Below are 144179 nucleotides of genomic sequence, written 5' to 3' on the forward strand. Positions count from 1 at the left end.
GTTTAAAGCACCGTGGTCCAAGCCTGGGTTGACTGCTCTTCGGACAAAGCTATCCCTGCCCCTGTAGCCGAGCTTTCTCGCTTGCTAGATGGGATGCTAGTGGTGACCTGTGATGCTGTCATACTTAATTACAGCAGGCAAAGGAAACCCGACCCTGAAAATTATGTTTCCTGTCACTCCATAGAGTACCAAACAATGGCTGTGGATGAGCTCTTGCTGGTGTTGCATCACCTTGCTGACTGAGAGCTGGCAGTGTAGACAGGAGACAGAGACTGGGATAAAAATTAGAACAAAGAAGAAGCCAGGTCCGATAATTAACCGTTTCTTTAGTTCCACCCCTACTATGCGTCGTTGCCTACAGCCTCTTCCCAGGTGACCGACCAATGTCTCGTTGTACTAGGTCAGTATGAGGTGTGACTTGCCTTTCCTATATGGAAACTTCCTGACCACTGCTTCCGACCATCCCTCGAGTCTTGGCTGAAGCAGAACTCAGATTGGGCACTGAAGTTTGTTGTAAATTTGCATTCCCTTCACCGTGATGCAACACACTGGATATTTTAGGTTTCAAATTACATTTTGATGGTCCCCCACTCATTTCCCCATTTTTTTTTTCTCTCTTCTCTTCTCCTGCCACTCAGTTGGGTGAAGTTAGCATGCTAAGTCATGACGGGAGGGTAGGAATGTCCAACCTGTAAACATCTCCATTAGTGATACAAGAAGGTGGAACACACCCTCTGACCAGTTTTTTCTCTCATGTGCACTCTTTTCTTTTCCTCATTCAACACCTCTCTTCTGTTGTCCAGCTCTGTGGGACAGTCCTTGCTTGGTTACACTCTTACCTATCCAAGAGTAGCAAGAGCATCTCAACATTGACTTCTCTTTCCATCTCCACACTGTCACCTCCAGAGTCCCCCAATAACGTATTGTTGGCTCCCTCCTCTTCTTGTTCTCCATGCTGCCCCTTGGTGACGTCATCCACAGACATGGCATCAGATTCCACATGTATGCCGATGACACCCAGCTTTACCTCTCCCCCACCTCTCTTGATCCCTCCAGTGCCTGATAAGACTGCTTGTCTGACATCAGTAACTTCTGCCTGCTAAACATTGGGAAGACTGAAATCATTGTCTTTAGCTCCCGCCATGAACTCAATCATACTGCCTGGTCATTGTCTTAAGTCAAATCAAACTGGTTGCAACCTCACCGTTCTGTTGGACGCCCAACTGAGCATCCAACCCAATATTGTCTCCGCAACAAAGACTGCCTATTTCTGTCTCCACAACATAGCCCACCTCTGCCCTGCTTTAGCCCATTTGTCACTGAAACCGTCATCCATGCCAGACTTGACTATTGCAATGCTATCCTGGCCAGCCTCCCATTCTTCACCCTCCTTAAACTTCAGCTCATCCAAAACTTTGCTGCCTGTATCCTATCCCGCACCAAGTCTCATTTGTCCATCCCTCCCATCCTCGCTGACCTACGATGCCTCCTGGTTCCCCAACATTTCAAATTTAAAATTCTCACCCTTGTGTTTAAATCCATCCATGGCCTCGCCCCTTCCTATCTCTGCGACCTCCTCTAGCCGTACAACTCCCCTCAAGCTCTCCGTTCTTCTGGCACTGGCCTCTTATGCATCCCCTACATTTCACCCCACTATTAGCAGTCATGCCTTTAGTTGTCTAGGCCCCACTCTGGAATTCCTTCCCCAAACTCCCAACACCTAGCCACAACCCTCTCCTCCTTAAGGACTCTCCTTAAAACCCACCTATTTGACCAAAATATTGGTCACCCCCTCTTAATATCTCCTTGTTAGGCTTGGTGTCAATTTTTGTCTGTGTTTTTACCCCCTCTTGCCACTGTAAAGCACCTTGGGATATTTTTCTATGTTAGAGGTGCTGTTTGTATTTGCAGCTCGGGTCAACAACAGTGATTCTCACAATTTAAGGAACCTGGTTGCAAGTATCAGTCAAGACCGAACTTCTTTCTAGTTTAGGTTACCTGGGCCACTTGAAATTTGAATCCCTTTTGTGCAAAGGGGGCTAAATAAATGAAATCGTACCACCGTCTGTTTCCATAGGTACAACAGGCCGAAACATATTCCTTACGCTATGCTGTCTATCCCATGCGAGTCCAACTCCATATACGTTGTGGTGATCTGGAATGCGCTGCCTGAAAGGGTGGTGGAAACAGATTCAGTAGTAACTTTCAAAAGGAAATTGGATATATACTTGAAAAGGAAAAATTTGCAGGGCTATGAGGAAAGAGCAGGGGAGTGGGACTAATTGGATAGCTCTTTCAAATGTCTGGCACAGGCACGATGGGCCGAATGGTCTCCTTCTGTGCGCTATGAATCTGTGAAGTCTCAAATATTTTCTGTAAGTCGGGGTTGGAGCTACTACAACTTCAAATTTATCTTGTCTTGTCTCCACGGCTATTCTTCCTGTATCAAGTGGTGATGTCATCTGTCATTGTTGTGAAGAAAGAGGAAGTATTTGGTGAGGCCTAAGAGTTAAATCTTTTTCTGACGACAGCGTAAAGCTTAATCTGGGGATCCGTCGCTTAAGTTAACCTTAAAATGTCTTTACTGGCTAACCTGTAAAAGATTTCTTAATGTATAATTATATATCTAAAAGGGACCAAAGTACTAGACTAAACTAGTCTATCAACTTGTAGTTTCCTGGCATGGAGTGAAGGGTTGTTATGCGTTGCTATGTGATTTGCAGGATATTACAGCTAAATATGGCTGTGCTCAATTTTTGAAAGGACAATCTCTAGTTTTAGTTTGGAAACTTCAGTTTTTGAAGTGTTTTGAAAGATGTGATAAAAGCATACTATAGAGCCCATGTAAGGGGAGGGGACTGTGCATCGTTAATAGTATCAAATATTGAAATAGATCCAAAGTTTAAAGACCTACCATGTGTTGTTAACATTGCAAGATGGGAGATTGTCAGTCATACAGAAAATGGCTGCCAAATGTTTTAATTTGGCATCGTTCAATGATTGCCATATGTGCATTAACCCAGTGTTTTTGCAACGTGATGTGGCATTAAATTATAGTCACTTGAGCTAAGCTTATCAATGATAAGTTGACTCAAACAATGTGAATGTGTATTTTCTGAAATTTGGGGTTCACCATACTTGTGGGCGTTGGGGTTCACCATACTCATAAACATGTTCATTGAATCTTTTTTGAAAAAGGGGTAGGGGAATTCAATAAAGAAAACTTGAGTCATATGTTAAGCAGTGGAACCTAGAGTTAGAGTCTGAGTTATGAGGAAAGACGAGAGAAATTTGGGCTTTACAGCCTTGAAAAGGGGAGATTGAGATATGATTTAATTGCGGTATATAAAGGAGTACATGATACGGAGCAGGTAAATTCAGAAAAATACTTTAAACTAAATTGCGAGAGCAGGACGAGGGGACAGAGATTCAAACTAGTAAAAGGCAAATTAAGGCCTAATATTAGGAGCCATCAACACCTGGAATGGACTCCTGGATAGAGTAGTGGAAGTTAAGGCCCAGGAATCATTGCCAACATCTATCCCTCAACCAACACCAATAAAACAGATTATTTGGTCATTATCTCATTGCTGTTTATGGGACCTTGCTGCGCGCAAATTGTCTGCCGCATTTCCTATATTACAACAGCGACTGCACTTCAAAAGTACTTAATTGGCTGTAAAACACCTTGGGATGTCCCGAGGTCGTGAAAGGCGCTATATAAATGCAAGTCCCTTTTGTTTCTTTACCTAACGAGTTGAATATATTTTATGAGGGTGCTTTATGGAAATTTCAGATTCATGAAACAAAACTATGAAGGTATGCAATTTGATGCTACTTGGATTGAGCTGTTTGGTCTGTTGCACTTTGTCTATCTGTTTGTCATAAGCCACTTTACACTGTGCGACTGGCTTACTTGAGTGGTTTCTACTTTCGATATATCTCTGAATGCACTCATGTCGTAGGAACATAGGAACAGGAGTCGGCCATTTCTGCTCCTTGAGCCTGTTCCACCATTCTATTAGAACATGGCTGATTTGCACCTCTCCATTTATCCCCCTTTTCTCCATGTCCCTTGATACTCTTACCGAACAAAAATCTCTCTAACTCAGACTTAACAATTTCAATTGACCCAGCATCCACAGTCATTTGGGGCAGAGAGTTCCAGATTTCTACCACCCTGTGTGTGAAAAAGTGCTTCCTGATTTCACTCCTAAATGGCCGAGCTCTAATTTTAAGATTGTGCCCCCTTGTTCTAGATTCCCCCACCAGAGGTAATAGTTTCTCTGTATCTACCCTATCGAATCCCTTAATCATTTTAAGTACTTTGATTTGATCACCCCTCAAACTTCCAAACTCAAGGGAATACAAGCAAAGTTTAGGCAATCTGTACTCATAATTTAACCCTTCAAGCGCGGGTATCATTCTGATGAATCTGCACTGTACCCACTCCAAGGTCAATTTATCCTTCCTGAGATGCGGTGCCCAGAACTGAATGCAGTACTCCAGATGGGGTCTGACCAAGGCTCTGTATAACTGAAGCATAACTTCCTTCCCTTTGTAATCTAGCCCCCTTGAGATAAAGGCCAACATTCCATTAGCCTTTTTGATTATCGCTGCTACAGTCAATGTAGTGGTATGGGTTTTTGCATGTATGGATTGTTAAAGCTGTGAGTATTTCCTTGCCATCTGTTGTCAATTGCAGACTGTTAGAATGTCTATTTTTGATCATATGTGCAGTCTCTACTTGGACCCTTTACATACTGGGAAAATAGCCCATGTTGTGCAGATCCCATGCGGTGCCTTGTACTTGGTTCCATCATCTTATCACGCATTATATAAATTGGTGACTCTTGGTCCATGTGACATGCCTAATTATGGGTGCTGCATCTATATATGTATAAAAGGTAAGTTTTAGATCAAAATTTCCTTACACCTTTGTGTACACCTTTACGCCTTGGGATGTTTTTTGTATGTTGAGGCAAAATAGGTATGAAAGTTGTTGTTGGCACTGTATAAAGTATAATTATGGTGCGTGTCAAATGTGCTGTGATGGTCTTTTGGGACTCTCCTGGGCACTTGTAAAGTGAAGCAGAGATTTTAATGTTTTGAGAATGTAGACGCTCCTAAAACATTTCAAATGTAATGTCAGGGAGTGGAGCTCTATGCATGTGAACGCTCGTGTGTAATTGCCAGCCTGCCCAGTAACTTGCAGGTTGTTGCCTGCGAATCGCACTACGCAGCTACTGTTCTTGTACGGGTAACATGGTATAACAACAGCATTATGCTCTCATAGGGAATCCTGGGCGTGTAGCATTCAAATGGCAACCCACAAACTCTGTGGACTGATTTCCCCACGTTGACCATGTCAAGCCTCTCCTGGCCGGCCTCCCATCTTCCACCGTCCGTAAACTTCAGCTTACCCAGAACTCTGCTGCCCGTATCCTGACTCGCATCAAGTCCCATTCACCCATCACCCCTGTGCTCACTGGACATTGGCTCCTGGTCCAGCAATGCCTCGAATTTAAAAGTCTCATCCTTGTGTTCAAATACCTCCATGGCCTCACCCCTCCCTATCTCTGTAGCTTCCTCCAGCCCTACAGCCCTCCGAGATCTCTGCATTCCTCCAATTCTGGCCTCTTGTACATCCTGACTTCCTTTGCCCCACCATTGATGGCCGTGCCTTCAGCTTTCTAGGGCCTAAGCTCTGGAATTCCCTTGCTAAACCTTTCCACCTCTCTCTCCTCCTTTAAGACTCTCCTTAAAACCTACCTCTTTGACCAAGCTTTTGGTCACCTATCCTGATATCTCTTTATGTGGCTCACCGTGGGAAATTTTGCTACGTTAAAGGTGCTATATAAGTACAAGTTGTTGTTAAGGTAAACCACTCACATTAGGAGCGAACCTAATTTACCCCTTTTATATTGGAGTTCAACCACCGAAAAGAGCTGCACATCAGCTTGAACCCATGACCTTCTGACCCAGAGCTGAGAGTGCTACCATTGAGCCGAGGCTGACATCCTTGATCGGAAGCAGATTTGATCTGCCCACTCCGCCAGATGCTCAACAGTGCTGTTGTGGGGAGGCACCAGCTAGCCGTCAACTACCCTCCTCTAAGGGGAGAGGAAGAAGTGGACTGGGGTCTCCACCACCAGAAGGAGAAGAGCTTGCATTTATGTGGTGCCTGTCACATCCTCAGGATATCCTAAGTTGCTTCACAGCCAATGAATTACTTTCGGAACGCAGGCACAGTTTTCTTGTAGACAAATGTGGCAGACATGTGTAAATAGGAATGTCCCACAAAAACAGCAATGAGATGAATAATCAGTTAATCTCTTTTGTTGGCAGTATTGGTGGAATGAATGTTGCCAGGATACTGGGAGAACTCCCTGTCCTTGTTTGTGAAAGTGCAGTGGAATCTTTTACGTCCACTTGCACAGGCAGTTTAACATCCCATCTGAAAAACAGCACCTCAGACAATGCAGCACTGCCGCAGCATTGCAGAAGCGACAGCTTAGACTTACTTGCTTAAGACCTAGACTGGGACTTGAACCTGTGATCTTCTGACTCATGGGCGACCACTGAGCTAAGCCAATACTTCTGACACAGAAACACAGGGGGCAAAATCCCTCTTGGCCAGCAACGCAAAACGGGCAAGGGCAAAGAAAATCGGGTGGGGGGGGAAATGGAAAAAGAAAATGGGGGAGGGGGAGTGTAAAACGGGCGGCCGATTCACTATCGCCCGCTTACCCGCTGGTGACCAAAGTACCAATTTCAGCCCCACTTTTGTGACCCTCCAATTCGTGGCCAAGAGCAGCAATGTCTGAGGCTCAAGCAGTCGACAGCCCTCCTTCATTAACGCAGGAGGTGCACGGCCCGGGATGGTGGGAGCCCGTGGGCGGTCCTGGAGGATGGCGACAGCACTTCTTCAGACATCAATAGGGGCAAAAAAAGGACTTTGGTGATTAGAGGAAAGGGGTGGCATTTTTGCACCTGGATGTTCTGAATCTCTGAGACTTAGTGCCATAATCTGCCGGTGCAACACTTGAATTGCACCGGCTGATTAAGTAGAGTTTCACTGTTTCTACGCTGCTGAGAGCTTTACTAAATGCTTAAACTGCTTTTACACTCCAGAATTGTGGGTGCATGTAAGTGTGCAGACGTTTCATTTTCCCACCCATCTGTTTTTCTCCCCTCCTCACGTAAAGGCTCTGACTCTCGTTCGGGGTACAGCTTCACATTCGCTGGCACCCTGCCAGTGCCTCATCACATCATATTTGAGCAAGCTATTCGACGATGAAGGGCATCGCCGTTGAGCTCAACTTACTCTCCTGGTGTCATGGCTAGCATTCCTCCCCCAGCCAGCACCACCAAAAAAAACAACAGATTAACTGATCATTCATCTCATTTGCTGTTTGTGGGATCTTGCTGTGCAGGCTGGCTGCCATGCTTGCCTGTGCAGCAACGGTGACTGCACTTCAGAAGTAATTCATCGGTTGTGAAGCACGCAATATAAATGCAAATTGGTACTTCTTTCTTTCTCATCTGAAGGGCACACACATACTTTCCAGCAGGGATCACTGAATGAAAGAAGGAAATAAAGACTTGCATTTATATAGCGCCTTTCACGACCTCAGGACATCCCAAAGTGCTTTACCGCCAATGAAGTACTTTTGAAGTGTAGTCACTGTTGTAAATGTAGGAAACTTGGCAGCCAATTTGTGCACAGTAAGATCCCACAAACAGCAATGAGATAAATGACCATATAATCTGTTTTAGGTGTTTGTTGAGAAATAAATGTTGGCCAGGACACTGAGAGAACTCCCCTGTTGTTCTACAAATAGTACCGTGGGATCCAACTGAGAGGGCGGACAGGACCTCAGTTTAACGTCTCATCTGAAGGAGGCACCTCCCCCAGTGCCGCACTGAAGTGTTAACTTAAATTATGTGCTGAAGTCTCTGGAGTGGGACTACAACCCACGACCTTCTAACGTAGAAGCAAGAGTGCCGCCACTAAGCCACGGCTGACACTTTCTGGTCGGGACTACGTGTGGTTTTCCCCTCTGTAGCGTTTTACCTCTCTGCTTCTTTACGCCATCAAAGGAGAAATAAAAAAAACTGCTTTCCAAAACAAGAGCATCTGGATTAGTCACGATACCTCTCACAATGATTAGTGCTGTATACATATAAGAGAGTAGGTAATTGCTCAGGCTGTACACTGGATGGTGCTGTTTTGGACATGTATATCTCAGCTAGGTGTTAGCAACTCACCTTGCTGCACTGAATTGATGCTTCTTCCAAGATCAGCTAACTCAGCACCGAAATTGGGACCCTCTGGCCTCTTTGACTTTATTATCACACAACATATTTATCCAGTGAGCCATTGAGGAGCTCGGTGAACTGAAGTCTGGAATGATCCATGAGTCTCGATGGCTGAATGGAGTGACCTTTCTGCAATGGCTGGGGGTGGGGAGACAGAGCATCTTGTAACGCAGGAAATCCCAGGAGAACTGGTAACATTTTAGAATTCCCCCTTTGGGCCGAATGGCCTTTCGCAGCTGCCGCACAATGACTGCCCCTGAGTAAAACATAGATCATGGATTTATATTACAACATTTCACTTTGGCAAATGAGTAAATTGTAGAAATGTTTAATGCTTACATTCATTTTCTTTTTGTTATATTTTAATTAAAGGTGTCTGACCCGGCACTAATGCTGGACCTACCCCTAAGGCAGGTTTAGTTTGCATTATTACCAGTCTCGAGCCTGCAGTACAGATATTCTGTGGTGACACAATGAATGGTTGGACTGCAGGATAATTTTTAAAAAATGTTTTCCAATTTTGTCCCCATTTCTCTCAACTACAACTTGCATTTATATAGTGCCTTAAATGTAAAGAAATGTCAATAGGAAAATGGATGCTATGCCAGGAAGTGATTGATTAGGAAGGGCAACTGAAAGCTTTGCCAAAGAGGTGAGCATTGAGGAGGTTATTAAAGGCGAGAGAGGTTTAGGGAGGGAGTTCCAAAGGGTAGGACCAAAATGGCTGAAAGGGGAAAGGGGGAAAGCAGCATACAGGAGGGGACAGCAACAACTTACACTCGCATGGAGTATTTCACGTAAGGACTATCCCTAGGTGTGTAAGAGATTGGAAAACAATGAGCAGGAAAAGGCACCGAAAGCTAAGGAAGTTGACCAAAAGCACTGTTGAAGAGATAGATTTTGAGAAGGCGTCTGAAAGTAGTCAGCAAGGGGGAGGGGTTTGGGAAGAGCGTTCCAGAGTGCAGAGGTGTTGGGGTTAAGGGTCTGTTCACCAATGGTGGAGCAGAAAGGAGGGGAGGGAGACACATTAGTCCAGAGGACATGGGTTGGGACGGAGAGCTGGAGAAGGTTGCAGAGATGGGGTGGGGCATGGCCATGGCAGGGGGGGGGGATTTGAAAAGGAGAATGAGGATTTTAAAGTCAGTGCGATGAGGAGCTAGTGGAAGATAAGAGGTGTGTGGGATTTAGTATTGGGCAGAATACAAATGACAGAAAGCTGCACGGGAGAGAGATTCTGCTGGGCGGGTCTTGAGTGGCCATCATGGAGACGGTTGAGGAAATCAAACATTAAGGTGACAATTGAATGAGAGTTTCAAGGTGGAATAGGGATATGGAGGGTGGAGATCTTACAGAAGTTGGACTAGGCACCAAAACTAGGGGCCATAAATATAAGATAGTCACTAATAAATCCAAAAGGGAATTCAGGAGAAACTTCTTTATCCAGAGAGTGGTTAGAATGCGGAACTCTCCACTATAAGGATAGATAGATGCATTTAAGGGGAAGCTGGATAAACATATGAAGGAGAAAGGAATAGAGGGTTATGCTGATGGGTTTAGATGAAGAGGGGTGGGAGGAGGCTTGTGTGGAGCATAAACACCGGCATGGACCAGTTGAGCCGAATGGCCTGTTTCTACGCTGTACATTCCATATAATTCTATGATGACAGACCAGATCTGGAGCTTGAAACTCAGCTCAGGATTGAACAGAACATCAAGGTTGTCTGAGTGAGCAGCCAGGAAGGGGGGTTGGAATTGGCAACTGAAGCAGAAAGTGAGGACATGATTGGGTTCGGGTACAATGCTGTACTTCCCAAGGATGAAAGGACACTCGGGTTTATTTCAAGATATCCTGTTGGATCTTTCAACTTTGTGAGGAGGTGGGAAACGTAGGGTTAATTTTTATATATTTTTTTTTAAACCACAATCATGTGACGTGATACAACAGTGTTGTTAATTAGCTTTCATTACTGAAAAGAAATATTGTCTAATTGTTTCTAGTGAAACAAATTCAGACTTGTAGGTTGGAACAGAATGCCTTGAGGATGAAATTAGCCTATTTTTATGTTTGCGGTGCTATTTTGCTCCTTTGTACAATCAATAAATCGTCACATCTGTTTGGCATTCTATCAATAAAGAACACATGTAGCAGATGGAGCTCACTAGAGACCTTACCAGAAAATATTTTTAAAATTCAGTCAAATAACAGACAAAAAAAGCAAACATCAAACATTTACATCCCATCAGTTAGAACATAGTAACTGTGAGTCAATTGGCTTCCGTGTCCCTGAGCTAAGGAGAGGAAATTCCCACTCTTGAATGTTATCCAGCAGGGCCATGCTGGAGAATGCATGAGTCTGGGCAGTTAGAGGAGGACAGGACTGGGTTTGGCTGCGTTGCCCGCTGATCGAATGCCCCAATGACCTGCTGACATTCACTGCAGAGGCTAAGGAATGGACAGCGGCCATTTTGGGACAAGGTGGCGAGAGTCCCTGGGGGCCTGTTGGAACCGTTGAGAGTAGAAGGACTGAAAAGCATAGCAAATTGGCTATTACAAAATACAAAATAAAAAGACACCGTGCAGGGTGTTTCTGTGAATGTGTGATGTTCAGGTGAATGGGTGCGACACATTGAGCAGGGAGACCCTGTCTTGGGCGACAGGCTTGTGACAGATCGGCAAATGGCACTGACGGGAAAGTAAGGAGCAGAATTGCAGACCGTTTGCATTCTAATCGGATATGGCCAGGAATTTCTTATATTAGGATTGCAAGGACTGTGGCTTTGACCATATTTAATGAATAATCCAATGACACACCCCTGTGTGTATGTGAAGCATGTTTGACGAACAATGGGATGAATCTCACAAGCACACTTTTACTCCTGGTTTCTTTGGCTGATGCCAGGAGTCTCCATTTTTTTTTCTTACAGAGTAAATGGTTCAGTGTGCAACAACACAACTTGCATTTATATAGCGCCTTTAACGTAGTAAAGCGTCCCAAGGCAGGAGCGATAATCAAACAAAATTTGACACCGAGCCACATGAGATATTAGGACAGGTGACCAAAAGCTTGGTCGAAGAGGTAGATTTTAAGAAGCGTCTTAAAGGAGGAGAGAGAGGTAGAGTGGCAGAAAGGTTTAGGGAGGGAATTCCAGAGCTTAGGAAGGCACGGCCGCCAATGGTAGAGCGATTAACTTTCCACTCATAGAAATAAAACAAGTAAATGCCATTTGTTCGTACATATTATTTCACTGTACAGTATTTTAGGATATTACACAGATTTTTATATCAGTTAAACAAAACCATTTGCCTTCCTGACCGCTCAGTGGTCGAATTAAGTATGGAACTGAGCCATATAGACCAGGAAGGTCCAATTGGCCTCACTACTCAGGCTAGGTAGATGGGAGACCAGCTACCATTTCCAGTCCTGCACAATAACAGGTAACCTGAACTGGACAGTGCATGAGCATTGATATTGGGTAAGGACATGATTAGGTTCGTCTGCGGTTCCCTCCTCCCCCACTCCTCTTCCCCAACCCCTTGTCCCCCACCCCCTCGTCCCAACCCTCCTCCTCCCTACTCCCTACCTCCTCCTCCCTACTCCCTCCCCCCTCCTCCCCTACCCCCTACCTCCCCTACCCCCTACCTCCCCTACCCCCTACCTCCCCTACCCCCTACCTCCCCTACCCCCTACCTCCCCTACCCCCTCCTCCCCTACCCCCTCCTCCCCTACCCCCTCCTCCCCTCCTCCCTCCTCCCCTACCCCCTCCTCCCCACCTCCCCCACCCCCCTCCCCACACCCCCTCCCCCAGCCCCTTCCTCCTCCTCCTCCCCCACCCCCCTTCCTCCTCCTCCTCCCCCACCCCCCTCCCTCCTCCTCCCCCACCCCCCCCTCCCTCCTCCTCCCCCACCCCCCCCTCCCTCCTCCTCCCCCACCCCCCCCCCTCTCTCTCCCTTCCTCTCTCTCCCTTCCTCTCTCTCCCTTCCTCTCTCTCCCTTCCTCTCTCTCCCTTTCTCTCTCCTCCCTTTCTCTCTCCTCCCCGCCACTTGGGCAATGTATCAGAGGGTGCTGGGGCCTGAGACAGCCAGAGTCAACACTTCCAGGAGAGGAGCAGGTGGAGGAAAAACTTTGGAACAGATCAGTTGCCCACTTTCCTGGCCAGGGGCCTGTGGTTTGCTGTGGGTTTGGTGGAGAACCTGTACAAATGGACAAAACAGCCTGGGGGAGGTGGGAGGGTGATGGCGTGGGGGATACATAGAACATTTAATTTGGAACACCAGTTCCCAATCTGAGCTGGGCTGGCCATGAGGCACTGGAACAAAGGCTGAGACACCTCCCAGCAGGGAAAGGAATAATTGCAGAGGAGAGTCATACATGGGCAACGTCTAGAGACTGGCTCCATGGGGCAGTGGCAGCAGCTTACGAGCAGACTGCATACTTGCCCCTTGACTGTATGCATCAGGCCAAATGCAACCACTGTAACTCACTCTTTTACCCTTTGCAGCAAGACAATCTACAGCACCTTTCAAATACAAAGCCTGAAGGCCCAGGAAGGGGGGGGAAACTGGAAGAGTTATTGAGTAGCTGATCAAAATGTTTTATTTCTTACTCCTGACTCCAAGTCTTTGGAAATTTGCCCAAATATTTAACTGTTCTGCTTTTGTAATTCTCTCACATTATCTTCTTATTTATTTCCTTTTTGTCTGTGCTCAACCTCCCCTCCTTCACATTCCTTTTTTTTCCTGTTGCAAGTCATTATAGCACCCAGTAAAAGCAAACACTCAAAGCCTGGGCCTTCATTCCTCATTTGGTTTACTTCTCATATCTCTGCCACATTCAGGGACAATACTTGTGGATACTCACCATGATTCTAAATCATCTCCTGAGAGAGAGAAAAAAAAAAATCCAGTCGCAAAGCTTAATGCTATTGTGTCTCTTCAAAGGTAGCTTCCTGATTTCAGTTCACACGTTGTTCTGGGAAGTGTGAGGGATGTCATGATATGTACTGAACCTTTCTCATCAGCTTCTGCTCTTGACCCATCTCCAGTGGTTGCTTGTTCACACCTGGTTTCCTCGGTGCATTAAAATTCCGGGCATTGTTCCTGTGACGGCCTAATGAGTTAAGCCACGGCCTGGTGTGCTACAAAAGGCACTTTTACACTACATGAGTGCAAGTGCACAGGTTGCCCTTTGTTTGCCTCACCCCGCCCTATCTCTGTAACCTCCTCCAGCCTTACAACTCTCAGAGAACTCTCCGTTCCTCAACTCTGGTCTCTTGTGCATCCCCACTCCTTTCGCCCCATCGTTGGCGGCTGTGCTTTCAGTTGTCTAGGCCTTAACCTCTGGATTCCCCTCCCTAAACCTCTCTACATCCCTCTATTTTCAGATGCTCCTTAAAACCTACCTCTTTGACCAAGCTGTTGGTCACCTATCCTAATATCTCCTAATATGGCTCAATGTCAAAGTTCGTCTGATAACGCTCCTGTGAAGTGCCTTGGGGCGATTTACCACATTAAAGGCGCTATATAAATGCAAGTTGTTGTTAGCTACATCCCATAATATATTTTTTAAAAAGCCCAGGTTCAAAGAACTACTGGCATCATAGACCCTTAAAATGGGTTAATCTGCTGACACGATAAGTGGAGTCAGTCTCAATTGTGTAAATGAGAGGAGCTGGGCGCATGGATTTGTTTTCTGTTGGTCTCTGAATTAAAGGTGGAGTCCAGTGCAACCACAGAGACCAGCTCCTGGCTCCAAGTGGAAGAGCAGCACATGCCGTCAGGAAACATGCTATCAGCTGAGATTGTTGTTGGGGTTGCTATACTCTCAGGGTTTGCCCATATTTGACGGTCCACTTGCTTTCTTTAACTGAATCATCATTTGTCAGAATAAGTGGATCCTCGTGTGCTGGACTTAATAGGGCAACAGCACAGTCACCTCCTGGCCATTTATTGCATTCAAAGCCCATGTAGAGGAATCTGTCTTCAGACACGGACGCTTTCGTTTGGTAATGGAAATAGGAACAGCGCCACACTCAAACAGGCCAAATGTGGCTTAATTTCGCTTTTCTCTCTAGGAGAGGAGGTCACTAGCATGGTGGATAAGGGATTAGCTATGGACATTCCTATATGGACTTTCAAAAGTCATTTTATAAGGTCCTGCACAAGGGATTATTAGCAAAACTGAGAGCATATGGAATTGGAGGTAACCTTGTGACACGGTTGGGATGTGGGAGACAGAGAGTTGGGATAAAGGGTTTGTTCTCTGATTGGCAGGATGTGACAAGTGGTTCTCCCCAGAGATCTATACTGGTCCTCAGCTTTGTACCATATATATTAATGGCTTAGTGAAGGGATAGAGAGTTGTATATCCAAGTTTGCAGTTGATACCGAGTTAGGAGGTAGAGTAAGTTGTGTGCGTGAGAGGAAGAAGTTACAAAGGGACATAAACAGACTAAGTGAATGAGCCAAACTGTGGCAGATGGAGTTCAATGTGGGGAACTGTGTGAAGTTATCCATTTTGGATCTGAGAAAGATAAATCGGAACATTTTCTTAATGATGAGAGACGAGGAGCAAAGGGATTTAGGTGTCCATGTACACAAATCATTAAAAGCTAGTGCACAGGTAAAAAAAGTAATCAAAAAAAGCTTATGGAATGTTGGCCTTTTTCTCAAAGGGGTTGGATTGCAAAAGTGAGGAAATTATGCTTCAGTTGTACAGAGCCTTGGTCAGACCCCACCTGGAGTACTGCATTCAGTTTTGGGCAGGAAGGATATATTGGTCTTGGAGGGGATACAGTGCAGAATCACCAGAATGATACCAGGGCTTAAAAGGGATAAATTATGAGGACAGGTTGCATAAACTTGGCTTGTATTCCCTTGAGTTTAGAAGGATCATGGGTGATCTCATCGAGGTATGTAAAATGATTCAGGTATTTGGTAGGTTAGATACAGAGAAACTATTTCCTGAGGTGGGGATATCCAGAACAAAGGGGCATAATCTTAAAATCAGAGCTCGTCTGTTTAGGAGTGAAATCATGAAGTACTTTTTCCACACAAAGGGTAGTGAAAATCTGGAACTTCCTTCCCCAAAAGTTTGTGGATGCTGGGTCAATTGAAATTTTCCAGACTGCGATTTTTGTTAGGTAAGGCTATCAAGGGCTAAGGAAAAAAGGTGGGTAAATGGAGTTAAGATACACTATCAGCCATGATCTAATAGAATGGTGGAAAAGCTCGATGGGCTGAATGGCCTACTGTTCCTATGTTTCTATAGGTGAAGGTGTACAGACAAGGGCTGTCATTTTGGAATCTGTGTGTAAATCAGCAAACCTGCCAGATTATAATTTTTTCTCCCCTTAACTCATTTTAAAACTACTTATCAAAGAGGGATCTTATTGCTGGTGAACAGAACATTTTTCAATTCAGGCACCCAGGATCAGCTTCAAGCTGTCTCAGTTCAGTTCTAGTACAACTAGATACAGAATAATGATCCCTCTACTAAGCCCCAACCTCAGCAGAGCTTCTCATGCATCACAAGTACATTATCTTTTTACTTTCCACACCAGGCAGCCTGTGACCTCCACTGTGCGAGATTGCCAGTTAGAAGTTTTGTGCTATGGCCAATACAACCTAGGATCTGGATTTAGACTAGTATTTAATAACACTTTAGTATCATAAATGCTCCAAAAAGATGATAATATAAAAAGTGGAATACTACTGATGAAAAAATTAACAATCAGTGTATTGGCCAAATAAATTGAACTGCATCTGGTGTCGACACCTAATTTGATAAATGTGTTTACGTGCAGTCTGAAACCCTGGAAACTCAGTTTACAGATCTTATTGATTTAATAAAGACAGGATTTGCCATATAACTTATCATAAGATAACATGGTTGATGCCCCACACTTTCAGTTCTCATTTGATGATCCAGCTGGACTAGACTGTCCTAGACATGAGCTCGAGTATTGTTTTTCCTCCTGTCAATTTTCTCTCCTCCAACTCCTAATGGCTTTGACTTCTTGCTAGGGTAAGATTGCACGGGCATTGCTTGCCTCCAGCATCCTGTCTATTATGTGTGAGCCTTGACAGCGTATGTTGGTAGGTAACTTGACCAGAGGCCGTGAGGCTAACACCACAGCTGAGCCCAATCCTTCCCTCATGGGACATCCACTTGCTAGCAGGGGATCTCTGTATAGTGATCACAATTGGGAACCCTGGCTGATTTTTTTTTTGCCCTCTCTAGCCCAGGGCGGTGAGGCCAATTGTAGCATCCTTACTGCCCTCCCTCAACCCATCTCAACTCATACCCTGAATTGAATCTGGGACCTTTAGTGTAGTTTACATAAGATAACTTTTTTTTTTGGATGTTCCACATTTACAGTTCTTGTCTGGTAAGGATTTGAAATACCCAAGACTAGACTGCCCCAGACATGAGCATGATTGACTCAGTCTGCAATAATAGACATTATTAATTCTCCTGCAGCTGGGTGGGCGGGGATAAGAGCATAATTGACATCTGAGTACACCAATGGAAGAAGCGAAGGGCCCCGGTGGGCGGGCTGGGCTCTGATTGACGTGGCGGCTGAGATGGGCGGGGAGGAAGCGGATGATTGATAAGGCGGTGGAGCAATCAGAAGCGAGCAGGCGGCAAGCCCGGACCAATCGGAGCGGGAGGGAGGCGGGAGCGCGCCGGGGCGTATATAAGCGGGGCGGTGGAAGCCGGCGTGCGGTCAGTTGTGATTGAGTCGTCGGCGATGGCGGATGTTAGAGTGGAGCCGCCGGCGAAGCGGCTGTGTCTCGGGAATTACGGGGCTACGACGAAAGCGGCCCAGACAAAGCCGGGCCACGGCAACGGCAGGTTCCACAAGCCCGACACCCTGCTGGACATCAGCGCGAAGAAGGTGGCGGAGAAATGGCCGTTCGAGCAGGTGAGAGGAATATATATAGATCTAAAAAAAATTAAAAATAAATTACCACAGTAAACAAGGGAGAGGGAGACTGAGGGGGGAGAGGGGCTGAAAACAATAGGCAATAAACCCCGAGCTGTCACTCTCTCTCTCTCTCAGCCTCTCACCGTCAGAACCAGTTCAAATACGACACAACAATCTTCCAACAAACCCTCCAGCTTTAACTTTTTAAAAAAAATATTAGTTTGTCATTTTTTTTTTGCCCCATCTAATTCCTTTTTTTTTGAGATTTTCCAACCTGTACCAAATGTAATTTTCTTCACATATATTATATTTACTACTAGAATGAAAGACTTTTATTTATTACTAAAATTGTTCTTTTTTTTAAAAAAAAAATAGTTTTTATTGTATATAAATTATCTTTAAAATCAAACCTGTCTGGGTTGCTGTTGTCGAGATACTTTTTTCCCCCCCCCCCCCCAACACAGAGACTTGAAGAGCCCTTTTTTTAAAAAAAAAACAAAAATAAGAGGAAGCCGGGCAAAAAGTGAAGGTTCCAAACAGAGCAGAGGGAATTACAAATGCTCTCTTTAATTGAAAGTTGGGGAATTAACTTGTGTTGAGTGGGAGAGAGGAATTCGTTGATGTGGGAAGGTTAAAAATCAGAATAGTAACTGGGGAGAGGAAGAAAATTGACGAATGGGAAAGAGATTGAGGATAAATTGGGGGGGAAAAAAGGAAGGATATGTACTTTTATATATTGAATTAAAGAGAACCCAAATAGGATTTGTTAGTCTTGAAGTACCAGGTGGTCTAAACCAGTAAAAACTGAATAATTTCTGCTCAGTTTTTCTTGAGTGGGATTTTTTTACTACATTTTTTGAATTTTCCTCTTTATGTAAAAAGAAATTATACCCACAATTGATTCTTGCAGTAGAAGTCATTGCATTTCTCGGTGTATTACCTTGTGTGTCTGTGGTTAATTTTAGTAGAAATATTGGTGAGTGACTTTGGCATTTTATTCCAGATTACATTCTTGGTTTTGTGGCTCGACAGATAACAGTAATAGCTGCTTTTGTTAAGTTATTTTGCAGCAAGTTAGTACAGAAGAGTTCTGCTAACTGCTCTAATTGGCTTTTTAAAAAAATGTTGAGCTTGTTTGCACAAACAATGAAGGGCATAACTTGTGAGAAAGGAAATGCCTCCCTTCTGTACATGGGCATGGCTGTCATGGAACAGATAAAATATTCTAATTAATTGACACATAGAATTGATCGTGTGCTACCAGTCTTGTGTACAAGGTTGTTTACAAGAATTGAGCTTGTAACCAATGAGCCTTCCTTGAGAACATGGCTGTTTGTTTTTACATAGTTACTGATGAAAAATATCAAAATTGATTTCTGTAGTGCATGTTCTAAAATGTATTTGGTGTCTGTGCACAGTTTAATTTTTGGTTGATGGAAGAGGGGCTTGTATGTGTGTTGTGAGCTTACAGATTTAACTGTGAAAAGTTGTATTGTTTCCACAGGAACCATCCAGGAGGTGTGTGTTCGATTGGGTGGGAGGACATCAGTGTCTTTTTTGTGTTTCTGTCTTGTGACTGTTTTTATCCACCTCCTCCTTTTTTCCCCTTATCCCCTGGGGGGATTATCACCTTGTCGAGAAGGTCTGAAGGCAAAAGTTGGTGAAGATAACCATGATTCAGACTTGAGTTTGTTGCTTTAATCTCCTCGCCTAAGCCACTCGCAGAAGTTTGAGTCTATTTGTATAATTACATTTTTAAAAAAGAAAAATGTGGGAAGAGAGGAAGAGAAATTGAGACCATGTGAATTGTTTTTACCAAAACGTAGTTGAGTCTTTCATTATTAGTCTGGGCCCAGAAGTTGGACAGTATCAAGTCCATTAAAATGGCTTGTCTGCACAATATGGGTCATGAATGGCCTCGGATTTTTGGTTGGGATGTCATCGTACAGTTAATAAAACTCTTGATTAAATTCACAATTCTGCCGTGCCCAATTGTAATCATAAAACCTTTAATCAGTCCAACTGTGGATTATATTGTGTATGCATTGCGATTTTAATCTGGCAGCCGACCTTCCGATTTGAGAAGGTTGATCTGTAAAGCTTCTCGTCTGAAATTGATTTGTCTCGTGGACTTGCAAGTTACTGGCTACTTCATCTTTTATACTGTGCTAATAATTTTTTTGCCCCACATCGTTATGGGTTGATTTTGGTCTTTTGTGATCTTAAAATTCCGAACAGTCAACTCTATAAAAGAAAGTTTAATTGTGAAGCCTGATTGAGTGGGTGTGGAAATAAAAATGCCATTAGACCATCCCCATCTCTTCACCCCCTCCCCGGACGTACCAGTCCCACAATCTTAGAGTGACGTAATTTTGTCTCGAGGCACTTTAAGCTGTAGCAACTAACAGAAAACCATAACAAAGCCTTTCCACTTCAAAGCAAAGCAGAAATTTCCAAAAAAAAAGCGTGGTTTGTGGTTTCTTGTAGTGTCGCTATCAATATTTTAAATGTAGAATAACAGATGTCAAGGAGGGAGGTTAAAGGCTGTGACCATCAAAAGGGTTCCTATAAGTTCATAAGTGATGCTTAAGTGATTGTTGTCTGAACCCATCTATAGTTTGTCTTGAATTCCCTTTTACTATAGGTCATTTCACACATTTAGATCACTTGATGAAAGACTTGTCACTTGGATTTTAGAAAAGTGTAAGTGACAAACTCTTTGACCAACAGTGGACTTGAACTGTAGAAGATGATCAGCACAATTAGATTTCATCCTTCCAAATGGGGAGAATTTTGAGCTCCAATGCTAGGGTCTGTCATTGATGGTAGTCAGGGCGGGGATGCAACGAATTCAGAATATTGCATGAATGCGTTGGTTTAATTGTAATGTTTCTTAGTGTATTGGTACCACTCCACTACATAAGACTGTTGCTGATGATATACGACTGCCCAATATACTTGTATCAAATTCCTGAACTGAGGCCTTAATTTGTTTACAATAAATGGGCTAACACTTCTGTTAAAGTGGTGGGAAGAGAAACTTCAATGAGTGTGGTAAGTGTTCATAGGTTAACATCACCACTGATTTCCAGGTGCTAATGTTGGCACTGGAAAGATCTAGTTTTCTGATGCATAATTTGATTATTGTGGAAATCCAGTTCTTTCACTATCCTGTGCTTTTGGCAGCTATTTTAGATAGATAGTAAACTACTCAGCAGGTGAAGTACTCACTTCAGAGGGCATGTAGTTCAAGAAATCTGTTTAAATATCCGTGCTTGTGTTTTATGTAGCAGGGCAGTGGAGGCTGTGCTAAAAGCTTGGGTATGAACTGCCAACAAATAATGAAGGGAAAAAACAGTGCTACTTCTACACATGGGTTGGGTGGAGTCCATGATGGGATAAATTACACATAATCTGTGGAAAGAATGGACTCGATGGGTCAAATGGCCTTTTCCTGTCGCATGTTTTCTAAATTGCTTTGAATTAGTTGTTCTGTCATCAGTGACTTAGGATGGTGGTTTTTATGTGCAAACTGCTTCAAACTCACTACTATGGTGGGGGATTGGGGAGGGAGGGAGGGAGGGAGTGGCTCGAGTTGTCTTTTTTTTAAAAAAGGGATTCCTGCAGAACAGTGCACTTCTGCTGGCAAAGCCTGCATAGAATTAACAGCCCTCCTCAGCGGTTATCTATCATGTCCCCAAAGGAAACCTTTACAGATTTGCTGTCCTTCATATTGTGACCAGTTCATTGAAAGTTGGAAAATGGAAATTGCTTATTTCAACTTTGGCGATTAATACTTTCAACTTATTTCTTAAGACCAGGCTACATTTTGGAAGCATTTTATTCCCATGCTTTTGTCTTAACAAGCTCTGCATCTTGAAACTGTTATTGTACTATTCTCTAATGACATGATACAGTTGTTCAATTTTTCTTTATTTTGTGTGCGTTTATTTTTAGGTCGAGGAGAGATTTTCTCGAATTCCAGAGCCAGTTCAGAGGAGGATTATTTTCTGGTCCTTTCCCAGAAATGAGCGAGAGATCTGCATGTATTCGTCACTTAGCTATCAGTGTCAGGAAGGGGAGAAGGATGGCGAAGTTCCCTTCAACAAGGGACTAAGATTATTGGAAACTGGAGCCATAGATCGGGTACTGCAAGTAGGTGAGTACGTTATCAAGAAATCTGGAGGCAGTGAGTGCCGAATGTGAAAATCTGAGGCAAATTAATACAATTTGCATCATCAGCGTACATAGCATGCCATCCTGTCACTTATGATATGTTGCTGTTTGGTTAAGACCTTAACAGTGAGAGGGTCGCACATTCAATTTTCTTGCTTGCGCACCAGAAGTACAGGAAGGTAGATGCCCTTCAGGATGTTTGGGGAGAAGTGTTATTTCCTCATGCAATCTGCTTGTAGGAGCAATGCTTTAGGTCCACTGAGACCTGTATCTGTAAAAGGCACTTGATGGTATGTAACAAGAGGGGGGGGGGGGAAATCTTCACTTGTAATCGCTGTGCTTGTTAACTTTTTGTATTGCTGTTGAGTAGTGTATAATGTTACTGAACTTTAGTTTGAAAAGCAGGTAACATTTGTAAGGAGTAGTTAACGAGATCTAGATCACGAACTTGACACAAGTGCGTAGCAGTAAGCAGCATCTCTTGCTCTGTAATGGGCTGCCTTTTACGACGTTAGTGTGGTCCCAAGACAGTGGAAATGCAGCATTTTCCCACAATAGTGAAGTCATAATAAAGTATTAACATCAGATGGCTTGGGGGCATAACGTACAACTTAAAAAAAACTTGAATGGGGCTCCATATAATGTGTTCAGCGTTAAACTAAACATGTGGTACTGAAAGCAGTGTCTGTGTACACAGATTCTAAGGTTCCAGGTTGGATTCTCTTTCTTTTCTCCCCACACTCCTTTTCTGCTTTGTTAGCTAGGGCATCAGTAGGGGCTCTAGTTTGCCTGTCCCTTGCCTAGGGAGCTGTGGGAGAGAGGAAAAAAAATCAGCCAGGGTTCCTTCCTGCTCCTAATTGTTGCTGTGACTCCTGGAAAGTGCAGGGGTGTGGATGGGATGTTGAGCCTGGTTGCGATTGCCTCCAAGGTCAAATAGTCTGCCAGCATTCGATGCCTTTTGATCCATATCCCGGCTAGAATTGATGCCTTAAAGTGCATTGTCGTGTGTTTGTTTATTTATTTATTTATATATATATATATATATATAAAAAATATTTTCCCCCTATAGTTGCCAAGTTTTTCTGTCCCATTCCTTGAGTGTTATAATATGAGTTAGACCTACAAATTTGTGCAACATTTTATTAAGCTTTAGTTCCTCGTCTGACTTGAACAAAACTCACTTTTTTAAAAAGTGCTTGCATAACAGGTAAACCTTTTGCATAGTTCTAAAAGCTGATTAGACGATGAGTCAGTAATCCAGTTTCCCTTTGTGTGGTAACAGTGCACCAATGACTTCTGTGTCTGTGTTGAGTTGATGGCCTCTAGGCTTCCCTAAACTGATTTGTTTGGGGTGTGTAATTATGTATAATTCATATCACAGGTCCCTGAGCAACCACCGGCAGGTGTCTGTTTCTAGATTGTTTAACAAGCTTATTTTTGCACTTACAAGGTCATTCCACTGAGTCAATCCAGCAGTGCATAAGAAAAAATCATTTTGGACAAAAATGAACAAATGTTGCATTTGCAATAGAGGGTGGGATGTACCCAAGGGCTATTATTGATTACTTAAATCATAAAAGCAAAGTTGAGCAGTTTACAAAGCCTTCTGAGCACTGGAGACTGGCATAACCTTGACATGCAAGTCAGCTGTTTTGTAAATTAATTTTTTTGTTTGTGTAGTTTGACTTCAACTTTCTCATTTAGTAGCAGTCCACTTAAGGTGGGTCTTAAGTCCCTTACATGGATGATGCGCTATATCGCTCACTCGTACTTTGCTCCTTTCTTGCCAGCTGAGTGGTCTCTCGCCTTTGAACCTTTTGCCTGAGGAAGTGTATTGTGCAATTCAGTTCTGTTATGGCTCCTTGGGCAAGCTGCCCAACATTGTGAGAATGCGTGGTTTTCAAAATCAGCGACCACTTCGTGTTCGGCATAGGAAGAGCTGTGTCTGATTATTTATTTTGTGTCTGTCGCTGTCTGGCAAGAGTTCAGATTTAAGGGGGGAAAAAAAACCTACAAATTGGCAAACATGCCAGAAAAAGGCTGGAAATGTCCAACAGCCTGGTCAGCATCTGAAAAGAGAAGAGACAGGTTAACGTTTCAGATGTAAACCCTTCTGATCTTTCCAGTAACTGATGGAGCTGCAGTGAGTTTTGGCATTTTCTGTGTAGATCTCTGGACACAGTGCTAATTGATTCCCTTCAATGGGGAGAAAACAAACATTGTACCCTGAGATTGGGTTGAGTTTTCACGTTCATTCCCTCTAAACCAGTCTGTGGCTTTGGTGCTATTTGTGACTCCCAAGCCCTGGCAGCCCAGCCTTTGAAGACCAGGCCAACTCCATGCTCTTACTTGCTGGTTTGTCCTGTTTGAATGTTATTGGGCTGCCTCTGGCAGGGTTAACTCTGGTGGATAAATGGTCGATCAGAACACCAAAATTGGTTGGTATCAGAAAATGCAAATTAATGGGAACATGGATTTAAACTTTGTGGCCCCTGAGGCTTCATGGTGCACACCTATGTGGCGACACAAGCTTGGACACACTGCTTTCAACAGCCTTCACAGTAGTGGATGCAGAGGATGTTCTTATAACAACCTATTAATTACTGTAACATTTGATACTGAATTTGAATCCAGCATTGCAGGTGTGCACAGAAGTTTGCCAATTGTGGACAAAGTCTAATTAATGCACTCTGGGTGTTACTCCTGGAATTAATACAGGATAATTGATATCTGCTGGTATGTTTTAACACAATGAGAGGGAGAAAGCTTGTGACTGATTTTCCCAGAATCATTGAATTTTGCAGCACAGGAGGTGGCCATTTGGCCCATCGTGCTTCTGCTGGCTCTGTTGTCCACTAGGTCCCTTTACCCTCTAAGTATTCCATTTTCAAAGATTTATTTCCTTTTTTTTAGAAGTTATTATGGATTCTGTTCCCACTGCTATTTTTGGTAGAGCATTCCAAGTACCCACAACCCTGTGTGTAAAATCTTTGTGATAAATTTATGCTGTTTTACTGACTCACCAACCAGGGCAACTAGTTTTCCTCTATCAAAACCTCTCTTTTATGCAATGCATACAGTAATGCTGCTTTTTCAAACCAAGAAACCCAGGTCGAGGCCAAAGTCTGCAGTGGCAGGACATCGCTGTGGAGGGAAGGAGCCAGGCTTTGGTTTTAAAAACCTTAATTGTCCCCTTGGCCCCTTAAAACTACAGGATTGCTTAAGACCTAAAATGCTGGCAACACTCGGGTCTAATGACCAGAATACTGAACAGCTGGCTAGTAGTATGAACTAGTGCAGTCACACTGTCTCAGGCGTTTCACTTACTGGCTCTGATCTGCTGGCAGTGAGTAAAAAGTGTGTGCCAAAGATGTACAGGTTGGTTGATCTATCAGACCACTTGTACAGGCCAACAGTGCTCTTTTGGGAATGGAAGCAGCTCAGTAATATAAATGGGGAATGAGAGAGCTCCTGCAAAAGGAATTGGAGTAGGAGGTGGTAGTGTCTGGATTTCAATACAGAGGAGGAAGAGCATGTAGAATGATTTATTGGAGCATTGTGAGGGAAAGAAGAGAATATCTAGATACTGAGGTAATAGTTGAAAGACAAAAAGAAACCATGTACTTTGAAGCTTTCTTCAGTTTTGTGCTTGGGAAGCACAATATAGTATGTCAAAAGCAGAATACTCGGATGCTGGAAATCTGAAATAAAACCTAAAACTGCTGGAAACACAGGCAGCATCGAGAGAGAGTGCGTTTCAGGTCGATGACCTTTCATCCAAATACCGTATGCATTGTAAAGCAAATGTTTCCCACCTGGATTAGCTTGGTATGAGTTCTGATGAATTATATTAAATGTTTTAGGGGTTTGCATCTTAACTATGACAACGCCTTTCTTACAAAAAGCGTTATGGTGTGGAGTGGCTGTATCTCTTGTATATTATTTATGATTTAATTGTTGTGTATCTATTGAGTTAAGTAGCTTCTTAGCACCTTCAAGGCAGGAAAAATACCAGACAATTGCATTAATGTCGTGTCTTCAGATTTCCAGTGAAGACTATCTACCTTGCAGAATACTGCTTTGGCAGGCTATTTTAATGCAAGCGTGGGTGAAAGACAGGCCAGTGTGAAGGGATCGGTGTGTGAATTGTGTACTAATGAACAGACATTAGCAGAGAGCAGCTCTGATGCACACTCAGCACGTAGTAATGCTGCAGTTATTTTCAGGTAAGGCAGTGGACAAAACTAGAGAGGAAACTTTTGCTTAACCCTCCTGGAGGTGCTGCCTTGTGCCTGGACATTGTTTCACAGGTGCTGGATGCCTTACAGTATTTTGTCCAAGTGATTGCTCTTGAGGATCTGGAAAGTGAGTGTTAGTGCATTATTCAAGTCTGGAAGTCAGTGCCACGTCTGGTCCTGTGCTCACGTGTAACAACGGGTCACTGGACAGCAAACTGGAATGGAGATCCTGGCTGACTTCTGACCACCCTCCCCCACCCAAATCCCCACTTCACTGGCTCGGGCACTAATTGTAGCATCTGTAACACTATCCTGGCAGTGACTAGTTAACTTAGTATGTACTAGGAGTCTAACTGGTCTGTGGCCTGAGGTGTTTCCACATTACGAATTTCTTTCCGCTCCTGACTCAAGTAACCTCTGTACTTCTTAGTTTTCAGTTGGGTGCCAGTTACATTAGGCCCTGCAGTGTAATTCAGAGACCCAGTTTGCTTAAGTGTCTGAGAACTTGTGTATAAAGACCAGCTTGAGCTTCCCATTCTGGAGCGGCTGTAAAATGTACATACAGATTCACTAGGATGATGCCTGGAATGGAGAAATTAGGTATGGGGAGGGATTTGTGATCCTGGAGCTATTACCACTGAAGGCCAGAACGATTTAATAAATATTTTTAACTTCAAGGGGTTTTGACGAAGAGGGAAAGACTTTTTCCTTAGTAACGAATGATCATTAATTTCAAATCATCAGTGAAGTTAGAAGAAATTTCTTTCTGTGGAGAGTTATTAGAACATGGGATGCTGTCAGTGGTTGAAGCAGAGGCAGATGTAGGGCCATGGGAAAGAGCAAGGTATTGGGATTAGTTTGGGATTGCTCCAGTAAAGAGCTGGAACAGACGATCGTTGTGGTTCTTAAGTTGACAGCACATTGGTCGACCTATATTTCTGTGGTTCTGTGTGTTTCTATGAAAATCAGGGAATTTATACTATGAAGTGTACGAATTGTCTTTGTTTCTGATTGCTGGAGTCCACTGTACTTGAATTGACTCTTATCCTGGCAGTACAATTGCAGCCCACACAAAATTGAGTCAAGTCTGCTGTCAGGATAAAGGAGCCATATAAAGCAGTGCCAGCTGGATACAGCAGTGTGAATGCTAGCTAACGGGTGCTAGTCTTCCAGAATCTGAATTAAAACAAGACCAACGTAAAAGTCTTCTGCACACTGGGCGGTCCTTTTACCAACAGAACCATCAGGAAGCTTTTTGTTCCAGGAAAAACTATTATTTATTATCCAGTAAGTTAAAGTAATCTTCAATCCTTCCAACACAAACCAAACTTAAATATATGGTTTAGGAACAGGAGTAGAGCATTCAGCCTGTTCTGCCATTCAGTCAGATCATGGCTGATCTGTACCTCAACTTCATTTATCTGCCTTTGCCCCATATCCCTTGATACCCTTACCCAACAAAAATGTTAATTTAGTCTAGAAAATTTCAGTTGACCCAGCATCCACAGCCTTTTGGTGGAGTGAGTTCCAGACTACCCTTTCTTGCTTTCACTCCTAAATGGTCCAGCTCTAATTTTAAAATTATACCCTGTTCTGAATTATTCCACCAGAGGAAATAGTTTCTCTGTATCTACCCTATTGAATCCCTTAATCATTTTAAACACCTCAACTGTCAAAAGAAGGGCACACAAGCCAAGTTTAGGCAACCTGTCCTCATAATATAATCCTTTAAGCCCTGATGTCGTTCTGGTGAATCTGCGCAGTACCCTCACGAGGCCAATATATCTTTCATGAGGTGCAGTGCATCCAAAACTGAATACCGTACTCTTGATTCAGTCTGACCAAGGCTCTGTACAACTGAAGCACAACATGCTCCCTATTGTATTCCAGCCCCTTTTTTGTGGGGGTGGAAGTGAAGTTTTAGTTCTTCTGGATCCATTTTTCTTTTGTATAAGCTTAAAAGAGCTTGCATTTAAATAGCACCTCATCAAATCCTCAGGATATGCTAAAGTGGTTCACAGCCAGTCACTTATGTAGGCAAACGTAGCAGATAATTTGCAAAAGAACAGCAATTAGATGAATGTTTTGGTGTTGGTGGTTGAGGGATGAATACTGGACAGGGCACTGGGAGAACTTCCCTGCACTTTGAAAGTCCCATGAGATCTTTTACAGGTGTCCGGAATGACAGATGGGTTCTTAGTTTAACATCTCTTTTCTAAAAGTTGGCACCTCTGGCAGCATAGTGCTCCCTCAGTACTGCACTGAAGTGTCAGCCTGGATCTTGTGTTCAAGTCTGAGTGGAGCCATGACCTTCTGACTGGGCCTAGCTGACAATGAAGTCATACATGTTCATCCAGTACTGCAGAGTACCTGGCTTTTAATTGGTCTGTAGCAGAAATATATAAAAGTTGCATCAATCCCCTTATTACAATTTTTTAAAGCATTTTTAGCTGTTAAGACAGATCCTTTTCAGCTGGGGTTCATTGCCACAATTTTTTAATTAGGATTTTTCTTTGAATAAACAATTTGCATTTATACCTTTTAACGTAGAAAGATGCCTCCTGCAGAGTGTAATGCCAAGCCAAAGAAGGTGATATTAGAAGGGGTGACCAAAAGCTTAGTCCAAGAAGTGGGTTTTAAGGAAGTGAGGGAGGTGGAGACGTTTAGAAAGCGTTTTTCTAGTGTAGGGCCTAGATGGCTCGAGGCACGATTGTCATGGGAGGGGGCGGGGGAAGGAAAAGAGGTGTTGGTTGCATATGAGGCCAAGGTCAGGAAAGCAAAGTTCTGGGAAAGGGGAGTTGTAGGGATGGAGGAGGTTAGAGATAGGGAGGAAAATTTGTCCAGGAAACACCTCAATTATTCATGGCTCCTGCAGTTCCTGTTTGCTAAAAATGGAATGTCCAATCACCAATTGGCACAGGAAAAGTGCAATCACACTAGCGAATGTTTTATTTTTATACATGTAAAGAAACCACGGGTTGGGAAATGGAACATTTCTAAGATGCTAAACACTGCATTGCCCTGGTTTAAATTGTTTTAACTGCCTTCATTCTTAAGGCCACTGTGTATTGGCTAAATAACATGCTTTGTCCTAGGATTGTGAACAGCTTTATTTTCTCTTGCAAAATGCTTTGGATCTGTCTCCCACTACAACTTCAAAGCTATTTTTCCCTATCTTTTAAAGAGCTAAAGGAAGTGACCAATGGGCTTGGGGACAGCACAGTTGGGGATGTTAATGCAGCCTTGAACCAAAGCTGTATTTGAACGAACATTTTAAGCTTTTGTTCTAAGTGTCTTGCTGTAATCTCTGGCTGTGATTGATCACTTCACTCTTCGCGACTGATAATTTCACATGTCTGTAGATCAAAAAGCAGTGGTTCACACATGTGAAGTTAAGACAATGGTCTCCTGTGGGATTCAGCAAAAGGATGTGTTTGGGCTCCAGCAGGAGCTGCATTCCTAGAGGGAGGGGAAGAAATCAGAATCTAGAGCCAATAAGTGAGGTCCAGGTGTGTTTTACTCCTGTTATGAACTATCATAACTCACTGTCAGTGTGTACCTCACCTTTGCTTCAGCGTTACTGTGAATTTGCTTTTTGGGTGCTCCTTTTCAGAGTTGCAGCTATTAGCAATGCTGGGTGCCTCACTTGTGTGCAAGCATTGTCGGGCTAGTAAAGAAATTTTTAAGGACGGTGCTGACTGGCAATTGTATTGAGTACTATTTGTGTGTTTGGCGTTGTTCTGTTCTTACGAGCCATGAAGACAGGTGATGTCGTGCAGAGGACCTTTTTTATATGGTGAGGGAGCCATGCATGGTTGGTATCCGATGTGGAGGGACCTTCAGAGGTTTGGTCTCTTCCAGACTGTACAGTAAATCTCCCTTCTATTAATGCAGCCAGTATATGGAGGGGTCTATGTACTCAATTCAGTTTTATGTTTTAATGGGCCAATTTCCATAATTTGATGTAGAATCAGCAGGGGGCCTGCACTTGACCCCCAGATTTAAGTGAAATGGTGTCTCTTAAGCTGAGTCTAAGAGCTGAGGAAAGTTGCTTGGAGTCCTATTGTGCTGCAGGCAATTTTAATTATCTGATGATGCATGGCTGCATGCAGCCTATACCTGCCCTGTTACGAAGCAAGATGCCGACTCCGCCTAGCCCCCTTTTTTATACTTTTTTAAAAAAAGGATGTTCCAGATTTAGACCAAGATCAATCTTGTATTTCCTGTTTAATCGTGGGACACACAAGAGGAGGAACAGGCACTAGAAAATCTAACCGTGCCAGATGTGGCGTGACCTTCAGAGGTTTAGACTCTTCCAAACTGTACAGTAAAACTCCCTACTATTAATGCATTCTCCAAAGTAAGGTCTGTTGCTATTCTTTGCACATAGTTTCTTTCTTTCTGAATTTGACTTTCACTCCTTAGCTGCATTTGTTCTGCCTTTTCTGTCTTGTCACACGTGGAATGACTTAGTGCAGAAAGCAGGATGGTAGTGTGTCCTTTTGATCACCGAATTTCTGCAATAGATTGTTGAGTCTGCGCTTCCGGTCGTGGTTTGGGCGCACAAGTCCGTTTTTCAAGCTGGGGTCTGCTGGGTGATCCCTGGGGTTCTCCTTAGTAAGCCCAGGAGATCTGCAAGGTCAATACATTTGTTGTCATATTGCTGCATTTGTTTTACTGTGATGTTCCTGTGGTATACCTAGAAAAATACAATGATAGCAGTTTTCCTTTTAGGTAGCTAATGCAGCCCTTTACAAGTTATAGACAACTGACCAAGGACCCTTTTTGTTATCTTCAGGGGCTCCCCACTGCCCTCAGTTTGAAAACTGCATTACACTGGTGTGACTTATAGGATCAGGAATAGCCCATTCAGCCCCTCAAGCCTTTTGAGTCATTCAGTAAGAACTTGGCTGATCTGTACCTCAACTCCATTCACCTGCCGTTGCTTCGTATCCCGTGATACCTTTGCCCAACAAAAATCTTATCAATCTCGGTCTTGAAAATTTCAATTGACCCCCAGCAACTACACCCTTTTGAGGGTGAGATCAAAATTTCCACTGCCCTTTGTGAAAAGTGCTTCCTGATTCCATTCTTGAATGTTCCAGCTCTAATTTTAAGATTATGCCCTCCTGTTGTGGGATCCTCCACCAGAGGAAATAGTTTCTGTATCTGCCCTATCGAATCCTTTATCATTTTAAAGACCTCGATTAGATCACATCCACAACTGCTGCAACTCGAGGAATACAAGCCAAGTATATGCTACCTGTCCTCATTTAACCCTTAAAGCCCTGGTATAATTCTGATGAATCTGTGTTATACCTCCTCCAAGTCCAATATATAATTTCTCTGGGTGCACGAAAACTGAATGCAGTACTACAGATGCGGTCTGACCAAGTCTCTGTATAGCTGAAGAATTACTTCCTCACTTTTGACTTCCAACCCCCTTGAGATAAAGTCCAACATTCCATTAGCTTTTTTGATTACGTTTTGTACCTATGCACTAGCTAGCTTTGCGATTTGTAACTCCCTCCTCTCGTCAACACAACTCACTGTGCCTTCTAACAGTGGGATGTCCAACTCTCTTCCTTCATCCAAGCCCCAGTACAGCTCCCAAGGGGAAAATCATTATCACATCCTGCCAATCAGAGAACGAACCCTTATCCCTACTGTCTCCTACCCCCCAAACCAATATCGACCCATGTCACAAGGTTACCTCCAATTCTGTGCAGGCTCATTTTTGCTAATAAGTTTCTGCACAAGAGCTTACCAAATGCTTTCTGGAAGACCATAGACAACATCCATAGACATTCCCTTGTCCACCATGCTAGAGACCTCAAAAAAAATTCAACTGGATTATTCAGACATCAGAGCTACCTGTCACAAATCCTTGCTGACTCTTTTTATCGGCCAATACTTGTCCAAGTGCTCAGTCACTCTGTCTGATAGATTCTAGTAACTTTCCCACTTTAATTGTAGTCAGGTGGTTTCTCCCTCCATCTCTCAAATAATGGAGTGACATTTGTAATTTTCTTACAATAGTAGAGGATTACTTGCCCATGGTCCCTGTGTGCTTTTTGAGCAAAGGTGATCATGGTTGGGAGCAGGAACCTTGTTTCTTCTTTCACTTCCCTTCACCCCCGCCCCGGTCCTCAGCCCAGTTGTAGAGCTGTAATACGCACCCTGACCTGGCTGAGATCAACTAACTTGGCATAGATCAGGAATTGAATTAGTCACCTGTGGTTCAGTACCATACATTGGGATGTACTTCTACCATTGGAATCCAAAACCTGATATTTTTTTGAAGTCTGAAAAGTCTGTTCTTTGCAGAAACTTTGCACTACATTTTATGGGTAATTGTTTTATACCTTATCCATGCAGTAAGAATTAGTTGCTAAATGTCATGCATTGAGCAGTTTCCCACTTTTTTTTATCTTTGATGTCATAGTAAATTAAATTCACTCCCTGATTTGTTTGATCAGTATTTCTCACTGCTTAACATTTTTCTGAGTGGTTTAATGATAGCAGCTTATTTTACTAAATTTTACCCCAGGGAATATTTAGCAGCTGGTGCATGAATAGTTCAGGAAGTTTCAGTCTTTTTGCAGGTTTCTGTGACCCTCCCCTCTGACTCACCCCTTTTACTAGTGAGTTACTGGTGCACTATGTGGCCAGGGAAATGGCAATGAGTTAGAATGGAGCCTGCCATTGTCCCACTGGCTTTGAACTAAGCAAATTGCACAGCTGCAGATCTTCTGGCAAGGAACTTAATTTCATGTAATTTTACAAGTTTGGATTTCAGAAATACTTCTGAGTAACCTGCAAGGTTCCCTCTTGCAGTTCAGATACATCTCCCCCCACCCCCAATTAATTCTGTCTCTTTAGAGGAAGAGGATCAAGGGAGTGTATGTTTATGATCAATATTCTGTGTTAGGTAGAACCAAGTTGGAGCAGAGGGTCTGGTATAGAATCTACTTGACGAGAGAAGACATTTGTCTAAATGTCGCCATCAGACCAGTGAGTTATGAATTAAGCTGTGAATTTGCTACCACCACACAGTTCTGATTGACTTAAGTGGTGCCAACTGAGATTGGAGTTAACTTTTAATCTTCTAACCACCTCCCCATCACCACCAATGTGTCTGAATAAGGTGGGGCTGCTACTATGACATGCTGACGTCTGTACTGTTGAAGTGGAATTCTAATGCTGTTACCTGTTGTGCTGCACTAAAGCTAAACCTACAATGCAGTTTTTCTCTGAAATCAGTAACTTGGTATCTGTTGCGAGATGCTCTCGAACTGCAAGTATGCAGCAATATACCAAGAGCAGCAGGCACATGGAACACCACCACCTGCACGTTCCCCTCCAAGTCACGCACCATCCCGACTTGGAAATATATCGCCGTTCCTTCGTCGTTGCTGGGTCAAAATCCTGGAACTCCCTTCCTAATAGCACTGTGGGAGAACCTTCACCACACGGACTGCAGCAGTTCAAGAAGGCGGCTCACCACCACCTTCTCAAGGGCAATTAGGGATGGGCAATAAATGCTGGCCTCGCTAGTGACACCCACATTCCATGAACGAATTTTAAAAAAATATATAACTGCTGCTGGTTTAGAGCTGATAAATTTGAAGTTTAACTTGTGGACTAGGCTCATGTGTTGGCCATTAGTGAACCAGTTGGGTTTTTACAAGAGTCTGGCAGCTTTCGGTGTCACGTTCTGCTTTTTCCCTTCTCCCCCACCCCCAGGTCCTAACTCTCAAAATACCAGACTACCATATTTTATTAATTCAGTTACATATCTTGCTCTTTTGGGGTTTGAACTCGTGACTTCTGGATAGCCAGTCCCATAGCATAACCACTCTTGTATGTTTTGGTGAGGTCTACTTCAGTTTGTAAATTGTAAACAATTTTACAACACCAAGTTATAGTCCAGCAATTTTATTTTAAATAAAATTGCTGGACTATAACTTGGTGTTGTAAAATTGTTTACAATTGTCAACCCCAGTCCATCACCGGCATCTCCACATCAGTTTGTAAATGCACTGGTCAAGAGATATTATACAAAATTAATGTGCCTGCTGCAGTGGCTGTTTGCATTATACTGCTTGTAGCTTTGCATGCTGTAGATGTTTAGGACACTTTTTTAATATTAAAAAAAAAGCCAAAAGCCTAACTTTGCACGTAATTGGGTGAAAGGAATTGGCTATTCTTGCGGCCAGGTAGCTAACTGTACTGAGCCAAACTCTGAAGGCTCCAGGCTGTGTCCCAGAAATTTGCAAAGTAACCAATTCTCTGGGGTGTCATTGGGGCACAACAGTTGACCTGACGATCTCGGGGAAGGGGAAATACCAGTGCTATGCCAGGGCTCCTGAGGATGCACCTACACGCTGGTTTGTCCTGTTCTAACTGCATGGGCCTGGAGGTTGTTGCCTCGTTGGTAGATCAAACATCAAGCTCTTAGAATGAGCAACTTAAGATGTATGCAAGTTAATAGGGGCATTGATTTTAAATTTTGTGGTTGTTGAGGCTCCCATAGTATGCACCTGAACAGCTTGTGAAGACAAATGTTTGGGCACTTCTGGTCTATCTGGGTGGGGTGCTGACAGCTGCCATTATGTTTCGAACTGTGTCCCAGCAGGAATTGCTGCCTTCAGGAGAATAGGGGTAAGGGGGAGAATAGAGAGCAGGAAAAGTTTGATCCATCAAACTGTGGTCTAGTACAGAATAGTGTACAAGATCTGAATCCTTGGTCATAACTGCAAACATCAAAAATTTCACAAAAAAAACACTCATGCAAATGACTCTCATAGATCAGATATCTGAGCTTTTTGCAAAATGTGTGTTGTGCAGCAGGAATGGTTGCATTCTTATAACTTACTGTGTGATAGAGGACAGGATTCTGAAGCACGGAATTGATGTTGGCCGATGGAAAGTAAACTGGAGAGCTTGATGTCCTTTTTGCTGAAAATCGATTAACAAACCTGCAATATTACATATTGTAATTGGATTCTCTGCTGTCTTGCATTCTAATGATTGCAAATGTTAATTTTGATTTATAACAAAAGTAATTAAAAGGATCTTAAATGCAAAGTTTTTAGTTGGTTAGTTCCAACTCTGACCTCTTGCATATCACCCATTCCCTTCACCCCACTATTGGTGGCCGTGCCTTCAGTTGTCTATGCCCTAAGCTTTGGAATTCCCTCCTAAACCTCTCCACCTTTTTTTTTAAGACCCTCCTTTAAAACCTACCTCTTTGACCAAGCTTTTAGTCACCCCTCTTAATATCTCCATTTTTGTCTTGAATATTCTTCTGTGAAGTGCCTTGGGCATAGTTTTCCTATGTTAAAGGTACTATATAAATGCATGTTGTTTCGATTATGCTGCATCATAAACCTGCTTTGGTAAATGTGCCCAAAAAGGAGATTACAACATTAAAATTAGCAACTTATTATACATGAGAATCAATAAGGAATACCTACGGTTATAATGCAGTCTTGGCAGTCAAATGAAATTCTTCCCCTCAGCTCAACCATGGGCTTTACCTGATTGCTTATTTTCTGTAATGTCTGTAGCTTATTTCAAATTGCAAATCCAAGTTGAGAACTGCCTTCAAGATAGGAGAGAAAATCGAAAGCCATGGCATTAACCCTTTCATTTGTATAGTCTTGTACAGTAATGTGAACAGAATGCTTTGTGAGTATGGTATAGCCCTGCATTGTAATTAGTATTGCATTACGTTATCCTTTGTTTGTGCAGCTGGGCACTTCATTTGTGTGGAATTCTAGGAACGAGGAACACCGTCGAGTTGTCATGAATAATAACTTACTGATGTAGCCCGAGCACTTTGCTTTGGTGCAATAGTTGATCTATTAACTAACTAAATATCCTACTTCAGAATGAACTCTCTATAAGATTTGTGTTTGTATATTAAAGGGCCCTCACACCTACGTATGTGCTTGTGTGTTGCATTGGAGTGCTGGGATGCAGCAATATTGGGAGATTTCAGCAAAGCATGATGGTTGGTTGACATATTTCCCTGCTTTGTTTATCTGAACTTGGGGGTGGGGATAACACCCAGTAATACAATTCTAGATCTTTAACTTGGGTTGTATCTGTTGAGAGCAAGTAGAGCTGTTAGTACTGGTGGATACAGGTTGGTTATTGCTGTCAGCAGTGTGAGGTGATGGAGAGTATCGTCCAAAAAATCACTGCAACGTTAAAGCATGTTGGCTCAGTGCGTTTTTCCTCCTCCTTAGCCGTGGACTGGGGAGAGGTGCCTCTGTGCAGGTCAAGGCAGTTGGAAAGACCAGCTGTCGCCTACTGTTATTGCTCTGCATTAAGCACCTGATCAGAGGAGCTTCCAGAGATTAATTTCAGTGAAACTATCGGAGAATTTGGACCAAACCCCAGTGCTGCCCTCCAGCATACAACAGGGGAGTCAGCACTTCAGGGAAAAGGGGAGGACTTTTTAAAAAGTTCCGATGTTCAATGCTTAAAATGGCTGGCTGTGCTTTATGGGCAGTGTTTTCTTCTTCTGCCGTGAAATTGCTGGATTTTCCTGATTTTAGAAAATGGAAAGCTCGAGTACATGGTTGTGTACCCTAACATTGTGGAGCTACAGTGGCTCTGAATGTAGTGTGGCTGCCTGTGCTTTCAATTCACTTGTTTTACACTTCAAGATTGCTTGAAGTTGGTGACATCGAACAAACACATGAGATTGCACCACTCAAATTGCATTTGACTGCATGTCTTTCCTGCTGTCTTGAAGCCCTTAACTGGCCAGCAATGCAAAAGCAATCCTGTTGGTCCACATGGGTGGTCAGCCCACCCACGGGCAAAATAAAATGGCAGCCCCTATTGCATGTGTCTATTGAAGTTCTCCTCAAAGCACTTGTAAATGTAGCAATGATACAGGTGGAAGTGTAAGGTAACTGTTCTTTGTATTATTGGACTTGATTTGTTTAATATTCAGGTTACAATGATGCAAGTTTGGTGAAAGGTCCAGTTTCACATCACTTCCTCAACTTCTCTCTGTCAGATTTTCTCACTATGCAGTCGGGACTGCATTCGCAACCCAGGATTGCGTGTAACCCAGAGCTGTGTTAACTTAGCACCCCCGTGTAAACTGAGGAGTGGGATTTGGCTGTTTATTTAGCTGGGTCTGCTGTGGATGAAGTTTTTAATTGTTTATGGAGAGCTCTGTGGGTCTGATGGTCCTGTTTGTTCTATAATTGCCTGACTGCTTTGACAGCAAATGTTAGGAATTGGCCCAGATTAGCTTTATTTACTGTGGAAGTGTTCACAACCTTTTGAAAGTCACAGTTCCTTAGTCATTTTGTAAATTGGATTAGTTTCTTTTAAAAGTAATGAATTAAATAGTGTAATTTCATTCCTCCTCCCCCCCCCCCCCCCCCCAGTAAAATCTAAGAACTAAATTTTCTTTTGGCTCACTACATGTGGGTGCAAACTAGATGCTGTTAGCACTTCTGAAGCTTTTTTGGGTGGTCCAAAGCTAGTATCACTTGTCAGGAGTCTAGGGATTTCTAGCAAAGCATAAAATCTGATGTGTGTTGCACCTTCATGCCTGTTCTCTAAATATAGGCTGGAGTGGAGAGAGATGTGAAGTACGTTGGTATGTTTTTAAATCCAATTTTATGGTACTACTTAACTTGGGTATGATGTGCAGATAGAGGCAGGGCAAATTGCTGAATGGAACTTGCTCATGACTGACCTCATCCTTTTTCAAGTGGGGGAGGGGAAGAGAGGGGTGTGACCTCAAGGGAAGGGAGGGACAGGAATAAAATACTGATAGTTACTAATAAGGATAGCACAGGGCAGAATGACCCAGACCTGAAAACAGAATTTTAAATAGAACTGAAATTCCAGTTTTTTGCGTCCTTTGCTGCAGTTAAACATCCACTATTGTCGAACTGCACTTGCCCTGACACCCGTCCCTAATTTTCCCTGTGCTGCTTCCCCACTCCAGTTCCAATGAATGACTGACGCAAAGCCTTGAGGCCCTCTAATCCTCAATCCCAAATACTGATTAAGTAAGTATTGTTCAAATATTGCTTTGTCTTTACCCAGATCCTGATCTCTCCAAAGCAGCAGCTTTGAAGCCTCTAATGCTCGTTTTGAGGTTAAAAAATGAACACCCGGGGCTTGTTTGCAGTTCTTAACGCAAGGGAATATAATCGGCTTGAGGACCTAGTTATTCTCGTCTGATAATTTTTGAACGGCACATTTTGTAGCTTGCTAAAATAAAAAAAATTGATGTATTTTCTTGTATTTCTGCCTCTGAGATGAAGGAACTCAAACCCTCCCCCTTCTCACCTCCATTCCCAACCCCCTGCCCTCATATCAATTTCTGGTGGGCAGCTGCATTTGGCACAAGATTGATTATTAGAAATTATTTTGAGTGCTCATTCTAGTTTCAGAATGGCCCACTATACAATGGCACGTCTTTGATATTAGAAGCACTGTAAAATCTGGTCACAGGTTCTGTTGGCTTGGCCTGTGTTTTGTCAGTTGGTGAGTTCCAAGTCTGACTTCTACAGTGATGCGGCAAATCTGTAGGGTTTTTGTGAACGAACCTGCATTTCATGCAGCACCTTATCACTTCCTCTGGCTGTTCCAAAGTGCTTCACAACCAATAAGTTACTTTTAAAGTGCAGTCACTGTTGTGTGAGCGCGCACGAACAGCAAATGAATGTTAATGGGTAATCTTGTTTTAGGTGCTGTTGGTTGAAGGAGGAATGTTGGCCAGAACAATGGGAGAACTCTCTGTTCCTCTTTGAATAGTGCCATGGGATCTTTATGTCCATCAGAGCTGGCACACAAGACCTCTGTTTGCTCGTCTAATAAACGGCAACTCATGCGATCTCTTAACGTTGCATTCTACAAATGCTGGCACATCACTTCTGACCATGGTAATATCTGCATAGCCTGAGTGGTTTTTGGCAGTATCTCAACCATGTTTAACTCATTCATCTTATCCTGTTCTAATTCAATGTTTCCTTAGACGTCAACTATGGAACTTATCTCCTTAAACCTCCCATTCTCCTGCAATCTGTAAATGTCTAAAACCCAAGTTTGTCATTCCCCTATTTCTCTTTTGTTTTTGCCTCCTGATCTGTTAACCTTTTGCCCTGAACTATGAGCCCTGACCCAAGTTTCTCAATTTTAAAAAGGGATTGGTTGTTGCTGAATGTGATTTCCCTGTTCTCCTAGATATTTAAAGTGTGCATGCTTTCTATTGAAGGACAGCATGTCTGGTTTCCTGCAGAAATGTTCAGGAGTTTGCTTTCATTCAGTCATATCTGACTACAAATGAGTTTTCTGCAAGGTTTGAAAGTAAGGATGGAACAGAAATAACTATGGCAGTGTCTTTCTTACAAAAAAAATCTGCCGATCTAAATGCCACAGAGCAAATTTAATCTGTAATGTGAACGGAGATTTGCAATTGCTTCACTGTTTCTGCGCCTCAGTACATCAAATTGTTGGAACTGCAGCGCATTCCTGAATTACATAGCTGTTTTTAGTCAATTTTCAGGGCCTTTATGCTCCCTATTATATCGAAGATAATTCTGCGATTCATCAATCTCTGCTTTCCTGCATGAGAGCACCCAGTGTCTGTTCATCCCTGTGGAATCCATGGGAGAGTCACTGGTCTCGAACTATTACTGCAATATCGTGGTAAGATCAATTTTTAACAAGTTCCTTAAACACAATGCGGTGCTTAGTCCAGCTATGGAAATACATTTTTACGAGTAACTGATACTATCTAGGGCTTGGGCTATGTAAAATAAATGGAAAATATGAAATTAAGCACACTATAGTGGTCTTTAAGACCTTATACAGGCCTTTCTCCATTGCCCACAAAGTCTAGAGATGGACTCAGTCTGCTGTGTTTCCTCTTTTCTCTCTTCCCCCCCATCCCCACTTTCCATTGTAAATTTATAAAATTGGATTCTAGAAATCAAACAGTAAATTGTCACGTTTTTTTAAAATGCAAAAACATTGCAGTGTTTTTTTGTTGAAGATTAAAGCAGCTCCCACTCCCGCCAGCTCGCGACAAATAGAATGTGCAATGTCGCTTGAAAAGCCATTAAAATTTTCTCTTTCCCTCTTCCCTCCCACCACCCCCCCCCCCCAAAAAAAAAATCCATTGTTCAGATCTTGAAGTGTCTTAACAACTAATTAAAACTGCTAATGAAATGCAGTATTCAAATCACATTCAAGTGGCAAGTACATTTGATAGTGAAATATTTCATTTGGAAGTGAAAATGCTATCCTGTCAGTGTGTCAATGAAAGCATTCAGTTTTAACACTCTGGCGCACTGCATCAACACCCATCCTGCTCTTTTGTAATGTCACCACAATAATATAAATGTGATCAATTATAATGTTGAATTCAGTTTTAAGAAAAAAACAAAATGAAAACACTGTCGTGTCCCACCTAGCAATGTTGTCATTTTGAAAGTGCTTTTATATTGCAGCCATGTTTTGGGAGTGACCCAAACACACACATCTTCTACATTTAAACATTATGTGCAGCCAGTTTTGCTGTAAAGCAGCTGCACAGTGAGACTCTGCATCTTGCGGCCGCTACCCCCGTGCATGAGCACATTACGATGCTGTTACAGGTAACTGCTGCTCTTGGCCTCGAAGACTGATACCATGCCAGTTTTTTTAATAAAGAAATAAATCTGTGTGTTTAGCTTTTGACTGCGGGCTACGTGAGACCTGCGCAAGGTCAACTTAAAACTAGCTCGGTCTCCTTTTCAATAGATGGAGTTTGTTTTGATTCAGTACCTACATCCTCTTCAGAATTATTTTCATATGCATGCTAAACGTGACGTGATAGTCTTATTGTGTCAGTTAAATACGAATCCTTAACACTCTTCAAAAAATGTCAGAATTTAGAATGAAATTGCAATTGCTGTTGGGGTGCTAGTCCAATAGATGTGAATTTATTCAGTGAGCAGCTGAGCAATAAACCCAGGAAAATGCCAAGTTCCATTTCCATCTGGTGCTGAGTAAGCTGATGTCAGATGGTAGGGATATGACCACTTGATGCAGGGACTCTGGGTTTGTGAACTTATAAATGATATCCAACAATTCCCATTTAGTGTTTATATAATTCCTTTCTCCACCTCCGGACGACTCAGTGCTTTACAGCCAATTAAGTACTTTTGAAGTGTAGTCACTCTTGTAATGTAGGAAACACGGCACAAGGTCCCACAAACAGCAATGTGATAATGACCAGATAATGTGTTTTTGACTTAATGATGTTAGTTGAGGGATAAATATTGGCCAGTACTCCCCTGCTGTTCAAAATAGTGCCCTGTGGATTTTTTTTTAATGTCCACCTGAGGGCAGAGAGGGCCTCTGTTTCATGTCTTATCTGAAAGATGGCTCCTCCAACAGTGTGGGACTTGAACCCATGAACTTCTGACTCAGAGCTTCTGGGTCAGAGCTAACACGTGGAAAGAAAGCTTTGAGATGACGAAAAGGAAAAACTGCCGTTGCTGAATATATACAGCAGGCTAGTTAGTATTTGACAGACTGGTTAATGTTTCAGATGAGACCCATCAGGTTTGTGCGCTAAGTTATATTTTATAATCAAAACAGAAAATGCTGGAAACACTCAGCAGGTTAGGCAGCATCTGTGGAGAGAAACAGTTAACGTTTCAGGTCGATGACCTTTTATCAGAACTGGAACTTGTATTTTATATTGGCCTGGTGCTGCTTGCTCCTGATGCCTGGTGTCGTGCAGCCCAAAGTTTTATATAAACATACATAGAACGTTTTCTTAAGGCTAGTTTTTTTTTTTAAAAGACCTAGTTTTTTTTTAAAAACTAGGTATTCCCAGCCGCTGGGCTTGGCAAATCTGACAAATTTACTTATGCTGAGATCCATGCATAGGGACCAGCGGCACTAGTCATTTGAGACTGAGTTTCTCCCCCCTCAAAGGGAGGGAATTTTAAAATTCACGCACAACTGCAGTTTTGATGAGTGGTAGATGTTAACTCTAAGCTTTTTTTTACAATTTCCTGTCTCCATTTCCCTACCGCCACCACTTTCCAGCCTGAGCTGCATTGGGGTGACACCTGCACTATTGAGGGAAACTGGTTTTCAAAACCTAGCAACTGCGCTTTACTGCAGGGTCTACATTGTGTAGGGATGAGCTCTGCAACGTCTCGTCCAGTTTCATGTCCATTGCACTGCTTATAATTATAGATTGAGGCACCCCTGAATTACCCTGAAACTACAGAGAATGTTGACTCAATCTGAACTGGAGGTTCTGGGATCTAGAAAACAAACCAAAAATAGTTATGCAGTAAATACTAAATATAAATGGTGTTTACATTGATAGGTTTCCAGTTTTGAATGTCTCCATGAGCAGTACCTATGAATTGGTCTGTTGGTTGTTCAGTTATACATCGTACAGAGTGCGCTTGTTTTCAATTTTCTTTTTGCGACTTTAGTGTTTTTTTAGCACTATTTCCACCCCCCACCCCATTCTCCCCCCAAAATATGCTTCAATACTTGGTTACAATCTACTATTTTTTTCCCCAAAGGACACTTTTGTTAACCTTGGGGTGATCTGTTATTTTTAACACTTAAATGTGTTTGTAACTTCAGTTCTGAAAACACAGCTACTATAGTGAGTGTTACAGAATGTGTGCTAAAGCAGTGAATATTTAGAGACTTGTAACAAACACGATAACCCAGAATAGTGCAGTAACTGCTTCAGCACAACACAGGGCTTTGGAGCAGTAGGGCTGCAGAAGTTGGTTTGATGATGGCTGTCATACTTGAGCTATTGCACACCAACACACACTTGGGGCCCAGAAGAATAGGATTAAGCCAGCTACGACAATGCACTTGCCTCCTTAAAGATGTGCTATCAAAAGAGCCTGATTGCACTTCAAGCTGCTTTATCGGGCACTGCGGAGTCTTTGCCCTGGCTTTGCATATGTGCACCTAGCATTGGGTGTTTTTGTGAGTGGGACTGCGGCAGACAATGGGAGTACGAAACAGTCGCATGCTCGTGTGAAGGATAATGTTTCGCAGCATGTGTTCTTTATAGCTGGGGGTGCGATTCAGATGGAGATGTGCGCGGGTATGAGGTTTCAATTTGAGGCCCCCGTGTTCTCTATCACCGTTGTGATAACTGTATTAATGCGTAGCCATATGGAGACAGAATTAGCATTTTGGAAGGTCATCAGCTGATACCTCTGTTTCCTGTTCTGAACAGGCAGCAGACGAGCTGCTGTGGCCAATTGAAAAGGAGGAAATTAAAGCCAGCCAGATGGAGAGATGGGAGCTTCCTCCACCCCCCTGAGCAAAACTGGGCTGTACTCGAGAAAATCTACTAGCTTTGCTGACCACTTATGGCTGCAAATTTTTAGAAACAATAGCAGCCGTCTTGATCTAGATGAGTGTAATTAAAATGTCATATCCAGAGCAGCTAAACAGTGATAAGATCCCAGACTGCTTATGTTTTCAAAAGTGTAAGGTTTTTTTTTTTGCCCAGTGTTAGTATTTGTAAATGATTCATCAGAGGCAAGAGCATTCAGAATTAATTTTGAAGGTCAGTGCTGTGCTTGACCATCAAGTGTTGGTGAGTGGATGTTCGTATGTGATGAATTCCCAAAATAGTCCTGGCTGAGCAGTGGAAGTGAGGCATTTCTCCTTTCTCCTCCCTCCCTGTACCCCTCCCTAAAGTATGGTTTAGGATTGGCAGAGTTCTGAGCAAGCTGCAGTCCTCCCTTGCCGGGAAGGGATAGGTCAACGCATCTGAAGGAGGACAAGGGATTTTTTTTTAAAGGAGGTGGGAGTGTTGCATTCATTGACTCGGTAATAACTGCACTGTGCTACTGAGCCAAAGACTACAAGGGGCCCAAGTGCAATTAGCTTTTCTGTGCTTCGTAAGCCCATTTTCAACCAGAGCAATAGTGATGGTACTATAATTGCCCTCATTGTTCGTGGGCTATGGAAAATCCAAAATTGTTCCTACTATCCAATGACTCCTGCTGGAAAACTTGCATGTGTGGTTATCTGGTGAGGGCAGAATTAGTTGTGATGACGATGGCCCCCTTGGTTGAATAGCCTGACTTGCTATCCAGCTTAAATGTAAAGGTGAGGTAGAGTGTGCCCACCACTCGTAGCCCTACACAAACATGAGTTGAAGCCTCCTGGGGGAGAGGGACACTATTAAAAACAGGCATGGGAATGAGCTTTGAACCATTTAGCTCTTTCATGAAAATTGTACTGCTTCCAACTTCAGTGATCTGCTGCCAACCCTTTGAGATGGCAAGCGAGTGATGAGCCACAAACTGAGCATGTAACTGAAGGTAGCAAAAAAAAAGGTCCCAAAGGAGGTGTTTCCTTTTTGTGTTATCACAGTATGTTGGAAAAGTTTCTCCAGCACTAGTTGAGTTTGTTTTTTTAAAACTGTCTTGGCATAGAACAGATTTGAAAGAGCTGCAGATCATTTTTTAAGTTGAAAAATAAAAGCAGTTTCAAAGAAGTTGCGTGCTGTATTAATTTGTGTTTAAGAGCTAAGGAAACCAGTCCTCGAGCTGGAAGCAGACATTTAATTTTATAGGACATGCCCGACAGCCATTTTACAGTTGACCGAGCTAGTCGTTTGATACTTGGTTAATACAGTATTATGTGGAGAAGGAAGTTATACACGTTCCTCATCTACTGCAGTAGACTTCTCCTTAGTGGCAGTTATGTAATTGTGTTTTAGTTTTTATCCCGGGCCTCTCTTGGAAAGACTGAACTTGCATTGAAATAGCACCTTCTCACATAACATCCCAAAGTGGTATCCAACTTGGCCTCTTGCAGGTGATCACAGGCATGTTGCACACAGTAATGCCTCTTTGACCTCAATAAAAGCACCGACCCATATTAGGGTATGGTTCCCTAGATCAAATAACTGTTCGGGAGTAAGCTCATGAAGATTTTGGGTAGTTATTTGACAATGTAGGGCATCACCATTGTGCTCACTTTTTGTTTCTCTCCCGGGACCTCAAAACTAAAGTCAATTGTAGTAACTCTGCTGAGATCAGCCAACTCGCAACAGACCAGCGATTGACCTTATGACCTTCCTGGTCATTTAAAAAAAATGTTTTAATGGGAGTTTATTGCCAGAGTATTGGGCCGTGCAAAAGTTTTACCATGCAGTATATGCCAGTTAAAGAATGACCTGTTACTGAAAATTGAAGTAAACACTAACCCAATCATGGATTTAATTGAAATGTTTGCTCGACTTGCTTGCTGCCAGGTTGCACCCATTATATGACTTGTACCGCTCGGTGTAACAGATAAAATCCTTTCGGCCTTACCTGAGTAACCACTGCAACTGAGAATTTATGGTTTTCCTTCCCCCACCCTGGAAAGGAAACTCCTACTCATCTTGTATGGAGCAGTGAAGGTTTAAAGGGCTATTGTCTTACACATTTAGCTCACTGTCTCTAGAGTCCCATTGTGTTGTGCAGCAACCCGCCACATCCAGAGCTTAAGTATACAGGCAGAATGGCATGCCTGCATTATCTTGGGAAGCTGACCCATTGGCCCTTGTACCAGCCTCACTAGTCATGGTCACGTACAATCTCATCCTTCACTAAAACTACTGCCCCTCCCCACCAAAACATTCTCCACTCCTGAGAACGCATTGCAAGCTTCAAAGATCATCGTGTCTCAATCGTTACAGCAGATCTATTTTAAAAAGCCAGTGACTCTCAAATGAGCTCTGTCAGTGGATATCTCATTTTGGAAATAGGCTAACCTATTTCTAGAGGTAAAATAGGAGTTTTTATACAGAGGAAATAAAACAAGAAATGCTGCACCTGGTGTGTTATTGAATACATAATGAAATTCAAACTCATCTTTATGACAGTAACCAGCTGGAATCATACAGCACAGAAGGCGGCCATTCGGCCCATCGTGCCTGTGCCGTCTTTGAAAGAGCTATCCAATTAGTCCCACTTCCCTGCCCTTAATTATTAATAACCCCTCTTGTCCATCTAAATTTGGTGCAGCAAAATTGAATAAGTATTCTCATTTGTACCAGGGGTGGTGGTGTTGGTTGTCCCTGTCACAGGACTTTCCTATTCCCACTTCAGTCTCTTCCTAGTCTCTAAATTCAACTCATAGAATCCAAGGTAAAAAGACAGATCTGCAATATCTGATCTGTTTACGAGGGCTTTATTCTGTTTTTCCCGGTAGGGAATGTGCTTTATCTTTGTCCCTCTTCACTTTTGGCCCATTTCAGGTTAGTGCCCGTGTCGAGTAAACTTACTGTGCAACATTGAGTCCTGAATTAATAAACTGTTCAGTGTCTTTACAGCAGCGCTCCACTTTCACTCACTGAGGCGATGGTTGAAGAATTTTCTGTTTACTATGACTGGAACTGTTGTCATGGCTTCATCTTTTATAATTTTGGGTCCTGTCTGTGTGTTGTACTGTTTCTTTATTGTCCCTTTTTAAGATGGGGGTGGTGGTGGTGAAAAAGTGTCATTGCACCCTTCTGTCAGTATTATAAAGTTTCAAAGTAATTTGATTGATTAAGCTAGCAGCACACGCTGAGGCGTTGAGCTCCAGTAAATCCCGACAAAGAAATCCCAACTCTGGTAGAAAAATGCTTTCCTCCAGAGAGAAAAGGATGTCATTTCATATGGCTCGCAACAGTGACATGCCTTTTTGTTCTAAAGGCTGTTATGGCTCCTTGGGGAGCAATTTGGATTTTTTCAGCTCCTTGGAGAACATGACTGCGTGCAAGGACATGCAGTGGGGACGTGCTAACTAATTCAGTCCTTCACACGCTGCAGTATTCTTCACTTCTTGGGTTTCTATTGATGAACGTATGATACTTTGCTATTCATATAGCTTGGTGAACTTCATTGGCCAACAATAGTAAACTTATCGGCTAGTGTGGTTGATGGCCTTTGCTAGTGGATTAAGTTAATATTTTCCTTTTTGCCAAGCAATAAATTTTGACATTTCTGTTCAGCTGCTAACACCGTGCAAAAGATTTTTCTTTTTGACAGATCCAGTACCGTTTAATGTCCAGAGTAAGTGATACTGCCCACAGTTTTAAGAAACAAGAATTGGTGCCCAGTGAGAATTGGTTGGGATGGACTTGGGTTTGATTATGTGCCAAGTTAGCTGGTCTCAGTCAGGTCAGTGTCGGGTATACTACAGTTGGTCTGAGCTAGGGATGGGTTGAAGGGGAATATTGGCTGGGGTTCCTGTTCTCAATGGTCCACTGACGACTGCTGGAAAGTCCATGTGTGTGCATGTGGAGCAAGGAAAGGGTTGGACTTAGCTGTGATATTCCTCATAGTTAAATAACCTCCCAACACTTGCTGTAGAATGGCCAGTTTAGTGACATAACTGGTGCCTATAATTCCATCTGAACACCAGTTGTCTTCATTGTTTTGGTGGTGGGGGGGGGGGGAGGGAAAAGAGAGAATAGGATCAGATAGGAAGAGGAGTAGGCCATTCAGTTAGATCATGACTGATCTGTATCTTAACTGCATCTACCCACCTTAGTTCTGTAATCCTTAATACCCTTTCCTAACAAAAGATTCCTTTTGGCATGTCTAAAGGCTTATTTACATTGGTCTTGTTCCCTCTAATATAAAACAAGGCATCTCCAGAGATCCGAGAACATCAGAGAACCACATTTCTTTGGGTTTTGAGCTGCTGCTGGGTCTTGCCTGAATTTCAGCCATGCAGAGAAACTTTTATTACCCCTCCAATGAATCTCTGTTTCCAGTCTTGATTTGCAGCAGCAGCTACAAAAGAAGGGGATGCACACACACATCACTGGTCATGGGCCCTTTTTTTCTGGCGCTGCTCGGTTTCCTGTGTGCAAGGGCAGGCCTCGTGCAGCTGGTTGGAAGCCAGATGTAAAACGTTTGGCACCTACAACAATAACTTGTTTTTATATATCACATTTAATGTAGTAAAACGTCCCAAGGTGCTTCACTGGAGTGATTACCAAACAAAATTTGACACCGAGCTGCGTAAAGCGATATTAAGACAGGTGACCAAAAGCTTAGTCAAAGAGGTAGGTTTTAAGGAGCACTTTTAAAGGACACTACAGACTTCCTACAAAAACTCAGCACCCACGGACCAGTTGAACCAGGAACACTTCTCGCCACGATGGACGTCTCGGCACTCTACACCAGTATCCCCCACGATGACTGCATCGCTGCAACAGCCTCAGTACTCAACACCAACAACAGCCAATCTCCAGACGCCATCCTACAACTCATCCGCTTCATCCTGGATCACAATGTCTTCACCTTCGATAACCAGTTCTTTACCCAAACACACGGGACAGCCATGGGGACCAAATTCGCACCCCAATACGCCAACATTTTCATGCACAAGTTCGAGCACGACTTCTTCACTGCATAGGATCTCCAACCAACGCTATACACCAGATACATCGACGACATTTTCTTCCTATGGACCCACGGCAAAGAATCACTGAAGAGACTACACGATAACATCAAGTTCCATCCCACCATCAAACTCACCATGGACTACTCCTCAGAATCTGTTTCTTTCTTGGACACAAATCTCCATCAAAGACGGGCACCTCAGCACCTCACTCTACCGCAAGCCCACAGACAACCTCACGATGCTCCACTTTTCCAGCTTCCACCCCAACCACGCCAGGGGCCATCCCATATGGACAGGCCCTACGAATACACAGGATCTGCTCAGACGAGGAGGAATGCGATGAACACCTACAGACGCTGAAAGACGCCCTCGTAAGAACGGAATATGACGCTCAACTCGTCGATCGACAGTTCCGACGGGCCACAGCGAAGAATCGCATAGACCTCCTCAGAAGACAAACACGGGACGCAACCAACAGAGTACCCTTCGTCGTCCAGTACTTTCCCGGAGCGGAGAAACTACACCATGTTCTCCGCAGCCTTCAACATGTCATCGATGACGACGAACACCTCGCTAAGGCCATCCCCACGCCTCCACTACTCGCCTTCAAACAGCCACCCAACCTCAAACAGACCATCGTTCGCAGCAAATTACCCAGTTTTCAGGAGAACAGCGTCCACGACACCACACAACCCTGCCACGGCAACCTCTGCAAGACATGCCAGATCATCGACACGGATACCACCATCACACGAGAGGACACTACCCACCAGGTACGTGGTTCATACTCCTGTGACTCGGCCAACGTTGTCTACCTCATACGTTGCAGGAAAGGATGCCCCGGAGCATGGTACATTGACGAGACCATGCAGACACTGCGACAACGGATGAACGGACACCGCGCAACAATCGCCAGACAGGAGGGTTCCCTCCCAGTCGGGGAACACTTTAGCAGTCAAGGACATTCAGCCACCGATCTTCGGGTCAGCATTCTCCAAGGCGGCCTTCGAGACACACGACAACGCAACGTCGAGCAGAAGTTGATAGCCAAGTTCCGCACCCATGAGGACGGCCTCAACCGGGCTCTTGGGTTCATGTCACGCTGCACGTAACCCCACCAGCAAAAAGGGGAAAAAAAATTTGTTTTAATATTTTCTCTCGCGCGCTCTCTCTCTCTCTGCCATTTGGGTCTCTTTCTTTCTGTCTGTGTAATTGACACAATGTATATCCAGTGTACTGGGATGTGCTGTTCTGTGTGACTGGCCTGTTTGAACAACGACACCTTTTGATTGGTGTGATGCTGTCCCAGCCTAATATAAGATATGCGATTTGAGAATCTTTCACTCATTCACCTGACGAAGGGGATAATCTCCGCAAGCTTGTGATTTTAAAATAAATTTGTTGGACTATAACCTGGTGTAAGATTCCTTACATTTAAAGGAGGAGAGAGAGATGGAGGGGTTTAGGGAGGGAATTATAAGCAGTGTAGATGAAAACATGAAATTACAAAGCGATATTGATAGATTAGGTGAATGGGCAAAACTGTGGCAAATGGAATTCAATGTGGACAAATGTGAGGTCATCCATTTTGGATCAAAAAAGGATAGAACAGGGTACTTTCTAAATGGTAAAAAGTTAAAAACAGTGGCTGTCCAAAGAGACTTAGGGGTTCAGGTACATAGATCATTGAAGTGTCATGAACAGGTGCAAAAAATAATCAAGAAGGCTAATGGAATGCTGGCCTTTATATCTAGAGGGCTGGAGTACAAGGGGGCAGAAGTTATGCTGCAGCTATACAAATCCCTGGTTAGACCGCACCTGGAGTACTGAGAGCAGTTCTGGGCACCGCACCTTCGGAAGGACATATTGGCCTTGGAGGGAGTGCAGCGAAGGTTTACTAGAATGATACCCGGACTTCAAGGGTTAAGTTACGAGGAGAGATTACACAAATTGGGGTTGTATTCTCTAGAGTTTCAAAGGTTAAGAGGTGATCTGATCAAAGTTTATAAGATATTAAGGGGAACAGATAGGGTGGATAGAGAGAAACTATTTCCGCTGGTTGGGGATTCTAGGAGTAGGGGGCACAGTCTAAAAATTAGAGCCGGACCTTTCAGGAGCGAGATTAGAAAACATTTCTACACACAAAGGGTTGTAGAAGTTTGGAACTCTCTTCCGCAAACGGCAATTGATACCAGCTCAATTGCTCAATTTAAATGTGAGATAGATAGCTTTTTGGCAACCAAAGGTATTAAGGGATATGGGCCAAAGGCGGGTATATGGAGTTGGATCACAGATCAGCCATGATCTTATCAAATGGTGGAGCAGGCACAAGGGGCTGAATGGCCGACTCCTGTTCCTAATTCCACAGCTTGGGGCCTACGTGGCTCAAGGCATGGCTGCCAATGGTGGAGCGATTTTAAAATTGGGGATGTGCAAGAGGCCAAGACCGGCTTGGGAGAAGAGCCATTCAGTGTCCTTTCGGCAGCTAGTCTTTGTGAGTCGTGGCATTTGGCTTAGAGCCTGTTGTATGGTACCAGTACTTGGTAATCCTGGTGGCACTCGGTCAGTTCTCCAGCAATATAAAAGTCCCTTTATTTTATATTGTTTCTCATTGTGATAACCTGGTATCAGTAAGTTACTTCCTGACGTTTGCTGTTCAACCTGGTTTCTGTAGACCTGCAGTGAGCATGTAGACCCAGGTCAAGCTGTCGCAGGATCTCTAATGTAAAATAGAAAGGGAAGTGAACCAGTGCATTGCTCGGGCTGCGTGTGGACTTCCTGGAGGCTGGCTGAAGGATGGCCGTGTTATGAGAAGGTTGCTCATCCTCCTCTGCCCTCTGACTGATTTGTAAAAGGTACCTGATCCCCAGACTTCAAACCATTGGATTTTGCCAGAATGTACAGTCCTGGCAAAAATGTCAGTAAAAGTTCATGATTTTGAAAGCTTTGCATTACCTCGTGCAGTATTTCCTTCAGTATAAAGCTCTTCCCTCACGAGGCCTCTGTAATCTTGCTGATACATACACGATGACAGCATGAAGCATTGTGGTTGCTGTAGTCTCTCTCGCTCTCATTCTTAATATACACGTTTACCAGAGCAGAAAATCATGTGCAAGTTGTTTAACTGGTGGATCCTGAGCCTGCTTTTTTTTTTAAAAAGAAAAATAATTTGCTATGTCTCCCCAATTTGAATTTTGCTTTAATCTAGTGTTGGGAAGCAATAAAAGAATTTTCTCCCATCACGGCACAGCATACTGATCACTTCTCGTGCGTGCCCCCTCCTCCACCCAGTTGAGCAAGAGCCACTGTGTTCTTGATGAATGAATCGAGGTTCTGTTGTACTATAGCTATTCTGACGAGCTGTAAATTTGCATGTGGAAAAGACCAAAATTCTGTGATGGAAACTTGCAATGCATCAAATCTTGATATAGACTATTAGATCTTGTCATTAATTTCATTAACCCTTTCTCTCCCCATCAGTCATTTGGTCTTGCAATAAAATTGCTTGGAACTGTCCTTTCTATCAGTCTACTCTTCAAAGTTGCTTAGTTCAAATTTATCTGAATTCCTTTCTTAGCACTAAATTACCATTTTGCTGAATTATGTTTAATTCAAGCTTGTAGTGCATAAAGCTACTTTGAATTATTAGAGGTAGACTAATCCTTCTAATTTCATCACTTCCCCTCTTTCAACTCACTTTTAGAAAAACACAATGGTGATTTACAAACTTCAAGCTTAGCCTTGACTGAGTGCGTTGCACATTTGCCTCTTGAACCGGAAGGTCATGGGTTCAAGCCCTACTCCAAAGAGTTGAGTACATAATCTAGGCTGATACTTCAGTGCAGTACTGAGGGAGTGCTGCACTGTTGGAGGTGTCATCTTTCTGAGGGCCCCGTCTGCCCCCTCAGGTGGATGTAAAGCATCTCCTGGCACTAGAGGAGCCAGGCAGTTCTCCCGATATCTTGACTAACTATGATCTCGACCAATATCAAACAGATTATCTGGCCGTTTATCTCAGTTTGTGGGACCTTGCTGTGCAAAATGGGTTGCCCCATTTGCTTACATTGCAACAGTGACGACAAAAGTGCTTTGGTACGTCTTGACATCGTTAAAGATGCTATATATGCAAGTTTGTTCGCTATGGGACCGTTTACAAACATTGACACTGCATGTCCTGCCTTCTGAAAGATGGTGCAAGCCACCTAAAGGAGAGCAGTTCTCATTAGTACATACCAACAGAAATAATGTTCCAGTCAGTAGTCAAATAGAGAGATCTGATCATAATGCAGAGATCTGAACTTGCAGACCCAGTTTGAGAACCTTGAAGGAGAAGGCAAACATGGTGTGTGAGTAAAGTGGAAATAGATTCCACTGGGTTGCAAAGAAAACCTTGACAAAAGTTATAACCAGCATTGTAGGAAGAAGAGAGGGAATGGATGGAATAAATTTCAATATTGCAATCTGCAGATATATTATGTGCAATATATGGGAGATGACCTATTGTTTACTATCTGTGCAGTATGCACTGAAAACAATTACAGCACTGTACACTTTAAGTAGCCGTGAATGCAAAGTTTTGCTGTTAATGGTATAAAATTAACTGACTGCATCGGAGTATAGAATTCACAGTAAAGTACCATTTGTATGAAATTCTTTGAATAAAGTATAAATGATTGAGGCATAACAATTGTTGGCAAGGTGTTAACCATTGGTGCATTGCATTAATTTGAATTTCCATGGTAATTAAAGCTCATTATTGCAGACTACTGAGCAAAGTAACAGGAGTTTTGACCTCCTTTCTGAATTTGTTTAGAACAGCTGAGACCAAGGAACATACTGTAACAAGTTTTTGAAAACTTGTTTTCTCTGTACAGTTTAAAATAGAGTAAAGCCATAATTGTCAGTTTTCATTTCTATTTTCCTATATATATGGGAAGTGAATGTTGCATTGAGATGTAATGCTTACCTCTGAATTTTGTGTATAGGTAATGTTGTACATGTTTATCCATAATTCAGTATGCTGGTAACTGCTGAAGGGGATAGAATACTACATTGTACCTTTTTTTTTTCTTTCAGTACAGTAGAAAGGCTGTCCCTAGTGCCTTTGGACAGAGCTGAGACAACTGATTGATTTCTCCCCAGGGAAGGTGTAACTCCTGCCTCACCCTCCCCTCCACTGTAGTCCGTGCAACTCAATAGACGTCCAGCAAACTAAGGGCCAGTGTCATCTGTCTGCCATCGATTCATTTATTAAAACTAATTAAGGAAAAATGAGCTTCCAGCAGAGCCTGGAGACGGGCTCGTTCCTCCTGGGGAATTAGGATGATGGAGGTGTGATGTGGTACTGTGAGCTCAGCAGCTGAGAGCATCAATTACCTCCTCAACAAGGGAGGCATTTGTAAAATGGCTTTTTTGCTTTTCCCCCTTCCTCGCTCTCCTGGAACAAGTTATTGGTGTGAAGTCATCTTGAGGGCTGGCTGTTCCATTGCTATGAAGTCGTTAATTTAAAGTTATTAACAGTCTCTGCCGAATGAGCTGCATTTGGCATTGCTTTTTAATGCCACCCAGTTCTGCTGTGACTATGGGGAGCGCTGAGTGTGCGTGGTGATATGTCGACAATGTTTTACTCCATTTTACCGAGAAATAAGTACATTATCTGAAAATAGCTTTGAACTAGAAGATTTTTTTTGTCGATTAGATTTATTTTATGTCTTCTAAAACCCAAATATTGTAATAAGGTTCTTTTTAATTCAGTACGTCAGATTTTATGAACCTTGGAACTATTCCAGAGGCTTTTCACTTGCATGCATATGCCTTACTTGAGAATGGGAATGAGTTTAGCATTGCTTGTGGTTGTGCTTTTCAACTGTATATCTGGGAGTCAGTTCAAATTAAGTTGCAGCAAACCACCTCATTTTGCAATTTCTATTTTTAATCCAAGTTGGCTGCTGAACTGAGCTTCGTTTACACTGCAGATTTTTTTAATCCCAGTGTGTCCTGAGTCTGTAATTTACTTTAAATTCCCTGCTGGCTGGTTTTAGCATTTACTCTAGCTTGCAACATTAATGTGGTCGGGGAGTGACTCGAGGTAACACGATGGGTTTTGCTGCTGCAGATATCAGTTTGAAATATCCATTTCGAGTGAAATGGATGCTTGTAATACTCCATAATGTGGTTCGTCTACCATGTGCAAATCATCCAAGTGCAGGATTCACAGGAAGTTGCATCTAAATCAGAAACCCTTTTTAGTAATCTATTCCACATTTTTTATTTCTATTCAGGGTGCGGGATTTCACATTGTTGACTTTGAGCACTTTTTTAGGCCAAGTTTAGCACAGCCAGACGGAATGAAACTGCTGTAACACTGCCCCAACAAGTTTCCCTAACCCCAACCATCTGAGCATTTCCCGTGGCCACAGTGTGATTCTTCCAATTTTGTACTTTGGTGGCTTTTTAATTCAGATTCCAGGAGACCAGTGTCTGGGAGGCTCCCCAAATTTATGATACTTAGCCTCCCTTAGCTTGGCGGCAGAGTCTTTTTAACCTGTTTTTTGTGTGCCTTGAGTCTGTTGCTGGAATAAGGGAGCTTGGTTTATCATGCAGTGGGACCCTATTCATGGATGTTGGTCTCCTAAATTCTAAACTAAAATAGCACTATTATAAAAGTGACAAGACTGTGCCAATTTGTGTCCCAACTGTGGGCACTTTTTGTGCTGCGTTCTCGTGAGATTGCTCCAAATTCTTTCCTCTTCAAGCCAAGAAAGAAGGGAGACATTGTCTCGTTGGGTTGGGCTGGATTCGAGCCTAAACCTCATTTCATGTCTTGGTGCTTGGCAGGCTATTTGACCACAGGGGGCCAGGGGGACATGGTAATCCAGCCAAGATCCTGTCCTTGTATCCTATTTGCATGTGGACTTCCAGCAGGAGTTGCTGGGTAGCACTTAGGAGCCTTGGTTTTCCTTCTCCTTTCAGGGCTGCTGAAGCCAACTGTGATGTCCCAATTGCTGCCCTGATTGATCAGGGTTTAAACCTGGAACCTCCAGATCTGTGTGGCTCACTACTACGGAGTGCTGCCTTTACTTCCAGGCATTGGAGAGTAGATCTAATCAAATGCTTAATGAATCTTCTCTTTTCCAGTGGACAGATTGGTGTTGATTTGAAAAGTACTTTAAATGTTTCTGTTTCTTCACACAGGATTTCATTTGAGTGGAACTGTGACGGAACTAGCCAGCCAGGGCGAACCTGAGAAAACATACAAAGTTGCCATCAGTTTTGACCGCTGCAAAATTACCTCTGTGACATGTGGCTGCGGCAACAAGGACATCTTCTACTGTGGCCACGTAGTGGCACTGTCTCTGTACCGGATCCGGAAAGCTCAGCAGGTGGAGCTGCGTCTCCCAATCTCGGAAACGTTATCACAGATGAACCGAGATCAACTGCAGAAGTTCGTCCAGTACCTCATCACAGCCCACCACACGGAGGTGCTTCCAACCGCACAGAAACTGGCCGACGAAATTCTGTCCTCATGTTCTGAAATTAATCAAGTGCACGGTAAGGAGCAGGGCAGTACGGTCTGCGTACATTAGCTGGTTCGTACAATGTCAATTGACTCTGATTAGTCATGATGTGGAGATTTATTTACATTTATTACATTTACCTGAGGAAGGAGGAAGTCTCCGAAAGCTTGTGAATTTAAAATAAAATTGCTGGACTATAACTTGGTGTTGTAAAATTGTTTACAATAGTGCTATTGTGTCAGTTTCAAGACTTGCATTCTATACTCGATCTTTGTAGCAATGCTAATATACATCTTGCAGGTAGTACTGAGCTGAGTTCAAGCTCTTGATTTAAACTTGTGCTGCGTTGTACTTCACAGTAAATCTATTTGGGATATTTTCACATGGTAGTTTCCTGTTATTTGTTCTGAGTTTCACTTGTTGGCCAGGAGGTGTTTTTAAACCAGTCTATGCGCTTATCAGGATGAGGATTTTAGTGTCTGAGTGGGACACTTTTTTTAATTTTCTCATTTCACACTCATTTGAGTGGGATCAGGTGCATCAAAGGTTAGATGCAGAAAAAACTCCTGCTCTGCCTAAGCCTTGAATTCTGAAGAGGACCCCAAATGCAGCTGTGCCTTTTTTGGGACAGGTTTGTGATGAGGGTCCATGCCCATGAGGAACTGGCTTGATGCTGCCTAAAATCACTTTTTTGTAGGATTCTTAGCCAGCAGAGATGAACGACTCATCCATATCCCAAAATTTACATCTTAATCCTCCATTTAGTATTCTCGTGCATCTATAAACTGTATAATTACTTCAGGTTACAAAGTTGTTTTTTGAAGTAATGCAATTTAATTTCCAGGACTGTTACAACTTCAGAATCCACCTGTGATTTGTGGAACTGAATGCACCTGGAATTGCAGTGTAGCAGAAGTAAAATTTAGGTTTTATAGAGTTGCATTTCCAAAAGTGCCTTGTGTTGAAAATGTCCAAGTACTTCATGTGTTGAATTATTTTTGAAGTGTAGTGACTGTGTAGGCAAATATAGCAGCCATTCTGGGGCAGTAACATCCCGTAGACGGCAGTGAGACGAATGACTACTTTTGTGGTATTGGTTAAGGGAAGAATGTTGGCCAGGACACTGGGAAAGCTACCTGCTCCTTTTAAGTATTCCCATGAAATTTTTAATACTTAGATAAGCAATTAGGGATGGGCAATAAATGTCGGCCTCGCCATCAACACCCACATCCCATGAACGAATAAAACAAAAAAATTTGGAGACCAGTTTAATGCCTCATGCAGAGGATGGCACCTCTGATAGACCATGTCGGATCCAAGGGTAGCATTCCACATAGCAAACCACTTGCCATTCGTTCCTTGCTCTAAGAGTGGCCTAATGATCTGCCTTGTGATGTTTAGCACACCAGATAGTGAATTGACGGTAAGACTTCACAGGAGGAAGAGGACATTTAAGAAAGCTTGTCAAATGTGATATTTTAGATAGTCATACAATTGAGATTGAGCTCTGCAGAACATAGAAATCCAAATGGGACACTTTCTTGGCAAACTTGCTAGTCGTATATTGATCAGAATTTAACTGTTTAAATGGCTGAGTTGTCCTTGGGGCAGGTTCTGGGCAATAACCTGTCAGCTGAAAGGATAGGCATTATTCTCGTCGTCTTACAAGGCCATTGCAATTCAGTGCATCCTTCTGCCAAGGGGACCTGATTTGCACTGTACTTGTGGCATTTTTTACCCACTTGGAATGGGTGGTAATTTCATTCTTTGCAATAATTATGATTTAAGAACCTGTAACAAGCCATAAAAAAGACCTTTTTGGTTTTAAGTTGCCAATCCATTCCAGTATACCTTTGGCCCTGATGGATGTTGAAAGTGCTAAATGTTGCACTGTATTCAATGAATAAAGCAGATGGTGAATGACTACAAGGTAGATGGTGGCTTTTTGGATGGGAGAGCAGGAATTTAGGGAGGGAGGAATGTCAGATGACTTCATTATATACTTTACAAAATGTTTTTGACTGTCTCTCCTTACTTTTTATTCTCTCTCCAACAAAGCCATAGCAGGCAACTTACTTTTTATAGTAATGTGATGTCTGTCTTGCTTTTCTCTTTATCCTCACCCCCTACCCAAGCATAGGAAAGTACTCACTCTTGTATTGCCCTATCATTGTACCTCTCCCTAGTGACTTTCTCTTGTTTAGGCCCATACAACGAGTGTTGGCAGACTCTGTGGAGGATGTCATTATTAAACCTGATTGTTATCTGACGTTCATTAATGCACACTTCCCAGCAAAGATCAGTGGATAGTCATTGGGAGTAAGCACCTTGGTTTTTGTTTTCTTCAGTTCCAGGGTGTTGGGATCTATTTGTGCCCCAACTGCTGCCCTGTTTTCATTCTTGCATTCCCATTCTTCTAGTGACTTCTTGATTGATGGAGGGATGTGTGGGTAAGTGCCTGACTGTTTAGTGTGTGTTAGCTCTTAACCTGGTGTATAGATAGGATTCAACTACATTTGTAAATATCGGTCTATTCTTGGGATGTGAACTGAACCCAGCTCTTCATTCTAAATTTAAAATCTTTAGCAGTGAGTTGAAATGTCTTTCTCAGCTTCTAAGACTTATTTAAAAAAAAACTCCACACTGGATGCAGGAATGAGGCAGAAATGCTAATCATCGTACTAAAACTTTCTGCATATTTAATATATAAATATGCATTTAATTGTATAATCTCCAAGCAAATTCTTAACTGCCAAATTTTTCCCAAATCTCAGTTGTGTTCGTTTTGTACTCTGCATTTACTAGTAATGGGTATGAAGCTTACATTAACCACTTTATTGCAGAGCTAGTGCTATCCTTTTACATGCCAGCATGCAGCTGGATATAGCATCTCCTGGTTAAGAGGCTAGAAAAAGCCATGATGTATTGCATTGTTAGTATCACTGAGGCTAAGCTCTGACCTTTTATAAATATGGAGCCTGGCAATGCAACCGCCTCGCATTCAAGTCAGCTTTGTACTGCAGTACGTCTTGAATGTGTACCAATGAAGGTTGCATTAAAATGTATTAGATTCTGCCCATTCCAATTACCTGAATTTGTAGAGCTCCAGTTTGTGTTCCAGTGGAGACATAACCAGGTTTGGGTTGAAGGTTTAAAGTCAGTAATTGGTATGGTCCAGCTTTAGACATCTCATCTGTCTTTAGTGCTCTTGCGTATAATGGGATTCCACCCTGTGCCTGTGTTTACAATTGTTTCTGTAGAAGCCAAGCTGCACTTTTAAAATTCTTTCTGCATTGCGTTACAGGCGCTCCTGACCCCACAGCAGGTGCAAGTATAGACGATGAGAACTGCTGGCATCTAGATGAAGAACAGGTACAGGAGCAGGTGAAAGTGCTGCTGTCTATCAGTGGGTACTACGGAGCTAGCAAGCAACTACACTCCATGTTTGCTAAGGTAAGTACCCACAGTGAGAACTTCACAAAGTAAAATCCTATAATTATGCAGGGCTTGGATCTGTTTTGCTTCAGTGATACACAAGGTTCTTTATCTCTCCAACCTTCCCCAAGCATTTCTGAAAGCGATACCCTTGTAAGCTTAATGTTTCTTGGTGGATTAATTTTTTCTAACACTTTCAACAGACATCCATTGTGTCTGAGTCTGATATCACCTGTCATGTCATTTGTCATTACTGACAAGTCTCCTTGCTTGGGCAGTTTTTCCTCCTGACCTCCCGCTGACCATTTTTCAGTAATGCAAATTGTTAGCGATTGTGGTGGGGTTAAGAGGATGAGGGGGGTGGTGTGGGTACTTTGTGTACATGCAGTGTTGTCTGGAATATAGATGGCCACAAGTAGGTTTGTGATTTGCAGTATACTTGTCCCAGTATCAAATTCTGCATTGTATGCATTTAAAAAAATAAATAATTATTCTCTTACGAAGACGGTGACTTGTGCTCTGGTACAGTCCCACAAGCACTGACTGCCCTTCAGTATGACAATTTTTCATCACTGACAATAGGCAGTGACTGGCAGGCTATCAGTCTGATCCTGTCCTTGCTGATCATCTACATACACACTCTAGTAGGAACTGCTGGGAGCAGGACTCTTCTCCAAAACTCTTCCTAGCCTTCAGTGCGGAGGCTAATTGTTATGACCCGACTCCATTAACGGAGATCAGCTAATCAGTTCAATTGGAGATTGAACCTGGGACCCTCTTCTGGTTTGTCATGTTCCACACTTGGCAGTGCATTTTCCAGCTAAAGATGATGCATGCATGTTTAATTCACCCCAAGGTGACCTATTATTTTAACACTAAATGGTTAATTGCCTATGATTATTATTTATTGTGGAGACTTCTTTAGCATAGCTTTTAAATTTGCAGTTTCAAAAATTCTTTCCTTGCATGACAGGTGCGGGAGATGCTCAGGATGCGTGACTCCAATGGGGCTCGTATGTTGACACTAATGACGGAACAGTTTATGGAAGACCCACGGCTCTCACTGTGGAGACAACAGGGGACGGGGATGACCGATAAATGCCGAGAGCTGTGGGATGAGTTAGGTAATGGCCACAGTTTGAACCTAGTATTAAACATGCACAGTTTTGCTCTTGTTTTGACAACTCATTGTGGTCATCTACCTGAGTTAGCCCTTTCGGGCTGCCTTCGTTATTTACTTGGGACAAATTTTGCGAATGCATTTTTGTACTTGGAGCATGACTGTGCCTGAGACTGAGGTATTTTTATTGGTTTGATAGTAGCAGTGGTGGAATTATTTGAGGTACTTTATGTTCATATAGTTTTTAAATTTGGCCAGTCATTTAGCAAAGGTTAAGCTTTTTCAATTTAAAAAAAAAATCAGGGTTAGTCTGCTGAGTACGAGCTGAACAGGCACTAACTCACTCCTCCTGTAAAAAGTTTGAGCTCCCATTAGCATTGTTGATTTAAAAAAAAACATTTATTCAGAAAATACAATGTACAGGTCTGTGGTAAAGTACTTGTATACTGGCTGAGAAATAATGTACGTTTTTATATAGCACCTTTCACGTCCCAAAGTGCTTCACAGTGAATGAATTTACTTTTGAAGTGTATTCACTTAGAGGACACTGGGAGAACTCCCTGCTTCTCTTATACATTTAAAAAAAAGTGCCAGGCGATCATCTTGTTCACCTATAAAGACCGACAGAGTCTCAGGTTAATAGCATTATCCATAAAGCAGGCAATGTTGTACTGCACTAAAGTGTCTGCCAAAATTGCTTGGGTCTTGAGTGGAGTTTGACCCCACAACTTTCTTACTCAGATGCAAGAATTCTACCAACTGAGCCAAACTGACAATTATATGCAGTAGCGCTCTCATCTTGTTAGGATGATACCTGTCATCTTGCATTAAAATGTTAACCCACAGCTATGGTTAAATGTGAAGTTATCCACTTCGGAAAGAAAAACAGAAAGGCAGAGTATTATTTAAATGGTGATAGATTGGGAAATGTTGATGTACAAAGGGTCCTGGGTGTCCTTGTACACCAGTCACTGAAAGCAAACGTGCAGATGCAGCAAGCAGTTAGGAAGGCAAATGGTATGTTGGCCTTCATTGCAAGAGGATTTGAGTGCAGGAGCAAGGATGTCTTACTGTAGTTATGCAGGGCCTTGGTGAGACCACACCTGGAGTATTGTGTGCAGTTTTGGTCTCCTTACCTAAGAAAGGATATCCTTGCCATAGAGGGAGTGCAGTGAAGGTTCACCAGACTGATTCCTGGGATGGCAGGACTGTTGTATGAGGAGAGATTGGATCGACTCTGCCTGTATTCACTCGAGTTTAGAATAATGAGAGGGGATCTCATTGAAACATATAAAATTTTGACAGGGCTAGACAGACTGGATGCAGGGAGGATGTTTCCCTTGTCTGGGGGGTCCAGAATGAGGGGTCAAAGTCTCGGGATACGGGGTAGGACATTTAGGACTGAGATGAGGAGAAATTTTTTCACTGAGGGTGGTGAACCTGTGGAATTCTCTACCACAGAAGGCTGTGGAGGCAAAGTCATTGAATATCTCGCTCCTTAAATATAGATTTCTAGACACAAAAGGCATCAAGGGGTATGAGGAGAGAGCGGGAATATGGTATTGAGATTGAGGATGAATCATGATCATATTGAATGGCGGAACAGACTTGAAGGGCCAAATGGCCTACTCCTGCTCCTATTTTCTGTTTCTATGAATGTCTTGATTTATTAATCTTGTGCAACTAAATGTACAGTTCTAGTACTTCAAATTAAATGCAGGGCACCCCTCATTCATGTTCCATATTTATAGGCATGATGGGGTAAATAGTGTTAAAATTCTTTCAATTGTTGGTGAGATCAAGAATTTAAGGGAAGGTTAGAAAAAAATTCTTCACCCTGAGGATATTTAGAATATGGAGCCATAAACGATTGAAGCAGCATCTATAATTTGTTTTAGAAGGGGGTGAATTGCTTGAAAAAGAGGACTGTTAAAGGGTATGGGGAATGAGTATTAGTTGGAGAAAAACATTAGTATAGACATGATGAGCCAAATGGCCTGTTTCTCTTTGCAATATTCTGTGGTACCCTTGAATAACATAAATTAGGTCTGGTTTGTATCCACACTAAACTCCCTCTGCATTGCAATAATGTGGCTTAATTCTAACCTCGAAAGATCATTGCTGTACCAGTGTGAGATTTTCCATTTCCAACAGCACCATCCTTGTCTTTTTGATCAAAGCTCTTCTAGTGCCATTTTGTGTCAAATCATGCGGTGCTTTGTCCACCCACCTTTACAAAGGAACATTGAAACTGCCTAGTGCTCACTTCATGTAGGACCCTAGCAGTCGGCGGGGTCAAGTTCTTCTCGGGTGAGAACACTGTCGAAGGAGGCTAAAGTAAATATGTAGACATTCATGTGCCAGTCTTCCTTTGGTGTTCAGACTGGGCAAGCTGATCTGTGCAGCTGTGCCAGGTTCCTACCCTTCAGAGACCCACAGAGTGTAAGCACAAGGCCATCTCCCTACCTTTTACATGACTTTAAACTGGCTCATCCACCTTTCCAGCAGTATCATCGACTGTAGGTCTGTTGATCTGCCTTGGACTTGCTTACACTATGGGGTGCAGTCACCAGAGGGAGATGCGATCTCCTCCTTCTCCCCACCCCCCCCCCCCCCCTGCCAAATGCCTGCAGTTGTTGACACACCTCTAAATGATATAAACTCCCAAATCTGTGTCCATCTTTCCCACAACTCCATGTTTGAATCCATCCAAACAAGTTTCTGCCCTTATCACAGCAGTGAAATGGCCCTAATCAGTCAAAAATTACATCCTCTGCAACTATCACTGTGGTGCATTATCCCTCCTTGGCCTCTCCTCTGTTGTCCAGCTCAGTGGGACTGCCCTCCCTCGGTTCCACTCTAATCTATCTGATCGGAGCCTGGGCATGTCTCGTTCCATCCTGAACTGAGCTTCCAACCCTATATCCCCTTTCTCTCAAATACTTCTGTTCTTCCACCTCTAACATCTTTTGGCCTCTGCTCCTGCCTCAGCCGACCTGCTGCTGAAACCCTTGCCCATGTCGTCGTCACCTTTTTGGTCTCTACTATTCTGCTTTTTCAGTACATGGCTTTCAAATCAAAACCAAAAACCCTATAAATTAGTTTTCCAAGAACCTTTTTTAGAAAAGCCTGATTGCCAAACTTGAAATGACTGATGCAGATTCAACAGGCAGCACCACCTGGCAAAAGGAGTTGATCTGCAGTTAAACTCAGTCTGCATATGTAATCAAAGCTGCAAGGGTATTTTGTACATTGGAATGTGTCCACTGGTCCGTGAGATCAGACCAGTCACACACCCGCTCTCATTGGCCACCTGTGAAACGAACTAATCTCTGTCTAGTTTGTTCTGAGCTCTGTGATCAGTTCACTGGTGTGCGGACATTTTCACTGTCAAGGGCACTGTAACTGAGATTAAAAAGGAAAAATGGAACGCTGGAAATCCAACACAAAATGCAGTTCTGCTGGAGGTTCCTATTTAAAGTAGAATCTCTTAGCTCACTTGACCTGTGCATTTTCTGCTGCTGTAATATTTTGAATCATACAAATTAAGATGGACATTGGCTGCTGATTTAAACCAGTGAGGACCCAGGTCCCAGGGACCAGGCTGACTTGAGCTGGGGCTGGTGTTACAATTATCCTCTGCTCCTGGGTTTCGGGTGGGGAAACATCCAGCTCACGCGCCCGCTGCTGATCACTGTCTAGTGATCCCCTTTTGGAAATGTATGTGTGCAGGTCTGGTATAAAACTGACCAGGCTTGACCGTGATGCCTATCATGGTGGGATAGCCTGACACTTTAGAACTGTATTCTAACCAGGAGTCAAAGCACTGAAGAGGGGGGGTTAAGAAAATTGGGGGTGGGATTATTTTAAATGATGTGGCAGTGTTTTTTAAGCCACTTGGAAACATTTTTGTTTTGTTGAATTTATAAATAGTTTTACAGGAAACATAGAAAATAAGTTTTTCCTTTCCACCTCTTTTATTCCCATTCAATTTCTATCTGATGTGGTTTTTAAAAAAAAAATAATTGCTAGACTGCTTCGAATTTCATTTTTAGCTTATGAAAAAGTGCCATCAAACTTCAGTTTAACTTCTGGAAATTGTTCTTTTTTGTCATTTAAAGAAAGCTTTGCTCCCTCTTCTATCCCCAGTATGATTTTTGAGTCTCTTGACACCGTTCTGTGTTGTCTCAAGGGAGGTGGGTGGGGGTGTGAGTCAGCCACTAGGAGATTCACGAGCAGTCCATTCTGATACGTGTTTTCAACTGTTCCCCTCTTCTCCACGCCCCATGTGGGAATGCCTGGCCCTCCACTTGCCAACTCCCCTTGACAACACATGAGATTGGAAAATGAGACTTATTTTTACTGCCTGTCTATTCATTACTTTAAATTTGTCAGTTCTGGAACGTGCACATTCTTGGTATCCAAAGCGTTGTTTTCAAACTGCACCCAGTTTGAATTCCTTTTTAACCTGGCACATTTTGTGCTCTGCATTCCTGTCCGGTGAATATTCCACCCCAGTTTCCTTTTCCATTTTGTTCAAATTAGGTGCCCACACTTTGCCTGTCCCTATACGTTAATATATATATTGTATTTGTGTTTGTGCATGGGGTTCGCCCATTGATAAAGTAGTTCTGCTTTTGTAAATGTCTGCTGATGTCACACCTTGTATGAAAGGAAAGTCATGATTAGAAAGAAGAAAAACTTGCATTTATATAGCACCTTTCACTACCTCAGGACATCCCAAAAACCTTTACAGCCAATGAAGTACTTTTAAGTGTAGTCACTGTTGTAATGTAGGAAACGCGGCAGCAGTACTCGGGGCCAGTTTTTGCACATGGTCCCACAAACAGCAATGAGATAATAACCAGGTAATTTGTTTTTTAGTGATGTTGGTTGAGGGATAAATATTGGTTAGGACACTGGGGAGAATGCCCCTGCTCTTCTTTGAAATAGTACCGTGGGATCTTTTGCACCCACCTGAGAGGGAAGACAGGGCCTTGGTTTAATGTCTCATCTGAAAGATAGCACCTCCCATACCGAACTGGAAGTGTCAGCCTAGATTTTGTGCTCAAGTAGGTCCACGATACAGTCCCATACCACTTCATTGTTGTACAGATGACCTAGGTGCTTTGTCTGTAAGGTTAAGAATGAGGAAGATGTCCAGTGGGCTTCATGTAGCTGCATCTGAAGCTTATTTTAATTTGGATTCTCCAGATGGTACATTTTATGAAAGCACTGTAAATTATGGGTACATTCGCATATTTTGAAGTCATTGTACACCTAGATGTATATTCCCGTGCTTTATGAAATCGCTGCGCAGCCTGCTCGCACGGTACTTGTCGGCAGAACGTATCGTCTCATCCAGGCTTCTTGCACTAGAAGCGATACGGCGGTCTGAGGCAGCTTGTTTGGCTCAGGGGTTTTGTTGAGGTTGAACAGTGGGATGGAGCCCTGCATTCTGGTGGTTGTTTGGATTCGACGCCTCATTGACAGTGGGTGGGTTGCTATGCTGAAGGGATAGTTTGTATTAAGTGGGTATCCATGAATGAGCCTGGTAATTCCCTTCTGAAGACTCTTGTATTGGAATGTTTTCCCCTCTAGGGTTGGAAGGGGAAATTTTGGCATCAGTGCAGGAAGCAATTGAGTAAAGCTTTTATGAAATCGGAAATGTTGGGAACATTCAGCAGGTAAGGCAGCATCAGTGGAGAGAAAGAGTTTATGTTTCAGGACGATGACCTTTCATCAGAACTGGAAGATGTTAGAGATGCATCCTCGGAGTGCACGGAGCATTCGTAACCAGATCAGGAAGTAGAATCAGAATGGATGGAAATAAGGGGCAGAAAACTGAGTATTTATAGGCTCCCTATCAGTAGCAATACCATTGGACAGAGTATTAATCATGAAATGATAGGAGCTTGTAACAGAGGTAATGCAGTAATCGTAACTTTAATCTTCATATAGACTGGACGAATCAAATTGGCAAAGGTAGTTTGGAGGATGAGTTCATAAAATGCATTCGAGACGGTTTCCCAGAGCAACATGTCATGGAACCAACCCGGGAACAGGCTATTTTAGATCTTGTATTATGTAATGACAGGGTTAATTAGTAATCTCACAGTAAGAGATCCTCTGGGGAAGACTGATCATAATATGATAGAATTTCACATTGAGTTTGAGAGTGATGCACTTAAGTTAGAAACTAGAGTCTTAAACTTAAATAAAGCCAATTACATAGGTATGAGGGGCAAGTTGGCTAAGGTAGATTGGGAAACCAAATTAAAGGATATGATGGTTGAAAAGCAATGGCAAACATTTAAAGAAATATTTCAACATTTTCAGTGACTATGCATTTCATTGAGAAATAAAAACTCCATGGGAAAAGTGATCCACCCATGGCTAACTAACATTATGGATAATGTTAGATTAAAAGAAGCCTATAATGTTGCCAAGAAGAGTACTAAGTCTGAGGATTGGGAGAATTTTAGAAACCAGCAAAAGACGAACAAAAAATTGATGAGAGAAAATAGAATATGAAAGTAAACTTGCAAGAAATATAAGTGGTGTTTGTAAGAGCTTCTACAAGTATGTAAAAAGGGAGAGTTGTAAAAGTAAATGTTGATCCCTTTTCGAGGCTAAGACAGGAGAAATTATAAGGGGAATCAGGAAATGGCAGATGCACTAAAATATTTTGTATCTGTCTTCACGGTCGAAGACACAAAAAAACATACCAGAAATAGGGGAACAAAGGGCCTCATGAGAGTGAGGAACTTAAAGTAATTACTATCAGTAGAGAAAAAGTAATTGAGAAACCAATGGGACTAAAAGCGAGTAAATCCCCTGGACCTGATGGCCGACATCTGAGTGTTCTAAAAGAGGTGGCTGCATTGTTAAATCTTCCAAAATTCCTTAGATTCTAGAATGGTCCCAGCAGATTCGAAGGTAGCAAATGTGACCCCGCTATTCAAGAAAGGAGGGAGAGAGAACACTGAACTGCAGGCTGGTCAGCCTGACATCAGTCGTCGGGAAAATGCTGGAATCCATTAAGGAAGTGGTAACAAGGCACCTAGAACGTCATAAAACCATGTTGACTCTGCTTAATCATATTATGAAAGGAAAATCTTGTTTGACAAATCTGTTGGCTTTTTGAGGATGTAACTAGCAGGTTAGCAGATAAAGGGGAACCAATGAATGTAGTATATTTGGATTTTCAAAAGGCATTCGATAAGGTGCCCCATAAGGTTGTTACCCCAACCCCATGAGCCCTTATCTTGTGTAGCAGAGATAGAGGATTGGTTAATGGACAGACAAGAGAGTAGGGATAAACGGGTAATTTTCAGATTGGCAGGCTGTAACTAATGGGGTGCTGCAAGGATCGGTGCTTGGGCCTCAACTATTTACAATCTACATTAATGACTTGGATGAAGGGACCAAGTGTAATGTATCCAAGTTTGCTGATGATACAAAGCTAGGTGGGAAAGTTAGCAGTGAGGAGGATACAGAATCTGCAAAGGGATATGGACAGGTTAAGTCAGTGGGCAAGTAGATAGCAGATGGAGTATAATGTGGGGAAATGTGAAATTATTCACTTTGGTAAGAAGAATAGAAAAACAGAATATTTTTTAAATGGTGAACTATTAAATATTGGTGTTCAGAGAGACTTGGGTGTCCTGTCACAATAAATACAGTTAACATGCAGGTACAGCAAGCAATTAGGAAATCAAATGGAATGGTGGCCTTTATTGAAAGGGGTTGGAGTACAAAAGTACGCAAGTCCTATTACAATTGTACAGGGCTTTGGTGAGACCTCACCTGGAGTACTGTGTACAGTTTTGGTCTTCTCAGCTAAGGAAGGATATACTTGCCTTAGAGGTGGTACAGTGAAGATTCACTAGATTAATTCCTGGGATGAGAGGTTGAGTCGAATGGGCCTATACTCTCCAGTTTAGAAGAATGAGGGATGATATGATTGAAACATATGAGATTGAGGGGACTTGACAGGGTAGATGCTGAGGTGGTTTCCCATGGCTGGAGAGTCTAGAACTAGAGGGCAAAGTTGCAGGATAAGGGGTTGGCCATTTAAGACTGAGGAGGAATTTCTTCACTCAGGGTTGTGAATCTTTGGAATTCTCTACCCCAGAGGGCTGTGGATGCTGAGTCTTTGAATATATTCAAGGCTGAGATAGACAGATTTCTGGACTCTAGGGGAATCAAAGGATATAGGGATCGGGCAGGAAAGTGGAATTGAGGTCGAAGATCAACCATGATCTGATTGAATGGTGGAGCAGGCTCAAGGGGCCATGTGGCCTACTCCTGCTCTTATTTCTTATGTTCTTAAGTCTAGCTTTGGTTTATACCAACAATGAGTTGATAGACGCAAAGCCAGCTTAAAATTGGCACTACTTCAGCACTCTAGCAACTTTCATAAAGTCAAACCACTGTTTTCTAGACCAATTCAATCTCTAAAGGCAACTGCAAAGGGAATGCTTGTGACTCAGTTTTATTCTTGTAACACAATAAAATGTTGTATGGCTGAAGTATTCTCAAATTGCCGAGGCTGCCATTTCAGTGCAGATTCCTGTTAAATGAGTGTTGCTGACAAGTGATGGAAGGGAGAGAAATGTGACACAATGTACTGGTCACGCAGCGAGTATTAAACCATGTTCCCGGATTTTTGCATTGATGGAATGGCAGATCGAGCAACTAAGATCTGGTCTTTTCATTACCCTTTCATGTGAAAGTGTATCTGTGGTTAGTGATTGCCAGCCCAGTTGTTGCTTTGAATTTCTTTTGATGTCAAAAACAGCTGAGAAAACCAGCCAGCTAAGTTACAAGAGGCCACAGACTTCCCCTGAGGCAGCACACCATACCCACCCTATTGTTTATACAGCAACACCAAAGTGGTTCATGTTTATTTTGGTCACGTTTTTTTTTAATCACCGGTTTCTCCCCCTCCCTCAGGTGCTCTCTGGGTGTGTGTAGTACTGAACCCTCATTGTAAGCAGGAGGAGAAAACTGCTTGGCTTGAGCTACTCAGGAAGTGGAACAACATGGATGTCTGCCCACAAGAAGATGGTAACTATGGCAATCATGTCAACGAAACCCCGAGTATCACTGCTGGTTTACAACACAACTCAAATCGAAACCAAGGTATTTAGCATGCTTTTCAGTTGGAACTTTCCGAAAACAAAATTGCCATAACATGTATGTTTGTCTCAGTTTCCTATCCACCCTTGTACAGGTCTTGTAACAATGTTAAGTGGAAAAACTGATGTTTGTGGCTTGTTTCAGTGTTATGAATGACAAGTTGCTCCCTCTCCCATTTTTGTTTCTCCATCCCTTGTCCGAGCAAAGGTCTTGCAGGGTGTTGTGAAGAGGATTGTGATGTGTTCCTGCCTCCAAGGCATTATTTATGGCCATGTTATAGTTCTACAGGTGCCAAATGCCTCTCAGTACCTCACGCCAGTGGCCATTCTTGGTGTTAGTCGGCTTATTTGACCGACAGGGCATTTGTTGCTTAGCTGGATGACGACGTGTTTTCCAGGAAGGGGTTGATTGATAACCATTAGGAACAAGAACCTTCATTCTCTCCGCCCCCTCCCTCCACCCCAAAGCCTGGCACATCTGAGCAATATTTGCTTCCAGACTGATCAGTTAGTTAATAAGTAAAGTATCTTATTTTCATGCCAGTCAGTGAAGACCTATCACTTGCTAGAGTCTTGTCTGTTGAAGATGAGGTGAAAAAGCACTGACCTGGACAGTGTGACTCTCATTGCAGCAGTGTCCTTTCCTTTTCGTTTGTCCCAGTGCTCTAAATTATTTATATTTAAATAAAGTACTGACTCGACTTCCACAGAGTGCTTGAACCTGGTAGATAAGGTGGTCATTTGAGTTGGTCCTGAGTGTGTCTCGATGTACAGGGCAGCTTGCCTTCCCCTCTGCGGGCAACTGACTTATCTCCACTTGGCACTTTTTGGTGGCAGAAATTGGAGATCTGAAGAATTGACATGAACCCACCAAATTGGAACTTTCAGCATGCAACACTCCCCGGCCCCACATTAACCTCCTCATTATAGAGAAGGTAGTGTGCTTCACACCAGCCAGATGACTCGTTATCAGGCATTTGATTATTAATAAAGCAAATGGGGTACTGTAATGCATTTGTAGGACATTGACTCACAAGTCAGAACACATAAAGCTGATAGCTGCTCCATTTAACTCCTACTTCTGAATTATGACGTGCATTTTTGGGCCTGTTTTAATTATATCTGTATTGGAGAGAGTTCAGGATGATTCTAGGCCTTTGGGGGTTAAATTTATGAAGGTAGCCTCAATTGACAACTTGAATTAGGTGATGAAAAGACTGAGGGATGACATGTTATTGGACATAAAAATGAGGTTTAAGCAAATTTTTAAAAACTTGGGACGGTGAACACAGAGGAGATGAGTATCAAATTCACAAGCCTTTCAAGATTCATTTCCCTGCAGAACTGTGCAGCTGTGGAGCAGGCTTCCAGAGTAGTTGATTTGGAGCCAGCTGACCCCTTTTGAAAGGGAACTGGATGTACATCTGTTAAGAAGTGGGATTGAGGGTTATTGACTTTAAGGCAATAGGGGAAAGAACTTCATACCCCTTCAAAGTAGGAGATCAACAGGTTGGGGGGAGGGTGTGGGGGCAGGATGAGAAGTAGTCCATGATGCAATGTGGACTCTGGGCTAAATGGCCTTTTCTCACTCTGAACTTTACATTCCTGTGCAGCCATGATGTGAGGATTCAGTCTGCTTAGATTCTGAGGTTGGGTAATCTTTTCTGCACATTTCCTTTTGAAGCTTGTTTTGTGACGAACTTTTAGGGGTGGGGATACTGCCATTGCACTTTACATCGGAAAGTTCATAGCATCAAAGAAAGACTGCACTTTAAAAAAAATTTAGTCATCGGTGAGCTCTGTGTTTAAATATGATCTGTAGTTCAAGAAAATGTTTGAACTTTGCTACAACTTACACTTTCTCCTGGTTATAGTTTTAGGACTTCAAAGTAACTGGATTCAATGGCAGTAGATGGCTGAGATTGCTAAATATAGTAAAAATGCAGTTAGTTCTGCTCTGTCGAAACCTACTTGATTGATACCATAAAACTACTTCCAGTGAAGGTGGTTTGGTGACATGACAGGGCTGCTGCTGTTCCAAATTTGCACCCTCCCACCTCAACTGCATGGCAGGTTTGCGGCACTGGAAATACAACACGTCAAGGGCAGGTCGGTACAGGCCAGCTCCCTGAAAGCTGCATGGCTGGCATGTGCAGGCACACTGAGACTTGGCTTGTCATGGCTGCAACAGACTGGAGCCTTGTGCCCCAGCAGCAGCCCATGTCTGATGGGCACTGCCAGCATCAGTAGCTCACAGGGCTAGGGAATGAGACCACCTTAAGGAATGGAAAAGTGACATCATGCTGAGTGCTGCAACAGTTGATAAGGGGACAGAATAATAGTTATTGTAGTTGCATATGTGAGTCGTGGCAGGGCACATGGCACCTACCAAACCGCACATGAAAAATTTGTTGTAAGCATTCCATTTAGGAACAACTGGTTCCTGGTTGGAGAGAAATTTGATGAACTGACTCAAACTCCCTAGAAACCTGTTCACAGAGCAGCATTTAAAAATCTGAGATCAGTCTGTACATCATCTACTACCCCACCCCCCCAAAACCCTTGGTGAGCAAATGGGGTGATAGGTAATCCCCAAAAAGCAACAAGAAACTAGTTTTATTTTCTTAAACTTTCTCCCTTGTCTTGAAGGTGCATACCCTGGAGTGCTGCCATTCTTCCACTGTGAGCCTAGGCAGCGAGCACTGCTATTTTTACACTCTGGATGAGGGCAGCTGTAGCCACTGTGCTGGTGCTGATGCTGTTGGTTATTGGACTGTGGCAAACAATACAGTTGAGTGCGAACCTGTTCCAGGCCAGCTTCCACGCACAAAAGGAATCAGTGGACAGTTATCAGAAGTCCAAATCATGGGTTGCTTTTTTTTTTTCACCCCTGAGATCTGGAAGGGCAATGAGGTCAATTGTAGGAGTCCAACCGTTGCCCCATCTGATAATTCGGAACAGACTCTGATCGAAGCTGGAATATTCAAGGGGAAGCTAGATGTGAGCGAGAAAGGGATAGAAGGATATGTTGATGGGGTGAGTTGGGAGGAGGCTCTTGTGGAGCATAAATACCGGCATAGACCAGTTGGGTGGAATGGCCTGTTTCTGTGCTGTAAAATTCTCTAATTCCAGACTGTGTGGCTTCGTGCTACGTTGGGTGGGCCCTTTAGGAGGGGGAGAGGTGAAGAGAGACCAAGTGAAGTTTTATTTTTCAAATAAAAACCCAATGTTTGATTTTTGCATAGATGTGGTCAGAATTTAGAATGGCAGATCTTCAAAAGCCTATTATGGTGTTGTCTATGGAGTTGATTGCAGTTGCCCTGTGTGGTTGTATTGTGCATTGAGTGGTGGAGATAATGCACTAAATTACAGAACAGTGAAACAAATATTTTTCATTCCTAGCAGGAACACGGAGAACTGTTTTTGTGCGTGCAATAGAAGCCTGTGGCCTAGACTGGAAAGACTGTCACCTTCGAAAAATCATCAGTTGTGACAACTATACAAACCAGTGGAGGGATGGAGACCGATCACTGTTCGACTCCCAGGGACGGCCCCTTTGGCTTGGTGGGTAGAAAATCGTTGCAGGATATCAGTATAGAGAACTGTACAGAATCACATTTCCCTCATCACCAGTGGCACAGTAACACATTGTGTCAAGTGCTACTTGGGACTTTCCAATGTCAGAATTGTACCAGAAAGATTGTCAGCATCCATCCATACCTGCACTTCACCCAGCAAATAATTTTAACACTGGGGTCAAATAACTAGGGTTTATTTGTCACAGCTAGAAAGTTTCAAGAATACCGAAAACTTGTCGTACCATGCTAAAGGAAATTAATTTCCCAGTAGAATGTCTGTTACCCTTCTATTTAAAAAAAATATTATTGGTATGGATGATGTTGGTGTTCCTGGTAACTTGTGTATCATGGGGCAGTCTCATGAATCTTGAGTACTTGTTCATATCGATAACCTTTAGTGCACATTGTAAGCTACTAAATCTTATTAGATACTCAAGCTGCCATTTTAATATGGGCTGAGGCATGTACAGCAAAAGTGAAGCGTTTTGTTTGCCAAAAAAAAAGCATTGAATTTAATGTAAAGTTACTGTGTGTGGTTTTGTTTCCTGGCTACTTTACGTTTTTTTTCTTTCCCGCCCCCGGCTCCCCGGATTCTCCTCACATGAGCAGAGTGTCACGGCTAATGCCTCTTGCTCGGATGCCAGGAAATACATATTAGCAGCCCGATGAACTCCCTGCCTACCCTCCCCACCTCATCACGGGGAAGGAAGTGCCTGGCCACTGCAGCTCATTGTGCCCAAAGCGGAGTTTAATGGAGTGCAAGAGGGGGGAGGGTTTAACCTGCCTCCCACTCTGATGGTGCCGTGCTTCATCTCAATTGGGTACAGTCATTGCCCCTTTTTTAAAATATATTTTGGTTCTGTTTATATAAGCATGATGAGAACAGACGTTTTGGCTATGGGAGACATTCCAGATCCCAGCTGTCTTCTGTATCCGGAAGTAAGTGGCTGTGGGAAGCTTCCATTGCTTTACTAAAACTTATTTAATTTACTTTTTCATGTCAAATGTTTCAAGATGCAGCATCTTGCTTTCCTTGTTCCCCTTCTCCCCCCACCCCCTCAACCCTTGTACAAACATACTCTGAAATGTGACTAGAAAACTGGCTTTTGTAAAAGTAAATTTTAGCAGCCAATTTCCAATGGCAAGTAGACTTTTAAAAATTGATTTTATTCCCACTGCTGAAAATCTCTAATTTTACAGAGCATGTACCAACTGCTTGTGCCAGAGTGGATGCATTGAGATCACATGGGTACCCCAGGGAAGCTCTTCGTTTGGCCGTTGCAATCGTCAATACTCTCCGATTGCAGAAAAGGCGTCAATTGGAAACTTACAAGCAGCAAAAGAAAGGTAAGGGCCGCATGCTACTTGGAGGGGAGGGAGCGACAGTGGACTCGAGTGGCAAATATCTCGCCGGGATGGTGGAAAAATTATCATGTAGAGTTTCTTCTTTTAGATCTTGGTGACTTTTGAACTAACGCCAACCTACATAGTGGGGGAAAAGTTTCTAGTTTCACAATTGGCAGTTCACCAAACCCACGTGTGCTAGGTTCCTGGTGGTCCCAACTCTTCAAATTTTTCTTGAAGGAAGATGATGGCTTTGGGGAAAGGCTGAACTGTTAAAGCTGTTGATTGTATATAAAATACTTTGAGGTGTGTGAGAGATGTGATAAGAAGCTGTATAAGTGGAAATAGACTGTAAATAGAAGTTTTCTCTTTTTAAACCCAATATCTCTCTATCTGGGGGTTAGAGTTCTATGAATGAGGTTTGGGAATGTAGTATACCTTTAACAAACATTAGGGACTGGTCACGAGGTTGCGTATCAAGAATGAGGATGTATATTAACGCCTCCCCTTATTTTTCAGAATTGTTACAAAAAGGTGCAACGACCATTGCAAATCAGGAAGGTTGGGTAGGACATCCTCTGGATCCTATTGGGTGTTTGTGCAGAACCTTGCTAGAAGCTTGTAAAATGGAGGACGAGAGCTCTGCGTTATTCACTGGTAAATGCTCCAATCTTTTCAAAGAATCTGCTTACAGGTGGCTTCAGTTCCTAGTCTGTGCAGTTACCTGCTTTATAGCCAAGGCAGCAATTGTGATGCCACAATTGGCCCTGGCTCTGGGACAAGTTGGAGGAAACTGATTGATGTTCCTGCTCATGATGGAGCTATGCTGGAAAGTGTGCATCAGTGGACATTGGGAAAGGACAGCCCTGGGTCTCCACAGTTGAATAGCCAGCCAGCATTATTCCACCAGGCTCCTGCATGGAGGTTGACCACCTCGGTAAGGTCCTAGGAGGCTTGCTGGGACTAATCAAATTATACCCAATAAGAGATGGAAGGGGAAATTGGCCAGAAATAAATGTTGCTGTTAAGGAAAATAGCTGTTACACTGGTAGAGAAGTTGCAGCATTTTTATTAAGGCTATCAAAGACCTACAGAATGAAAGATGAGTGGCACTGTATCACATATCAGAATTAAATTGAATGAAGTTTTGAGTTAAGATTATCCAAGTCTTATTTTGATACACGCTATACAATGATGTCAAATCATTTGATCAAGCTGATTCATGATATCAGCGCTATCATGTCAACTGGTGTCACTGGTTGAACATTAATAAACCAAAAGCTAAATTACAAATGGCACTCACCCCAGCATATAAAAAATCTAATGAATGATAACAGTACAGAACATCATTCTAATGAATATTGGATTGCTTTATTGGGGTGGGGGCCACATGGTCACAACTGTAGCAAGTATACCAGATTTTACAATAATGGTGCCTTTGGGAATGATCCAGTGTAATCCAATCCTGCTTACTCTTCCAATAACCATTCCATTCACCAAAAGCAATTTAGTATTGTGCTGGTGAGGATTTTCTGTTGCAGTTCTGTGTGTACTTATTAATTTGTAATGGAAATGATTTTGGAACATGTACTGTTTTTTTTGTCATCTTCTATAATTTGATGTGCTAAAATAGCCAAAGTCTTGTAACCAAGCTGTTTTCCACCCCCCTTCAATCTTTCTATTGTACAGAGGAAAAAGTGCTTGTAACAGCAGCTGATTAGAATTCACTTAATGGGGGAGTGCAATGGGCATAAATGAAGTATTGATTCTCAAGTGGAGCTGACCTGTTGTGACATATTTCTTATTGAAAACCCAGATAAGCCAACACAGTGTAATTGATGCTTACACTGTGCTTTAAATTTTCAGTAGGGAAAGTCCAAAACAGCTTCTGTTAACTCAGTTGATGCTCTTTGATACGTAGAATCGAAGTGTTAAATCCCTAAACTTGTCTCAAGCAATGAATCATTCTCTGGGCCACTGATTAATGGTGACTGAACGAGTTGGTGTGTTTTTTTTTGCTCCAGGATTTTTACCAGTGTTGGGATTCCATTCCATCCATTTTTGTGTGAAAACCACAATCATCTGACAGTTATCAATGCTTGTGTTCTTTCATTTCTCCTCTTTGCTTTCTCCCTCCAACAATATATATTTTCTGATTTTAAAACTTCCTGCCTGTAAATAGATCAGGTAATTGGATGTTTTCTTTATTTTCAGATTCAATAAATGATATTCGGAAGCCAGTCTATCAGCACTTTCCAGTTCCTGGCAGCAGCAACACAGGGGAGTCCTACTATGCCCTGGCACTTGAGGTGGCACTATTAGGATTAGGGCAGCAGAGGTTAATGCCAGAAGGACTCTATGCTCAGGACAAGGTCTGTCGGAATGAAGAACAGCTTATATCGATGCTATCGCAAATGGAATTTGATGAGCGGCTCGTTCAGGTTTTGCGTAAGCAGGCAGTCTTGTTACTGGAAGGTAAAGATGGCTTTTTTTTAAAAAAGAAAACGCTTTTTTTTTTTGTTTGCTCTCCCTCCATTGCCCTTTTACTGAAGGTTTTGATTCCTCGCTAAAGTAGTTTCCAGAGTATTATCCTTCACTATCTCATCTAGTCTGTTCTGTGTGTATGAGCCCTAGGCTATGCGAACAGGCTGTTTGACTGCTGATATGGGGGGGTGGGGGGGTGTAGAGAGAGGAGGGATTGGCACTGCAGCCAAGGCTGGCCTTGCTCGATGCGTGCACCCCTGCATTTCCAGTAGCGGCCTGTGAATGGTGATCTAGTGTAGGACCCCGGCCTCTCTTCCATCTCCCTAACCTAGGGACATTGAGGCCATTATTACTGCAGTGACTGAGAGCAATCTCGGCACAGGTGGGAGAATTGAAACAGGGACCCTTCTGCTCCGAGCTGCTCATTGCCTGAAACAGCTGAGCTGCGGGTATTACTAGTTTAAAAAGCTGTATTGGCTTGTACAAAATCTCCTCTTCCCACATGCCTACAATTGGATTGTTTTTTGTGGCCTAAAAGTCCTAATCGCTTTAGGGGGTTGGAGATGATTTTCAGATTTTGTTTCTCTCCCTAAATTGGCTGTGGCTTTTTATCTCTTTTTTGCTTCTCCCAGGAGAGGTTGTTGGGAATCATGATGCTAAAGGCATCATGACTGAGGGGCAGGCTCACTGGACCAGCCTGTCTTTTCCTTGCCGCCATTTCTGTGTTTTTGTATAGTCATAAGCATTCAAAATTGAGCACGGCCTTTGATTTAATGTTTCTCTCAAGTCTTTTGCTCTAACAGTCATTGAAACTCATGTGGCTAGAAACATATATTTTCTCAACCTGGAACAGTTAGTCAATGTTGAACAAATACATCTTCAACACTGAAGAATTAACTCCCCCTGTTGGAAAGAAACAACTTGTCCTTATCAGATCAAATTTTTTTTGTACCTCCTTGTCGCAAAACATTTTGAAAATAGTTAATTTCAGGAACCATTTCATGGGTATTATTTTTCAGAATCCTACCTGTAACTATGTCTAGTTCAAACTTGAAGCAGCTTGTGTAGTTTGCTGGAAGTCCAGCATTAGTAACTTGTTTTGCACACTGCTGTCCAGGTTGGAGATTTAGACCACAGGAGTATAGCATCACCAACTCGGAAAGGAGGGTTATAATCGTGTGTGCGCAACACGGATCAATGTTGCAGGAGGAACGGAGTCTCTGATTGATCTCAAAATTTCCATTGCACAACAAAAAACCCACTGAAGTTAACCTTTATTTGCTAACCACACTGACATTCGCGCAGTGCAGAAAGCGTGGTTGTTTGGCGAGATAAAGGTTAAACTACAGTTTGAACACACACACTCCTGTTTCATGATGTGACCCAATTTATTTAGATTACTTGGGATTAACGTCAGTTTGCGAGACATAAATATAATCATGGTCTGACCTCTACCCTATTTTTGTATGTCTATGTGTGGTAGTGTGCTCACTACATGCTGGTCTACATTTTATAAAGTTCTCTTCAGAAAAAGAGTCACTCAATGTGGTAACTGGTGACTGCGCCTTCGTTCTCTAAACTCTGCATTGCAGGAGTTATAAGGCAGGACCTGTGTTGTTTTAGTTTCTGCTGTTTGGTCAAGGGGGAAAAAAAACTGCAGCAACTTGGCTGGTGTTGCCAAATATTGCAAAATGTCCCCAAGGGACCTCTGTAAATGGAGATCTATTCTGAACTTCTAAACTGATCTGCTGAAGCGCTCCGGCTAGGTCAGAGGTTAGCAGAAAGTTGCCGCCGCCTAAAAGGCATCTGACCATTGCAGTTACTGGGCCCTCAGTGCTATTAGTAGCCAACAGCTCATTGTCATTAGGTACAGATGAACCAAATTATTTCCTGCTCCCCCTCCTCTCCAGAAGGTGCTGACTCCTACTAGACATTATTCTGCAGATGCAGGCAGCCCAGCTTGGTCTAAACTGTCAGTCTTTATATGTGAGCCCAGTCCACAAGATGTTTGACTATGGAGGATGTTGGCTGAGTCTATGCCTGTCCTCGTGACAGCCATGTGCACTTCCTGGCGGGGGGGGCAATGGACAGCAACGAGGAGTGGAAGTCCCAGCTTTCCTTCTTTCCCTCCCCTCCCCAGCCTAAAAATGCTGAGGCTAATTATGCCTTATTGCCATCCTGGCTGAGATCAAACTTGCAGGGGCCAGGGATTGAATTGGGGACCTGCCTTGATCTGCAAAGTTCAGTTTCATGCAAATTATTAGGCAAGCACACTGACAAGTATCAGTCTTTTTAAAATGTGAGAATCTGCCTGTTCAAGGAATCCTTATCTTCAGAGAAACTGGGACACTAAAATATGACTCTTATTTCTTCAGGTGGTCCATTCAGTGGTCTGGGAGAGGTAGTCCATAGGGAAAGTGTTCCCATGCACACTTTTGCAAGATACCTGTTTAAAGCTCTCCTGCTCCATGACCCTGACCTGGCTTACAAAGTTTCTTTGAGAGCAATGAGGTGGGTGAAATATTTGAGGAAGACATTTTTGAACTAGTTACACATGCAACAACTGTTGTCCACGAAGTGGAAAGTGCACTGTTTTATTTTAACCTTCCAAAGGCAAACTTTAAAAAAAAAAACTGATATAAAGTTATGCAAGGAATCTCCGAAAATGGTGTTACAAAGACTTCAACCTAGAAATCTTTGTCCTGATTCATGTCGTCTACATGATTAACGTAAATGAAGGTGGAAAGAACATTGCAGCGTGGGTTTTGTGTATTTCATGAGCGCAACAAATATTTCTTAAAGGTGGGGGAATTTGAACAAAATTCTTGCTGCACTATGTAATCCCACTGGTGCTGATCAATATAAAAAGAAAACTAGGTCTCTGCATTAGGTTACCAATTGCAGAGTGCGCTGTTTTTAAAGAGCAGGAAATACACAATGTACGTTGATGACCAGTGAGTCACCTCTAGTGCAGGCAGCATTGGTCTCTCTCCAACTCTCTGGGCATTCTGACGGCTGCAGATTTCGAGTGACATTTCGGAGACCAGAGTGTGACATGCTTAAAGGGCCCCGCATGACCCAGTTTGACATCCATCGCGGTGAACTTGCGCCGTCGTATCAAAGAATGTGGGCTGAAAGCTGGCGGCTGATGAGATGAGGGAAACTTCTCTAATGGGACGTCACCCGTCTGCTTATCTTTGTGTGGGTTCCCTCGCTCGGCTGCCTGAGCAACTTCAGTAGTTTTGTGACTTAACGGCACTAACCACAGACCCAGCTAATTAGTCCAAGAGGCTTCCCTCTGTAAACCGCGCATTGTTCCAGAGAGCTGCCCCCAAGTATGCTTTTCTTCCACTGATCTGTGCTCTGGTCGGTGGAGTTCTCGTGTGAAAGCCGAACAATGATTCACCATTACACTTTTCGGGTTGCTGTGTTTAAGTGCTCTTGGTGAGATGATGGTGACTGTCAGCTTGACTACCTGTTGATTTAAAGTGAAGGCAGAAAGGAGAGGGGAATAGCTGTAACTTCATTAAATAGGATAAACATTCTAGACAAACTATTGGCAATATGAAAAATTGCAGACGAACAGGTTTTTAATGTGCTTGTGTTACTGCAGTTTGAGAGTTATTCACAACTTGAGCCCATAACTGACTGACTCAGAGTGCTACCATTGAGCCACCACTGACTCTCGCTTCTGAGTCAGAAGGTTGTGGGTTCGAGCCTCCTGCCCCCCAGAGACTTGAGCATATAATCTAGGCTGTCACTACAATACAGGACTGAAGGAGTGCTGCACTGTTGGAGGTGCTGCCTTTCAGATGAGACATTAAACCAAGGCGCCATCTGCCCCCTCAAGTGGATGTAAAAGATCCCATGGCACTATTCAAAGAAGGGCAGGGGAGTTCTCCCCGGTGTCCTGGCCAATATTTATCTCTCAACCAACATCACTAAAACAGATTATGTGGTAGTTCCTCATTGCTGTTTGTGGTACCTTGCTGTGTGCAAATTGGCCGCCACATTTCCTACATTGCAACAGTGACTCCACTTCAAAAGTACTTAATTGACTGTAAAGTGCATTGGGACTTCCTGAGATCGTGGAAGGTGCTATGTAAATGCAAATCTTTAAATTATTCCAGGGGACCAGTGGTTGGGTTACAGTGGACTTTTGTGCTCTTAGGCTTGAGGCTGGGAAGAGAATGGGAAATATCTTCGAGTTCCTGCTCTAGATTGCTATCCAGTGATCCCTGCTGGAATATGTGCTGGTAGGGCATGATTGGAAATAATTTTGATGTCCCCCATGGTCTAACAGTCTGCCAGGGGCAAGATGCTATTCAGTGAAATGAAACTGCGTGCCTCAGCGTATGTCCGTGCCTTTTTTTTGGAGGTGGTGGGGAGGGGGGGGGGGGGGGTGGAGAAACAAGGGATGAGGGGAGAAGAGGAGACAGGAAGGGGTGCAGAATGGGAATTGGCAAAAATCCTTTTTGGTAACCATTGGAGACCGAGGAGGAGCACGTGTTCCTGGGTCGCTGCCCGTTCAGATCTCAAATAGGCAGTGATCGAGAGCATCCAGGGGACTCCTTGCATTCGTGCAGGGAGGGGATAACTATCCCGAGTGTGCCACAGTTGTGATCGGGAGGTGGATGGGGAGGTTACCTATGCTGGGGAGGTGGTTGGGTGTGTCTGCTTGCCTCTTCTGCCATTCAAATACATGGATGATCTGTACCTCCACTCCATTTATCAGCCTGTACTCCATATCCCTTTATGCCCCTATCCAACAAAAGCCTATCGCTCGTGGTCTTCAAAATTTCAATTGACCCCCAGCATCCAGCCTTGTGGAGTAGTGAGTTCCAGATTTTCATTACACTGCGTGTAAAATGTGCTTCCTCATCTAAATGGCCTTGCTGTAATTTTGTATTGGTCAGTTGGTTGGACATTGAATTTTGTGTTCGAAATGATTGCCCCTTCGTTCATTTTTTTTCTCCTTTCCAGGCTGCCAGTGCTGGAATCGATGGCACCAGCTGGTGATGGCTCTCACCCACACCTTGTTGCATTAGTGGATCCAAGCCGCTACCCGCGTTGGTTCATCCTCGGGCACCTTGAAACTCAGCAGTGCGAGCTGGCATCCACCATGTTAACAGCTGCAAAAGGTACAAATGACACAGATCGCGTTAAAGCACGGTTGTACGTTACAAGTTCCCTGTAGGTACTAAAGATGGTGAAATCTGTTTGCCGCATGATTAGGAGAGATTTAAAATGTAACTGCAAATGCTGGAAATATGGAATAAAAGACTGGAAATAGACAGTAGGCGAGTCAACATGCAAAAGAGGGATGTCTTTTTTTGTTAAACTGTTCTGTTGTAGAGACCTACCTGAAATATTAGCCTGCTGTGAGATATGACTGATCTGTGCATTTCTAGTGGGTTTAGTTTTTTTTTTTAAGAACAGATTTTTAATGTGAAGCTTTGGCATGCTTAGTCCAAACTGGGCCAACTCATTCTACAAATTAACTTCTTGGAAATGAATTCCTACAGTCACCGAGGTCCCTACGTTTGTTGAATTTAAACTGATAGCTGTGGCAATACAGGAATGCATCTCTTGATGCCAGAACTGTTGCTCTTGACATTGGCTTCTATTTGCAATGGAGCCATTTTGGACCTTGATGCTTGTGGGCAGACTTCAGGACCCAGCTGTCTTTTTTTTACTGTTTCCGAACCACTCAAAAATATTCATAGTGCCATCAACAGGTGCCTGGGTATTACTGCACAAAAATAATTCGTGTTTATTTTAAAAGCAGTGACCACGTAAAAATGTGGAGGGGGCCCTACAGTAATAGCTAAACTAGATTGCACCATATAGTTCTGTAAGCCTGGTAGCTATGAGTTTGTAGGAATTTATTTCAAACACTTATTCTGCAATCCTCTCCTGATGTATTAATTCCCCTTCCCAATGTTTCCCAACCAAGTATTCTCCCTCAAGACCCCTGCTTTACTGGACTTGCTTTCACAACACAGTTACTGAAATTAATGGTTTCCCGAAAAATGTGCTTGTGAAAATGTCAGCAGTGATGTGTTCTGCTTCCACCTCAGTTTCTGCCACTTTCATATTCTCAAGTCTATATTAAAATAGGAAATGAGTTGCTTTTTTTTTTACATTTTCAGGTCTTTTATTGAGTTGTTTAATTCTGCAGCATTGTTTGGAGTTAAGTGACCCTCAGTTTTTAAATCCATGGCAAATGAGGGAGGGGGTTACAGCATTATATATTTTTGGGAAAAGTGATTGATTACTTTTTAACCACTATCTACTTGCACCGTACACCTTTTTTTGCATTCAAGAGGGCAGGTGGAAACTTGTTCCAGGACTCTGCCAAATGCCACTCAAGCTATATCCCTTCAAGATGCAGTTGGCTTCCCCTATGGGGGAAGTATCTTTTTTTTTCCTCGGTGCCTCTCATCAATCATCAAAGGAGTGTGGCGATGAGCCAGTGTCCCTTCATGTTGTGATCCATGCACTGTTCTGATAATTCCAGTACATTGTCGCACAGATGGAGACCATTCAGCCCATCGCATCTCTGCTGGTTCAGTAAGCTGTTCACTCCGTCCCTTTCCTCATACCCTTTTTAAAAACTTTTTCCTTCAAATATGTATCCACTTCCATTTTTAAAAGCCATTATAGATTCTGCTTCCAGCACTGTTTCTAGTAGGGAATTCCTTGTGATGGTAATCCTCCTGAATTTAAAAAAAAATTCTCCTAATCTCCCATTGTTCTTTTGGTGATCTTACACTCCATTGCTCACAGACAAGTGGAAATATTTGTCCTGATTTATCTTGAGAAAACCCTCCCCTTGTAAGAGTACAGTACTGGTTTTGCCTCTTGGGCAGGGTGTTCAAACTTTTGTCCTAATGAGCCACTTAGTTCCTTACTATGGATCCAATCAGGTCATTTATATATCAAAAAAATATTCTACGCAAAACATGGAGCTGCGGGTGATGGACCCGAGGCTGCACTTTGGACACCCCGCTGCTTTGATCGATCAATCAATGCTTCCTCTTATTGCAGGCGACCCAAAGTGGCTGCGAGTGGTGTTGGAATCCATCCAGCAGAACATTCACTCTCCATCACTCATCTACAAGTTAGCACAGGATGCTTGCAAAACAGCTACACCTCCCAACTGTGCACCTGACATTACACTCCTCAATGTATCTCTGGAGCTAGGACTACAGGTAGGTGCATTTAACTGTTGGGTTTAATGATGTCTGCGACAGTTCACGATAAATTCAGCATCATTTGAATTTGGATGTCCTTTTTATTTCGTCGCTTTTTAAAATTCTACTGTGTGACCTCATGCATAATGAGGAATCTTAGGAGGATGATGGGAACATGTAAAATACTAACAGCAACTTGCATTTATATAGTGCCATTAAAGTAGTAAAACATTCAAAGATGCTTCACAAACTTTGACACCGGGCCACATGAGATATTAGGACAGGTGACCAAAAGCTTGGTTTAAAGAGGTAAATTTTAACGTAGCGTCTTAAAGGAGAGAGAGGCGGAGGGTTTTCGGGAGGGAGTTCCAGAGCTTGGGGCCTGGACAACTGAAGGCACGGCTGCCAGTGGTGGAGCGAAGAAAATCGGATGCGCAAAAGGCCAGAATTTGAAGAGCACAGAGATCCTGGAGTGTTTTAGGGCTGGAGGAGATTAGAGATGGGGAGGGATGAGGCCATGGATGGATTTGAAAAGAAAGATGAGAATTTTAAAATCCAGCCAAGGTAGATCAGTGAATGGGACTTGGTGAGAGTTGGGATAGAGGCAGCAGAGTTTTGGATAAGCTCAAGTTTAGAGGGTGCAAGGTGGGAGGCCGGCCGGGATGACATTTGAATAGTCGAGTCTAGAGGTAACTAAGGCATGGATGAATTGAGACTGTAGTCTAACCTTCAGTGATGAGCCATATTTTCACTCTGAATTTATGAAGCTATGAAAACAGGAAGTACGGCCTGCTGTCCAGTGTTCAATTTGAAGGGCTGGAGATGTTGAGACTGGTGCTGTAAGTCTGTTTCCTGTAGCTGCCTATGAGCCCCTCTAACTCAACGCCAGCACTTGTCCACAGTTACCATCCTGCTCTAATCCTGCCGTCTCCATAAGAGGAGTTTTGAGACTGCTTGTAGCACTGGCTTGGAGCTTGTTGCACAAACCAAGTTGCTTCATGTGTGGTGGCCAGTTTCAGAACTTCAACTTGTAACCTCTTACATGTTTTGCTGTAATTGAGAATCTTAGACCCATCGGACACCACCAACGTCAAGAGTTGGAGTGACCTTGAGGCAATTCAAGAAATAATGGTTGTGTGGGTTTTAAACCTGTAGATTGTAAGGGGGGAATCTTATGCTGTATTTGATTAATTCCAAAGAAATTACTTCTATTAAAACCTGCTCACATCTCCTGTCAGATGCACATTGCTAGATATTATAAGCATCCATGCCACACACCCTTTCCCAAGAGAAGTTGGAGAAATGACTTGGCTGTGTAGTGGTTCGCTGGGGAATTGAATGAGCTATCTGTTAAGTTGTTCATTGTACAGTTTGTGTGCTGTGCTCCTTCCATCCCTGGAGTTTTAGGGGGAGGTGGTGGGTTCAGTGTACTGCCTCTGTTCAACTATTACTGCAGATGGTACAACTGAAAATAGGAGCTCCTCATGTAAGGTGAGCCTGCGTCTCACTTTGTGTATCGGAGCAGGCATGCATTATCATGCTGTCCTTTGTAATGAGGATTTCCAGGCCATGTTGCACAGAGGGCCACAGTCAATGTGCACAGCATTTCAACAGGCTGGCATTGTTCAATGACATTGTATAAAGCCCCTGGCAATTCCATTTTTAGAGGTCTGCTTTTAAGTTTACATTCTCTGAACTTGCATCTGTGTTGTAGTTTGACTGTTGGATGTGCTTCTTACCTGCAGGTGATGAGAATGACACTGTCCACTATGAACTGGCGTCGCCGTGAGATGGTCCGTTGGCTGGTGAGCTGCGCTACAGAAGTTGGTAAGTTGCAAGTGTGTATGCATATGTGCTCTCTACCCTATCCTGAAAGCATTCACTCCCTTACTGGGGTGCAAATCCACAGCCAGTGCTTTGCACAATGGCCATTTATGTGACCGTGGTGTTTATGGGCATGCTGTTCAATCATGTGTGCTTCATGTTTGACACTGATTGTCTTGCTCGGCATCCACTCTTGTGCGCATCCAGCACCAATCTGGAGCAGGAGACCTTGACTCTCCCTTCCCTAACCAAGGGATGCTGAATTGAATTGTAACATTCGTAACACTGCCCCAGCTGAGGTCAACCAGATCAAGCCTGGGACTTTATCGTTCTGCCTCTGAGACAGATGTTGGCTCTAAACCAGTGTTAGCTGTGGCTCAGCGGTAGCACACTCACCTCAGTCAGAAGGTTGTGGGTTCAAGTCCCACATAAGAGAATTGAGCACGTGATCTAGGCTGATGCTTCAGTGCAGTACTGAGGGAGTGCTGTACTGTTCGAGGTGCTGTCTTTCGGATGAGACTTCTGCCCCCTCAGGTGGATGTAACAGATCCCATGGAACTATTCAAAGAGCAGGGGCGTTCTGTGTTCTGGCCAACATTTATCCCTCAACCAACACCAAAACAGATGATTTATTTCATTGCTGTTTGTTGGACCTTGCTGAACGCAAAAATTGGCTGCCGTGATTTTTGCATTACAACAGTGACTACGCTACAGCCAATGAAGTACTTTTGAAAAGTGCATTGGGATGTCCTGAGGTCATTAAAGGCACTATATAAATGCAAGTTTTTTACTTATGGAACCTGCCTATATTTTAGCAGGAATCCCAAACTTTACACTCTCCTCCAGTGCTTATTAAGAAATCTGTCTCTTGTATCTTCAGGTGTTTGTGCCTTGATGAATATAATGCAGAACTGGTATTCCCTCTTCACTCCAACTGAAGCGACTACAATAGTAGCTGCCACGGTAACATCTCACGCCACCATTTTGCGCCTGAATCTCGACTACACCCAACGCGAGGAGCTGGACAGTTGTGCCCGGACACTTGCACTCCAGTGCACAATGAAGGACCCTCAGAACTGCGCACTGTCAGCCCTGACGCTGTGTGAAAAGAACCACGTAGCCTTTGAAACTGCGTACCAGATTGTCCTGGACTCAGCTTCCACAGGGATGAGCTACTCGCACTTGTTCACCATCGCTAGGTACATGGAGCACAGGGGGTTCCCGATCCGGGCCTACAAAATGGCCAGCCTCGCTCTGTCCCATCTGAACGTCGCCTACAACCAGGACACTCACCCAGCCATCAACGACGTCCTGTGGGCCTGCTCCCTGAGCCACTCGTTGGGGAAGAACGAGTTGGCCGCAATAGTCCCGCTGGTCATCAAGAGCGTGCAGTGCGCTCCTGTGCTGTCTGACATTCTGCGGAGGTGGACCATGTCTGCCCCTGGCCTGGCAGGCGTTCCTGGCCGGAGGAATTCCGGGAAGCTCATGTCGACGGAAAAGGCTCCCCTTTGCCAGCTGCTTAACGCGACCATCGATGCTTACATCAGCACCACGCACTCGCGCTTGACTCACATCAGCCCCCGCCATTACGGGGAGTTCATAGAATTCCTCAGCAAAGCCCGGGAGACTTTCCTGATGGCTCAGGATGGGCACATACAGTTTACACAGTTTATAGACAACCTCAAACAGACTTACAAGGGCAAGAAAAAGCTCATGATGCTGGTTCGAGAACGTTTTGGCTGAAATTCAGGACTCCGCCTGTCCCAAGTCTTCCTATGTTGCAGTGAAGTCCTTTCTTTGTAAAAGCAAGAACGAGGCACAAATCTACAAAGTCATTCCATGTGCACAGTATTGATGCAGCCATATATAGAAACTACTAGCTGACCTCCCAGGATCTTGCCCTATTTTGGTCTGCGGATCTGCCGAGGGTAGAGCTTAAACTGGCCTCAGGATCTTGCCAGGGGTTGAAAGGTGCTGGTGTTAAGAATCTGGAACGCCAGTGGTTAGGGGTCAGACTGCTACTTACAACGAGTGGGGTCACCCTGGCTGAGGGCCTTCAGTCATTTCACGGACCTGAGTGTTAGTTGTATGCTTTGTTACAGTTATTTGTGAAGCGATTGTATACTGATAGAAGGTGTTCGATTGCAGTACCTGTTTAGAGGTGGTATACCTGTAATATTTTAGTGGGATGGGGAGGGGTGATCCATGAACTTTGTAAGTATGTTCTCCGTTTGGATGCCAAATGGTTAAATGATTTAAGATGGAGTACTTCAACCTATCCTTTAATCAGAAGGTCTAGTGGTGGACTGTCATTTGGAAGAGTCCTGTTTGCATCTTGGCTTTGGTGGGATGTTTATGGAGAGGTCCTTTTGTGAAATGAGTTTGGTCAGTCCCGCCCCTCGTGGGCCACAGCAGAAAAACTGCCCACGTTTTAGCACCGATTTTGATGCCGAGTTGACAAACCCACTCTCGGGAGCGTGTCCGAATGGCCACTACTGGGGAAGGGTGTCAAATTCGCACTGGTTCAGTGGAAGGCGCTCTTCCGAAGTTGTGGTGTGCAAGAGCAGAGCCGGGAGCTTTACTCTGCGCCCCTCTCCTGCGTGTATCTGACCTGAGAATGTGCCGCTGACACTTAGTGCCAAAAATGGAAGTGCTCCATTCCCACACCCTGCAATTTCTCCCCTTGGATTTCAGTCAATTATCAGTATTTTTACTTTTTAATTTTCTCAAAATTCAACCCATTTTGGATTTTGCTTGAATATTTTTTTTTCATAGCATTAACAGTTTGGATACATTTACAAATGTCCGATAGTAACCCTCCCCCCATAAGATTCTGACTGTGTATGGGCTCGTCATTGAGCGAGCCTCCTCCTCTTCCCTATAAGCACCCCTTTCTAACCACCCTTTTCCCCCAAAAAGGGGTACATTGTACGTCTTAAACCCCGAAAGTGTGATCAGTAATTGAAATGCTACAGTGGTCCCATCACAAACCAGCAAATGTTATTCACAGATGAGACTTTATTGCAGGGTTTGTTTTTCCCTGTTTACGTTGGTTAAGGATTCTGTTATTGCAGCACAGGGTCTCTGGAACACACTTCAGAAAATGTACGGAGCAGTCGAAAAATGTTTAAAAAAAAAAAAAAAAATTCTGTAGATTTGTTTCTCACAACAAGCCTGTTAAAAGGAATACTGTCTTTCAAAACACTGTGTGGTAGTTAAAATGCATGTGGAAAGTAGCTTGATATTCTGTTCTGCAGGCCTGAGACGACATGTGCAGGGAATCAAATTCCCTATGTGGTATTCTCAAATGCGCCCCCCCCTCCCTCCCTCCCTCCCTCCCTCCCCCAAAACTTTCCTGGCTTAAACCCGGCTCAAATGCACAGAGACATCGACCAAAAAAAAAACCGCAGACGACCTGGAGACCCCAGCGGATTACGACAAGTTACTGACTATACCAAAATCTTCTCTGTCATATACCTCCTTCCAACGCTCGCTCTCTCTCTCTCCCCTTCTCGCTCGCCAACAAACTCCTGCCAAACTTGAATTTAAAAAAAAAGAAAAAAAACAATAAGCCATTCTGATCAGGCGTGTTTTTTTTTGTAAACCTGTGTGTGCTGTGACTGAGCCCATTCTCAGGGAAGAAGAAGGAAACGTTTGTAAATAGTATTTTATTTGTCAAATTAATATGAAAAAAAAGTTTAAAAGAACCTTAATTTATGGAATATGTGTAATACAGTACTTGAATTTTTTTTGTGGGCAAGCAGAGTGTCATCCTTAAATTTTTTGATGTATTGCACAGCTGTAGGGAAAAACTTAAAACAGCTGCTGGTCAGTTTAATTGCTCTTGATTTTTTGTACAGTGTATCCTCAATTTTTTTGTTAAATATTTATTGAAGTTTGTAAATGGTTTCACTGTTGAGAAATAGACCTATTAAGACTATGAATTGCTGCGTATGTGCTTTTTGTTCATCCCCTCATACTGCATCAAAATGCATGTCATGAATTGGCTACTGTTTATTTTATTTTTCTCTCTCTGGGTCTATTTGCCACAAGGTAGGTGAGGAGGGCCATTTGGCCCATCTTGGTATTTCTATCCAAATCATGCCATCAGACTGTTAAATGATTCCAGGTTTTCTACTCCACCTATAAGTTTATTCTGTTAGTTTTGCACGCACTGAAGCACATCTTACTGATTGAGGCCTAAGTTTCTTTTACCACGTGTCTCATTGTCCTACTCCGTTTAGCTTGAAGGAGTGATTGGATCTACCTCCATACTGTGTTCTAATCACTCTTCTTTAAAGGCTGGAATCTCAAATTTCTCCATCTTCTAACATAACTCAGTCCACTGATACAAGGGACCGGCCTTGTGTACTCTTCAAACTACTTTCAGGACATCAATGTCCTGCGTCTCAACTCCGAGTAGTGTTCATTGAGAAATGTGGGTGAAGGCCTGTCGGAGAGAAGGTGAGGTCAATCAAAATATAATCGTGACATGTACAGGTTGGTGAATTTGGCGCAACAGAGAAAACTCTAGCAGTGACCATAGTATGAATGAGAAATGCTGATGGATTTTTGGATGACCACCAAACAGCGAGTATGTAGAGCATCACGACTTTGTGAACGAGGCCAAATTTGATACCTGGTGTTTACGCGGTGCGTTTAAACTGAGGCTTGATGCAAGCAGATTTAAATTGTAGGGGGTAGGAAAACAAGCAACTGATTCCCTTTAGGATATTTAACACTAATATAACCAATGCTGATCAGTGGCATTGCTTGTTGTCTGAAGTGGTAACTGTAAACAGCAACAGGAAAATCTAGGCTTAAACAATTTACCACTTGGGTCTTGAACTTTTTGTCCCTTTTTTTTCTTCTCCCCTTCTCTCTTTCCCCCCCTCCCCCCCCCTTCCAAAGGCAATGATTCTTGGCTGAAATACAATTCAACAGCCCTTCAATAGGAACAGGGATAGGCCATTCAGCCCCTTGATCCTGTTCCACCATTCTGTTAGATCATGGCTGACCTGTACCTGAACTCTATTTGCCTTTGCTCCATACCCCTTGATACCCTTACCAATCAAAAATCTATCTGTCTTGGCAGCTCCAAATTTCCCCACATCTACAGCCTTTTGGGAGAGTGTTCCAAACTTTCACTATCCTTTTGGGAAAAAATGCTTCCTCGTTTCACTCAAAAGTCGGAGCTCGAAGTGGCTGCTGTTTCACCCCTGGACAGTGTACCAGTACAGATTTGCTTTTACTGGTGCTTGTGTGATTCAGGTTCCAAGAGATTAGTGTCTGTGTCCTAACTTCTGGCATCTGCACGGTGAAATCTGGCTCCTTTATCCCAACAGCAGACTCATTGATCCAGTTTTACTTGGATTTTAACATCAGCTGCTGGGATAAGGGGCTCAACACCAGTACCAAGAATTGGAATTAAAAGGTGCCTATGTAAAAGTTGCTCCGGATATTCAAGTCTGGAGGGCAGCTCAAGCAGGAGTAGAGTAGAAGGAGCCTCACTCCGGTGCTGGCATCCCTGAGGTTACAGACAGAAAAATCGGCCAGGTTTCTTGCTCCTAGTAAACCATCTTCCCAGCAGGTAAGTTAACTTCGGTGTTGGCCGTGGCTCAGTGGTAGCACTCTTGCCTCGGAGTCAGTCGGTCGCGGGTTCACAGACCCACTCGAGACTTGAGCACAAGATCCAGGTTGACACTCCCAGTGCAGTACTGAGGGAGTGTTGTACTGTCGGAGATGCCGTCTTTCGGATGAGACGTTACACCGAGGCCCCTTTAGGTGGACGTAGAAGGTCCCGTACAGATTATCTGGTCGTTATCGCTGATTGTGGGACCTTGCTGGGCACAAATTTACTGCTGCGTTTCCTACACTGCAACAGTGACTACATTTCAAAAGTACTTAATTAGCTGTAAAGTGCCTTGGGATGTCCTGAGGTGGTGAAAGGTGCTATATAAATGAAAGTCTGTCTTCTTGGGGTAGCTGACAATGTTGGGACTTGGTGCCACCAGCAGGTGTCTTGGTACAAAGCTTTTGTGAAGTCACTAGCTAACTTTTCAATTTCCATTCTGTTTTCTGCCCTTGTCTCAGATATTAACCTTTCCATAGGCACCTGCCATCCTCCAGTATCTCATTCAATCTTGTCAGGGAATGTCCAATCCTGCTCTCATTCAGTGTCCACAAACGGTCACTTTGCCGAGAGTCATTTACTTTCTCCAGCCCTCCATTTTACTGCAGCGAGTATCTGTTGAGAGTTTCTCTGCTCCACCCCACATACAGAACAGCGGGTGAACTGTTTGTGCTAAATCTTGACAATCGTCTGAGCCAGGACTGTGAAAATGAATAGAATCAGCATTTTAAAACTAAGAATTTTTGAAGACTGTTACCAGCTGTAACAGTGCAGCCAGTGTTGGGAGGGAATGGATATTTTACCACTCTCACTAATACATACACCGCTGGGCTGGGCTCTGGTTGCAATATAGCATATCGGATGTACTGTTGCATGCTACTCAGCTGCCCCCTTATGGCAATAATCAGGCATGGCATGAGTGCAATGTGAGGTTAAATTTCCAGTTTCTATTCTGGCAAGGTAAGCACTTACTGCCTGTTCCTGGTTTCCCTGAGTTTGATACAACTGAGTAGTTTGGTAGGCTCCTTCAGAGGGCAGTTAAGAGTCAACCACATACGCGTGGGACTGGAGTCACACACAAACCAGACCAGGTAAGAACGGCAGGTTTCCTTCCCTTAAGGACATCAGTGAACCTGTTTTTATTTCCACAATGCAATAGCTTCATGGGGTCGCTTACTGATACCAGTTCTTTTTTTTTTGTTTCCAGATTTTGTTTAAACTGACATTTTCAAATTGTGGGATTCAAGGTGCAGATACTGATCGAGGTTACAACGTGTTACTCGAATAAAGGAGTGTTTAACAACTCTCCATTTAATTGCTCCAGTTGAATAAGGATGGGCCCAATGACCTCTGCTTTAATTTCGATGAGCTGTCATTTTGGATATGTTTCCGAGCAAAATACAGAGGAAGAGGAAATGGAGCCTCTTGTCCTCAAACAGATGCTGTCCAATCCTGGATGAGCTGTAATCTGATTGCACCAATGAAGCCTGTGGCATTTCTGCTGTCGTGATATCTCAGGCTCACGATTAATGGCAACTTGTATTAAATGTGAATGCCTTCTAATGAAGGGCCACCTCTCTCGTGTTACCCTATCTTGTGTGTTGGTTTGGCTCAGTGGCAGCACGCTCACCTCTGGTTCAGGGAGGTGCACTGGAGTGCCGCAGTGTCAGTACTGACTGCTGCCTTATTGGAGGTGCTGTCCTTCGGATGAAGCGATAAACTGAGGCCCCACCGGCTTGTTCCAATAGCTCATGTTAAGGATCCTACCGTCACTCTTGGAAGATTTATGTATATAAATAGTTGGTGTTCTGGCCAACATTGCTCCCTCAACTAGTCACTGATCCTTCATCTCATTAATGTTCGTGGGATCTTGCTGCAGTCTAAATGATTGCCTTGTTTGCTTACCTAAGTCACTGCACATCAAAAATAAGATTTGTTGCATGGGACTTTGAGAGGTTGGGGGGAATACTACAACTTGTGTTTGTGTGGTGCCTTTAATATGGATAAATGTCTTAAGGAGCTTCATAGAAGTGCAATCAGGCAAAAATGGATGCCACGACAAGAGGGGTGACTAAAAGCTTAGTCAGAGGTGGCTTTTAAAGGGGGTCTTGAAGAGGTGGGGGGGCATAGAGGTTTAAGGAGGAAATTCCACAGCATCCGGTATAGATAGCCACCGATGGTGGGACAGAGTTGGGAACGCACAAGAGGCCAGACTTGGAGGAATGTGGAGTTCTTGGAGGATTATGGGGCTTGGATGGTTACAGCATGGAGGAATTTAAACATAAAGAGAATTTTAAATTTGAGGCATTGGGGGAACCTGGTCAGTGAACAGATGGGTGAGCAGGATAGAATACAGGCAGCAGAGTTTTGGATGAGCTGAAGTTTATGGATGGTGGAGGATGGGAGGCCGGCCAGGTGGGCATTGGAGTGGTCGTCTCTAGGTGACAAAGGCATGGATAAGGGTTTCAGCAGCAGATGGGCTGAGTGAGAGATGGAGATGGGCAATGTTACAGGTGGAAGTAGGCAGTCTTTGTGATGGCGAGGATTATGGGGTCGAATAGGACCACCTTCCCGCCCCTTGGCTACACAAAGAATCCATACCGAACTGCAGGAGGGAGGGGTGAATAACGAAGCTGTGTAGCCAACCATTGGAAGATCTTGGGGGCTATGGGATTGTATGGGTGTTTCATATTTGGCAAGCCCTGTATTCATGCCTGTAGGTTGCTGAATCACAGCTCTCGTACTGTGGCTTCAAGGCAAATGTAAAATTGCCACCACAAACTTTAGACCTTGTATCAGGTCTTCCAACCCTGCCAGTTTTACATTTGCCTTGCAGCTGGTTGGGTGAGACCTCGCACCTTCATCCTGGAACTCCCTTCCTAACAGCACTGTGGGAGAACCTTCACCACACGGACTGCAGCGGTTCAAGAAGGCGGCTCACCACCACCTTCTCAAGGGCAATTAGCTATGGGCAATAAATGCTGGCCTGGCCAGCGACGCCCACATCCCACGAATGAATTAAAAAAAAAATAGCTGAGACCAGTCTAACTGGTTCCCATCGGTATCTGTTCAGGCCCCTTTAACATCTTCCAGTTCTGACAAAAGGCCTTTGACCTGAAACGTTAACTCTCTTTCTCCACAGATGCTGCCTCACTTGCTGAGCCTTTTCCAGCGTTTTCTGTTTTTATTTCAGGTCTCTGGAGGTGCTGTGCGAGCATCCCATAATCTTCAGTACTCGAGAGTTTCATCAGATGACTGCTTCTCTTTGAACTGGTAATAAGTGAGACGTGAAATGTGGTCGAGGTGCCTGGAGAGTCCAGCTCTAGCGGCAGCTATTTTTTTTTATAACCTGCTTTGGAGGGAATTAATGATTCAACTTTATTAAAGGGAAAATCACACGCCACTAAGTTTAAATATTGTGCCGATATATTTCTTGGGTGATGGTCCGAATTCATCACCTCAAACTGCTCCCACCCCAACACCCTTAACGACAGACCTATCTGCACCAGTACTGTAACGTTCTATAGCTCGGAATGCTCACTGCAGGTAAAACCTAGGTTTTGAAGGACAAAAATTTGTATTTAAATTGTTGGGTGATTTTTAGTTGGTGGCCCTAATATGAGAAATTCACTCCCACCATTCTCCTTTTACTCCTACAGATAATAACGTGATAGTCTTGGGTCACCAGTTTCCAATATCTGCCTGCTTGTTATTACTGGGTACACAAACAATGGTGACCTTGGAGTGCTCTTTAATTAGACTGAATAAAAAGGGTTCTGTTTGCTTGCATAACTGTGACTGCACTTCCCAAGTAATCCATTGTTTGTGAAGCACTTTGTCATGTTATGAGGATGTGATTTGTTGCTGTCGGGGAAGTGGTCTAAATAGGCGCAAGCGCCCAAGATCAGTTTAGTTGTTCAAGGAAACTTTTGTGGATTGGCAACTGCTTGTAAATCTCCAGGTCCTCTGTACAGGAGAAGTCAGGTTATCAAACACTGGAAAACCTTATCACTACAGCTACCAAAACTCTTAGTTACATCGTCCCAACACTCTGCTACCAATGTCCTGCCCTGCTTGCCCATCACACTCCCTCGCTGACCAGCATAGGTTCTCTGTCCCCTAACAAATTGTCATCTACAAATCTCTTCCACACTCTACCTGTGGTTTAGAATGTGGAGCTCTCTATCACATGGATCAGCTGAGGTGAATAGCATAGATGCATTTAAGGGGACGCTAGATAAACACATGGAGAAAGGAATAGGTTATGCGAAGAGGGGGTGGGAGGAGGCACTTGTGGAGCATAAACACCGGCATAGACCTGTTGGGCTGAATGGCCTGTTTTTGTGCTGTACATTGTGTGCAATCTTCTCCAGCCTAGTGTCCCCTCCCACATTCTCCAGTCATCTGATTCTAGCCTTTTAAAAATTCGTTCATGGGATGTGGGCATCGCTGGCAAGGCCAGCATTTATTGCCCTTGAGAAGGTGGTGGTGAGCTGCCTTGAACCGCTGCAGTCCGTGTGGTGAAGGTTCTCCCACAGTGCTGTTAGGAAGGGAGTTCCAAGATTTTGACCCAGCGACGATGAAGGAACAGCGATATCTTTCCAAGTCGGGATGGTGTATGAGTTGGAGGGGAATGTGCAGGTAGTGCTCCCATGTGCCTGCTGCCCTTGTCCTTCTACGTGGTGGAGGTGCTGTTGAAGAAGCCTGGGCAAGTTGCTGCAGTGCATCCTGTAGATGGTACACACTGCAGCCACGGTGCACTGGTGGTGAAGGGAGTGAATGTTTAGGGTGGTGGATGGGGTGCCAATCGAGCAGGCTGCTTTGGCCTGGATTGTGTTGAGCTTTGAGTGTTGGAGCTGCTCTCATCCAGGTGAGTGGAGAGTATTCCATCGCACTCCTGACTTATGCCATGTAGATGGTGGAAAGGCTTTGGGGAGTCAGGAGGTGAGTCACTCGCCGCAGAATACCCAGTCTCTGACCTGTTCTAGCCACAGTATTTATGTGGCTGATCCAGTTAAGTTTCTGGTCAGTGGTGATCCCCAGGATGTTGGTGGGGGATTCGGCGATCGTAATGCCATTGAATGTCAAGGGGAGGTGGTTCGACTCTCTCTTGTTGGAGATGGTCATTGCCTGGCACTTGTCTGGCGCAAATGTTACTTGCCACTTATCAGCCCAAGCCTGGATGTTGTCCAGGTCTTGCTGCATGCGGGCTCGGACTGCTTCATTATCTGAGGGAACTGAACACTGCAATCATCAGCGAACGTCCCCATTTCTGAATTTATGATGGAGGGAAGGTCATTGATGAAGCAGCTGAAGATGGTTGGGCCTAGGACACTGCCCTGAGGAACTCCTGCAACAATATCCTGGGGCTGAGATGATTGGTAGCGGTAGTTGGAGACCATCTTCCTTTGCGCTAGGTATGACTCCAGCCACTGGAGAGGTTTCCCCCTGATTCCCATTGACTTCAATTTTACTAGGGCTCCTTGGTGCCAGACTCAGTCAAATGCTGCCTTGATGTCAAGGGCAGTCACACTCACCTCACCTCTTTTGTCCATGTTTGGACCAAGGATGAGGTCTGGAGCCGAGTGGTCCTGGCGGAACCCAAACTGAACATTCAGTAAGTGCCGCTTGATAGCACTGTTGACAACACCTTCCATCACATTACTGATTGAGAGTAGACTGATGGGGTGGTAATTGGTCAGATTGGATTTGTCCTGCTTTTTGTGGACGACATACCCGGACAATTTTCCACATTGTCAGGTAGATGCCAGTGTTGTAGCTGTACTGAAACAGTTTGGCTGGAGGCTCGGCTAGTTCTGGAGCTCCTATACATCTCCCTCCTTGGGCCCCTCCACTCCACCAATAGCAAGAGTCTTCACCTGCCTCAGTCCTATGCTTTGGAATTCCCTCCCCCGAAACCCTTTGTGCTCCTACTTCCCTCCACCACCTCCCCATATTAAGTCTTTCTGAAATACATCTTCGACCAAGACTTCAGTCACCTCCTGTAACCCTTCCGCCACGGCTAGACCCCTGCTTCTCCTGTAAGGCACCTTGGGATAATTGCGTGTCTGCTGTGGCTTAGAGGGTAGCACAACAGAAGGTTGTGGGTTCAAGTCCCACCTCAGGGACTTGAGCACATAATCCAGGCTCACACTTCAGTGAAGTACCGAGGAGCTGCTGCACTGTCGGAGGTTTTTCGGATGAGACGTTAAATAAATCAAGACTCCATCTGCCCCCTCAGGTGGACGTAAACGATCCCATGGCACTATTTTGAAGAAGAGCAGGGGAGTTCTCCCTGGTGATCTGACCGATATTTATCCCTCAAACACACTATTTGGTCAGTGTCACATTTTGTGGGAGCTTACTGTGCTCAAATTGGCTGCTGTATTTCCAACATTACAACAGTGACCACACTTCAAAAATACTTAATTGGCTGTAAACCACTTTGGGATGTCCTGAGGCTGTGAAAGGCGCTATATAAATGCAAGTTGTTTCTTTGCGTTAAAGACACTGTATAAATAGTTAAATGTAAGGAATCTTACAACACCAGGTTATAGTCCAACAATTTTATTTTAAAATCACAAGCTTTCGGAGATTATCTCCTTCGTCAGGTGAGTGAGTGAGTGAAAGGTTCTCAAATCGCATATCTTACATTAGGCTGGGACACGCTCACACCAATCAAAGGTGTCGTTGGTGTTCAGACAGGTTAGCCACGGAAAACAGTTCTGAATACACAATGGGTCAGGTTACAAAGCCAGAGAGAGAGAAAGAGACCCGAAAGGCAGAGAGAGAGAGAATGTCCAGTTGTATTAAAAACAGATAACTTTTTTTTTTCCCTGCTTACGTGTAGCGTGACATGAACCCAAGATCCAGGTTGAGGCCGTCCTGATGGGTGCGGAACTTGGCTATCAATTTCTGCTCGACTATTTTGAGTTGTCGTGTGTCTCGAAGGCCGCCTTGGAGAATGCTTACCCGAAGATCGGTGGCTGAATGTCCTTGACTGCTAAAGTGTTCCCCGACTGGGAGGGAACCCTCCTGTCTGGCAATTGTTGCGCGGTGTCCATTCATCCGTTGTCGCAGTGTCTGCATGGTCTCGTCAATGTACCATGCTCTGGGGCATCCTTTCCTGCAACGTATGAGGTAGACAACGTTGGCCGAGTCACAGGTGGTGTCCTCTCGTGTGATGGTGGTATCTGTGTCGATGATCTGGCATATCTTGCAGAGGTTGCCGTGGCAGGGTTGTGTGGTGTCGTGGATGCTGTTCTCCTGAAAGCTGGGTAATTTGCTGCGAACGATGGTCTGTTTGAGGTTGGGTGGCTGTTTGAAGGCCTCTACAACTGGACATTCTCGCTCTCTCTCTCTGCCTTTCGGGTCTCTTTCTCTCTCTCTCTGGCTTTGTGTATTCAGAACTGTTTTTTCCGTGGCTAATCTGTCTGAACACCAACGACACCTTTTGATTGGTGTGAGTGTGTCCCAGCCTAATGTAAGATATGCGATTTGAGAACCTTTCACTCGCTCACTCACCTGACGAAGGAGATAATCTCCGAAAGCTTGTGATTTTAAAATAAAATTGTTGGACTATAACCTGGTGGTGTAAGATTCCTTACATTTGTTCACCCCAGTCCATCACCGGCATCTCCACATTATAAATAGTTAAGCCGTTTACTTTTTGTCATCTTTCAGAAGTTAGGACAAGGGGTCTTCAGGATGTGACAATTTGCGTGCGGTTGTTGGGAGTATGTTAACATTTTTTGAAGGTACTCCACAGACACGAGTTTGAAAACCTGCTGATGTATGGGAACTGAGAACAACTCTGGATTCAAACTGTCATGAATGGAAGATGCCACTAGAGGGTGTGCGAACCAAGGGAGTAACTTTTTTAAACAGAAAACTATCTCCTGCTTGCAGCCAGAGTGTGTGTAAACCCTCTCTGCTCTGGATAAGCGAAGCCAGCAAACCTATAATTCCAGCGTCCTGTTGTAGGTCAGCTATCTGGCTTCTTGAAGATAAATATTAAAAATTTAAGACATGTTTCATAGCCTCACTGGGCTTTCTTTCACATTCAGTGTGTGTAAGTTCTGGGCTTGAGCTAGTGGCCACTTTAGAATTTGTGGTTGTGTTGCATTAAATGATGGTATAATGGCATTGTCAATCTGAAATGCCCAAAACCACTTCTTACAGATACTGTGCATCTCTAATGTTTTCTGTTATCAGCCTTGGCTCAGTGGCAGCACTGTCACCTGAGTCAGCAGGTTGTGGGTTCAAGTCCCACTCCAGAGCCTTGAGCACAAATTCTAAGTTGACTCTCCAGTTCAGTAGTGAGGGAGCACTGCACTTTCAGAGATGTTGTCTTTCGGGTGAGATGTTAAATCGAGGCCCTCTCTACCCCCTCTCTACCCCCTCGCTTGGACGTTAAAGAACCCGTGGCAAGAAGAGCAGGGAGTGCTCCCCGGTGTCCTGGCCAATATTTATCCTTCGAAAGCCATCACTGAAACAGATCATCTGGTCATTATCACATTGCTGTTTGTGGGACCTTGCTGTGCGCAAATTGGCTGCTGCGTTTCCTACATTACAACAGTGACTACACTTCAAAAAGTACTTCATTGGTTGTAAAGCGCTTTGGGATGTGCTGAGGTCATGAAAGGTGCCATATAAATGCAGATTATTCTTTTTGTTTTAAGATCACCACACAAAACATGAGTTGAATGAAGAGCTAATCTGTTTTTGGTGGAGGGAGGAGTGGGTGGGAGGGAGGGAGGGAGGGAGGGAGGATATCGGAAGAACTCCCTGCTCTTTTTTTCACGAATGATGACACAGGATGTTCAACATCTACCTGGAGGAAAGAAGTACAAAAAGAGAAAAATTGCAGTTTGTGTAGATATCCCCAAGTGCATAGGCTTCCCCCCTTTGAGGTTCTAAGGGGCAGGTATGAGTAGCCTGGGGCCATTCACCCTTCCCTCAGCGGGACTGGGAATCGCCAACGTGCAAGGGAATTTTGGTCCAGAGCCAGAACCCTGCTGCACCACCCATGTAGCTCCATTAAAACTTAGTCTTCCCCGCTCCCAGAAGCTGTCTGAAGTAGAGAGTAAACATCACAGCTGGGACATGATCCCTCGAACAAAGGCACTGGAGATTAGAATTAGAAAAATTTGTTTTTAAGTAATATGACATATTTAAATATCGTTCTTTTGATCACTGAGAAAATAAAAAAAGGCAGTTTGCAGCTGTCTAAACAGTGTTCCAGATAAGCAAGAACAAATAGAGGAGTAGTTTCAATCGCACAGTAAAGGCACAGTACAGAAGATCTCATTCCCTGCTTGATGTAGTCCCAAACCTCCCTCCGCACAGTAGTCACTTTTATTTTTTAAAACCCTGTATTAGTAAATTGCACAGTGCTATTTACCACCCTACCAGATTGGTAGGGTGGTAAATAGCGAGGAGGATAGCCTCAGTCTGCAGGACGATATAGATGGGTTGGTCAGATGGGCGGAACAGTGGCAAATGGAATTTAACCCGGAAAAGTGTGAGGTGATGCACTTTGGAGGGACTAACAAGGCAAGGGAATACACAATGAATGGGAGGACCCTAGGCAAGACAGAGGGTCAGAGGGATCTTGGTGTGCAAGTTCACAGATCCCTGAAGGCGGTGGAACAGGTAGATAAGGTGGTAAAGAAGGCATATGGGATACTTGCCTTTATTAGCCGAGGCATAGAATATAAGAGCAAGGAGGTTATGATGGAGCTGTATAAAACACTGGTTAGGCCACAGCTGGAGTACTGTGTGCAGTTCTGGTCGCCACACTACAGGAAGGATGTGATCGCTTTGGAGAGGGTGCAGAGGAAATTCACCAGGATGTTACCAGGGCTGGAGCGCTTCAGCTATGAAGAGAGACTGGGAAGATTGGGTTTGTTTTCCTTGGAGCAGAGGAGGCTGAGGGGGGACATGATTGAGGTGTACAAAATTATGAGGGGCACAGATAGGATGGATACTAAGGAGCTTTTTCCCTTCGTTGAGGGTTCTATAACAAGGGGACATAGATTCAAGGTAAAAGGCGGGAGGTTTAGAGGGGATTTGAGAAAGAACTTTTTCACCCAGAGGGTGGTTGGAGTCTGGAACTCACTGCCTGAAAGGGTTGTGGAGGCAGGAACCCTCACAACATTCAAGAAGCATTTGGATGAGCACTTGAAATGCCATAGCATACAAGGCTACGGACCAAATGCTGGAATATGGGATTAGAGTAGACAGGGCTGATGGCCGGCGCGGACAAGATGGGCCGAAGGGCCTCTATCCGTGCTGTATGACTCTATGACTCAATGATATCTACCCAGTGCCTTATCCAAATGATGCCAATCTTCATGTGAGTCTAGTCAGTGAGTGATGGTCACCCAGTATCTCCAGCAGGATCCACTGAATGACCATTAGGAGCAGGAGCCTTGTCTGATTCTTCGCCACACTCTTAATCCTCCCTCCCATGCTCTGATGCATAGGGAGCTCCAAATCCTGTCCTCAGCACAAGCCAGGGATCAAATCTGAACCTTACCCGGTCTACGTATCTGGTTATTTCCCCATGCACTCTGTAACCTCGCCACACCACCTCCCCATCTCTTTATCTATACAGCACATTTCAAAATAGGATATTTAAATGTATTAGCTGTACAGTTGAGATGTCAAATTAGATTGTGAAAAGTCTCTGGAATGCTTTGCTTAAGGTGGGACTATGACACTGCTCCAGTGTTCTGGGTAAATATTGTCCAGTAGACCAGGTGTATCTGGGCTTGCTGCTGTTCTAAGGCAGAGGTTGGTGCTGTTAAGCTGGTCTCCTGCTTCCTGATGACGTTGCCAGGGGCAGCATGTAGATGGTGAAGGAGGGAACCAAGTAAGGACCCTTGCAGTACACAGAGGTGACCATGTGGGCAGAGGAGGTGACACTGTTGGAAAGAATGTAGTGCAACAGGTACGAGGAGAGAGCAGTACCAGAGGGGAGATGGACTACAGAGAAGAGTTTGGGGGAGAATTAAATGAACAATAATCAGAGATAATGGAAAGATTAAGGAGAATGTTCTATTTGTGACTCAGTGTGGTGCAAGAGATAGGAGAGGTGATGGGGGAGGAGCTAAAGGACAATGTTGCCATGTCAGGAGTTGTTATCGAATCTGAGATTTACAGCACAAAATGACATCATATGGCAACTCTGGACAATCTATCAAATCCCATTCTCCTGCCCTTTCCTCATACGCTTCAATTTAAAAAAAAATTACTTCCCTTTTAAAAGCTATTATGTAGCCTATTTCCTTGACTACTGCTGGTTGGACATTTTTAACAACCCTCTGCCTATATTTAAAAAAAAAATTCCTCTAACCTCTCCCTTTTGGTGATAAGTTTATTCCCTCCAGTTACTGATTCGTTGACCAGTGGAAATAGATTTTTCCTATTTACCTTATCCTTATTTCGCTTCCCTTTAGCTGCCTCGGGCCTAAGCTCTGGAATTCCCTCCCTAAACCTCTCCACCTCTCTCTCTCTCCCTCTCTCTCTCCTCCTTTTAAGACAATCCTCAAAACCTACCTCTTTGACCAAGCTTTTGGTCACCTGTCCTAATATCGCCTTATGGGGCTCGGTGTCAAATTTTGTTTGACAACGCTCCTGTGAAGCGCCTTAGGACATTTTACTATGTTAAAGACACTATATAAATGCAAATAGTTACCAAAGTCTTCCATAGTTCTATTATCACTAATTATCCTTCTCTGTTCTAGTTTTTTTTAAAAAAAGCCCTAACTTCTCTAGTTACTCCTCATGACTGAAGCCTTTCATCTCTGGTATCATCTTAGTAAATCTCTCCTCTACCATCTCCATGGCTTTGACGTCCTTCCTAAAGTAATAAGATTGGATAGAGGAACCGAATCAGGCTCTCAAACTGTGGATGTTGGCTATGTGGATGTTTTTGTATCTGTCACAAATCAGCCTTCTGCAGTGACTGATATAATAGAGGTCTTTAAAATTATGAAGGGTTTAATAGTGTAGCCGTAGAGAAGATGTTTCCGCTTGTGGGGGAGACCAAAACTAGGGGCCATAGATATAAGATAGTCACTAACAAATCCAATAGGGAATTCAGGAGAAACTTCTTTACCCAGAGAGTGGTTAGAATGTGGAACTCGCTACCACAAGGAGTAGTTGTGGCAAATAGCACAGATGCATTTAAGGGGAAGCTAGATAAACATGTGAGGGAGAAAGAAATAGAAGGATAAGCTGATAGGGTGAGATGAAGTAGGGTGGGAGGAGGCTCGTGTGGACCAGTTGGGCTGGATGGCCTGTTTCTGTGCTGTAATTTCCATGTAATTTTATATTTATCCCCTTGCATTCTGATGGAAACTTTAATAATTTATTGCGGCTAAAGAGCGATACTGTTCTGCCAATCTAATCACTGCACAAATTCGTTTACAAGCCCAGTTAAGTGTCTTTCAGGAAATGTTGCCACGTGGCAAAGTGCCTTTAATAAATTGAGTTAGCTGAGCTCCGCCAACATACTATTGGCTGTCCTTGGGCCAACGAGGGGGAAATTAGTAGGATTTCAGCAACTGGAATTCCATCCAGAGATTCATGTTGAAAAATGTGTGCCTCAGTTTTGGGTGAGGCCAGGATGGATTTGGCTGTGGCGTCTCTTCCAGTCACTTGGCTTGGGCATGGGGGTCAATGTCTAAGCTGACACATGACGATGTACTGGAGGGCTGTGGGCATTCATATCTGTACCCCAGTAAGAATTTAAAACAATTTGTTCTTGGGATGTGGGCAAATCTGGCAAGGGCACATTTGATGCCTGTCCCTGGATACCATGTGAAGGTAGTGGTCGGCTTTCAGCGAGTGTAACTGGGTGGCTTGCCAGGCCACTTCAGAAGGCATTAAAAGTTATCCATGTACTGTGGGACCGGAAGTGGGTTCCCTTCCCTGAAGTGCATTAGTGAATCAGTTGGGTTTTGGTAACAATCCGGCATCTTTCATGGTCGTTTTTTTTTCCTGGTGCCAGCCCAAAAGGGACCAGATTTATCGAATTGAATTCCACGATTAGTGTCTTCAGAAGATGATCAGGAAGGAAAGGAGAACTCTTCAGACCCTCTGGAGGCAGGAATGAGAGCTGGACCATGGTCAAAGCAGAAGAGGAGGAGAACTGGAGTTCTCCCCGGTGTCCTGGCCAATATTTATCCCTCAACCTACATCGCTAAAAAACATTATTTGGTCATTGTCACATTGCTGTTTGTGGAAAATATAAACTCTCGCTTTCATTCTACCCATTCAAGTTAACGGCAATCGGGCGGGGTATAAAATGGTCGGCCGATTCGCTATGGCCCACTTTGTATTATCGTTCAACCCCAATTTTCCCCCTCATTTGGTCGAAACGTTTATCGATCTGCAAGTCTTGGGTGAGGTGTGAACTGCTGCTTGTTGGTGAATCCTGTGCAAAAATCAATTAACATGTCTTTGAACTTGACTGGCTCTGAATTAAGAGCCATTTTAGAATCATAGAATCTAACACCACAGAAGGAGGCCATTGAGCCCATCGCACTTGTGCCAGCTCTCGAAGAAATATCCGCTTCGTCCCACCTCCCTGCCCTATCCCCTTACCCTTTTAAAATTCTTTTTCATATATTTAACCATTTACCTTTTTTAAAAACTGATAGATTCTCCTTCCACCATGTTTTCTGGTAGGGTATTCCATGTCCTAAGAGCCTCTATGTAAAACAGATTCTCCTAAGCCCTCTCTCTTTTTGTTCTTTTGGTGGTGATCTTAAATTTATGCCCTCTAGTTACTGACCAGTGACCAGTGGAAATAATTGTTCCCAATTTACCTTTTGAACACTTCTATCCAATCTCCTCTTAACCACCTCTGTTTTAATGAAACGAGTCCAAGATTCTCTAGTCTCTCTGCGTAACTAAAGCCGTTCATCTTTGGTATCATCTCAGTAAATCCCTTGAGCGCACTCTCCATGGCCTTGACATCCTTCCTAAAGTTCAATATCCTAAATTCGGTTCAGTTTCTGGAATTGGCATTTGATGAGATTTTCCGATCGGTTATATCTGATAAATGGGCATACAATGGGTTTACCTGATCAGAAAATAGGCCAAGATCCATCAAGCCAGTTCATTTGATGTTGAGGTTGGGTTTCACACTGGTGTAGAAGTACTCCTTTAGTTTGCTCTTTTTAATATTAAAATAAGGCCAGAATTATGTAATTGTATGCAAATCTATGGTGTTTGTGTGTGGATACTATTGATTTATCAATCCTCCCAGTCAGGGAGAGGAAATTTCCTCTTGTATAAAGGAGAGTGGAACTTCTTCGCCCCAAAAAGGGGAGCCAATCCTTTTTTTTCCCCCCCAATTGACCAGAATTCTCACTTCAGGTTTGTATTTGAGAAGAATTTCTTTTCATGGCCATCTCTGGTAACGGAGTGATGATAGTGCTGTAACCACATACATTGAGTATGGATTCCCTGCAGATCTTCACAAGGGAGTTAATGTTCCTGAGAGGAGAAGGAGGAGGACATTTTAAGTTTCAAAAGGTAGGATGCAGGGTCGCTGGGATTCGGGACACCGATGGGTTATTGCAGTGTCCTGGTACTTGCTTGATTACCTCTGGGCACAGGGGAGGAATTTCCCCAGAGATTTTTCCCCTCTTTTTGCCTCTCCCAGGAGACTGCCGGTGAGTGAGAGCTGAAGGCTGCCCAATACGTGGATGATCTTTCTCCATCCTTTTCTGTAACGGGCAAGTTGAATTGGCAGGATGGCACTGTCGTGGGTAAGAACCAGTGTTGGTATCATTGACTCCTTTGCTCTGTTGCAGCTGGTGGCCATTAAAGAACGTGTTGAGCAGATGTGACAGTCCAGAAGATTTGGCAGAAATCTTGCAAAGAACTGGGTTAATGTCCTGATTTACTTGTTTTCACAATGTCTCTGGCAAATCCAGCAGCTATTCTGCACTAACCATCTCCCAGAAACAGCTATGAGACAATTGAGAAGATAATTCGTTTTTGGCGGTGTTGGTTGAGGAAGAAATGTTGACCAGGACACTGAGGCGAATGCCCTTCTCTCCTTCAAATAGTGCCCTGGGCTCTTTAACATCCACTTGAACAGGCAGACAGGACCTCAGTTTAAAGACAGCACCCTTGGCAATGTAGTACAATCAGCCCCAAGTCTTGTAGTAAGACTCAAACCTAAATTCTGACCCGGGGGCAATAGTGCTACCAACTGAAAAGTTGTCACAAAATGGATATCCCCTCAGGACACTAGGGAGAGGTCCCCTTATCTAAAATTAATATACTCTCTTAGCTTTTTGAGGTTGATTTCCAGGTCATTGTACTAAGAGCAGCTCCTTACAAGCTTCCGATCAGATAACAGCCACACATGGTAGGATGATCCAGGGGTTCCACTGCAGTAGTATTGCCCATATAGTCAGACATCGTCCAATATTCCAGATATCCTCGACTGCCCTCTCAGGTGGACGTAAAAGTTCTTGTGGCACTATTTCGAAGAAAAGCAGGGGAGATCTCCCTGGTGTCCTGGCTAATATTTATCCCTCAACCAACATCATTAAAAAAAACAGGTCATTATCACGTTGTTTGTGGGACCTTGCTGTGTGCAAATTGGCTCCTGTGTTTCCTACATTACAACGGTGACTACACTTCAAAATTGGCTGTAAAGTGCTTTGAGATGTCCTGAGGTCGTGAAAGGCGCTATATAAATGCATTTTAAAAAATATATTGACCATTAGATGGAAACCTAAGGGGCCAAGATTGGGGGTGTTGCTCTCCTAATCTGTTTTTTTATTGCTCCTCACAGTTTCTCATGTAAGAAGTTGTCAGGTTATCTCCCTCTCCTCCCCCAACTGGTTGGAGCCAGTTATGTAATACATCTGCCACTTGGTCGGTTCGATCTGTTCCACCCCCTCAATTGCTATTTCCGTCAGACAGCTATCTTGTACAATAATGGTCCACATTCTCAGAAACGTTGCTGTAAAATTAATTTGAAATACATATTGTCTTCCCTTCTTGGAGTGTTGCATTGTAATGAGCCCCAGCCGTGCATTCCACCCTAGTCCATCCGCACGGAGCAGCTGTGGCTGGTTTCTGATCCGATTGACTCATTTTCAAAGTGTTTTTTTTTCTCCCCTCATTTGTCTTCCACTGAACTCCCCATCTATCTGGCCTTGCAAGTAATTGGAACAGCATTAGAGATGGAATTACATCGTAATTCACCTTCCCAAAGGATAAACAAGTTGGGGCTGCCTGGAATCAATTTCCGCCCTCTAAGAGGGCCCTCCGAAAGAGAGCTAATGACGGATCTCTGCTGTGATGAACTTGTTTCAAAGAATGTTGCATGGCAATCTGCTATCAGCCAAGGGGACTCGGACTGCTCAGATGATGCTATTTCTCTGCCCCTGTAATTGGGAGGTACATGAGACCGGCCTGCGAGGAGAGGTTACTCACTCCCAGATGTGTCCTGTCTCCCTTTTTGAGGACGTGTTTGGCTTCTGCAAGGCCACGTTTCCCCCGCCCCGAAGCCTCAGCTTGTCGGGATCTGGAGCAGTTGCATTTTTCAATTACTTCAGCTATTGGCTGGGATTAATTTAGACTTTCATGTTAGCATTACACCATCTTGTGAAGTAGCTAAAATAATTTAGTGTGTAATAATCAGCAGGTGTATGAATACATCTGTAACGTGGGGCTCTATCTTGACAAGGGGATGAACACTTTTAGTGGTAGTTTCCTTACAACTCACAAACGAAACAGCAGGTGCATAAAACTTTACCACCTGCCATGTTATCCAATATAAATTTATTACTAATATTCAAACTGATGATAACTAGACGAGATCAGTTTGGATGAAAAAGGCCCTTCAGCCTACTTGATTTCAATCTTCCAAGAGTGCCAAGCCTCTCACCTCCCCATTAACGTCCAGTTGAACAGGTAAACAGAAACTTGAGACAGAAAACATCGCCTACCGGGAGTGCAGCATTCCCTCAGTACCACAGTGAATAGTAAACCTAGGTTATGAGCTGACGTCCTGGTATGGAGCTACAACCCACAGCCTTCTGACCCAATGACAAAGGGGCTTAGAGGGTTAAATTATGAGGACAGGTTCCATAAACTTGGCTTGTATTCCCTTGAGTATCGGAGATTGAGGGGCTGATCTAATCGAGGTGTTTAAATGTTAAGGTTTGATAGGGTATATATGGAGAAATAGTTTCCTCTGGTGGGGGAGTCAACGAGGGGACATAAATCTTAAAATTAGAGCTAGGCCATTCAGGAGTGAAATCAAGAAGTACTTTTTCACACAAAGAGTAGTAGAAATTGGGAACTCTTTCTCCCTCCCCCATCATCCCCCCCAAAAAAAGGCTGTGGATGCTGGGGGACAATTGGAGCTTTCAATACTAAGATTAATAGATTTTTGTTAGGCAAGGAATATGGAGCAAAGGCAGGAAAATGGAGTTGAGGAGCAGATCAGCCATGATCTGATTGAATGGCGGAACAGACTCGAGGGGTTGAATGGTTTACTCCTTCTAGGCTACTAACTAAGCTTAGCTGGCATGCTAACAATCCTTTTAATATTTCTCAAGCGGCTAAATGGCCATTCAATTGGTGGAGGTGTTGAATGGTTTGATAATCCAGTGCAGAATTTCTGTGTGCAATGGCCCAACACACATTTATATTAAAAAAATCCCGATATTACTCAAGATCATGAATGTCATTAGAATTCCAGCAGAAGCCAAGAGATGACAGGGTGCTTACATTCTGGATAGATAAATTCAATCTGAAATGGTTTTTTTTATTCGTTCACGGGATGTGGGCGTCGCTGGCAAGGCCGGCATTTATTGCCCATCCCTAATTGCCCCTTGAGAAGGTGGTGGTGAGCCGCCTTCTTGAACCTCTGCAGTCCGTGTGGTGAAGGTTCTCCCACAGTGCTGTTAGGTAGGGAGATCCAGGATTTTGACCCAGCGACGATGAAGGAACGGCGATATATTTCCATGTCGACTTGGTGTGTGACTTGGAGGGGAACGTGCAGGTGGTGTTGTTCCCATGTACCTGCTGCCCTTGTCCTTCTAAGTGGTAGAGGTCGCGGGTTTGGGAGGTGCTGTTGAAGAAGCCTGACGTCGATTGGAAGGAAAGGGAATGTGGATCTTTATATACCATGGGATTTTTAAATTTAGGAAAATAAAAATGATGTTCTTCACAGTTCATGGTATGGTGAATATACTTTTAGTTCTGGCCCTGGAAGTGGTGTGGATAAGGACAACTAGCTTGGTCCCTAGTACGGGAAGACTGAGCTCTGAGGAAAGGTTATAAAAACTTGGAATCTTAAGCCTTTGAATGAGAGATGGAGTTGATGGAGGAATAAGGTGACACAGTGGGATTACAGACAGTTGGGAGGTGATTTTAAATCCCAAGAACGGGTGGATTGGGAGCGGGTGGGAGTTGAAAGTAGTTTTTTTGGGTGGCAACCGTAAAATTTTTCGGACTTTGCGTTCTCGGTGTGAAGCCTGTACTTTTCCGCACCGACGTTAAACCCGAAAATAAAGCCGGGTTGCGATTGCGACCCAAAAAACAGCTATTTTCAACTCCCACCCGACCCCAACCCACCCCGTTCTTGGGGTTTAAAATCACGCCCTTGGTGTTTTGACTAAAAGGTTCTGCTCATTATTGCTTTCATCTACAAAGTGGTGGAGAAACTATCCCCTAATGACTAGGGTCGCCAACCCCTCCAGGATTGTCCTGGAGTCTCCAGGAATTGAAGATTAATCTTCAGGCCACTGCTGGGAGCAAACACCGGGAGAAAAATCACAGGGGTGTTTTTATATATAAAAAAATTCTTTCAACACTTTTGTTGATTAGTTATAAAAATGTTGGAGATGGGAAAGAATAGGCTGTTTGACAGTCACGAATCATCCAATCCGGTAATGAAGAGTCTGTCCGCTTTCCAATTGGTGTGGGAAGGCAGTGCGCCATGAGCGTGGACATTTTGGGTGACCAATGGCGGGGCAGTTGGAGGGAGGAGCTCACGTGATGAAACCTCCAGGAATACATCCAGCCAGAGTTGGCGGCCCTACTAATGACTGGTTTCCAGATGTAGCGCACGGACACTTGTTTCTGGAAGATCATTTGTCAGATTACATTTTCCGATGACCGGTTAAATTTAGATCCTTTCCAGTGGTTTGTGTCGTCCCCTCAACCAACACCACCAAAAAAAAAGGCCATTATTAACTGATCTTTCATCTCATTGACGTTTGTGGGATCTTGCTGTGTAAAACAGTCTGTCCACGTGACGGCACTTCAATTAATCTCTGAAATGCTTAGGGATATCTTGAGATGTAGTATGGTGCCACATAAAAGCAGATTCTGAATGGTGGAACAGGCTTGAGGGGCTGAATGGCCTACTCCTGTTCCTATGTTCTTTTAAATTGAGGATAAACAAAAAGCTTTGAATCATAGTGGGGGGTGGTGGTATTGTAAGGATATTTGACTCTTCCAGTAGGTTAATGCTGAGGGTTTATACTGGAAGCTTAAGAAATCATTAAAGGATTTAAATGGAAAATTCCATCTTCAATTTTCTTCCTCCTCTGCAGAAGACACTCATTGATGCTGGGGTTTGGTTCCTCTTTCCTGCACTTGGTCCATGTATGAATCTAGACAGGGGTTGGTGATAGATTATTTGTCCAGGGAGGCACCACAGTTGAACATAGGAACAGGAGTAGGCCATTCAGCCCCTTGAGCCTATTGCGCCATTCAATCGGATCATGGCTGATCTGTACCTCAACTCCTTTTATCCGCCTTTGATCCATATCCCTTGATAACCTCACCCAACAAAAATCTATCATAGGAACATAGGAACAGGAGTAGGCCATTCAGCCCCTCGTGCCCGCTCCGCCATTTGATAAGATCATGGCTGATCTGTGATCTAGCTCCATATACCTGCCTTTGGCCCATAATCCCTTAATACCTTTGGTTGCCAAAAAGCTATCTATCTCACATTTAAATTTAGCAATTGAGCTAGTATCAATTGCCGTTTGCGGAAGAGTTCCAAACTTCTACCACCCTTTGATCTCAGTCTCAAATTTCAATTGACCCCCCGGCATCCACAGCTCTTTGGGGGTGGGGGGAGCTTTCCAAATTTCCGCTATTCTTTGTGTGAAGAAGTGCTTCTTGATTTCGCTCCTGAATGGGCTAGCTGCAATTTTAAGATTGTGCCCCGTCGTTTGGGATTTTCCCAACCCTGATACTGTCAACACCCACCATCCATTCATACCCACTTTATGGCAGCCTTCACTGGATAGTGATCAGGAGCAGGCACGTTGACAGATGTTGACCACTCCTTAGCCAAGAAACAGTAAGGCAAACCAGAAAGCCTCTAATCATCCTCTGGCAGAGATCCGCTAACTCAGAGCGAACCAGGGCTCAAACCCAGGGCCTCTCTGGTCTGTGTGGTTGAGTTCCAGATAATGGACTTTGCTGGAATTCCAAATGAATTAAGTTTAACTTGTGACCTTTACCCAAAGTTCTCCCCTCCCCTCTTTGTCTCGATCAGCCCTATATAGGGAGCGATCGTGCACTACAGCCACCTGTTCTGATGAACAGTCCCAACCAATACGTCAACCTGTCCTTTTTCTACATACTGATGGGCCTGCTCTGTACTTCCCTCATTTTCTGTTTTCGTTTCAGACTCCCAGCATTTGACGTTTGTTTTTTCTCCTGTCTCTAAATGCAATTCTTTCTGATGAATGCCACGTCTTTTTCGATTCACCAGAACACCCCCTTGCTCGATCTCCGCGGACAGTATCAGTGACGTGGCGAAATTGGTGATACAAGGAAGTCCCCACTCGTGGCAGCAGACTTACCTCTTCGCTTTCAACATTATTACCTTCACTGGTGCTGGCTATTATGATGTTTACCTGTAGTGTGTTCACCTGTATGCATGTTAATTGTGCCACAGGGCACTATGGGGAAGGGAGGGAGGAAGTGTTTACTCAGGATGGGGCAGGCTTGATGGATCAGCTGGGCTTTTCCTGCCCGTCAATTTTGTACGTTCGTATGTCAGTTTTTACAATCAATGTCAGGTATTTATTGTTCGCTGTGGGTGCTACAGATGGGCGGTATGGTGGATTCGTAAACTGTTCTTTTATTTCTGTAAATCCAGCCCAGGCTGGTGGACGTAACAAAGTGCAGAACTGGAAGAGGCTCTCTGGCCCGTTGAACCTGCTCCTTCCAACCGTGGACAATTTTCAATCTGATGGACTTCACAGAATTTATTTAATCTCCTGAAGGAAGTCATTAGCCATTGAAAAAACAATCATAGGAGATGAATCTCTGTGAAGTTGCTCCTTGTGATCCAAAGGTAGTCAAGTGAAAAGGAAACTAATCTCATATAACAGACTCCAATATTCAACCATGTCTTACCGGATTTTGTTGGTGACATTCCCACGACTCCCACTGGATTGAAACCCTAGTGTTCTGTGGAGTGTTTCAATGTTTACATCGCAACTTATCCTTTTAAAAACTTCAAGTCCATTATTAACCCAGGTCTGTTCTTTTATTTTGAACTTATCCTCCTCCTGCTGTAGGCTCGGATACTGTTGTACAGACTCACATTGCGACTCTGTTCAAATCCCTCCATTGCCTCTCTATCTCTGTAACCTCCTCCAGCCCTACAACCCTCCGAGATCTCTGGGCTCCTCCAATTCTGGCCTCTTGCGCGTCCCTGATTTTCATCGCTTCACCATTGGCGGCCGTGCCTAGGCCCAAAGCTCTGAAATTCCCTCCCTGAACCTCTCCGACTCTTTACCTCTCTCTCCTCCTTTAAGTCACTGCTTAAAACCTACCTCTTTGACCAAGCTTTTGGTCACCTGTCCTAATATCTCCTTATGTGGCTCAGTGTCAAATTTTGTTTGGTAATCGCTCCTGTGAAGCACCTTGGGACATTTTTACTACGTTAAAGGTACTATATCAATGCAAGTTGTTTTAGTTGATAGAATGCTAAAGTAGGCAATCTTCATGTAGACAGTGAGCATCAGCAGGCTGATTATACGGGACTACGACAGCCGAGCTCGATTCTGTCTACACACAGACACAGATACTTTATAAAAATGGTCACTGGATCCTGATCGAGAGCTGATTTCTCCCCTCCCAGTCAGGAAGCAATGAGGCCTACTGTAACATTCCCTGACTGAAGGCATCTCCCTCAGCATAGTGCAGCATTAAAATCTGGGAGCCTTTTGCTGTGTGTGGCTTAGTCGCATGCTGCCTTTCCCAGCTGAGCCATCAGGTGGAGATGGTGCTCCTGCACCATCTTCAAAGAAGTTCACCAACAACACCAGCAGCTTGTGCTGAAAGTCTGTTCCATACATCCATTCCTCTACCTTCAAGCTACAGTATTGCTCGAGGCTTGTTAATCCTTTGAGCTCCACTGATGGGCCTAGTCATCCAGGCACCTCTGGGCTGTGGGAGCATTCAGTAATCCTCAGTGGCCCAGTCACAATAACCTGGGGCAATCAAACCTACGTCCTATAGCTTGGAGGTGCCATGGGACTCTAAATCCCTTTACCATTGTGCGATATAAAACATAAAGAAGGAACGAAAGACATATTTATATAGAACCTTTCATTCCTCAAAATGCCCCAAAGCACTTGATAACCAATGAATCATGTTTGAAGTGGAGGTACCTAGGCAAACACAGCAGCCAATTTGCACACAGCAAAATGCCTACTAAGGAAAGTGGGGGATCCAAAAAGGCTATTTGACCCTTTGAAGCTCATCCCTCTGGTAATCTAATCTTCCACTTTTGCGCCCAACTGCTTTTTAAACGTCTCGGATGTCCTCGTCTCTAATACTCTGCTGAGTTGCATTCTAATAAGCCGTCTTCATAACAATTAAAAGAAATTAAGCCAACACAGATACCGCAAGCGGATTAAAAAAAAAAGTTTGGAACACTTTTAGAGAATTCTACTGCACCTAATGATTGCCATCGTGAGTCAGAGCTCGGGAATGTTGAGTTCATTGGGTGTACAGTAATTAAATTTGACAAGTATGTCAGATAGTATATTGTCAATAAGCTGTACGACAGGCATGCCCAGGGATAGGTATAGTACAGCTCCAGTGTCTGGTTTGTACTCTTGGCATGCCCAGAACTTGCAGGATTGTGATAGAACGCCAAACTTTCAGCACGAAGCTTTATCAAATTTCCTGTCAGATTATTAATAGCTGACATTTCTTTTTACAGACCACAGAGGGAGAGGCATTTCCTGTCCGTCGTTTAGCTAGTTTATCTGTACATGCTTCTTTTAACTCCCCCAGTCTTGATTCTAGCGTGACTACATGAGGTCCTCATTTCCAATGCAAATAACTGCTTCAGCGAAGGTTGGGATGGAACTGCCAAAAGGGATAGATCACTAAACTTATTAAGCAAAGACCTCCCATAGGTTAGTTGATAGTCTCTCCCCTGCCCCACCCCTCTTACCAATCATTTGGTGTCAGCTGTGGCTCAGTGGGTAGCACTCTTCCCTCTGGGACAAGGTTGTGGGTTCAAGTCCTGCTCCAGAGACTTGAGCACAAAATCTAGGCTGACACTCCCAGTGCAGTACTGAGGGAGTGCTGCATTGTCGGAGGTGTCGTCTTTCAGATGAGACATTAAATCCAGGCCCCGTCTGCCCTCTCTGGTGGACGTAAAAGATTCCATGGCACTATTCAAAAAAGAGAAGGGGAGTTTTCCCCAGTGTCCTAGCCGATATTTATCCCTCAACCAACACCTAAAACAAATTATCTGGTCATTATCACCTTGTGCTGCAAACTGGCTGCCGCGTTTCCTACATTACAACAGTGACTACACGTCAAAAGTACTTCATTGACTGTAAAGCGCTTTAGGACATCCTGAGGTCATGAAAGGTGCTATATAAATGCAAGTTTTCCGTTTTAGCACTGACGGGGCGAAACTAGGTAAAGTAATGGAAGGGATCTCTTGGTGAGTGAACGAGGCAGAGAGCACTTAAAACAATAAATGAGAACCCAAGCAGGTGGTTCCATCTGCAGTTTGAAATCCCAAGTGGGGTGGATAGACTACATGAGCTAATGGAAGGTCTATTCAATGAGGTCACTCAGTGAGGCTAATATAGGCGGCCACCATCATTAATATAACATGACGAGGAGCTAGCTGACACTTATAGCTTCCATGCACATGATTAGTTGTGAAGGTTTCATATGTTGCCAGAGCTCCTACAAAGCTTCTCACGTTAGGTCAAATATAATTAAGAATCTGTTTTACAAACGATTTACTAAACTTCTCCGTGAGGGAGGGGAGTTTTAAGAAAAATGATTTTCCATGAGAAACAGTGACGATTAAGGCTTCTTGTTTTCTTTCACTTCTGTAGATCAAGTTAGGCTCATAATTTTTTTACATTTCATTACTGAGACCTGTAGGGACTCATTACTAAAGCTGTCCCTTGCCTAACCCCTCTGTCATCACCATCCTTGTCAGGCTCTGCAGCCCGTATCCTAACTCGCAACAAGTCCCGTTCACCCATCACCCCTGGGCTCGCTGACCTACACTGGCCTCAATTTTAAAATTCTCATCCTTATTTTCAAATCCCTCCATGGCCTCGCCCCTCGCAATCCCTGTAACCTCCTCCAGCCCTACAACCCTGTGAGGTCTCCGCGCTCCTCCAATTCTGGCCTCTTGCGCATCCCCCATTTTCTTCAGTTAACCATTGGCGGCCGTGCCTTCAGCTGCCGAGGCCCTAAGCTCTGGAATTCCCTCCCTAAGCCTCCCCACCTCTCCAACCTCTCTCTCCTCCTTTTAAGATGCACTTCAAAACCTACCTCTTTGACCAAGCTTTTGGTCACCTGTCCTAATGTCTCCTGATGTGGCTCAGTATCAAATTTTGTTTGATCACTCCTGTGAAGCATCTTTGGATGTTTTATTGGGTTAAAGGTGCTATATAAATGCAAGTTGTAGTAAGAGCTTGGGAATTTATTGCTTTGTTTGGAATTTTTGAGTACTGATCTGGTGATTTGTGGGCATTTTCCAGTGTAATTTTTGTCCTCCAATTTCCCCTTTTCATGCAGGAGTATTGACCTATGAGCACTGATTCCATCCATGCCTTGCCCAAGGGGCAATTGTTCATGAGAGAAGCCAGAAGGCGAGATTTGCCAACTCCTCTGAGGGCCTCAGACAATTATACAGAGAACAGCCCTTTGTAGCGTTTCCTCTCCTCTCCCAAACACGCTGACTCTTGCAGGGGAATAGTTTCGGCAGTCCTTCTGTACCTTGTCCACCTGCTATTCTTCACAGATAAGTCTAGACAGTGACTGCTGGCAGGCTATATGGCCGTATTGGGCAGGCATCGTGGCCGGGCCAGATCACTTTTCAACAACGCCGTAGATGGTAATCAGGCGCAGGAATCCAGGCCGATATTTCTTTGCCTTCCTAGCCCGGGGGCACCAAGGCCCCATTGTAGTTCCGTCACCAACCAAATAGTGACCAGCCAGCTCAACATTGGTCAAACCTCAGACCTTCCTGATCTGACAGAACAGTTTCCACTCTGCCATCAGCAGTCAATGGTCAGAAGTCAGAATATTTGTTTTTTTAAAATCAAAAATGGTCAAATTTTCATTCGAGAAAAGAACAATCAGAAATGCTCAATGCAAGTTTCGCAAAGTTTAACGAGGGTTTGGTGTGCGGATGACGTCCCGAGGGCTTTTTTTTTGTTTATTCTATCAGTCCCTCTCCATCACAGCGAGCGTTAGTGCCCTAACACTTTGGTTTATTATGGCACCCTACAGACCAGGTCACTGGTACAAGGGAGGGAGGGCAAAAACCAGCCTGGGTTCCTGATCCATAGAATCATACAGCACAGAAGGAGGCCATTCAGCCCATCGTGCCTGTGCCGGCTCTTTGAAAGGGCTATCCAATTAATCCCACCCCCTTGCTCTTTCCCCGTAGCCCTGCAAATTTTTCCACTTCGAGTATTTATCCAATTCCCTTTTGAAAGTTATTATTGAACTTGTGGGCAAATGTGCTTGTTTGAACATCAGATGAGATAGAAAATCGGGGTCGGCCAAGGTCGTCACCGAGCCTGATGACCACATACATGAAGCCTGATTTTAATGGCCAACCCCAAGAACTCTGCTTAAAATTCACTGGCATGTATTAGAGTAGATCCTCCACTCGGCACAAAGCTCCCATCCGAACACTTAATGAGCTCACACTACGTACCCACGAGCACTATCTTTACACGGGTGTTAACCCGTTTACCTCAATCTTCCTGAACTTCGATGGGAAGCTCAATGCTATTACATGTACCGCTTTTAGACAATAATTACAGTCCAGCCCATCCCAGACGAAAAACAGAGCTCTCTGTCAGACAGTCAGAAATATCGTCTACATGTCTTTGTCACACGTTCAAGTAGAACAAGAATTGCTTGTGTCTTTTGGCCTTGATCCTGCCCTTCAACACAGTGGTGGATTGAAACCTGGGGAAGTCTCTCCAGGCAACCATTTTAAGTAACCCCTCACTGAGTTATCCACACTCTGTACATTATCATAACCCTGAGCTCCACATGTGTATTTTTTGAATCACAATTTTTTTTTAAATGCCTTTGAAGCCCTAAAACGACACCCAAATCTTTTCTTTTTATTATTTTGGAACAGCAACTATGTTTTCTTGGTGGAAGCATTACTTTTTTGGTCTTGGGTGTTATTCTGTGTCAGTCCTGGTCACGTGCCACTCCCTGAGGGGCTGTGCTGTCCTACACAATCGAAACAAAAAAAAACATCTGTCAAGGTGTAAAGAAAAATAATGTAAATATTAATGAGGGAACCCATGTCAGTGTTGTCAGCTTGGTTGAGTTGGTAGACTCTTACCTCTGAGCTAAAAGATTTGGGTTCCACTCCAAGATTTGAGCATATAACCCAGGCTGACCCCATTGTAAGAGGTCCCATTCTTTGGGTGACTGCTCTTTGTGGATGTTAAAGATGAGAGGGCACACGGGGCCTCGGTTTAACGTCTCATCCAAAAGGCGGCGCCTCCGGCAGTGCAGCACTCCCTCAGTCCTGCACTGGAGTGTCAGCCTGGATTATGTGCTCAGGTCTCTGGAGTGGGACTTGAACCCACAACCTTCTGACTCAGTAGGCATAAGTGCTACCCACTGATCCACAGCTGGCACCTCAATTGATGGACATTCCCTCAGGTTGGGTAGATAGGGCAGAAATTAGCCAGGGTTGGCATTCCCAACCCCTATCTTGATGGAAATGGCATATGTATGTCTGTCTGTCCTGTCTGGTCTGTCTGGTCTGTCTGGAGTCACACATGAATCATGGTCAACCAGGTAAGGTTTTAAATGGTCCTGCCATCCATGGCATTGTACCCAAGACAGAGTCAGCTCCTTTAGAAGAGTGTCCTTTCCACTCCATGTATTTATACCATAAAGTACTTCATATTAAGGGGTAACATTGAAATGCTAAGATTTCAAGGCTATCCTAACCTTTGAAGTTGTTTATATTGATTATGTTTGCATGGGAAGTATCGGCAACAATGATATTTAAAGCAGCTTCAGAATAGACAATATTTCTTATTGATTTATTTTATTATAACCACCCCCTTTTTTTTTCTCCCCTGTTTTTTCCCTCCTCGCCTGAAGGTGCTGACTCGTTTCAGAGTAGCTCCTTGGGCACCGGTGGCTTGTGGTAGCTCAGCCAAGCAGCTGTTCACCATGCGTGAACCTAGACCATGAATGTCGGAAGGCTATTTGACTGCAGGCATCACAACCCAGCCCAATCCTGTCCATGCACACTCACCTCACCTTCCGACAGGTTAATGATCGACAGCGGGAATCCTGAGTTTTTAAAAAATTTGTTCATGGGATGTGGGCGTCGCTGGTGAGGCCAGCATTTATTGCCCATCCCTAATTGCCCTTGAGAATGTGGTGGTGAGCCGCCTTCTTGAACCGCTGCAGTCCATGTGGTGAAGGTTCTCCCATAGTGATGTTAGGAAGGGAGTTCCAGGATTTTGACCCAGCGACGATGAAGGAACGGCTGATATATTTCCAAGTCGGGATGGTGTGTGACTTGGAGGGGAACGTGCAGGTGGTGTTGTTCCCATGTGCCTGCTGCTCTTGTCCTTCTAGGTGGTAGAGGTCGCGGGTTTGGGAGGAGCTGTCGAAGAAGCCTTGGCGAGTTACTGCAGTGCATCCTGTGGATGGTACACACTGCAGCCACTGTGCGCCGGTGGTGAAGGGAGTGAATGTTTAGGGTGGTGGATGGGGTGCCAATCAAGCGGGCTGCTTTGTCCTGGATGGTGTCGAGCTTCTTGAGTGTTGTTGGAGCTGCACTCATCCAAGCAAGTGGAGAGTATTCCATCACACTCCTGACTTGTGCCTTGTAGATGGTGGAAAGGCTTTGGGGAGTCAGGAGGTGAGTCACTCGCCGCAGAATACCCAGCCTCTGACCTGCTCTTGTAGCCACAGTATTTATATGGCTGGTCCAGTTAAGTTTCTGGTCAATGGTGACCCCCAGGCTGTTGATGGTGGGGGATTCGGCGATGGTAATGCCGTTGAATATCAAGGGGAGGTGGTTAGACTCTCTCTTGTTGGAGATGGTCATTGCCTGGCACTTGTCTGGCGCAAATATTACTTGCCACTTATGAGCCCAAGCCTGGATGTTGTTCAGGTCTTGCTGCATGCGAGCTCGGACTGCTTCATTATTTGAGGGGTTGCGAATGGAACTGAACACTCTGCAATCATCAACGAGCATCCCGATTTCTGACCTTATGATGGAGGGAAGGTCATTGATAAAGCAGCTGAAGATGGTTGGGCTTAGGACACTGCCCTGAATGAAAGAAAGAACTTGCATTTATATAGCACCTTTCATCCTAAAGCACTTTACAGCCAATGAAGTACTTTTGAAGTGTAGTCACTGTTGTAATGTAGGAAAAGCAGCAGCCAATTTGCGCACAGCAAGATCCCACAAACAGCAATGTGATAATGTCCAGATAATCTGTTTTTTAGTGATGTTGGCTGAGGGATAAACATTGGCCAGGACACCGGGGAGAACTCCCCTGTTCTTCTTCGAGTAGTGCGTGGGATCTTTTACATCTGCCTGAGAGGGCAGACTGGGCCTTGGTTTAACATCTCATCCAAAAGACGGCACCTGCGACAGTGCAGCACTTCCTCAGTACTGCATAGAAGTGTCAGCCTGGATAATGGGCTCAAGTCTCTGGAGTTAGACTTGAACCCACGTCCTTCTGATCCCGAGGCAAGAGTGAGCCACAAATGACACCTGACACGTCTGAATATGGATCCATTTGGGCCATCTATTCTGGAGAAACAGTTTACGGTCCCCCATTACATTGCCCAACCGGATATTGTTTGAGACTGTCTAAGCTGCATTACCTCGAAAGGAACAACAGTACGAAAGAAAGAACTTGCATTTATATCACACCTTTCACGACCCCAGGGCATCCTAAAGCACTTTGCAGCCAATGAAGTACTTTTGAAGTGTAATCACTGTTCTAATGTAGGAAACGCAGCAACCACAAACAAGATCCCACAAAGAGCAATGTGATAATGACCAGATAATCTGTTTTAACCCAGCATGGATTTGTTCAGGGAAGGTCATGCCTTACAAATCTGATTGAATTCTTTGAGGAAGTGACAAGGAGGATTGATGAGGGTAGTGCAGTGGATGTTGTCTACATGGATTTTAGTAAGGCATTTGACAAGGTCCCACATGGCAGACTGGTCAGAAAGGTAAAAGCCCATGGGATATAGGCGAATTGGATCCAAAATTGGCTCAATAACAGTAAACAAAGGGTAAAAGTCGATGGGTGTCTTTGCAAATGGAAATCTGTTTCTAGTGGTGTGCCACAGGGCTCAGTGTTGGGTCCCTTGCTGTTTGTGGAATATATCAATGATTTGGACTTGAATGCAGGAGGCGTGATTGGTAAATTTGCAGACGACACAAAAATTGGCCATGTAGTTGGTATTGAAGAGGATAGCTGTAGACTCCAAGAAGATATCAATGGGTTGGTGGAGTGGGCGGAGAAGTGGCAAATGGAGTTCAACCCGGAGAAGTGTGAGGTAATGCACTTAGGGAGGGCAAACAGTAAAAGGGAATACGCAGTGAACGGGAATATATTGAGAGGGGTAGAGGAAGTGAGAGACCTTGGAGTGCATGTGCACAGATCCCTGAAGGTGGCAGTACAGGTAGATAAAGTTGTGAAGAAGGCATATGGAATGCTCTCCGTTATTAGCCGAGGTATAGAATACAAAAGCAGGGATGTAATGAAGGAACTGTATAAAATTCTGGTAAGGCCACAGCTGGAGTATTGGGCACAGTTCTGGTCACCACATAACAGGAAGGACGTAATTGCTCTGGAGAGAGTGCAGAGAAGATTTACAAGAATGTTGCCAGGGCTTGAACATTGCAGCTACGAGGAGAGATTGGATAGGCTGGGGTTGTTTTCCTTGGAGCAGAGGAGGCTGAGGGGTTACTTGATTGGGGTGTACAAAATTATGACGGGCCTAGATAGAGTAGACAGGAAGTGCCTGTTTCCCCTAGCGGAGTGTTCAAGAACTAGAGGACATAGATTTAAGCTGATTGGCGGAAGGATTAGAGGGGACATGAGGAAAAACTTTTTTACCCAGAGGGTGGTGGGTGTATGGAATTCGCTGCCTGAATTGGTGGTAGAGGCAGGGACCCTCAACTCTTTTTAAAAAGTACCTGGACCTGCACCTAAAGTGCTGTAAGCTGCAGGGCTATGGACTGGGTGCTGGAAGGTGGCTTTAGAATGGGCACCTGGTTGTTCTTTGAGCCAGCACGGACACAATGGCCCGAATGGCCCCCTTCAGTGCTGTATCTTTTCTATGGTTCGATTGATGTTGGTTGAAGGATAAATATTGGCCAGGACACCAGGGAGAGCTTCCCTGCTCTTCTTTGAAATAGTGGCCATGAGATCTTTTACGTCCACCTGAGAAGGCAGACGGGACCTTGGGTTAATGTCTCATCCGAAAGTCGGATAGACTTGATTGTGGGGATATACCGCTCAGTGGGGATTGGGGAGGAGAAAGAGGTACAGTGGGTACCACTGCTGAACTTTCACCTGTGGGGACCAGGTCTGATAGATGAGATGAAAATAAGAACATAAGAACATAAGAAATAGGAGCAGGAGTAGGCCAATCGGCCCCTCGAGCCTGCTCCGCCATTCAATAAGATCATGGTTGATCTGATCCCAACCACAAATTTAAATTCATGTCCAATTTCCTGCCCGCTCCCCGTAACCCCTAATTCCCTTTACTTCTAGGAAACTGTCGATTTCTGTTTTAAATTTATTTAATGATGTAGCTTCCACAGCTTCCTGGGGCAGCAAATTCCACAGACCTACTACTCTCTGAGTGAAGAAGTTTCTCCTCATCTCAGTTTTGAAAGAGCAGCCCCTTATTCTAAGATTATGCCCCCTAGTTCTAGTTTCACCCATCTTTGGGAACATCCTTACCGCATCCACCCGATCAAGCCCCTTCACAATCTTATATGTTTCAATAAGATCGCCTCTCATTCTTCTGAACTCCAATGAGTAGAGTCCCAATCTACTCAACCTCTCCTCATATGTCCGCCCCCCTCATCCCCGGGTAATCTCCTTTCTTTGCCAGCTGCAAGTCCCATAAGTGAGTCTGGGCTACCCTCAGTTGAGTCCATTTTCGCTGCAGACGCCCTCAACTTTGAAGTACAGACAGAAGCACGTGTTCACCTGCAAAAAAAAAAATTGACAGCAAAAATAGTCATGAAAAACCAGCTGAAGAAGAAGAACAACAGGGCTAACGGCAAACCCAACAAAACAGGCAACTGGTTCTAGATTGGGGTGAAGTAATTTCCTTTCTGTTCTTTTAATTCAGTGATTGTGGTTAGTGTGAGCCTTTGGTTCCAGTAAAGGCTGGGAGGTAGTTTCCAGACTGGAGCTGAATTCTAGGAAGTCAGTGGTTTTTGACACCACATAGTGTGATTTATAATCACCGTTTAGCCCTCTGATTTCATCCTCAGAACTGCGCAGTCATCTCGCACATTGAGACGAGGCTGCAGTCCAAGCCGGTTCCAGTGCTCCAGTGACCACTCACCGTTTCCTTCTCCAGCATATTGAGTGACTTGGACCATTATCATCAATTAAAAGTAAAGTTCCACAGAAACAGCCGACTTTTCCAAATGCTGCAAGCGCCCAGAGTCAAATGAAATTTGTGGGAGTGTGTTGTACATTGAATTGCATTGATGCATTCGGACAAAAAAAAAACCACCCTGGCCCATCCAGACCAAATGGTCTTGACAGTCAAGCTGTCATTAAGTAATTAGAAGGAATTAATTTTAATGCTCATTGAGGTGAGGAATGTTCTCCAGAATGGAACATCTCTTGCCTTCAGTGTTGGTACCAAGTTCCCTCTGATCCAACTCAAGTGCAGGCACAAGACATGCAGGCTACTCAACCATGGGCGCCCTCGCAGACAAGCCCGATCCCATCCACACAGACGCTTTCTAGTAGGGGGTCAATAAAGAAAGAACTTGCATTTATATAGCGCCTTTCACAACTTCAGGACGTCCAAAACCGCTTTACGGCCAATGAAGTAATTTTTGAAGTGTAATCACTATTGTAATGTAGGAAACGCGGCAGCCAATTTGCGCACAGCAAGATCCCACAAACAGCAGCATGATAATGACCAGATAATCTGCTTTAGCAATGTTGGTTGAAGGATAAATATTGGCCAGGGCATCTTCTCTTCTTCAAAATAGTGCCGGGGATCTTTCATGTCCATCTGCAAGGGCAGATAGGGCCTCAGTTTAATGTTTCTTTCCAGCAGTGCAGCACTCCCTCAATACTGGACTAGAGTGTCAGCCTAGATTTTGTGCTCATGTCTCTGGAGTGGGACTTGAACCCACAACCTTCTGACTCAGAGGCATGAGTGCTACCCACTGAGCCACAGGCTGGCACCACGTATTAATGGCTAAATAGTCAGGAGAGGAAACACTAGCTGGATCTCCCCTCCCCAACTGAGGGGAGCCGAGGCCAACTGCAGTGGCCCTACCAACATGGAATAAGCTTGAGGTCCATATATGCCCGTAACTCTGTCAAGCATTCTCCACTGAAGGCCCCATCCCTAACCTGACCAGTTGACACGAATGCAGAAAAATGCAGAATCTACTGAGTCACACCCAGCCATCCAGAAGCACTCATATCCCTCTTGTCAAACAGCAGCCAGCCACGTAAACATAGAGCAGCTGTGGAGATTGTAGTCAAGAACACTGTGTGTAAGGACCTTCATTCCTGAGTGGGGGTGGGGGAGTGGAACCACCCACATCTCCCTGTACATCATCACTCCTCATTGATCCCACCCTTCTGTTTATTACCCGCTGTCAAGTTCAGGTGAGGAATGATGATGAGAAGCTCCAACTGAGGCATGTTTTGCTGGCAGTGTCTGCAGGATGTTTTGATACTGAGACAAATTAGCTTTTTTCCTTTTGGTTGATGAGGGCAAGATGTCTGTGCCCACCCCTCCCTTCCCTCCCCTCCCTCCCTCCCTCCCTATCTCTCTCCCTTCCTCTCCTGAAGGTGCTGACTCTTACTGGGTTTTGGTTCCATAGCTGCCAACTGCCTTCCGGTACCTCATCTGTGTGGCCGTGCGGTTCTAGACCATGAATGCTGGTTGGATATTCAACCACATGGGGCATCACAGCTGAGCCCTTCCTCGGCTGTCTATTTCCTCTGATGTGAGAGTCAAGAACAAGGGAGCATAACCTTAAAATTAGAGCTAGGCCATTCAGGGGTGATGTCAGGAAGCACTTCTTCACACAAAGGGTAGTGGAAATTAAGATTGATAGATTTTTGTTAGGCGAGGGTATTAAGGTTTACGGATCCACGGCGGGTAGATGGAGTTAAGATACAGATCAGCCATGATCTCATTGAATGGCGGAACAGGCTCGATGGGCTGAATGGCCTACTCCTGTTCCTATGACCTCCGCGCTTATGCACTTTGCAGCAGGAGAGTCTGGATAGCGATTGTGAATGGATTTCCCCCCACCCTGTATCCCCCCGCACTCCCCCACTTCCGTAGCCCTGGAACAATGAGGTCAGTTGTAATACACTATCACCATCCAGGCTGAAATCAGATGGCTCAGCACAAAATAGCCATTGACCCTTGGCCATGAATAAGAGGAAAAATATCAGTCTGGGTTCCCACTTCTGATTGCTATGCCCCCTGCTGGAAGGTGCCCGTGTTTGGACATCTGGTAAAGTGAGGAATGGGCTCAGCTGTCCACAAATAAATGACCCGCTAACACTTGCTGACCGGCCTGCCGTCCTCCACTCTCCGTAAACTTCAGTTCATACAAAACCCCGCTGTCCCATCTCTGTCCCACTCACCCTTCCACCCCTGTGCACGTTGACCGACATTGGCTCCCGGTCCCCCAACGCCTCCATTTTAAAAATTCTCATTGTTGAATTTAAATCCCTTCATGGCCTCACCCCTCCCTAACTCTGTCACCCTCTACAGCCCTATAATCCTCCGAGAACACTGCGTTCCTCCAACTCTGCTCCACCATGCCTTCAGTTGTCTCGGCCCTACGCTCTGGAATTCCCTCCCTAGACATTTCCACCTCGCCACCTCCTCCTCTTCCTTTAAAGGCTCTCCTTAAAACTCACCTCTTTGACCAAGCTTTTAGTCACCCCTCCTAATCCCACCTTCTTTGGCTCAGTGTTGATCTTGTCCTGATTATGCTTCTTTGAAGCACCTTGTGATATTTTTCTACGTGAAAGGCACTATGTGAATGCAAATTGTTGTTGTGTAGGCTCACACATGCCTCGAGATTCCAGAGGATGGCTGGGTCTGGATCCATACCCTACTATGGTCAATGCCTTCAAAAGAGATGGGAAAGGGGGGGATATTGGAGGAAAAATCCCCCCTAGATTGGTCACCAACCCCTGTCATAAAATCGGAGAACCAGCTGTGTAATGTCCAACCCCTTGTTATTTGTTTTGCTTCACTCCACCATTGGGGGCCGTGCCTTCAGCTGCCTGCGCCCTAAGCTCCGGAATTCCCTCCGTAAACCTCTCCGCCCCTCTCTCCTCCTTTAAGACGCTCCTTAAAACCTACCTCTTTGAAGAAGCTTTTGGCCACCTGTCCTAATATCTCCTTGTATGGCTCGGTGTCAAGATTAATAATCACTCCTGTGAAGCCCCTTGGGACGTTTTACCACAATAAAGGCACTATATAAATGCAAGTTGTTGTTGTTTTATCTCAATGACGTGACAAGGACAAAGTTATAATATTGTCACGTGAGCTAGTGATCACCCTGTAATATTGGACTGCAATCTCCCTTTCTACCTTTCAGTGCCCCATCCAATACGAAAGTGGCAGGGTCTCAGTGACAGATTGTGAACCCTTGGCCAGTCCCAGTAGTGACATGGGAGCTCCTCATTTTCTGGTTTTGCCTTGTGGAGAGGAGGGACTGCCTCAGGAGAATGGGGCAGAATATGCTCAATTCATTCCTATACTTCCCAGCAAAGTCCATTTATTCACTATATTCCAACCGTACAGGAGAGCTTCTAACATTACAACTCTCCCGGCCGGCCTCCCATCTTCCACCCTCCATAAACTTGAGCTCATCCAAAACTCTGCTGCCTGTATCCTAACTCACGCCAAGTCCCGTTCACCCATCACCCCTGTGCTCGCTGACCTACATTGGCTCCCGGTCAGGCAACACCTCAATTCTAAAATTCTCATCCTTGTTTTCAGATCCCTCCATAGCCTCGCCCCTCCCCATCTCTGTCACCTCCTCCAGCCCTACAACCCTCCGAGATCTCTGCCCTCCTCCAATTCTGGTCTCTTGCGCATCCCCGATTTTCATCGCTCCACATTGGCGGCCATGCTTTCGGCTGCCTAGGCTCTAAGCTCTGGAATTCCCTCCTTAAACCCCTCTGCCTCTCTACCTCTCTTTCCTCCTTTAAGATGCTCCTTAAAACTTACCTCTTTCACCAAGTTTTATCTCCTAATATCTCCTTATGTGGCTTGGTGACTTTGAGATGACGACTCCCTCTTCTTTAAGGTATTTTCTCCTCTCCTTTCTCAGATGTCTCCCATGTGCCCCTTAAAAAGGGGAGTGGAGGGGGGGGAAGTCCGTTGTAAATTTGATCCTCTATTGATGACACTGGCAACTTTGTGGATCAATTTCAGAAGCCAAATTAGCAAATTAAATCTCAATATTATTCCCAGTGTCGACTACACCATAGATGGATTGGAGAGAATGGAAGAGCAATGCTCATCCCAAGCTCAAAGGGCATGAGCAATGAGGAAAAACTGAAGAAACTCAAGCTATATAGTCTAGAGCCATTTTTATACTAGTCCTGGTTTAGTTGGGAGCCTGGAAGAATGGTATCCATGAGCTGGCTCCCCGTGTTTGCACAAAATCCAGCATTTTGATAACCAGCGATAGAATCGTAGACTCATTTAAAAAAAAATGGAACTACAAGTTTTGCCGGGATGAAGGGAAATGGCTGAGATGGAAGCAGGACGAGGAGAATTTCATCAAGGCTTACATCTAAATATTCTAACATTTTCTGTATGCATGCAATTCCTGTCTAACTTCCTGTTGTTGTGATTTTTGTTCATGTCTTTAAGTCAACATTTAACACTGGAACTGTCTATGTAACATTTAGAATGGAAATCCTGTATGTAAACAGTTGCCGGTAATGATGTAGTTGTAGATACTGGCCACTAGATGGTGCCATGAGGCACATTTCTGAAGGCTTCTCCCCCTCAGTCACCATGTTGTATTCATCAATTGGCTTTGGGCAGCTGAATTATTGTTTGGATTTACTAATGTAACCTTATTGGTGTATTTTGTGTAGTTTCCTGTTTTATTTTGGTGAATTTACTGGTTATTTTGATGAGTACTTAGTTAGTGTGTGGGTCTGGTTTGGGGGAATCATTGGAGTACTCGGTTAGTTTGCAACTCTACCTTGGTAGAATTATTAGGGTATTTGGTTAGCATGTGATTCAAAGGGATTATTGAGGGTATATGGTTAATGTGCAGGTCTAGTTTAATGGGATTATAGGGGTATTTATTATAGCGTGTGTTGTTTGATGAGATTATTGGGTATTTGGTTTGTGTGTGTGTAGTTTGATGAGATTATTGGGTATTTGGTTTGTGTGTGTGTAGTTTGATGAGATTATTGGGTATTTGGTTTGTGTGTGTGTAGTTTGATGAGATTATTGGGTATTTGGTTTGTGTATGTGTAGTTTGGTGAGATTATTGGGTATTTGGTTTGTGTGTGTGTAGTTTGGTGAGATTATTGGGTATTTGGTTTGTGTGTGTGTGGCTTGATGAGATTATTGGGTATTTGGTTTGTGTGTGTGTGGTTTGATGAGATTATTGGGTATTTGGTTTGTGTGTGTGTAGTTTGATGAGATTATTGGGTATTTGGTTTGTGTGTGTGTAGTTTGGTGAGATTATTGGGTATTTGGTTGTGAGTATAATTTGATGAGATTATTGGGTATTTGGTTTGTGTGTGTAGTTTGGTGGAACTATTAGGGTATTCTGTTTGTTTGCAGATCTAGTTTGTTGGTTATTTGGTTGGTGTGTTGATCTAATTTGGTGAGATTGCTGATATTCACTGTATCTTGAGCGGTTTTGAAGCAAACACATGACTTAGATTTAAATATTGGCAAGTTTTCACAGAACTGTTTCAACACGCAGCTGGTTAATGACATTAAACCCTCTGACAATGATGAATAATTGTAACACGACTGATGAAACCATATATTATCTATCCTGAAATGTGATTACGTACAAAACATTTGGAAGAAGAGAAAATCCTGTTTCAGCATGCCACATAATGAAGCAGGGTAATCATGCTTTGAAAAAAACCCAACTCTTCTATGTACAGGACCAACACTGTGATCTTGCTAAGGACGAGGCCATGGGTTGTTAGCCTTTCCTTAGCACTCATTACTATAAGGCCACTTCAATACTGTGTACATAAGAGATTGGTTTATACCTTACCTTGTAAGAAATAAGTTGGTCACTATTGGTCAAGCAGAGCCACCTGACCCGTCAAAAATCCAATTGGCCAATATAGGTCAGGTGGTAACACCAGCCTCTGCAAGTAGCCAATTGGTCAGCATTGGTCAGGTGATAGTACTACGTGAAAGAAATTACCAATTTGTTCCTTGCAAGGTCAAGGGTTAACCAATAATTTTAGGTCAACAAACGCGAATAGTATTTAACTCTTATTGGGATAAGTGGTCCTAAAAATGCCTTTCAAAAGCTTGACCAGTGTGTAGGAACTCTACAGTGAGAGAGAAAAAACCTGAGAATTAATTTACTGGTTCATCACCGACAATCATTTTGTTTGTATATTATTCAGATTTGATCACAATGACTGCCCTGCTAAGTGAAGCGACATGTTGTAACATCACCATGCTGTTATATCATATTTTCTGTACATAATTACATTCCAAGCTAAACAATATGTGGTCTCATCAACGGCCTTACAATTAATGACCATGCGTCATTGCAAGAACATTTGATTACCTTTCAGCTCGTTGCATGTTGGAACAGTTCTATGGAAAAAAAAATAATGTACCAGTATGATTCTGCGGTGAGTTGGCTGATCTGAGCTGGGACAAGCATTGTGTACGGCACTGCCAGTGCCATGCCGAGCTGTATGGGTCAGCAGGTCTCAGGTTTGATTCCTGCTCTCTGGTGAGATGGGGTGGCAACTATGTGCTACAGTCACCCTTGGCGCTCCTGGGTGAGGGAAGAGAACAGGTCAGCCATGATGTCCTCTCCTCACTGCTGCCTCCAGCACCTCATTCTGGAAAATGTGCAGACATTTGATGAGGATGAATTGACCGTGACGCCCACCAACACCAACACCTTGCATTTATAAAGAGCCTTTAACGTAGTAAAAACGTCCCAAGGCGCTTCACAGGAGCGATTATCAAACAAAATTTACCGAGCCACATCAGGAGATATTAGGACAGGTGATCAAAAGCTTGGTCAGAGGTAGGTTTTAAGCAGTGTCTCAAAGGAGGAGAGAGAGGTGGAGAGGTTTAGGGAGGGAATTCCAGAGTTTGGGGCTTAGGCAGCTGAAGGCACGGCCGCCAATGGTGGAGCGAGGAAAATCGGGGATCCGCAAGAGGGCGGAATTGGAGGAGCGCAGAGATCTCGGAGGTGGTTGTAGTGCTGGAGGAGGTTACAGAGATGGGGAGGGGCGAGGGTAACCGGCCAGTGACTGTTGCTGGAAAGCACACATGTACGGATGTCAGGTTAGGACAGGGTGTGGCCTGACTGTGATTCTCCATTCCCCCCCCCCCCCACCTCACAGTTATGTACAGCCGTCAGTAGCGGTCCATCTACTAGGAACAGCTAACTCAGGCTCGTAGAGGGTATCACTGGTTTGGCTGATGCGCGAAGGATGGCCAGTGAATGAGCACAGCAAACGGTTACTGGTGCCTTGGTCTACAATGCAGGAGAGGCAGGGAGAAAAAGGGGAGAAAATGGGAAAACAAATACACTTAATGGGTTCTACATTAGTGATTAACAAGTAAGATGTTTTAATCTTATTGCCGCCGAGACAGTGCAGCTTTAACAGAAAGCAGTACCAAAGGGGTTAACTAGAGCCTTCTCGAATTTCGATCCTGCTAATTCTATTCACGTATACATTTGTGTGATGAGTTTTCCCAACTATTCTGGTCTTTGGTGATGTTTGGGGAATTATCCAGGATGTTACAACTTGTTTCCTCATCGGCAAAGCCACTTAAAAGCAAAGGAAAGGCTGAGGCCGTGAGTCAAAATGGTTCACAATTATTTCCAGGCTTCAGTCAAAGGCAATTCATCTTTCAAGACTGCTGTGAACCAAGAATATAAATATATATGTATATATTCAGAGCTAGTATGGGCTCTCCTGATAGCTCAGTTGGTCAGTACACTTCCCCAGTGTGGCTACTTGAGCCAAACAGCAAAGTCCCAGGTTCAATCCTGACCTGTGTTGGGTTAGTGGGCACTGAAATTGGCTTTAATCGTTCCTGAGAAAGGGAGGGGTGAAAATCATCCAGGAACTATTGGTCACTATCCAGTGCCCAGCCAGCTGAGGCTCACACATGAAGGATGGCCACTGGGGAAAGGTACAAGAGGGTGGTTGGTATTTGTGCAACTGTAACCCAGTGTGTACTGGAAATGGGTGGGGGAAGGTGATATATATTTAGGGTAACTGTGCAATATAACATCAAGGGTTCCTGGATAATGATTAGGAGTGAGAACCCTAGCTCCAGGGCACTGAGGCCAATTCTAATGGTCCGACTGCCATCCAGGCCGAGATCAGCCATCGGCCGCGAGGACCTGGGAATCGAGCCTAGGACTTTCTCAGTCTGTGCGATTCGACTACACCCTCACTCGGAGCAAATGCTATTTCTGATCATTTCATCTGTACAGCAAAGGAGAGTTTCACAGGGGATATCTCCCACTCACCAATAACTCTCTCTGACTGATTGTTGGCATCGTGTTGTCATAATGCCTAAAATTAAACAAGAATCCATGAGCTCTGTTTTTTTAAGTTAATTTTTCTCTTTAATAAGAGCACAGACTGACCCTCAATATAGACATTCCTCACCTGTTAATACAGCAGTAAATACCATATTTATGAAATAGATAAAAACTCCAGGACTGGGTACAAGTAAAAGTCTACCATTTTACAATCAATCTCTTTCTCACCTCCAGCTTTCAAACCTCTCTTCCTCCATGCCAAGTCCTTTGAACTTTCCTCTCTTGTTCCTCCTCCACTCTCTCCTTCCTCCTGGCAGAGATCTCGGAAGGTTGTAGGGCTGGAGGAGGTTACAGAGAAAGGGAGGGGGAAGGCCATGGAGGGATTTGAACACAAGGATACGAATTTTAAATTTGAGGCATTTCCGGAACGGGAGCCAATGTAGGCAAGCACAGGGGTGTTGGGTGAACGGGACCTGGTGTGAATTAGGATACGGGCAGCAGAGTTTTGGATGAGCTGAAGTTTAGGGAAGGCTGGCCAAGAGAGCTACCCTGTGTACTATCTATAGGATGCACTGTAGCAACTCGCCAACGCCTCTATGACAGCACCTCCCAAACCTGTGACCTCTACCACCTAGAAGGACAAGGGCAGCAGGTGCATGGGAACACCATCACCTTCAAGTTCCCCTCCAAGACACACACCAGCCCGACTTGGACATATATCAGCCGTTCCTTCATCGTCACTGGGTCAAAATCTTGGAACTCCCTACCTAACAGCACTGTGGGAGAACCTTCACCACATGGACTGCAGCGGTTCAAGAAGAAGGCCCACCACCACCTTCTCAAGGGGCAACCAGGGATGGACACTAAATGACTGCATTGCCAGCGACAAGGCAGTGCACCCACCCACTAAACCATTGGAGCACCAACGATACCTCTTCACAAGCAGCAATCGGGTTAACAAAGTGTCTTGCTTTTGGGGAGATGAGAGGGAAAGTCCAAAATCTGAACCTTAAACTGCTTAATGATATTTCGGGGGTGGTGGGGAGGGAAGGAGACCAACCAGAAGCTGTTGTTAGACGAGAGATTAATGTGTCAAATCATGAGTGCTTGAACATGAATCGGAAAGAAGAGAGATTACTCAGACTGAAAGTGCCCAGTCTGTCAGTTTCACGTGCCGTTACTATTTTGGCTCTTTATTTGGTGACAAGAGACTCACCAGCTTCGTTTCCAGGAACGGCTGCGGTCGGCGTTGCTGCGACACGTTGAAAAGCAGTCATTTTGCAAATGTTTTACAAACGCAGCGTTCCTAGAAACAAGGCACGGCTGCTCCAACTCTATTAGGCTGCGTGGCATAACGGGGTTCCATTTTCAGATCACCCACTCCCACCAAAATGAACGGACAGAAATCCGTTCTCCCGCCACGCGACCCCAACAGCTAAGGCTGTACGCTGTGAGGGCACAACGCCAAAGTTGACCTTAACGAGTCTGACAACAGAAGACTAGTGATGCCAACCCTGGTTGGACGTATCCCTGGAGGTTTCATTCCATGACCCCTTGCCCCCAACCGCACCCCCTCCCTCCCCCGCCCACCCCGGTCAAACGGCCTTCCTTCGCCATCTCGAATACTTTTATAACGAATAAATAAAAATGTTCAAAGAAAATGAACTTTTTTTTTTAATGCTCCTATGATTTTTCTCTCAGGTGTTTGCTCGCAGCAGTGTCCTGGAGATTAACCTTCAATACCCGGAGACTCCAGGGCAGTCCTGGAGGGTTGGCAACCTGAAGTCCCATACGAGGTGGCCGATGGGTGACTCTGGCAGCTCGTGCTGGTATTCAGTGTGGCTCTGGGAGTGGAGGGGAATGAGAGTGCTGGTTACAATTGTTACTTGTAAGAGTTAGTTCGGCTTAACTACCGAGCCCGTGTTAATTTAAAAACAAAATCTATTGGACAAACTTCGTCAACACTTGTGATTCCCTCATGACTGCAGGAGTTTTTTTTTATTATTGCTCGTGACTCACATGGGAACTTTGAACATGATGAAACCTATGTTTAGAATTCCCATGTGAATTGCAAAAGATAGAAAAGCTTTTTACAAATCCCTCCATTCTCCTCCACTCCTCCTCTCCCCACAGGTGCTGACTCTTGCTGGTTTCAATATGGGAGACAGCTGGCCCTTGATACCTTCTCCAAGTGCTCATTCTTCATAAATGTGCGTGTGCGTGTGCGCGCGTGTGTGTGTAATGAGTGTCAGTAGCCTATTCAACTTTAAGGAGGAGGCATCACACCTCCATGCGATATCCGCACCAGCAGGGTTTACTGGAAAGCAGTTGGGCATGAGAACAGCAACTGATACCCTCTCCTCGCTGGTCCAGAGGTGCCGAGGCCAATTGTAAATCCCCAATGGTCACACTGGTTGAGATCAGAGAACTTCGCACAGACTGACCATTGTAAGAGATTCTGAAGGAGACCGAACCAATATGGCGTGTAGCGAGTATATTTTATTAATAGAACACATTGCAGTCAGAGTTAACCAGCTGACTCACTAGCAAAGCACAATTCTTATGCTCAAGAACAGCCTAGTACTTCAACAAGTTACTGCGATTAGTACATCAGATACAATATTAGCCGTTTCTAATGGGAGAAGCGTTGACCTCAGGACTCTTCCTTCTCTGCCCTAACATTTGGAGTTTCTTGTACTGTTTTATACCTTTGCCTTATCCTGTTGTTCATGCTCCTTTTAGTCTAGATATTGTGGGAGATTGATAGCTTGCTAGATCTAATCAAGGAACTTCCTAGCCTGTTGGGATACTTAGCCTCCAATACGTAAAATATCTAAATAAGCATGTATAGGTGTTCTAGGCTACATGAAACCTGCCATCTTCCTGGTTCAGTTCTACATTAGTTGGCGCAGTTACCAAGTGAACCATCAGGGGGAGTGGCAGTCAGCACCAAGGGCCTCAAAAGATTAGATGGACCTGTCATGAATGAGTTGCCTTTCAACAGTGGAATGTCTCAACTGCCCCATCTGGCTGATGTTGCCGATAGCTTCACTGGAATTTGGAAATGGTGGCTTATGACTCTCCAGGCGCATAATGTGGCACAGATTGAGGCTGTCACTGGGTCAAGGCATTTTGATGGAGGAGATGCAGACCAGGTGTGTAGTGGGGCAAGAAGTGTCAGCTTTGCTCTTCCATCTCCCCCGTGGCGATCTAGTGGGGTGTTGCCCCATGTTACGATCCCACGCTGGGGTGCTGCATACTCTGAATGATCATTTCTCGTTCTGTGTTTTCCTTAATTTTGCATCTAACTTGCACTAGGTTCTCACACCAGCGTAAGAATATCCACCGTGGGTAATGAAATACAGTACTGCTAAAGTAGAGGGGGCTTTGCTGAGATTGAGGCCAGACGGAGGAGTTTTATTCTGCTCAAGGCCAGTGCTTACTTGTGATGCAAGAACTGAACGCAAAAACAAACAGAAAGTGTTCAATACCCTAGGGCACTATTCTACTTAAAGGGTCTGAAGGAAAAGAAAGAACTTGCATTTATACAGCACCTTTAATGGATGCACAGGATGGCCCAATGTACTTTACAGCCAATGAAGTATTTTTGAAGTGTAGGCACTGTTGTAATGTAGGAAACACAGCAGACAATTTACACACTGCAAGGTCCCACAAACAGCAATGAGATAAACCACCAGATAACCTGGTTGCAGTGATGTTGCTTGAGGGGCATTTGTTGGTCAAGACATCGGGACAATTCCCCTGCTCTTCTTCGAATAGTGCGGTGGGATGTTTTACATCCACCTGAGAGGGCAAACTTCTCAACCGAAAGACGACAGTGCACTCCCTCAGTACTGCACTGAAGCGTCAGCCTAGATTATGTGTTCAAGTGGGACTTGAACCTTCACTCTCTCTTCATATCCCTTAATACATTTACTTCCCAGGGATGGATCCATCTCCCTTTTAAACACCTCAATTGACTTTGCATCTATGGTATTCTGGGACAGTTCTCACAGCCCTTTGTGTGAAGCAGTGTTCTCTGCATTTGCTTTTAAGCAAATTAGCTCGAATTCTGAAATTATGTCCAGATACAAATGCTGGCATCAGCAAGGCAGTTTAACCACCAACAACAACTTGCATTTATATAGCGCCTTTAACATTGTAAAATCTCCCAAGGCGCTTCACAGGGGTGTAATCACCAAGATATTAGGACAGGTGATCAAAAGCTTGGTCAAAGAGGTAGGGTTTAAGGAGCGTCTAAAAGGAGGAGAGATGGAGGTGGAGAGGTTTAGGGAGGGAATTCCAGAGCTTAGGGCCCAGGCAGTCGCCAATGGTGGAGCGATTAAAATCGGGGATGCCTAAGAGGCAAGAATTGGAGGAGCGCAGAGATCTCGGAGGGTTTTAGGGCTAGAGGAGGTTATAGAGATAAGGAGGGGGCGAGACCATGGAGGGATTTGAAAACGAGGATGAGAATTTTAAATTTGAGGCGTTGCTGGACTGGGAGCCAACAGGGTCAGCAAGCACAGGGGTGATGGGTGACATCGCTTTAAATAAAACGGCCCCCGTCAGATTAACAAGAAGTGGATTCGTCCAATAGCTATTGTATCCATTCAAACTCTGCTGCGTACATTTCATTTAAAATATAGCCTGTCAGCATCTATATTTAACAATATTGGACAGGCAGGAGTCTACGAGGTTGTAAATTAGATTGTCTATCTTCAAATACAGCCTGCTGGCATAATGGCTCGCATCTGTTCAGTTTTTAATCATTTTGAGTGTTTAAGAGTTTATCTTTAGGGAATAATGGGAAAACTGGAGGAATAACATGTGTCACATGTGAGATGTGTGAGTGGCGGAAAGTTTTGTGTTCATTATTACTATTCAGTCATGTCTTAAAGGGACACCATCTTCACAGAGCAAACTTTTTCTCCCCTGTCTTTGCTAATGACTTGCACCGTGCACCATGATTGTGTCACTGTGTTACGTGTGACGCCACTGTAATGGCTCACCCTCCCAGTGACCAAACCAATCTCTTCTAAGTTTCAGGGTGTAACGCAGAGCTCCCAGTGGGGAGCATTGGTAACAGGGTGCGCAGGTCAGAGATTGGGGCTACCATGTTGTAGCCCTATCTCCAACCCACGCTTCCTGCTAGGGGCGCAGGAACGCAGAGTTACCCTTCATCTTTCTACTAGGATTGCCAACACTACACAAACTGCCAGAGTCACTCATCTGGGAGTATTTTGTACAGGACTTTGGTAGGGTTGCCAACCCTCCAGGATTGCCCTGGAGTCTACAGGTATTGAAGATTAATCTCCAGGACACTGCTGCGGGCAAACACCAAGAGGAAAATCATACAGGCTTTAAACAAAATTGTGCTTTTTTTTCATTTTCTTTGATCACTTTCGTTCATTAGTTATAAAATTATTGGATATGAGGGGAAAATGGCTGTTTCACTAACAGTCAAGATGATTTCAAATGGGTAACAAAGAGTCTGTTTGCTTTCCAATTGGCCGTGGGAAGGCAGTGCGCCCGGAGAATGGACCAATGGCGAGAGTGTGGGGGTGGGGCGGTTCGCGGTGGGAGGTCATGTGATGAAACCTCCAGGAATACGTCCAACCAGAGTTGGCAACCCCTACTTTCCACTCCAGTACTTTGTAACTTCTTTTTAAAGGGAAAACGGGGAGTGCAGTACACCCCCAATAACTATTTTTAAATTAAAACATAATTTACAAAAAAAATTCTTCCAGGGTCCTTCCCCAGGACTGGGCTCCTGTAGATCAGACAGTAGGCCCATCTGAAGTTGCGAAGCCTCCCATTATAATGAATGGAGGTGCTCGTAAATCATCCTTGCATGAGATAAATCATGGAGTGGCCTGTAGTGAAGTCGGCCTGAAGTAGGTGGTCTCTAGGGTAAGAATTTTTAATAGAAAATATCAAGGAATTCTAAATCTATCAGGATGTATTTTTAAAAAAGTATCCCACTTTATTTAAATTTCTACTTCTGTCGCTGTACGCTGTAACCTCTTTACAGCTAAGTATTGTCCTGACGATGTAGCCGTTGCCTTGTTAGAATCATAGAATCATAGAATCATAGAAGTTTACAACATGGAAACAGGCCCTTCGGCCCAACATGTCCATGTCGCCCAGTTTATACCCCTAAGCTAGTCCCAATTGCCTGCACTTGGCCCATATCCCTCTATACCCATCTTACCCATGTAACTGTCCAAATGCTTTTTAAAAGACAAAATTGTACCCGCCTCTTCTACTGCCTCTATATTAACAGGCATCCTCAACCAAGTTCAACTTCACCTCGGCAACCAGATTACAGTGTTCACAGGGAGTACAACTGAAGCCTGCAGTAATGTGCATGATCACTATGGGAGGGGGTCTGTCATTCAATCAACTTGCCCAGTCCCCCTCACCACCCCCCAATAGACCATATGTATGTATGTTCTTCCAGAGTGCTAAATATACCATCCAACACACTCTTCCTCCTCTGTTCAAGTTAACTCATTGTGGTGGATCCTGCTGTAACTCATTGCACCCAACTGCTTCTTCATTCACCTTGTCTTCCCTCTTGCTCCTTTCGGTCTTGGTGCTGTTCTGCACTCTGGGGTTTAGCCCTTCACTTATGTAACTGCAATTCAATCTTGTCTTTGAAATGTTTTAAAGAGAATGAGCTAGGAGCGGTGTGGGTGTCACATCAGGCTGTGCAGAATGAGGAGTAGCCCCTCGCACAAGGAACAACCCCCTTCACCAGGCTTGAAAGGGTGGCTGGGTGCCAGCCAGATCACAGCAGCTGGCTGTAGGCTACACTTGAATGCGAAAATACAGAATGACTTCTCACGCAAGTAAAGGTAAACCTATTGGCTTTTGGTGTGGCATTATGATCGACCATTAATAAGGGAGGAGTCACTATACTTCTCCTGGGCGCTTTCTGAATCAAAATCAAAGGCAAAAAAAAAGAAAAAGAAGAGCCTAAGGCAGAGGAGGCATCCATTTCCCTAATGACACTGAACCAACAAGACATGAAATACGCTGATTCCTTTTGAGATGGCTGCCAGACTTGTCACGCTAGATTCCGACTATCACACTTGATATGATCCTACGAAGTAACAAAGAAAATTACATTACCCATTACCTTCTCAAAATTCATAACTTAACCCTGTGAGCCCCGCACTTCGTTCATGGGATATCGCTCAGCCAGTAAGCAATCACCGTTGACATTTGTATTCCATCTCCATCAGTGCCAAAAATAATGACACACAAGTGAAATTTAGGACAAAGACTCTTTATTTTTAAAAAATCGTGATTTTTTTTGGAGTGGGGCAGGGTGCATATTTTACCTGTTTAGTGTCAATCTTCTGAAATTGAACATTGCCACATGATTGGAATCTACTCTATGTTTTGAACATTCCCAGGCAATTATAGCATTGGGTGTAGCAAAGTTTCCTCCTCGCTCCCCAGTGGTGTGCCTGAACTCCAAAAGTAATTCATTGTATGTGAAGCGTGTTGAAGTGTTTCTACTTGCCACTTCAGCAATCCTTATGGGAGTAGCACTCTCGGCTCTGAGTCAGAAGGTCATGGGTTCAAGCCTCACTCTGAAGACCTGAGCACATTATCCAGGCTGACATCTCAGTGCGGTAGTGAGGGAGTGCTACACTGTCAGAAGTGAGGTCTTTCAGATGAGATGTTAAACCGAGGCCCCGTCTGCCCTCTCAGGTGGACGTAAAAGATCCCTCTGCGTTTTTTGAAGAAGAGCCAGGGAGTTCTCTCCGTGGTCCTGGCCAATATTTACACCTCAACAAACATCACTAAAACAGATTATCTGGTCATTTATCTCATTGCTGTTTGCAAATTGGCTGCCGTGTTCCCTACATTACAACAGTGACTACACTTCAAAAGTAAGTTATTGGCTGTAAAGTGCTTTGGGACATCCTGAGGTCGTGAAAGGCGTTTTATATCAATGCAAATCTTTCTTTTTACTTTCACACTAATGTGGCTGACTCTTAAATGCCCTTTGAAGTGGCCTAGCATCCACTCAGTTATAACAAACTCAGGGCAACTAGGGATGGGCAATAAATGTAGGCTTGGCCAGCGACACTCCCAAGGATGAATAAACAAAGAAATGTGTGGGAAAATCATAGGTTTTAGTACAGCGGAAATAATCATTGTGAAGAAGCTTCCAGCGCTGCAATTAACCAACCCTGTAGGTGCCTGCACCTCTTCGGGCTCATTGCTATTGGATCACATTGTATGATTCTTCAGTAAATGTATTTGAAGTGGCGGCCTGTGATTACCTTGGTTTTAGGACGGCAACCCTAACCTGAGCATGAGACTCAGCAGAAACGTGTATTTATTATGGTTTTACAAGAGGCCTCAATTCATTGGACCCTTCTGTTAATAATTGTTCAAGCAGAGACACAATTGCCAACGTAGTATCAACGTAAATTAAGACAGATGTAAGGTACCATTCAATAAGTATAAATTGTGACCTCAGGAGTTACACAACTATGCAAATAAAAAGCCATCGATGCTTTCAGTTTATTTCTGGTGCAGTTTATATCCTGTGCTGCAAATGGATAATATACGCAGTATCTTATCACACTGTAACATGTCAACATGCTTCACACGCAATGAATTACTTCTGAAATGCAATGGCAGTTGTTATGGAGATGAACGTGGCAGCCATTTTGTGCACTTGACAAACAGCCACAAACAAATAAAAAGAAGGGTGAGAAAAGATCATTAGGGCCTTTCGATGCTTATCCTCTCCATTAGTCAGTGCAAGGACATGCGCCATCCTCCTTAATCATTAGCAATCCTAAATCCTGGGGGCGGGGCGGGGGGAGGGGAAAAATATAGTAACCAATTTCTGAGAAATTTCTCCCTGATTTCGTACGGCTAGCACACAAATTAATCAGAAGATCGTAACCCACAATGCATCATTAAGCAAACTTAACTCCCCCCCACCCCCCCGATATATCCCAGTGGTCCTCTTGCCTAAGGATCTTGTCAAGTCCCTTTTTAAAGGCCTACAGAAAACTCATCATTTACCACACCTTTAAAAAGTGTAATTGATGAAAGAAGCTTCTGTTTTTTCTCTCTGAGTTGGGTGTTTGTGTGATCTGAATGAGTGTAAACAAATATATTGCAAAACACAATCAAAATCAAGGTCATTTTTTCAAAATGCTTTATTGACATCTTCAGTCAGAGGACCATGGGAGACAACTGAAATAACGCAAACCATTTCTCAGTAATGGATGTTTATTTGAAGACTGAGCATAACAATTCACCTTGACAGTAGGACAAGTGGGGACAAGCTCAAACTGGGGAAAGGCAAACTTAAGACAGGTGTCAAGAAGTTATTCACACAAAGAGTCCACACTTCCAATGGACCTCTGGGTAGAGTACGGGGAGCAAAGGTTGGCTGCCCCGATGAGGAGGACGATAGATCTTTCTAGATGGATGAGCTAGATGGGCCAAATGTACGTCATCATCCTATTTATCTTGCCATCTTCTAATCCATCACTGAACTAAATTCACCTGAGGTGCCTGCCGTGTTGCAGAAGTCGAATTTGTGGAAAAACACCACTGTCACTGTGATACAATCGAAAAGCACCAGTGACACAAGCAGTGTCCCACCAAAACCATCTGGTAGGGGCAGATAAATGCAGCGTTGAAGGGAGGACAACGTTGGTGAAAGCAGACTGGAGGCCTTGCATCCACACCGGATTGAACAGCTTGATCACGGCGATGACTACGTATGGTATGGTTAACACGTTGATCAACCTGAGGTGGCAACTGGAGCTCACGATTAACCGGTGTTTAACTCTGCGACTTCAGGATGGAAAACCAGAAACACTGTTCTCTATAAACAGGTGTATGATTTTATTTCACACACAGCAGAACAAGTCTCCCCCCAGCCCCTGTCCCCAATATATTACAGAGTCTACATTTGTCTGGAGAGAGCTAAGTTCAGAATGGACTTCTTATAAACCAGTCTAACCACTGACTCGCCATGAGCAATGCCACGGGAGATCTGTTAGTTCATTCAATAATCTGCATCCATTCTGAACTTAGTTTTCTTCAGAGAAATGAGTGAACGTCGACTCTGTGAAGGTCAGTGTGAATCTCTGACACGATCCGATGGAGATTGGATACTCTGAGCCCTCCATTTCTGAGCTGCTGATTTTTCCCAGACGAAGGCTGCAGCAAAGGGAAGCAGCAGCAGATTGTTAATGGTTCATTTTATCATCTTTTAGTGGCACATATACGGAGAGATCCGTTTAAAAATTGTCCTTTGGTTTCAGGTCGGATGGATAGCAAATGTCAAATTGAAACATTTGGTTTAATTCCCCAACACGAGGTTAAAAGCAAAATAACGAGTTTTATTTGGGAGAGATGAATGCTGAGGAATATAATTTTAGTTCCTAACTAATATTTTTTGCACCAGGGTGGAGGTAGGGGGGTGGGTTCCAGTATTCCCTGAGTCAGGTACAGCAGAGTTTACCTGCAGCATAAAGCTGCCTTTATTACAGCCTGACCAGGGATTAGAATCTGTCTGGTTACCGCGTCTGGTTACACTTATCAACAAGATTTCCTCTGGTGCTTCTAGTCAAATTATAAACCTGTCCTTTTTGCCATCTCACTATAAATACTCGACAGAGGAAACCATTACAAAGGCCTTTACGCGTTAGCTGGTAGCAAAGGACTGCAGGAATTCTTGCCTCCACGTGCAATAAATGCAACCAGAGCGTGCCTTAACCTCAGGGTTGTGACATCTCTTTTTAAACTTTATGTCCTTTCTGACTGAAGCTTCCAATGCCCCTTTGGAGCAGTGAAAAGGAACCATCAGTCACGGAATTAGCTCATCATCCTGCCCCTTTTACTGAATTGAACTGTGACCAAGATGGGGGGGAAGGGAATAGTCGGATCCAAAATTCCCCCATTACTGAAAAACAGGGGACGGTCTGTTTTTTCCCCATAACGTGCGGCCGGAATAGCAGCAATGTGCAGCTTTCGACTGTGCGATTTCTGAGAATGTAATTTTGCTTGTGGGATTGTTAACTGCAGAGGGAAAATCAGGGCCAAAATTCTCCCATTTATCATGAAGAGAAATTTCCCCTCTTCCCCCCAGTTGAAAGATTTGCTGCAGCAAATCGAATATCTTCAGTTGCACACTGGCAGTTTGGATCTTTCAGGCTGAGCTGATCCAGGACTTGAACATTCTATACAGAGTACCCAAAATCATGACACAGTCCCTTAAACATCATGGCATCGTCGATATGGCTGTTAATTTGGTACAATGGAGAGTCCACTGGAATCCCAAGAGAGATACTGGTGACAGCCAAACTTTTAGTTGTCAGAGTGCATACAATGACATACTGGAATTCATAGAATCTTACAGTACAGAAGGAGGCCATTCAGCCCATGCGTCTGTGCCAGCAATTTGTCCCACTCTTTCCCCATAGCCCTGCAAATTTTTCCTTTTCAAGTATATATCCAATTCCCCTTTGAAAGTTACTATTGGTGTCCTCTGGTTACCGACCCTCCTGCCACTGGAAACAGTTTCTCCCTATCTACTCTATCAAAACCCCTCATCATTTTGATCACCTCTATTAAATCTTCCCTTGACCTGCTCTGCTCTAGGGAGAGCAAGCCCAGCTTCTCTAGTCTCTTCAATGAACTAGATGAGATATCACAGCCGGCAAACACCAAGGCAGCATCGACGACAATCAACTAATTACGACATCATCTGTCGCTCTTCATTGAAATGGTTCCCCGTTGAAAATGGCGCTCAACTCCTGTTCCTGCTGAACTGAGCCAGTGCACATGATATCAACTGATTATCAGCTCAGTAGGCACGGGAGGTGGAGTCCGATTTGTCTTGTGAGCAGAGCCCAAGTATTTCGGAGAAAGTACACAGTTGGAATTTATTCTGTGAAGTAACCATCAAATAAAAGCTGTAAGCTGAGGTGGGGGGGAATGCCCTCCAGCAAAAAGAAGAAACATTGCAATTCTGTTATTGAAATCATTTAAATCCCTCCTGGCCTCACCTCATCCTTTCAATTTCCTTCAGCCTTAAACACCCTTCCAAGAATTCTCCATTCCCCTGACTCCAGCCTTTTGTGCCTTCCCTCTTTCTTTGCCTCACCAATAGTGGCCATACCTTCAGCTGTCTAGGTTCTACTTTCTGGGATTCCTTCCTTCCCAAATTGTCTCTGTCTGTCTGTCTGTCTCTCTCTCCTCCTAATCTCTCCCT

The 144179-nt window shown here is 44.0% G+C and overlaps 1 protein-coding gene and 1 long non-coding RNA gene across 2 annotated transcripts in view; one reads left to right on the forward strand and one right to left on the reverse strand.

The window, feature by feature from the left end:
- Nucleotides 1-17069: 17069 nt before the first annotated feature.
- Nucleotides 17070-88898, forward strand: LOC137304472 (zinc finger SWIM domain-containing protein 5-like). The gene is made up of 15 exons (XM_067973078.1): nt 17070-17247; nt 21208-21409; nt 55290-55646; nt 58917-59065; nt 60021-60171; nt 69126-69314; nt 72713-72874; nt 74089-74235; nt 74752-74889; nt 76447-76707; nt 79092-79227; nt 81700-81857; nt 83767-83930; nt 85658-85739; nt 86617-88898. Exons 1-15 carry the CDS (start codon nt 17074-17076, stop codon nt 87477-87479), a joined length of 3333 nt encoding a protein of 1110 aa, XP_067829179.1. The 5' UTR covers nt 17070-17073; the 3' UTR covers nt 87480-88898.
- Nucleotides 88899-141118: 52220 nt separating this feature from the next.
- LOC137304288 (uncharacterized) overlaps nt 141119-144179 on the reverse strand; it is a 6682-nt gene continuing 3621 nt past the window's right edge. The window contains exon 3 of the long non-coding RNA XR_010958537.1: nt 141119-141785. This is a non-coding gene — a long non-coding RNA (uncharacterized lncRNA). The remainder of the gene's footprint in view (nt 141786-144179) is intronic.

The sequence above is a fragment of the Heptranchias perlo genome, chromosome 37 (assembly GCF_035084215.1).
Source record: "Heptranchias perlo isolate sHepPer1 chromosome 37, sHepPer1.hap1, whole genome shotgun sequence".
Taxonomy (NCBI): domain Eukaryota; kingdom Metazoa; phylum Chordata; class Chondrichthyes; order Hexanchiformes; family Hexanchidae; genus Heptranchias; species Heptranchias perlo.

Coding starts and splice junctions, on each gene's coding strand:
- LOC137304472 (XM_067973078.1), top strand. CDS start 17,074: ATGGCGGATGTTAGAGTGGAGCCGCCGGCGAAGCGGCTGTGTCTCGGG. Junction 21,410..55,289: donor AGATCGGGTACTGCAAGTAG/GTGAGTACGTTA, acceptor TTCTTCACACAG/GATTTCATTTGAGTGGAACT. Junction 76,708..79,091: donor GGCAGTCTTGTTACTGGAAG/GTAAAGATGGCT, acceptor TTATTTCTTCAG/GTGGTCCATTCAGTGGTCTG.